The sequence below is a fragment of the Notolepis coatsorum genome (assembly GCF_963971535.1).
Source record: "Notolepis coatsorum genome assembly, contig: SUPER_10_unloc_1, whole genome shotgun sequence".
Lineage (NCBI taxonomy): Eukaryota > Metazoa > Chordata > Actinopteri > Aulopiformes > Paralepididae > Notolepis > Notolepis coatsorum.
Window position 1 is genome coordinate 1,143,689 of NW_028174872.1, and position 144,179 is coordinate 1,287,867.

General features: G+C 43.8%; 1 protein-coding gene across 1 annotated transcript; it reads left to right on the forward strand.

Annotated features, from left to right (window-relative positions):
• Nucleotides 1-40,183: 40,183 nt before the first annotated feature.
• LOC311236314 (uncharacterized protein) lies at nucleotides 40,184-111,141 on the forward strand (the record flags this gene model as incomplete). The annotated part of the gene is given in 8 exon segments (XM_084338390.1): nucleotides 40,184-40,835; nucleotides 40,838-41,103; nucleotides 41,106-41,123; nucleotides 55,985-56,773; nucleotides 57,095-57,184; nucleotides 58,547-58,657; nucleotides 105,523-105,603; nucleotides 109,543-111,141. Coding segments are annotated over 8 exon segments (3,606 nt in total).
• Between the last annotated feature and the right edge of the window lie 33,038 nt (nucleotides 111,142-144,179).

The window sequence follows — 144,179 nt, forward strand, 5'->3', positions numbered from 1 at the left end:
TATGTCCGTTGTTATGGGGCAATGTAAGACAAGTCTGGCAGCTCTGTTCTGGATATTTTGTAGTTTCCTCTGTGCACTGTCAGATGCAGAGGACCAAACAGGTGAGCAGTAGTCCAGGTGGCTTAAAACGAATTACTTAACGACCTGTCCCAGAATATGTGGTGGAACATAAGGACGGCATTTTCTTGCCATATAAATGCCATTACCCATTTTCTTAGCCACTGTGTCAATGTGCTCTACCCATGTCAGTCAACTATCTATTATGACTCCCAGTAATTTAACCTTATCAACCTGTTGTATGGGTTCACCAGACAAGTGCAGACTCAGTGTAGGATTGGCTAATAGTTTGTGACTGGTTCCTATGATAATTGATTTGGTCTTTGAGATGTTTAATACCAGCTTATTTAGTTGTATCCAATTAGTTACTGCATATAACTCTGTAGATAAAACTTTGTGTAGATCACCACTAGTGTTTGCAGCATAATACAGTGTGGAATCGTCTGTGTACTTGCTTTACACAAAGCAGATGGTAAGTCATTTGTGAATATAGAATACAGGAGTGGTCCAAGACAGCTGCCCTGTGTCAAGCCACAATCTAGCCCTTTGCAGTTAGACACATGCTGCCATTGTAATACACTTTGTCTTCTAACATCTTGGAAATCTATGTTGAGGAAAATACTAAATCTATGTTGAGGAAAATACAAAATCTATGTTGAGGAAAATACTAAATCTATGTTGAGGACAATACTAAATCGATGTTGAGGAAAATACTATATGTTGGGGGAAATACTATATCCATGTTGGAGAAAATACTACATCTATGTTGAGGAAAATACTGATTCTATGTTCCCTCAGTAAGATTAGTACAGTATGTGTACAGATGTAGTGAAGATGTCTCTGTTCTCTCAGTTAGTTTACTATGTCTACAGATGTAGTGAAGATGTCTCTGTTCTCTCAGTTAGTTTACTATGTGTACAGATGTAGTGAAGATGTCTCTGTTCTCTCAGTTAGTTTACTATGTGTACAGATGTAGTGAAGATGTCTCTGTTCTCTCAGTTAGTTTACTATGTGTACAGATGTAGTGAAGATGTCTCTGTTCTCTCAGTTAGTTTACTATGTGTACAGATGTAGTGAAGATGTCTCTGTTCTCTCAGTTAGTTTACTATGTGTACAGATGTAGTGAAGATGTCTCTGTTCTCTCAGTTAGTTTACTATGTGTACAGATGTAATGAAGATGTCTCTGTTCTCTCAGTTAGTTTACTATGTGTACAGATGTAGTGAAGATGTCTCTGTTCTCTCAGTTAGTTTACTATGTGTACAGATGTAGTGAAGATGTCTCTGTTCTCTCAGTTAGTTTACTATGTGTACAGATGTAGTGAAGATGTCTCTGTTCTCTCAGTTAGTTTACATGTCTCAGTTCTCTCAGTTAGTTTACTATGTGCTGCAATCAAACTACAAAAAAGCAAGCTTACAGAAACAAGTATCTTACAATGATGTCACAATAATATTACTTAAGAGGGCTAGATGGTGTAGTGCAAGTAAGATGTTTTTGATTGCACGACTTCCATCCCAAGCTGTTTTAAGAAATCGTATGTAGAAATGTATTTGCCGGGTAAATTACTGTAAATGAGATCATCTTGGTTTTGTCCTTCAATCCCAGGAAACACTGAGACAGTTGTCTTTATTTAAGACTCTGCATTTTCTTTTCTTATCTTTTAAACTATGTTTTTTATGGTGCTTTTATGTCATTTATTCTATGTATCGTCTTTTATGTGGAACCTGAGTCCGTAATAAAATGTAGATTGATTGATATCATGAGGTGTTTAGGAATGATAGAAATTAAGAACAAAATTACTGTAAGGATCTTTGTAAGGAATGTAAATTAAGTGGTAAAATGATCACCTCTGGCGAGCTTGTCTATGTCCAGCAGACCATCCTTGTTGCCACGGATGATGGGAAGCGTGTGGACGTCTGGACAATCCATTAGGGCTTTCTCTAGACGTTGACACAAAGATGCCCAAAACAAATTCATCATGGTGGGCACAGTGGATTATTTGCCAAAAAAACTAAAGGCTAACTTACAGCAGGTTAAGAGAAAAAGATACCTTTGTGTCATGGTTCATAATGTACAGACAATGGCCTACATCTGCCAAACTTTCTTCTAGTACTGTACTTGTGCTGTATAATGACAGCTAATCTAATCTAAATGAGGGAAACCTCCACTTCCTAACAAGTTGAAATAAAGGTTTGAAACGGAAAAAGGAAATGTTAGTTTTAGGCTAGAGCGTAAGGTAGCCTCCTAGCTCTCCAAACCATGCAACATAAAGTATGTACTGATCACAGACAGGTAGGATAGTTCTATGTATTGATCACAGTGCTTTACAGCAAGTAGAGTGAAAATCTATTTATTGTGGTCCCTCGACCATAGCAGCTTCCAATAATAAAATACAATAAATTTAGTATAGAAAAAAAGAAGATGACTAAAATAAAGATGACTATATACAGTTCTAAAAAGTGTGCAGTGCAATACGATAATTTTAGCTTAGAATAAAATAAGATGACTAGAATAAAGAATACTATACAGTTCTAAAAAAGTGTGCAGTGCAGATCAGGATGTAGATATTCAAAAAATTGAGATTGTACACATAAAACAGTTCAGTGGATAGTATAATGAGAAAAAGAATAGACCCACACACTTTATCAAGATAGTTAAATCAAAACACTACACCATCCCCTTAATTTGGAATGATGTAAAAAAAAATTGACAAATCAATAAGACATTAACCTTTTTATTTTCCATTTAAAAAACTAAATAGAATGCAGGTACAAAAATACAAACAAATCACACTACCTACTGTGTAACCCTAATACATCCCAACCCCAGTCCACACCCTCATCCACCACCCAACCCCTCATCCACCACCACACTTCCCAGGCAACACTGATGTTAATCATCCTCACCACTGTCATCGGAGCCATCATCCCATATGTAGCCCTATCCTCAGTTTCCTTAGAAACATTTGCACAGTGTTTCATAACAATTTACTCAAGCCTAGTAATAGACACAATATTTATGACACTGGGAATACATTCCCTGAGGTCCATAGATGTCCCTAGATACCAAGAACATGCAAATGGCCTTGTAGAAGTGGAGCAATCTTCCATTTACTTAGGTGTATATTTTTAGGCGGATTTTCAGAGATTAAGAGGTAAAGAGGTTAAAATCGGATCGGATCTGATTGAGATTAAAGATTTTGAACTACTGGGCACTGAACATGGAGAGACCAATCGCAAATCGATCGGCACTTTCTCGGCCGAGCTATAGTAATTTTCCCCGCACCTACTCCCCAAACTCTGCATGCGCAGATTGATAAACCTAGACATCTGGACAATCCCGAGACTCCGTGGGCAATCTGCGCATGTGCATGGGGAGTAGGTGCTGAGAAAGTGACTATAGCTCGGCCGAGAAAGTTCCGATCGACTTGGGATTGGTCTCTCCATGTTCAGGAAACTCAAAGTAAACATAATTGTACTTACAGATGTTGTGGTGTCCACAGTCTGATGTCTGTTTCCACAAGAAGAAAGTCTTGGTCCAGTAGAGTTCTGCCACAGAGAGACTTCACACTGTAAACACACAAAGCGTTTGTTGAATAATCCAGGAATTTATGTGGAGTGTATCGAGGCTCGTGTTGATGACGTGTGTGGTGACGTTGAACCTCACGTGCCGGTCGTCCCACGTGACTGATTCAGGACATTTGGCACCCGATTCAAGATATAAGGGGCAACGAAGCGCAATAGTCTCCTATGACTAGGGTTGGGTACCTTTCACATTTTAACCGATACCGGTACCTGTAAATCGATACCGATACCCAACGGTAGCTTTTTTCGGTACTTTAGTCTCTAAAAATTGTATCTATCTACGACGTGTTGTAAAAGAAAAAATCCAAACTTCAAATAATTTATTATCATTATTATTTATTTAGAACAATTTGTTAATATATATATAATATTGCAGCGGGCGTTGTCTGCATCTAGCTTTGTAAAGTGTAACAACACTTGCGACCGTTTTCGGCTTGCCATTGCCCCGACTGCTTTGTTGTTGAATCAAGTAAAATTCTAGGTAAGTGCGTATTGTGCGTGTGAACGTGCGGCACACTTCATAGGTTTCATTTTGCGGTAAACGAAACGTCGACGTCATCAGACTTTAAAAAAAATTATTTGGCACCGGCGGTTCTCACGTGAATCGGTACTCGGTAGTCGGTACCCTTAATTCGGTTCGGTACCCATCCCTACTTATGACGTCACATTGTGTTGACTTAGGCATTTATTGCGCGTTTGTTTGCTATCTGTTCAACTAACTGAGCTGGGCCCTATTCCCCGTACCTGGCTAACTGAGTTAGCCGGATAATTTTCAGCATAGCTTGACTTAAGCCAGACATTTCCGTTCTCAGACGTCGGATTTTCTAAATCGCCATGGTAACAGATCAGAAAGTTTGAACCTGGTCCGGAGCAGGGTTAAGTTCAGTTAGCTGGATGAACCATGGCCACACCCTCGCAAAGAAATGCCAGCTCGCTTCCTGAAATAATTATCATAGTGTAGATCTGCATTATACCATTCTGAATTATGTTTTTGTGCTTCGTTTTCCTAGAGGGGGCTTTTGAAATGTAAAATAATAGACCTAAAATGCTGATAATAAATCATATTCAGCCTATAGATTTACTTTGTCCTAAATAATGCACGTCATATTTATACGGCGCTCGGAGTCGCGATACACACTGCATGTGGTTATTTTAATAACGGCGCACTGCAAATGTGAATCCCGCGGGGATATTTTTAATGAATGAAACCGGGCGTTTGGCTCTGATTAGTTTCATATTCTCTGCTGTGGATGTATTTGCTTAACGGAGCGCCCGGATTGTGTTTCATTCAAGCATAAATTGAAGTGTCTATGCGTGGATTGTGGATTATGAATTACGTGGAATCTGAATCTGTGGATTGTTCAATTGTATCACTGTCACTCACACGTTATTGTGATATTGTAACTGGGATTAAAATGTCTGATGAGATGCGCTGTTTGACGGATTTGAGAAATTGAATGAGCCGTTGACATGAATGCATTTGAGAAAATGCATGCATCTGTTCAAGCACTGTTATCTGATGATGAACATGTGTGACTGGTATAAACCAAAGGTTAATCAATTCAATGCATGTATGGATTATGTCCGAAACAGATTAAAACCTGATTAATAGTGAAACTGTATAGCCGGCTCCAAGCCTCTCTGACATGTTATTTCGGGGGTTGCGCCTTGAAAACTGTGTTTATATATAAAGAACATGATACCTAAGCCGAGCGCATACAGTACAGATATCCTATTAATTCATATCAATTAGATACTCTTTGGGCTTGTTTGTATCTACTTATTCTGAAAGAGTTTAACTAATTATTTTCGCTAGCAATAGATCTCATTCGATTATTCATTCCATTAAGCCTACTGCCATTAGGCACATTTAAATAAATATAATCTGATTGATTGGGGTAATGAGAGACTTAACATTAGCCTATAGATTATGCATTTAACTTGTCGGCGAGGCTATTGAGCTGCACTGTATTGTACCCATTCTGCAATCTGTTAATAAAGTTTTAAATCAATCAATCAATCAATGCCGTTAGAAAATCAGGATTTCTGCGATCGACACCTGCTGTCTTTTCAGCTGAGGCGGCCGCGCGCAATGATCCTGAGTATCAAGTCTGGTTCGAATTAACAAGACTGAATCCACCTTCGAGGAACAGGGAAAGCGCGGATTCAAACATCAGGTTAATTGAATCTGGATAATGGGACTTTTGATCGACTTAGTTGAACCAGGTACGGGAAATAGGACCCTGATCTCTCTCCTAAGTATTCACATAGTAATAACTAACTGAGCTGATCTCTCTCCTAAGTATGCACATAGTAATATTAATAAATGTGACAACACAGCGTATCTGTTACAAAGGGTCAGATTAAACCGAATATATGTATTTATTGATTGATATATATTGCATAATATTTGTATATCGTTTGATATCCCTTGTGTATTCTTTGTACATATACACGGAATATCCCTTTAGCCTGGTACAGACCATAATATTTCGTTCTCTTATTGGATGGCGTGCCACCAGCGCCAGTGTCTTGCCCCTAGAGTCGAGTTCAAAGCCACCGTCAAGACATGTCTGTACATGCCCGGCTCTGCCCAGGACTACGAGACAGAAATGAGGCTGGCACTAGTTTATTCCCTGTACATATAAATATGGCGCAGGTGAATACAGAAGTAGTTCAGTTCAGTTCAGTCTTAGTAACAAGTTGAAGCCTCACACTACGATACAACGTGCTGTGAAGTGGGCCCGTATTGCCCCAAAATAGAGTCTTGTTTTATCCTAATACGTTTGTTCAACGTATCGTTCGCTCCTTACTAGTAAAGCCTTCATCACGAGTCAACGACCAAGTGAAGGGAGCAACCGTGCGTCTAAATAGAGCACTTATAGCCGCGTGCGAATAGGATAGTAAAGTATCAGAGCTTAGTTGAATAACGTCAAGTTCAACTTAGTTAATGTGAAGTGCCGCGCACCGGAGGATCTACACCGGTGAATGCAGAGCCCCTTTCCGACTGGATTATTATTATTGCTTTGGACCGGGCTGTTGGAGCGGATACGAATCGTCTACACCCACTGCTGTGGGATCTACCGTGAGGAACATCATTCGAGCCCGTCTCTATTGGAGAGGCTGACCGGCTTCCACCTGTGCTGCACGCATACTGGGATTACAGCGGCTGCCTTTCGTCCGCTGATCCAGGGAGTAATACCGCCTCCCCGAGCAGGAGCTTATTGAGTCCCCGTGGAACCAGACTTTGCATTCGAACATTTGCTCCCCCTGCTGGCTTACAACCGGTAGGAACCCCCCTACCAGTATCCCCTAGATATAATTCCTAATATTCAGGTTGTATTCTTATCTCATGCGTAACCAGAGAATGGACATTCGTTATTGATTTGCCTACGCACATTCCTTTGCCTTATAAGCGCATTCAAGTAAAGTATATTATGTATTCTTGCTGCTAATAAATACTTAAATCCAGATTGTGTGGAACCGATTTCATTGTGGGAAAGTGTTCTCATCATATACTCGTGTACGGTATGGCCAGTATAATGTACATAAGACGGTAGTGGTTTAATGATACCATACTTGATTAATACAGTCAGGGAATTGTACCCCTCAGTTACAGTATCCCTTGTTATAATTTCTGTTACTTTAAAAAGTGAAGTATCTGTTGTGTTCAAAATAACTTGGATACAACAATAACAACTCACCGATGCTGAGGCATTATAGAGCCTTGCATGAGAACAAGGAGACCAACCAAGGTGGACCAAGCTCAGGTCAGCCATTTTAGGATTCAAATGTAACCTGTGTGTTACGTCTGTGTTGTCTCCCACTCAGCTTCTTCCCCCAGGCCATCAGAACACTGAACTCTCCACTCACAAATACACATGAGCACACACAGACACACACACACACACACCACTCATGCGGCAACCGCTAAAAAATCACTTTAAACAAAATGTCTCTCTAAAAAATAGAATCATTAGAAAAACTTTAAAAGAAGGAGGTACTGTATAGTTTATACATTAAGAGTTAACATTGTAAATTGTATATTGCATAGTAGTGTATATAAGAACCAGTTTCTCAGGAACCTAGCATGTATTTTTTTTTACCATGCATATCTTGTGTCTTATCTATTTAATTCTTTCAATGCCTATTTTATTCTATTTTATTATTGTATTTTAGCATCAATTTTAGAGGACGATGATCTTGACCTGGACAGTAAAGCTGATAAGATTCACCGCTTATATACATTTCTGTGTTGATGATGCCATCCCCTGTAAAATTATTAAAACGTTCCCCAATGATAAACCTTGAGTGTCTAGGGAGGTGAAAGCTGCAATTAACAGAAAGAAGAGGGCATTTCTTAGTGGTGATAGAGATATGATTAAACATAGGGCTGTCGCGATAACCGCATCACCGCAATCCTGCGGTGTGTCAAGTGACCCGTGGGATGTAGAACAGACAACCGCGGGTAAAATAAAAAGGGGCATCATAATTTTTAACTTCATTTAATGACGAGGCGTCCGTTTTCCAGTAGCATGAGCTAACTTCACATTTCCATACAGTTTACAACTCACAGATGAAATCAGGATTTATTTTCATATCCCGGACTCGAGCCCCCAATGTATACCTTTTCCTGTATTAATCTGAACCGCAGTAGAGTACAGGGGAGTACACTCTAGGGCCGAAGTGCCGGTCATGTAACGTGCTTGTTATAACTAGCCGGACTTTAGGGTAATTCCCTCTGTAAGGTGGTGACAGTAAACCAGGAAACCGTTCTCAAGGACTGGGTGTTTATTTCCGTTTGCAGCTCTCTATTCTTCATGTTAGTGACTAACGTTACACGCAGATTGGGTGCTGCCTCTCTGCCGTGGTCCAGACGTTAGCCACTGTATAGGCTAGCGCTAGCTACGTTGGCGTGGTCCAGACGTTAGCCACTGTATAGGCTAGCGCTAGCTACGTTGGCGTGGTCCAGACGTTAGCCACTGTATAGGCTAGCGCTAGCTACGTTGGCGTGGTCCAGACGTTAGCCACTGTATAGGCTAGCGCTAGCTACGTTGGCGTGGTCCAGACGTTAGCCACTGTATAGGCTAGCGCTAGCTACGTTGGCGTGGTCCAGATGTTAGCCACTGTATAGGCTAGCGCTAGCTACGTTGGTGTGGTCCAGACGTTAGCCACTGTATAGGCTAGCGCTAACTACATTGGCGTGGTCCCGAGTGTGGCGGAGAGGCAGCACTTAGTTTCCCCCAATGATGAACAATGATGACACAAGTTGTGATATTAAACGAAAGGTTATGACTATAACCTAGTTACATGAGTACTGGCTGAGCGTCTCGCTCTTCACCATACTGAGATATACCCCTATCTCCAGTACCTACTGTACTTCATAACGAAAAACAATGCACCCATGCACTTGACCAGGCCCCGCCCCAGTGTCCCCCTACAAGACACCGAACATGGTCATACACGCCCTTCCTCGGAAAAAGTTTCCATCATAGAAAACCCAACCAAGGGACCTCAGGGCGTGCTTAAGAGTGAGACGCTCAGCCAGTACTCATGTAACTAGGTCAGGGCTGTACGCTAAGCTTTTTCACTAGGGGCACACTTGCCCCTAAATTAGAAATTTAGGGGCAAAAAATATGTTTTAGGGGCACATTTTTAAATAACAATTTTACCATTATAGTGCAAAAAAATATGTTCCTCCTGCCTCATTACTGTGGTCCTTTTATTTAACATTTAAGTGCTTTTGTTGTCAGGTTTGTATCTTTTATAATGAACCAACTAGGGCTGGGCGATATGGCCTAAATATGATATCACGATATTTTCTGACCTTTCGGCGATACACGATACACATCACAATGTTTTTCTTTTTTACCCCAAACAATTCATTATGAGGCTTACCAAGACAGTATGAGTTTGCAAGCTAACATTAAAGACAAAATAAAATACCCATGCATTTAGCATTTTTATATTATATATTAGATTTAGATTATTGGATTATTAGATTATATATTGCATATATTTAGCAATGAGATATTATATGATTTAGATATGAAATATGATGAATTGAAAATGGGGGACCCTGATGTAAACAAGACAAAAGTCTTTCTCTGGTCTGCATCCCCTTAACAATTGTATGTATTGAGCTGTACTGTACCCATTCTGCAATATGTTAATAAAGTTTTAAACCAATCAATCAATAAATAGCATTTTAGCATTTTTATGAAACTACTGTATATTTGTATGTCTCTAAATGTTTTGATGAATTGAAAATGGAGGACCCTTATGTAAAAAAGCCGAAAGTCTTTCTCTGGTCTTCATCCTCCTGTACTGTATTGTACCCATTATGCAATCTGTTAATAAAGTTCTCATTCATTCATTCTGACGGAAAACAGAATAATTTTGATTGACAGTAGAGTCTGCCAATTACGTCACAACGCTTGCACCCGCCCTGCTGTTCTTAGCACCAATCGGCAAGCGCATTAGTTTTTGACTTCCTGAATGCCCCGTGTGCTGACATCAACAAAGCTACTTACATTAGCTCCCCGCGGCCCACGAGTAGGAGACCAGTGCTCTGCAGGATGACTAAATGAGGCATAATGATTTTACCTCAACGAATGTTATAATAAAAGCCTTTCCATACATCTGTCTGATTGAAAACTTTATTAACAGACCGCGGAATGGGCATATCTCAGCACAGGCTGAGATATGAACGAGTAACGTGTGGACCAGATTGACGCGACACAAGGTTTACACAACAGCCCCCACCCCTTGTTTTATTGTATTTGTACCTGTACTACCTGCTGTCAGCTGTTTATCTCTCTCTGTGAGCTTGATTAGCTCACGTTAGCTAGCGTTAGCTCCACGGCTAACCCTGAACTAAATCAATGACATCATTTCGAGTAGTTTTCACTGCACATAGAAGCAGCCAAACAGCGGGAGAATTTCGGGAGCATATGGCCAAAACCCAGTTAGGAACCATCGATTCCCATCCCTACTACTAACTTTACTTTTCTTCATAGCTAAATCAGACAGTAAGCCAGTCTATCAGAGTGAGTGCTCAGTTGATTTTCCCCGCTGATCATACCTGAGTGCTCAGCGTCATCACACGCCTTGGATCATTTAGGAGTGAAATGCGAATGCAAGGCTTGAAATCCCTACTCGCAAGCCCGCCCCCAAATATTATTTACCAATCGCAACAGCCAATTAAAGGGGCAATTTGCGATGAGATCATCGCAGCGTACAGCCCTGTAGGTTACATAGCATACTGGCCATCGCGTCTCGTTCTTCGCCATACTGAGATATGGGGCAGAGCAGACGCGTGGCCCGACAAATGTACCCCCTGAGGACCCGCAAGCCCTACCACCAGGGGGGAGGGGAGTCCCGTCCACCCGCCCTTCCTAGTGAAGAGGGTGCGGCAGTCAACTCCAGCAAAGTGCGAAAAAGAGGGAACTAGAGACCCCTAAAAACGCACAGCACAGGAGGGACCACGTGTGACACATCACCCCGTGGCACACAACCACACACCCCTGCTAACCCACCGAAGGGCGGGATGCAGGGGAGGTCCCAGACCTCAGAACCGCCTGGGAGACAGAACCCCCAGTCATGTCCATGAGGTAAAACCCAACGAAGGGACCCGGGGAGGACCAGAAGGCCGCAGCACAGATGTCCTCCACCGAGTCCTCCACCGAGGCCCCCCCTAACAAGGCGGCAGAGGCCGCCACTCCACAAGTGGAGTGCGCCCTGACACCCCCAGGGGGGGCCTGTCCAGCCAACGTGTAGCAAAGGGCAATGCCCTTGCACAACCAATGTGACAGGCGCTGTTTGGACAGTGCCTTACCAGCGCGAGAGCCACCGTAACAAACAAAGAGCTGATCGGTAGCCCTGAAGTCCTGAGTCCGACTGAGGCAACCCCCAAAGCCCGGACGGGACACGACAGGTGAAGGCTCGCCTCTAACTCACCAGCGTGAGGAGGCGGATGAAACGCCTGAACCACAATATCCCCGGAGCGAAAAGAGCTCCGGATATTTTCTGGCACGAAGACTGGAGTAGGCCTCAGAGTCGCACTGCTATTGACACGAATAGACAAGCACTCAGGCCGCACCGAGAGAGCACACAGGCCACCCACGCGCTTAGCGGAGGTGATGGCCGGCAGGAATGCAGTCTTGAAGACAGCTGTTCCAAGACGCCTGCTCAAGAGGCTCAAACGGGGCCTCAGACAACCGGCCGAGGACCAGTTGGAGGTCCCACTCGGAGACAGAGAACGTTCCACTGGCTTAAGACGCTGAGCGCCAAGCAGGAAACGCTTCACAAGAGGGTGGCTGAACAACGTAACGCCCTCAAACCCCACATGACAAGAGGATATAGCCGCGGCATATACCCTCACCGTCAAAGCCGACAGTCTACCCAAAATAGACTGAAGGAAGGAAAGGACAGCGTCCAGGGGGCAGGACACCCGGTCCAAGCCCCCCACTCTACACCACTCTTGGAAATACGCCACCTACCCATGTAAGCCGTGGTAGAGGACGGAGCGTGCGCATGCCGGATAGCGCTAACTACAGAATAGCCAAGACGCATCCCCACCAGATTCACACTGACAGCAGCCAAGCCTAGAGGCTGCCCCAGAACAGGAAGGCAGAACAAAGTTCTGCGTGCCTGAGAGAGGGCCCGCGGTGACCACGGAACAGGCCACGGTGGGGCCCCACAGAGCTGAATCAGGACCGGGGACCAAACAGCTGAGCCCCGGCCCGGCACGACCAGGACCAAGTCCCGCGCTCCCGACGTACCCGCCCCAACAGCTGAGCTATCAGGTGTAAGGGGGGGAAAAGCGTACAGAATCCCGGACGGCCACGGAATCGGTCCCAGACCTGCCCGACTGCCGGGGATGTGGAGAGCCCTCAGGCTGCGCAGATGGAGAAACGCCCATAGCCAGCCGACCGCCGCCCGATGCAGACGGGGGGCGTGTACTCCTTCCTGTCTGTCGACATACGACGCTGACGTCGTGTTGTCCGTCCTGATCAAAACACCGTTTGAAGACCAGAAGGACTGCCTTCAATTCCAACACATTGAATGTAGCACAGACCGGGCAGCATGGCCTTGCCAGCTGCCCCCTACTGCGTTGGCCCGACACGTCACCCCCCCAGTGAGGGAGGCGTCGGTGAAGACCGTGACGTGTGACAGCCTGCTGCCCATGGGGACCCCGCTGGTGAGGGCCCCATGCCCTCCACAGAGGGCGAGGTCCCAGAGTACTGACATGGGAACCTTAGCCACTTGCCTCCCACCGGGTCTATTTCCATACTGGAAAACCACCTCTGTATCCACCTCACGGGGGAAGAGGAGGCCAAGAGGGACCACGGAATGAGCAGATGCCATCATACCGAGCAGGCGCATCACGGACAGCACCGTAACTGTCCTAGGACGGAACCTCCCGAGCGTGCTGAGAACACCCACTCGCCGCCGCTCCGAGAGGGATGCCCATATAGACCTTGAGCTTAGAATAAGCCCAAGTACTCCACCCGTTGACTGGGAAGAGGAGTACTCTACTTCCAGTCTACAGCAAAACCCAGGCTGGTGAGGAATTCCACCACCTGCCTGGTATGAGACCTGACGATCTACCCTGACCGCCAAGGACCAGAACGTCGTCCAGGGCAGAATACACTTCGTAATCCCCGACGACGCAGAGGCCCCAGTGCGGTCTCCACGCACTTGGTGAAGATGCGGGGAGCCAGAGAATAGCCGAACGGCAGCCTCTGGTACTCATACGCTAAACCCTGCAAAGGAAGCGTAGGTAAGCCCTAGGATGGAAGATCGGGGATGCGAATACGCATCCCAGGGTTTCCGTTAGAAAAAATTGTTGCCGGTCTCCGTGACCTGCAAGATTTCAATCTACCGGACAAATGAGATTAATTCCGGTCATTTATTGAGCTTTAAAACAATTGATAGGCAGGCTATATAAAGAATGTCATCCTCAAGGCATGTAGATTTATAATATTATTACTTAAAACTAGGCTACTTTTGCGTATACAGTCATTAATATATTCCAAATAAAATAAGTCCCTCGATACTCCGTGCTGCTGCTGACTTGAAATAAAATAGACCGCGTATGTGGGCAGTCGGTCCGACACTAAACAGCAGTCTGTTATAATCACATTTTTATGAGCTAACGAATTCCGTTATATTGGACATTTGTATTAATTATATCAAGCGAAGAACTGAGAAAACAGAGAGACGGCAACATTATCGTGGTTTGCGTGACGACTCTCTCCACCTCGTAACGACTTATTTGCAAAGAGTATGGCGCTGCAGAGCAGCTGATTCAGCTGTTATTGGCTCTTTTCTGGGAACCGCACAGCAGCGCTTTCTGGGAACCAACATTGGCTGAAAATGGCTGAATTGGAGTACTGCTGGAATACTGCATTGTGCTGCTGCTGCTCCGGCTCTGCAGCTTCACAAAAGTTCGCACACCCAGCACTAAGCTCTCGCTGACAACGTCGTTGTCATTATTAGAAGCAACGAGGAAACAAATGTAATGATCGTTTCGTTCATCGCATAGGCTATTTAATTTTAGCCTATTTTAATACAATTCAAATAATCAAATTGTGCTTAGACTCAGGGAATTATTTTCACCGGACATTAAGACCGGAGAGATTAAATATGTCGGACTTCAACAGATTTTGCCGGTCAAATACCGGTAATTACCGGCTAACGGAAACGCATCCTACAGGTCTATGGAGGAGAACCAGGCCCCCACCTGACAGCGTTCAACAGGTGGGAGACGGTCCAAAATGCTGAACCTTCCATGGGACAGGTCCAGCATGGGTCTGCACACCCCCCTCCCGATTTCTCGGGCACCAGAGAATACCGGGAGGAAACGCCACGCATCGCGTCCTCCTTTGGGACCACGACGATGGCTTGCTTCACCCACAGAGATTGGATCTCGTTGGCCAGAGCTGTCACTGCTGGTGACCCTAACAATAGGGTCTGTACCAAACCTGAAAACGGGTGGGGTTGTGTAAATACAAGTCCCCGCCTCAGCGTTCTCTCCATCCACCTCGAGATATGACACTGCTGTAGCCATATGTGAGATAATCCCAAGCGCACCCGCCGCCACTTGGCGCTGGTCCGCCAGAAACCGTAGATAGGCGGCCCGGTCCCGTCCGCTGTGCGTAGCCAACCCTGGACCCGCTAACCGCGCAAGCAGAGCGTTCCGTGGAGTCGGGACATCGGCCCCCGACACTACCCACGAGGCAATTGCACCCAAGGGGGGACCCCGACAGAAAGGGCCGGTTTGATACGGGAGGTGACAAAAGCTCCCCCACTGAACACCCCTCCAGCATGGACGGCTGAGGAATTGTTCTACAGCTGGACATGCAAGGTGTGAGGCCCCCACACTGCCCGATAGGGTGGGTTCCTACACACCGTAGCCCTGCAGTGATATTACTACCACCCAAATCACGCACGCCTGCCAGACCACTGCCGATCTTGCGGGAGTGGGAGGCACTAACGTGATACCCGGCCTGGCGAAGGCGAGGTCGGGGGAACCCGCACTGTTTGCCTCAAGAGGTCTCGAGTAGAGATGTTCCTATACCATTTTTTCCTTCCCGATCCGATTCCGATACCTAAGCTTTGGGTATCGGCCGGTACCGATACGATACCAGTGCATACATTAAAAAAATAAAATAAAAAATAAAAATATTATATAAAATTATAAGAAAAAATTTAATGTTACAGCTACTGTTTTATATATACTGTTTTTTTAGTAATAACTATAAAGTAATGGTATTTATTCAACAACAGGTGATTGTATAGATTAGTATTAGTATCATTAATTGACAACTCAATGAGTTCACCCACGGAATGGTTGTTGGGACATTGATTCCGCACGGACGTTATACGTTGTTGCACTCCAGAAGGCTCCGGTAACTTCAGTTAGCTAGTAGAGGCTCTCTTGTGATTTTTAATGCACAATAAATTAGGGCTGGGCGATAAAACGATAACGATAACTATCGCGATAAATTATTTCCTCGAAATAAACATGAAACGTGGTCGCAAAGTTTCGATATATCGATTTTCCAAGCTTGGATATGAGCACACGCACTAACAACCAATCGGTGAAGGAGATGGCCGATAGAGGAAGGAGACCCGGAAGGAGGTAGGACTCGGTAAACAAGGCTGGCTATGGCTAATTAGCTTGCACGCCGCTATTTCACAGGTTACCTGCCGAGTTGGTGTGTGTTTTGAATTCTGAGGGTAACTGTTATAGTAGTGTGGGGTATACGGTGGACGTCGTTGCAATGAATTGGGCGGAACAGAGTATTTTAGGGTCATTTTTTAGTACATTGTCATGAAATACTCTGCTTGGAAACGAGGCTGGCTATGGCTAATTAGCTTGCACGCCGCTATTTCACAGGTTACCTGCCGAGTTGGTGTGTGTTTTGAATTCTGAGGGTAACTGTTATAGTAGTGTGGGGTATATGGTGGACGTCGTTGCAATGAATTGGGCGGAACAGAGTATTTTAGGGTCATTTTTGAGTCATGAGATACTCCGCTTGAGATACCCCGCTCTGCTAACGTGCGCGGACTGATGACGACATCAATTCGACTCTCGAGACATTCACAGCAGCAAAACAAGTCAGCCCGCGTATCGGCGCCGGGCATAATAAGTTAATTAAACTTGACAGACATTATATCGACGATAATTATCGATATCGAGTTATACGAAAATAATTTTATAATTTTATCGCGATAACGTTTTTAGTCATATCGCCCAGCCCTACAATAAATATTCAACATTCTCTTTTGAGACTCCGCCTCAGACTCTTATCATTTGGCACTAAAAGATAAACATTGTCACCGATATGGCTGTCCGCAACATGTCATTAATTGTGTGCGAGAGGTCGATCAGTTAGCCACATTAGCGTGAGTCATTGCGTTAAACGAAACAAAAGCTCAATCGTAAATATATATACATCCGGCGTTACAGTGTCTCCTCTTACCGTAGAAAAATATTATTTATCTGTTTTCGTATAAAAGCTCTCAGCCCCAGGAATTTCCCGTAGATTCTGTGTAAGACTGTTTTCTGGCAGTCTCTCTCCCTGGGATCCTCACGGTCAAACAACTCCATGAGCTAGAGAGAGAGAGAGAGACAGGGAGAGAGACGGGGAGAGAGAAACAGAGAGAGAGAAACAGGGAGAAAGAGAGAGACAGAGACAGGGAGAGAGACAGGGAGAAAGAGACAGAGAGAGAAACGGGGAGAAAGAGAGAGACAGAGAGGAGATAAAGAAAGAGATACAGATGAGAAAGAGATGAGAAAAAGAGAGAAAGAGGGAGAAGAGACAGAGGGAGATACAGATAGAGCAGGAGAGGGGGACAGATCAGGAGAAAGAGGGGGAGTCAAAGAGAGAAAGAGAGAAAAATAAAAAAAGGAGAAAGAAAGTGATGTTAAAAGTGAAAAACAATCTTCTTAAGACTTCATACGATTGTTAGTCACATTTTAAAACATGCAACAGATCATGTTAGATCGGATGTTATTAATTAAACAAGAAGGTAGAATAACTTTAATCTCGTACAGACGGGAACGTGTCCGCATTCACTTTGCATTGGTCTGTGGCTAACTAGCCGGAGCTAGTGTGAGGAACAGCATGGAGTGTGCGGAGAAAGGACTCTACCAATCATTATCGCCATTGGTTAACCCTTTCACTACCACACTACAGAAGGTAGTGGAACGGTTAACCTTCTGTAGTGTGGTAGTGAAAGGGTTAACCGTCTGCAGTGTGGTAGTGAAAGGGTCAACCGTATGTAGTGTGGTAGTGAAAGGGTCAACTGTATGTAGTGTGGTAGTGAAAGGGTTAACCGTCTGCAGTGTGGTAGTGAAAGGGTCAACCGTATGTAGTGTGGTAGTGAAAGGGTTAACCTTCTGTAGTGTGGTAGTGGAACGGTTAACCTTCTGTGGTGTGGTAGTGAAAGGGTTAACTGTCTGTAGTGTGGTAGTGAAGGGTTAACCGTCTGTAATGTGGTAGTGAAAGGGTTATCCGCATGTAGTGTGGTAGTGAACGGGTTAACCGTCTGTAGTGTGGTAGTGATAGGGTTAACCGTCTGTAGTGTGGTAGTGAAAGGGTTAACCTTCTGTAATGTGGTAGTGAAAGGTTAACCTTCTGTAGTGTGGTAGTGAAAGGTTCAACCGTCTGTAGTGTGGTAGTGAAAGGGTTAACCGTCTGTAGTGTGGTAGTGAAAGGGTCAACCGTCTGTAGTGTGGTAGTGAAAGGGTTAACCTTCTGTAGTGTGGTAGTGAAAGGAGTAACAGTCTGTAGTGTGGTAGTGAAAGGGTTAACCGTCTGCAGTATGCTAGTGAAAGGGTCAACCGTATGTAGTGTGGTAGTGAAAGGGTTAACCTTCTGTAGTGTGGTAGTGAAAGGGTTAACCGTCTGTAGTGTGGTAGTGAAAGGGTTAACCGTCTGCAGTATGGTAGTGAAAGGGTCAACCTTCTGTAGTGTGGTAGTGAAAGGGTTAACCTTCTGTAGTGTGGTAGTGAAAGGGTTAACCGTCTGCAGTGTGGTAGTGAAAGGGTCAACCGTCTGTAGTGTGGTAGTGAAAGGGTTAACCTTCTGTAGTGTGGTAGTGAAAGGATTAACCGTCTGTAGTGTGGTAGTGAAAGGGTTAACCGTCTGTAGTGTGGTAGTGAAAGGGTTAACCGTCTGTAGTGTGGTAGTGAAAGGGTTAACCTTCTGTAGTGTGGTAGTGAAAGGATTAACCGTCTGTAGTGTGGTAGTGAAAGGGTTAACCATCTGCAGTATGGTAGTGAAAAGGTCAACCGTATGTAGTGTGGTAGTGAAAGGGTTAACCGTCTGCAGTGTGGTAGTGAAAGGGTCAACCGTCTGTAGTGTGGTAGTGAAAGGATTAACCGTCTGTAGTGTGGTAGTGAAAGGGTTAACCGTCTGTAGTGTGGTAGTGAAAGGGTTAACCGTCTGTAGTGTGGTAGTGAAAGGGTTAACCTTCTGTAGTGTGGTAGTGAAAGGATTAACCGTCTGTAGTGTGGTAGTGAAAGGGTTAACCATCTGCAGTATGGTAGTGAAAAGGTCAACCGTATGTAGTGTGGTAGTGAAAGGGTTAACCGTCTGCAGTGTGGTAGTGAAAGGGTCAACCGTCTGTAGTGTGGTAGTGAAAGGGTTAACCTTCTGTAGTGTGGTAGTGAAAGGATTAACCGTCTGTAGTGTGGTAGTGAAAGGGTTAAGTAGCGAATAGTTCCAAAAATCACACCCATCTCTTTAACCGTGATGCTCCACATGTCTCTTTATTCACCAAAGTAAAGACACCTGTAGTAGAAATCGTAAAACAAAACCCCCACTCGCTGGTTGAAAGGAGCTCAACTCACCTGTAGGGCAAATTTCTGGTCTATGTACTTTTTGCCAATGCTGGGCTGGAACTCCTGACTCTCCAAGAAACGTATGAAGAACTCATACACCAGCTGAGAGAGAGAGAGAGAGAGAGAGAGAGAGAGAGAGAGAGAGAGAGAGAGAGAGAGATGGAAAGGTTAAGAGGAAGAGAGCGATGAGGAGAGCGATGAAAAGAAAGATAAAAGGTTTAGAATGGTAGAAAGAGAGAAAAAGAAAGAGAGAGGGACAGAGAGAGAGAGAGACAGACAGAGAGAGAGAGAGAGAGAGAGAGAGGTTTAGATATGAGAGCACTCAAACAAACCTGGCACCAGAACCACCAGGGTTAAAAATCACGCTGAGCCATGGATGCACACTGAAATACTGACCGCTATGAAAACCAGAGACAGAAAATGCTCTGAAGTTCATAAAAGTCAGACAAAGCTTACCAAAAGTGCAAACAGTGAACTCCAAGCCCATGTGGTTGAACAAAAAATGAAAAGAAACAGACTAAGAAATGACATAAACACCATGATCAAATCCGCAAAAGAAATGTCATCAATGACAAAACCGAGGAAAACAAAAACAAACCCCGCAAACTTTGGAAATGGGGGGGGGGGGGGAGCGCAGCGCTCCAAAGGATAATAATGATAATCTAGCGTTGATTTCAGGAAGATCCGATAATCAGGCGAAAAATGACGTGTTTATTGAATTACACAAAAACGCAGTTTTCGCATCTTTTCCCTGGAATTACTCAGAAGCAACTAAACTATATTCATATTCAAAACAGTATAAAACGGAAATGTACGGATGAAAAAATAATGTTTTTTGCACATTGACCAGAAGCAACTCACTGAGACTCGACAGCGTTATTAGACCCATAGATATACTATAAAATATAGGTTTAGCTCTACAAACTACAACTACGTTTACATGGGGTTAATGGACGGCAATGAAGGGGTCACTTCCCGGAAGGGGCGTGGCACTCAATGTGTTGAATAGTTCCAAAATATCAGTAATTCTGAAAATAAGTTACAAAAGTAAAAAAAATTAAATTAATTTAGGAAAATAGCTCTTTATTTGATTATCATAAAAAAGTGTTTTCTATAGTCAGAGATATCGACATCGGTAAATATCGGTATCGGCCAGAACAGCAATATTAATATCGGTTATCGGTATCGGCCACAATTTTCACATCGGTGCATCACTAATGGATATTTCATTATTGCAGCAATTTGCAGGTCTACTGCTTCATCACTACGATGTTAATGTGATGACTGTGCAGAGGCAGCAGACGGTGAAAGTGAAAAGTGTTGGCTCTGCGCTAGAGGACGCTCGTCCCATCTCAGCTTATGGTTGTTTACACACACCTGCAACTGTCACCCAGCCTTTTAACGGTTCCATCTATATACCTTGTAATTGTATTTGGTTGTTTGTGTTTAAATTATTTCCAATACCTCATGTATGTATCATGTCTCTCTATCTATTTTATTTTATTAACACATTTGGTCTCCTTTCCCCGTTACCCTTCGAGAGGCCCTTTTGTCCTCTCACCAGGCCTTCATTGTAAATAAGAATTTGTTCTTAATTTACCTACCTGGTTAAATAAGATAAAAATATCAGTTTATGGAATTTGTTACCGGTCTCAGATTTAGGGGAATCTGAGTCGGTACAAGTGATACACAGGCAAGAGTGCGCTGTGGTTCTGTGAATGATGGAGAGATAAGACGTTATTTATTGATAGATTGAATTGAATTGATTGATTGAAAACTTTATTAACAGATTGCAGAATGGGTACAATACAGTACGGCTCAATACACACAATTGTTAAGGGGATGCAGACCAGAGAAAGACTTTCGTCTTGTTTACACCAGGGTCCCCCATTTTCAATTCATCATGACATACAGATATACAGTACGTTACTGCGTTCCAGACTACAACTGCTCCACACCAGTCTCCGTAAATGTTCCGTTATAAAAATTAAATACCATTTCAATACACAAGTTATCGTGGTTTGAAATACATGGAAATACATGGAAATACATGGGTCCCATGGCTCAGTGGCTCACCTTTCAACGTGGCTCGAAAGTGCAGACTCCCATGGTAAAAATCTGCAGGTCCTTTCTGCATATTTTGCACACGGCTACTCGAGGATGTTCTCCTCTTTTTAACCATGAATTATATTTGATATCTCCAAGCCAGAGCTCATTAAAATGGCAGCCTCCCGGCATGTTGGCCACACACACGTGACACGCTGTTCTCAGATGGCACAGGTAAAATTAAAAAAAAATAAAACACTACGGGTCGAGCCCAGCCACATTTCATTTTGCGTGAAAGGCGAAAGCGGCTCACTCGAGTCGCTCAGACTTATTTTATTTCTTTATCTAAAAACCAAACTATTCAGTCAGATAGCGAGTGATTATGAAAGTATAAAGTGCAATTACAATTTCAATAACTTTCCAGCACTTTATACACAATGCAAGCACATTTAAAAGACCACATTGAAATACAAGCATTTTCAAGGATTTCCAGCACCCGTACGAACCCTGTATATACATTTGACATAGAAACTGTACATTGGATGTTGGGTAGGTGGGGTGGGGACTGTACATTGGAGGTGGTTGGGTGGGGGGGGTTGGGTAGGTGGGGTGGGGGAAACTGTACATTGGAATATCGACAAAACCTTACTTGGTTCCAAGAAGAGGGTCTCGTGTATTATTGGGTTAGGACATTTACTGTACATTTACAGGGGCCAGTTTCGAATTGCAGTCTCCCGTAGGTCAGCGTTTCCGTTAGCCGGTAATTACCGGTATTTGACCGGCAAAATCTGTTGAAGTCCGACATATTTAATCTCTCCGGTCATAGTGTCCGGTGAAAATTGTTCCCTCTGGGCACAGTTTGATTATTTGAATTGTATTTGGATGGGCTGGAGTTGGGTGGCCTATGCGATGAACGAAACAATCATTGCGTTTGTTGTCGTTGCTTCGCTCAGCGAGAGCTTGCTGCTGGATTTGCGGAAGGCATGCAGCTGCAGACCCACAGAACCCACCAGCTTTGCTGGCACAGTGCGGTCCCCAGACCTGGAAAGCTGCTCTGCGGGTCTGCAGCTGGATGCTTCTTGCAAACTAACTGCGGCCGGCTCGCGCTGATAACAGCTTTCATTGTTGGACCGGCTGCTTGGTGGAGCAACGATGAAACGAATGTAATGAATCGTTCGTCGCATGGGCTATTTAATTTTGGCCTGTTTTGGTACGGTTCGGGTGGTCAAGTTGTGCTTGGAGGGAGTTGTTTTCACCGGACATTATGACCAGCACCAAGTCTTTGGGAGGTGGAGATATACATCACGCAAACCCACGATAATGTTGCCGTCTCTCTCTGCAAAATTTCTCAGTTCTTCGCTTGATATAATTAATACAAATGTCCAATATAACGGAATTCGTTAGCTCATAAAAACGTGATTATAACAGACTGCTGTTTAGTGTCGGACCGACTGCCCACATACGCGGTCTATTTTATTTCAAGTCAGCAGCAGCACGGAGTATCGAGGGACTTATTTTATTTGGAATATATTAATGACTATACGCAAAAGTAGCCTCGTTTTAAGTAATAATATTATAAATCTACATGCCTTGAGGATGACATTCTTTATATAGCCTATATCAATTGTTTTAAAGCTCAATAAACTATGACCGGAATTAATCTCATTTGTCCGGTAGATTGAAATCTTGCAGGTCACGGAGACCGGCAACAACGGAAACCCTGCCGTAGGTGCTCTTTGAGAGTGGTTTTGGAAGTGGGTAGTGATTCACATTCCTTTACAGCTTTGGGTAGGGCGTTCCACATTGATGTGGCATAATTGCGAAACGTGTTTAGTCCCTTGTTTGAGCCGAATCTGGGTTTAACATGATTTGTTGAGCTCCCTCTGGTGTTGTGGTCGTGGTATTCACTGACCTTTGGGAAGTATTTTGACATGTTTCAAGTTTCTTTAATAGTTGTCATACAGAAGTACAGAATACTTTTCTACAAAATGCTTCTTACTGTTGCGCTCCAGAGACTGTGCAAGACAAGATAAGTATGAAATAAAACAACATAGTATAGCATGTAAATTAGAAGTATACAAAAAAAAACAAAAAACGTGTACATGTACATGGGTACCTTGGTCGTGTAGTGTATCTTGTAGACCAGGCCCATTGCAAGTTGCTGTACTCTGTCGTCTACTCTAAGCCATCCTAGGTAGTCAAAGTGGGCAGGGGTGAGGTGGGTTCTAGAAGTAAGGTCAAGTAGTAGTCTGACCCAGGGTTCGAAATTAACTGTGGCTTGGGGCAAAATGCCCTCGAAAATTTACCAAATCAAATGCCCTCGAAAATCAGTTAAGGGGGGCAAGAAAAGCCCCCGACAGTGTACTAATTATATATGCTCTACAGTGCGAGCATTTCCCTCGTATTTGCCCCTAATATGTGTGTGCGAACCGGAAAAATCATTTACTCGCAGTGTGCGAGACGAGTGAAGATTACAAAACAGCTCCGCTGTTAATAGTTCAGAAACTACAAGTCCCACATTACACAAGGCGCATAAACGTCCAATCACAGCAGAATTTACACTAATCTGGACTGAAATTCCGTTTTTGGGTGGAACGTTTGTTGCAAGGAGGGAGGGAGGCGGGGACCGCTGCGTGTTACACACAACACGGAGAAATGTCCAAGCATCTAGCTGCTTCGGTGCGTCGTTAACGTCGGAAAAAATTCCCCACTAAGCCCTAAATTCAGAGCAGAGCAGTATCCTAATGACTTTTATGCTTCAGTCGATAAGGTGTTTTGCTAATTCTGTCAACATACCCCGTGGACTGGACCCGCAAAAACACGTGCGAATATCACTTCAAAAGCCATGTCAGGAACAAGGACCGTGCTTCCCAAAACACACCAACTCTCTAACGATGATCTCTGGTGATCACAATAGATACAGCTAGAGGGCGAGGCTAATCACTGACACTATTGGGATTTAAATAGCTATGTAACGTTACAGTACATAGGACTATAGATGATGTCATGTATGGGGTTCTCAACCTTTCTGCTGCCAAGGCAGGCACCCCTGTGTCCAATAAAATATTCCAGCGCACCCCTACATACGATAAAGACTTTTCCGGTCCTGTCTTTTTTGCTACAATGATGACAAAAGTGCTTGTTTTCAAAATAACGTTTATTTAACCCATTGAAACCGGGAAACACATTTGTGTGTATACAGTATGCAGGCTATATAATGCATTATTAGCAGGCGTTTCAGGTCTAAATGAATAAATAAATATAGCAATATACCCAACACCCCCCCCACCCACCTCCAATGTACTGTCCCCCCCCACCCCCACCTACCCAATCCAATGTACAGTTTCTACGTCAAATGTATATACTTTTTCTTTCTGGACTCTTTTTGTATCACAAACAGTACTGTAATTGCAAATCTGGTATGTCATAAATGTATAGATGTAGCAGTACTGTCTATCTGTATGTCATGTATGTCATATATGTTACGATGAATTGAAAATGGGGGACCCTGATGTAAACAAGACGAAAGTCTTTCTCTGGTCTGCATCCCCTTAACAATTGTATGTATTGAGCTGTACTGTACTGTACCCATTCTGCAATCTGTTAATAAAGTTTTCAATCAATCAATCAATCAATCAATAGTGTGAATTTTTTTTTGAATACAGAAAAGGATCACTAACGTGCTATCTGTTGCAGGCGCAGCTGCACTGTTTTCCAAAAAAAAAAACTATTGACCATTTCTAAAAAATCAAAGGATCACCAAGTTACCATTTCTCAAAAAATATAAATAAATACAGAAAATAAGCACTTGTGGACATTTCTAGCTCAGTGCGAGGTCTGCTGCTGCTGGCTAATAATACGGTCAAGACGTGGGGAGATCGACGACAAGGCAACACGCATGTCATCCTCAAGGCTCAACTTGGCCCTATATTTTGTTTTCAGAGCTGTCATGGATGAAAAGCCAGCTTCACACAAATATGAATGAATGAATGAATGAAAACTTTATTTAACAGATTGCAGAATGGGTACAATACAGTACGGCTCAATACATATAATTGTTAAGGGGATGCAGACCTGAGAAAGACGTTTGTCTTGTTTCCATCAGGGTCCCCCATTTTCAATTCATATAGACATTTATGACATACACAACATACATGACATTTATGGCATAGGGACATATAAGTATTTAGTACTGATACATTTGTGACATAACGGTATTCAAATATACAGTACTGTTACCCCTAGATCCTGACAGAGTATATACATATGATGGGGAGGGGACTGTACATTAGGAGGGGGTGGGTGGGTGGGAGGGAAATATACATACGGCGGGGAGGGAATATATACATGCGGTGGTGAGGAGACTGTCTATTAGGAGGTGGTGGGGGTTTTGGGCATTTACGGTGGCCAGTTTCGAATTGCAGCCTCCCGTAGGTGCTCTTTAAGAGCGGTTTTGAATGTGGGCAGGGATTCACATTCCTTTACAGCTTTGGGTAGGGCGTTCCACATTGTTGTGGCATAATTGCGAAACGTGTTTAGTCCCTTGTTTGAGCCGAATCTGGGTTTAACATGATTTGTTGAGCTTCCTCTGGTGTAGTGGTTGTGGTATTCACTGACCTTTGGGAAGTATTTTGACATGTACATGGGCACCCCGGTCGTATAGTGTATCTTGTAGACCAGGCCCATTGCAAGTTGCTGTACTCTGTCGTCTACTCTAAGCCATCCTAGGTTGGCAAAATGGGCAGGGGTGAGGTGGGTTCTGGGGTTCAGGTCAAGTAGTAGTCTGACCAGTTTGTTTTGTGATGTTTGTAATTTTGTTTTAAGCGCCTTTGAGGTGCTTTGGTACCATGAGGTGCACGCATAGTCATAGTACCCTTGAATGAGTGCTCCTGCCAGAGTCTTCAGGGTATTCTTGTTTACCAGAGAGGAGATCCGGTACAAGAATCTAGTTCGTTGGTTGACTTTTTTTATTACATTGGATGCCATTTTGTCACAGGAAAGATTTGCCTCTAGGATGGAACCCAGGTAGGTAATTTCGTCTTTCCTTGTGACAATATTGTCACCCACTGTAACTGAGAATCCGTCGGTCTTGCTGAGTTTGTTATTTGAACCGAAGAGAATGGACTCTGTTTTGCCCATGTGTAATGATAGTTTGTTATCAGCGAGCCATATGCAGATTTTGCCTAGTTCCGTGCTGAGGGTTTTTTCAACCTGCAATTTGTTCTTGTCAGAGACCAGCAGGGCTGAGTCGTCCGCAAACAGGAACAAGTTGCAGTCACAGGCTGACGACATGTCATTTGCATAAATTAGGAAGAGTAGCGGTCCTAGTATGCTTCCTTGTGGAACACCACAGCTCACTGTGAGGGGGGGGGATAGAGTACCGTTTACCTCTACCATCTGTTCTCTCCCCTCCAGGTAGGATTGCATCCAGCTCACTGATAAGCTATCAAAACCAATTGCTTTTAGCTTGTCCATTAGAATGGAGTGATTGACAGTGTCGAAGGCCTTTTGTAGGTCCAGCATGACCATGCCGCAGTATTTGCCCGCGTCCACCTCTTGTTTGATGTGGTCGTTCAAATAGAGGAGGCATGTGTCAGTGGAGTGGGACGTTCTGAAGCCAGATTGGAATTCGTAGATTAGATTTTTTTCCGCCAAGTACTTTTCGACCTGTTCATAGACTATTTTCTCCATGACTTTCGAGATGGAGGTAAGAATAAAAACAGGGCGGTAGTTGCCTGGGTCTAATTTGCTGCCCTTTTTGTGTAGAGGGGTCACTCTCGCAATTTTGAAGTCCTTGGGGACGTGCCCCTGTTTTATAGAGAGGTTTATTATGTGTGTGATGACTGGGGTGATGGCGGCTGCTGCGTCTCTGAGGAATTTGGAGGGGATGTTGTCATGGCCAGTGGCCTTGTTAGGTTGGAGGGCGCTCAATTTTTTGAGTACCTCATCGGTTGTTACCATTTCAAGTTTGAAGTCGTCTTTGTGGACCCCTAGGTTTTTGTAGTATGCTACTATGTGTTCTAATCTACCCCATAATGCCCTGAGTGGGAGGGTAGTTTGTTTACCAGTGTTGTGGCTATGTTTGTGAAGAAAATGTTTAAGTAATTGGCTACATCCAGCTTGTCTGTGATGAGCGTGTTGTCCGTCTTTATGTTTATGTTTGAGAATCTGGTTTTAAGTTTTTTACTGCAGCCTAGTTGATTATTGAGTAATTTCCAAAGTTCGCGGGGTTTGTTTTTGTTTTCCTCAGTTTTGTCGTTGATGAAATTTCTTTTTGCGGTTCTGATCATGGTGTTTACGTCATTTCTTAGTCTGTTTCTTTGGATTTTTAGTTCAACCACGTGGGCTTGGAGCAGTGGCGGCTCTACCACTAGGGGCGCTAGGGCGCCGACCCACCTGCTGGCCAGCTGCTGTTAAATCAGAGAAGAAGAGAATAAAACTTTTTCGTTTTTGTGTTTTATAGCCCTATAAATAATATAAACATGTTTAAAATTAATAATATTTACTCATTTTAAGTATGTTTGTATTTCCAATGCACAATATAACGTTATTATCTAAATTAAAAAAACACCGTTTTCCAGAGCAGGAAGTGACATCACGTTTTTTATATTTTTTTTATTTTTTCGTATTTCTCGGGGGCAATACGCGATAGCGCTCTGCGTGCGCGTCACAGTTTGATAGCTGTCTCCGTCACAGCCAATCAGTGCATACGGCGTTGTGCGTTGAAATATGACTATTATGTTGGAATCCGAGCGCGATTTGAAGCGGTCTAGCCAGCAGCGTGAACTTCCGTGAAGGATTTTCCATAGCCGCATTTCGCGGAGACGCTCTCTGATTGGCCGACGCCAGTATTTCTTTCCATGGCAGAATTTCACAGAGACGATATCTGATTGGCCGAATCCAATTTCTAGCTTCTAGCTTGGTTGAGATAGTTGTGTTGTTGTGAGATGCATGCAGCTGTTTGCCGTGCCGTGACTGCAAGTTCTTAAGCTTAGGCACTCTTTCAAAGTTGGTTAAGGTTAGAGTTTGTCTTAGAGCATGGCGATAGAACGCCAGGTAGTTTTGCAGTCTGTTCGAGCGGAAATGGACAAAGGTGTACTTGTTGAGTGTTGTGGCAACGAGCTCAGCTGAGCTAACACTTGGCTAACTGCTAACTTGGCCCTGGACGTTCAACTAAACAGTGAGTCTCTCTCTCTCTCTCTCTCTCTCTCTCTCTCTCTCTCTCTCTCTGTATCTGTATCAATCTTGGATGCAATAATAACGTTACTTACCACACTGACTATCTCGATGGCTCATTGATTTAACTACTGCAGCTCTCTCGGATTGAAAATACGTGGATTATGGCTTGTTCAATATCGTCTATGTTTGAATGAATGAATGAATGAGAACTTTATTAACAGATTGCAGAATGGGTACAATACAGTACGGCTCAATACACACAATTGTTAAGGGGATGCAGACCAGAGAAAGACGTTTGTCTTGTTTACATCAGGGTCCCAGATTTTCGATTCATATCGATAGTTTAATAGCTAGCCTTGGCTCGTTTAACAATATGCAAAATATGTGTACAGCCCTGTACTCATACTGAAGTTATTCTTGGTATATAATAGGTCTGATTGTGTAACGAATCGATTCCACGTCGCGCTGTGTGTGAGAGAGAGAAGGAGAGAGGGAGAGATCTGCCTGTGTTTGTAGACGGGCGAGTTTTGTTTCTAACTTTTCTATTTATATATTGTGTTTCAAGTTGTGAATTAGAGTCTAGACTATACTTTATTTGACTGGTTGTGTGTTGTTGTAGTAACAGCTGAGCGACTCATTCATAAGAGCCGATTCATTGCCGTGAGCGTGAGTCGAATCGCTCACGTCTGGCAATGAGTGTTGCGTGGTACTGTACTGTACATGTTTGGTATATGTTTGGTATAGCGCCCCCTAGTGGCGAAACCCACCGGCCGCCACTGGCTTGGAGTTCACTGTTTGAGCTTTTGGAAATATGTGGTGCTGAATGGTATCAACACCTTAAGTGCTGCATTAATGAATGAATGAAAGAATGAATGAAAACTTTATTTAACAGATTGCAGAATGGGTACAATACAGTACGGCTCAATACACACAATTGTTAACACTTTGACGACCGGCTTGGACCCGTCTAATATGGTGCAGGGGACCGCGGAATGTAAACAAACGTGTTGGTTTTGTTTTAACTATGCTTTATAGTATTGCTATCTGTCCATTCTCATTGTCACTTGAGTGCATAAACCGTGCCTTCACAATGGCTTAAAGAAAATAAAAATCCATCGGTTGGTTGTCATTTTATAGCGTTGTGAATATAAGGTGTAACACACTTTTTGTCTAGCATTTTTTCCCGAGAGCTTAGATAATAGGCTAAACGTTGGCGCAGTTATATCAAACGCCATTTCTGCTGTATATATACGAATGAAATAAAACAAACTGCGTAGCATCCGGACTATTACAGAGCATCTATGGATGAAATGGGGGCGGCGGGGAACGCCAATTACTATTATTGATCTGCAATACAGTGTGCGTTCAATATAGCATTTTCATTGACCAATCACGTTACGTTATAAAACAATGTCCAATCCAGCTGTAATTTGGGGTAATATTATCCTACCGTCAGGCCATGTGATCGCCGGCAGCATTTCCTCACCACTCATCGGATTCTGGTAGATCGATATGCACATTGGCTAATCATAAATCCCATTATGCCACGCTGAAAAAAACGCTCGCCAAACTAATCCAAGATGGAGGATGTTCGGCTGGGATGCGTCTCTACAAATCGGAGATGCTTCCAGCTGCAGAACCCCAGAACCACCACAGTAGCCAATAGTACCCAGCTGCAGCTCCGGAGACCAGCGCTTACAAGCCCCGCACATACAAGCCCGCACATAGCAACCCCTCGCTTCCATTGGCTGATTTTGGTCACGTGATTTTGGGTCACGTTGCACGTTGCACTGCGGGATTGATTGATTGATTGATTGAAAACTTTATTAACAGATTGCCGTATGATTTGGGTCACGTTGCACTGCGGGATTGATTGATTGATTGATTGATTGATTCATTGATTCATTGATTCATTGATTGATTGATTGAAAACTTTATTAACAGATTGATTGATTGATTGAAAACTTTATTAACAGATTGCCGAATGGGTACACGTGACCACAGGCCCTGATTGATTGATTGAAAACTTTATTAACAGATTGTAGAATGGGTACACGTGACCTGACCGATTGATTGATTGATTGATTGATTGATTGATTGAAAACTTTATTAACAGATTGCAGATTGGGTACAGTGACCGATTGATTGATTGATTGATTGATTGATTGATTGATTGATTGATTGAAAACTTTATTAACAGATTGCAGAATGCAGTACAGCTCAATACACACAATTGTTAAGGGGATGCAGACCATGCAGTACTGTTACATTTGTGACATACAGTAAATATATACAAGGGGGAGGGAACTGTACATTTATGATGAATTGAAAATGGGGGACCCTGATGTAAACAAGACGGAAGTCTTTCTCTGGTCTGCATCCCCTTAACAATTGTGTGTATTGAGCTGTACTGCAGATATATTTCAATTGCCTTACTTATTTACATAAGTATTATAGGCCTACAGCAGTATTGTACAGACAGTCTGTGTGAAGTCTGTGTGGTTATCCAGCTGCACAAAGGCAGAGCAAGAGGCTCTACAGAGGGTGGTGATGATAAAGCCATGATAAAGACCTTCAATCAGCTGAAGGGGAATCCCTCCAAGCTGCTGTCAGCGCTACACACCTTCGGCCGCTCTGGTATCAGCCATGCATCAAAACGTGCACACGCACTCAGGCGAGTCGCTAACCGTGCTGGGCCAAGTATAGCGGCTCAACCCACCTCTGTTGCCCGTCGTAAAATGAAGCTCGGGGGTCGACGACGGCTCGCTGCGGGGAGGCCGAAGAAAAGTGTGGTGAGCACAGACCATCGCTATAGTTTCCCAACAGGAGTAAAGTCTGGAACGCACCACAGCCTGTCACAAGCAGTAGAGATGTGTCGTAGCAATCCGAAGTGACATTGACCACCAATATAGCATGTACATAAAGACCCAGTGCCTCATCCGTAGCTAATATTGCACTACCACAGGACCTAGCATGTCCTACCATGCTCTGTAAATAACTTATGTACATATACCGATATGCCCTACTCTGTTTACTTGTTTTATTGCACAATGTCGTTCTATTGGATTCTATTATATGTTATTACTATTGTATTATGCACATCTTTGCGGGCACGACCACCCGCATTTAATTTTTTTTTTTTTTTTGATATTTTTTGCACAAATCTCTCCAATATTCAAAACATCTCTTTCCACATCACCATATGCAACTTCCAAGATTTGCCTTTTTCTTTTTTGTAAGAACATACAAAACATGTAAAGGACTCATACAAATACATTAACAACTCAAGTTCAAGTTCAAGTTCTTTAATAGTTGTCATACAGAAGTACAGAATACTTTCATACAAAATGCTTCTTACTGTTACGCTCCAGAGACTGTGCTAGACAAGATAGTATCAAATAACATAATAACATAATATAGCATGAATTTAGAAGAAGAAAATGAGGTCACAGTGTTCGGTAAGCGTCCCAGACACATGTAGGTGTGCATGATAGCATGCATGCATGTGTGTCTCCAACATATGTATGTGGGTACGTGTATTGATTGATTGATTGATTGAATTGATTGATTGATTGATTGAAAAGTTTATTAACAGATTGCAGAATGGGTACAACTGACATGGAAAATAAAAAAGACTTACGAAAAAAAGAAAAATACTATACTATACATTGTGCGTATACATCCCTGATATATATACTTTGCATGTAGACCGATCTACCTGCGAGCAGGTATGTGCTGCATCCTCTATCGGGATGCCACCCTTCTCCATATTGCATGTGAGAGAAAGCGTCCCAGACACATGTAGGTGTGCATGATAGCATGCATGCATGTGTGTCTCCAACATATGTATGTGGGTACGTGTATTGATTGATTGATTGAATTGATTGATTGATTGATTGAAAAGTTTATTAACAGATTGCAGAATGGGTACAGTACAGTACATCTCAATACATACAATTGTTAAGGGGATGCAGACCAGAGAAAGACTTTCATCTTGTTTACATCAGGGTCCCCCATTTTCAATTCATCATAACATATATGACATACATGACATACAGATAGACAGTACTGCTACATCTATACATTTATGACATATCAGATTTGCAAATACAGTACTGTTTGTGATACAAAAGTGTCCAGAAAAGGAGTGTATATACATTTGGCGTAGAAACTGTACATTGGAGGAGGTTGGTGGGGTGGGGTTGGGTGGGTTGGGTGAGGGCTGTGTACGTAAGCATGTGTACATGCCTCACATGTGTGTGTGTGTGCATCTTCCAGGTATGCGACTGTACTCCTATCTCTTGTGTGTGTCTCGTATCCATGTGTGCCTCCGCCCCCTATGTGAGTGTATATCTCAGGTGTGCATATATATGTGCGTCTCAGCTACGTATGTGTGTGTCTCCTATGTACATGTATATCCCCCATATGTGTCAGTGAGAGCCTATACCTCAACTATGTGTATATGTAGGTGTGTGTATGCCTATTTCCTATAAGTGAGTATGTGCATGTATGTGTGCCCCTGACATGTATAACTTAGCCTTGTGCATATGAGTGTGTGTAAACCTATTATGTACACATACGAATATGTGTATCCTAGATACTTGTATGCGGCTAAACATGCACATATGAGAGTGTGATAGAGACAGTGACCATTCCATAGATATACCATCCGGACATAAAATCCATGTACATACATATATAACACATTATAAAGTACAAGTACCATCAGATCAGATCCCCTTTTTCATATTCATCCTTGATATCATTGTAACCCCACCTTAATCATTTGTCCCCAGACCGTTCAGTCAGGTGTAGAAAACTGTCCCATAAACGTGTATGCAAATAAACAACTTGTGACAAATAAAACTCTTGACTTGACCACCAGCCTCTCTATCTAAATGTTATATTGTTAACTGTCTAGTTAGGCATTAACTGTGTTAATCTAAATGTTATATTGTTAACTGTCTAGTTAAGGCATTAACTGGGTTAATTAATCTAAATGTTATATTGTTAACTGTCTAGTTAAGGCATTAACTGGGTTAAGTGGGGAGTGCGTCATGGTACAGTTTCAGTAAGTGGGGAGTGTAAACAAGTTGAACGCGTCACGTGAAATAACGTTACGTGAATAAACATATAACGTTACAATGTACAGTTTCTGACAGCTGGCTGTGTTGTGAAATGTGCATAACGTTATGAATAAACCGCGAAGTCACGCGAAATAACGTTATAAACGCGAATCTGGTAGTATATTTATTTGTATCTTCTTGAGATGATAACATTAACATCCGCATTTTACCGCATGGCGAGCTAAACCAATCAGAGAGGGGCTTCGCTCAACCAATCAAAGAGGGGGCTGCAGAAATGGAGCCCAACCAATCAGAGAGGCGTCTGCAGAACTTCAGCCATTGGGTGGGACCCAAATCACGTGACCAAAATCAGCCAATGGAAGCGAGGGGTTGCTATGTGCGGGCTTGTATGTGCGGGGCTTGTAAGCGCTGGTCTCCGGAGCTGCAGCTGGAAGCATCTCTTCCAGCTGCAGAACCCCAGAATCACCACAGTAGCGGCGCTTAAGAGACCCCTCGCTTCCATTGGCTGATTTGGGTCACGTGATTTGGGTCCCACCCAATGGCTGAGACCCCTCGCTTCCATTGGCTGATTTGGGTCACGTGATTTGGGTCCCACCCAATGGCTGAGGTCCTCCGGCCGCTCGCTTCCATTGGCTGATTTGGGTCACGTGATTTGGGCGACGCTAGTATACGGAAGTGGCTCTCAAGGTGACGATTAGACAACACTTTATGTTGTCAGTAGATGGCAGCATTGGTTTAAAATTAAAAGGTGAAAATGTTGAAAACTACAATAATGCATTTCCCAAGAGCGTTAGCTGGTAAAGACACAATGACATGATGCAAATATTTTACATTGCAAAATTAGCTGGAATGCTGCCATCAGATTAGGTTAAAGGGGCATTTCACCAAAACAACAGCGGCAATTTATTTACAAATAATCTCACACACATCCAAAAACTCTAAACAGTTTTGCAAATATTAATTTAGTTTGACAGTTATTGAGAGTAATGAGTTTTAATATGGCAACCAGTAATGTCATCGGGGACACTGAATCCTTGTGTTGTGTTAATCACAGCTCAATTAAATGATAAGGTAGCAGTCCCTATAAAACAAGATATTGCTATTTCATCTACATCATGGTGCTGTGATTAACACAAGGATACAATGTCCCCGATGACATCACTGAGGGCCATATTCAAACTAATTTACTCTCAATAACTATCAAACTAAATGAATGTGTGCAAAACTGTTTCGAGTTTTTGGGATGTGCGTGAGATTATGTGCAAAATATATCAACATCGTTTTAGTTGTTTTTTCCCCTTTAATATGTACAAAGTCATTCAAATGTGACCGTATAAGACAAATTCCCCTCCTCAGTTTTCAATAGACTAAGTTTTCCGAAATGGTAAATGTCATTGTCAAGTGCTCATATTGGTATTCAGTATCATGAGTTCAGTATTTATCAGTACTCGTGAAAGTATTGACACCTGTCCCTGTTAAGCAAAACAAGAAATTGCATCAGACAAAATAACGTGTTGGACGTTGCAGATTTTAAACGTTTTATTTTGATCATGAGAAACATAATCAAGGAAAAGGAAAAAAAGATATCTTGAGAAACACAGATTGAAACATGACAGAGCTTCTGAAAGCTCTGAGTAAAGCAGATACTGCAAACCAGAACATGGGAGCAGTAGAAAACAAAATCACAGTGAATAAAGGAACAACTGAACAAGACAAAACAAGTGCTTCGTTAAGTCAAGTCAAGTCAAGTCAAGTAATTTATTTATATAGCACGTTTAAAAGCACAAGAGCCAACCAAAGTGCTGTACAATCAAAGCTTAAAATCAATGTCCTAATATAAAATACACAAATACAAAAATACAAAAAGGCACAGCAGGACAAGACAGTCCATTCAGAGAATAGGACAGTAGGACAACACACGGATAGGGGAACACAAAGTACAGTAGCACACAGGGGACAGAGGAGCATAAGAAGATATACAGGAGGGGGGGGGGGCAGGATAAAATTACATGGGAGTGTGTGAGTTAGGGTGTGGGAGAATCAGGGTTTATTGAAGGCCAGGGAATAGAAGTGGGTTTTTAGACGGGCCTTAAATGTCTCCAGTGAGGGGGCAGATCGGATCTCCAGGGGAAGCTGGTTCCATAGCTTGGGGGCCACGGCCTTGAAGGAGCGATCGCCTCTCTTTTTGAGTCTGGTGCGGGGGGGGGACCAGCCGAGCCTGGTTGGAGGATCTTAGTGACCTGGGTGCTGCGTAGGGGGTGATGAGCTCGGTGATGTATAAGGGTGCTGCACCCGATAGTGCTTTAAAGGTGAGGAGGAGGATTTTAAAGTCTATTCTAAATGGGACTGGGAGCCAGTGTAGGGAGGCTAGGACTGGTGTGATGTGCTCTCTCTTTCTGGTACCGGTAAGGAACCTAGCTGCAGAGTGCTGGACCATTTTGAGGCGGGACATGGCTGCCTGACTGATGCTGGTGTAGAGGGCATTGCAGTAGTCAAGGCGTGAGGTGATGAATGCATTGACTACCGTTTCCAGGTCGACGAGTGAAAGGATTGGTTTTATTTTACTGATGTTGCAGAGTTGAAAGAAGCATGATTTGACTACGGCATTTACCTGCCGGTCGAATTTGAGCTCTGGGTCAAAGATTACACCCAGGCTCTTGACGTGGGGTTTGAGGTGGGTGGAGAGTTGTCCTAGGCTGTTGGAGAGTGTTTTGGTGGAAGAGGGGGGGCCAAACAAAATGATCTCCGTTTTATTTTCATTTAGCTGTAAGAAGTTGAGGGCCATCCAGCTTTTTATGTCTCTGAGACAGTTTTTAAGAGAGTCTAGGTTAGCTGTGTCAGAGGGGTTGAGGGGAAGGTAGATTTGGGAGTCATCGGCATAAAAGTGATATGAAACTGACCGAAAAGGAGCGGCCGCTCAAGTAGGATGCGAACCAGTTTAGGGCAGACCCCCCAATACCTAGCCTGTGTTCGAGACGATCGACCAGGGTGGAGTGGTCGACCGTGTCGAACGCGGCAGAGAGGTCCAGGAGGAGGAGCATGGCACAGCTACCCGAGTCGATGGTGAGAAGCAGGTCATTGTAGATTTTGACTAGCGCTGTCTCAGTGCTGTGCCCTGCCCTGAAACCTGACTGGAATTTGTCTAGGAGGTTGTTGTGATGTAGGAAGGGGAGGAGCTGTGCCAGGACAGCCTTTTCTAAAATCTTAGATAGGAAGGGTAGTTTGGATATGGGCCTGTAATTATTGAAAAGAGCAGGGTCTAGGTTAGGTTTTTTTTAGGAGGGGCTCAACCATGGCGTGCTTAAGGGAGGAGGGAACAAAGCCAGATTCCAGAGAGCTGTTTATGATAGACAAAATACTGGGGCCTACTATGTCCATGGAGTCTTTTAGAAGATGGGTAGGGAGGGCATCAAGGGGGGATGTGACGGTCCGCATGCCTGCCACCAGCTCTCTGAGAGTGGTTAGAGAGATGGGTTGGAAGTTGTTCAAAAGAGCTGGGCAGGAGGGGTGGGAGGGAGGGGGAAGTGGGCAGGAGGGCTGGGCAGGAGGGGGGGTCCGACAGGGGGGCTGGGCAGGCGGGGGGGCCGGGCAGGGGGGCTGGGTAAGAGGGGGGGTGGAGGAGGACGATGAGATGGCTAATCTAATGGTTTCCACCTTCCTAATGAAGAAGTTTAGGAATTCTTCACATTTGGAGGGGGAGGCATCGGGGCAGGGGGCGGGAGGAGGGGAGGTGAAAGAGTTAATGGTCGAAAAAAGGACTCTGGGATTGTGACAATTTTTGGCAATTATTTCTGAGAAGTGCCTTTCTCTCGCCACCTTAACTGCCTCTTGATACTGTTTGAGGTGATGTTTAAGGATCTCATAGTGGATCTGCAGTTTATTGTGTTTCCACCTGCGCTCGGCCTGTCTGCAATGTCTCCTTAAAGCTCTGGTGTTCTCATCAAGCCAGGGCTGAGATCTAGGTCTGGGCCTTTTGAGTTTAAGAGTCGAGAGTCGAGTATGGAGGAGCATGAAGAATTGAACATTGAGATAAGGATCTCAGTGCTGTGCTGGGCAGGAGAGGCCTCAATACTGCAGGTGTTAGGGGCAGCTATATAGGCATCACGGAACTTAATGGCAGTGGAGGGGTTAATGTGGCGAGAGGAACGCGCTGGGACAATAGCTTTGGAAATGGGGACAAAACACAGAGCATCAAAAGAGATCAGTGAATGGTCTGAAAGGACTGGGTCATCTATTTCCATTATGTCGATGGAGAAACCTGCTGTTAAAACTAAATCTAAAATGTGGCCGAGTAGGTGAGTACATTCCTCTAGGGCAAAATATAGCCATACAACTACACATACATAAGCATCCACACAGAAGCCAAAGACCAGGGCCCTGTTTCTTGTACGTGGTTCAACTAAGTCGATCAAGATGTCATTATCCAGCTTCAGTTAACCCGATGTTTGAAGCCGGGATTTTCCTGTTTCACGAAGGTGGATTCAGTCTCGTTAACTCAAGCCAGACTTGCGACTCAGGCTAAATGCGCGCGGCCGTTTTAGGTGAAAAGCCAGCACGTATCGATGGCAGAGATCCTGATTCTCAACGGCATTGATTGATTAATTGATTTAAGACTTTATTGACAGATTGCAATACGGCTCAATCGCCTCGCCGACAAGTTAAATGCGTTATCTATAGGCTAATTCTAAGTCCCTCATTACCTCAATCAATCAGATTATATTTCTTTAAACTTGCCTGCTGGATTGAATAATCAAATGAGATCTTGCTAGCGAAAATAATTAGTTAACTGTTATACAGAATTACGATACGGCTCTCTTACCCATTGATTGATGTATAGTCAATCTTTAACTTATCTCCAATGTGGTCTAACGGGTTGTTCTTTTGACTTTCACACGGACGACCGGGGTTCAAGACCCTAGTCGTCTCCTTCTTTTTGCAATATAGGAATAATTCAATTTGGTGCACGTTGAGAGCTATATAAAGAATGACATCCTCAATGCATGTAGATTTATAATATTTTAACTTAAAACCAGGCTACTTTGGCGTATAATCATTAATATTATATTCAAAAAAATCATATTGGAAACACCGGAATTTGAACCCCGGTCGCTGGGTTGGCAGGCTTGAGCACTACCGCTGGGCCACTGGGCCAGATGGGATAAATTCATTGTTTATACATTAATGAACGAGAGACCCGTGTTTAGAATATCCTTTGTTTTGAATGAAGTTTATCTCTTTATCCTCATTCATTAATGTGACGTCAACGGCTCATTCAATTTCTCAAATCCGTCAAACAGCGCATCTCATCAGACATCTTAATCCCAGTTACAATTAAAATAACCACATAATGTGTACATCGCACGAGCGAGCGCCACCGTCGCCACGGTATATATAACGTGCATTATTTAGGACAAAGTGAATTTAGTATCAGCATTTTGGGTCTATTTTACATTTCAAAAGCCCCCTCTGGAAGAATGGAGCACAAAAACGTAATTCAGAATGGTATAATGCAGATCGTAGACTGTGGGAATAGTTTCAGGAAACGAGCTGTCACTTTCTTTGCGGGGGCGTGGCTCTGCGTGATCCGGCTAACTTGAACTTGAACTCTGCTTTCGAGCAGGCTCAAACTTTTGGATCTGTTGTCATGGTGATTTGGAAAATCCACGTACATGAAACCGGAAAGTCCGGCTAACTCAGTTATCCAGCTAAAGTTATCCGGCTAACTCAGTTATCCAGGTACAAGAAACAGGGCCCAGAGCACCTTGAAATGTCCCGGGAGGCAGAGAGGGTTAGCCTTAATCTGCTTTCTTGACGAAAATATGCGATCTCCTGATTAGGTGACGAGAGAAAGTCCTGAACTGTGTAAAAACATCTTCTATCTATGAATCACAGTAAACTATAGACACTGCCTCTTTAGTAAAGTATTTAAATACAGTAGTACAAGTACTTTCTTTCCTCCCCTGGGTTCTCTACTTTCTTTGTTACTGTACCTATTATAATGAATATTTGGTAGCATCAAGTTATTCAGTTTTCATATTAACAACTGTAATCATGGGTTTTATAGGTTTTCATTGCATTATCATTTCATATATATAACTTTGCTCATGAAATGATAATTACTGCAGATTTACTTTGACACCAATGTCCAGCAATGAAGTCAGGGTCTTTCTGAGACATAAAAGAAACTGGTAAGAAACCAGCCTTCAAACAAATTAGTAAATCAAATCAGTGAAATAACGAGAGAGAGAGAGAGAGAGAGAGAGAGAGAGAGAGAGAGAGAGAGAGAGAGAGAGATAGAGAGAGAGAGAGAGAGAGAGAGAGAGAGGAGAACGAGAGAGATTTTTTAACAACTCTTTGTTCCCCCGTCCACTCCAGCTCTTGTGTTCGCCGGGGCCTCTTTTAGAGTGGGCTTTAAGGAGGGAGGAGGAGGAGAGAGAGAGGAAATGAGAGAGAGAGAGAGAGAGAGAGAGAGAGAGAGAGAGAGAGAGAGAGAGAGAGAGAGAGAGAGGGAAATGAAAGAGTGAGAGAGAGAAAGAGAGAGTGTTTTATTGAGTATGTTTACCATTTTGCCTGTCTCTCTTTGTGCTTATGAGTTTTAGTGGGGTTTCCTTGACAAAGTAAGCTAATTAGAGGTAGTTGATGACGATAGAAAGTCCTGAACTAAGTAAAAAAAAACATCTTCTATATGAATCACAGTAAAATAGACACTGTCTCTTTAAAGCGACTCCTCCCCTGGACAGCTAGAACCAGGAAGCACCTCCCACCCCGTGACGCGTTCAGAGTTTACTCTACAACCAGGAAGCACCTCCCACCCACACGATCACTCTTCCTGAGAAAACAAAACTTAGGAGTGTCGTTGTCTTTGTAGAATAAAATGGCGCAGCAAGGAGTTGATCTGGACCGGGACCAGTTCTGCTGTTCTATCTGTCTGGATCTACTGAAGGATCCGGTAGCTATTCCCTGTGGACACAGCTACTGTATGGGCTGTATTACAGACTGCTGGGATCACGGTGATCAGAAGGGGATCTACACATGTCCCCAGTGCAGGGAGACTTTTACTCCGAGGCCTGTTCTGAAGAAAAACAACATGCTGGCTGAAGTGATGGAACAACTAATGAAGACAGGACTCCAAGCTGCTCCTCCTGATCACTGTTATGCTGGACCTGGAGATGTGGCCTGTGATGTCTGCACTGGGAGAAAGCAGAACGCCCTCAAGTCCTGCCTGGTATGTCTGGCTTCTTACTGTGAAACTCACCTCCAGCCTCACTATCAATCTGATACCTTTAAGAAACACAAGCTGGTCAAAGCCTCCACACGGCTTCAGGAGAACACCTGCTCTCGTCATGATGAAGCTATGAAGATTTTCTGTCGTACTGATCAGCAGTGCATCTGTTATTTGTGTTCCATGGATGAACATAAAGGCCATGATACAGTCTCAGCTGCAGCAGAAAGGACGGAGAGACAGAAAGAGCTTGGCATGAGTCAGCAGAAAATCCACCAGAGAGTCCAGGGGAGAGAGAAGCAACTCTCAATCGCTCTGCTGATAAAGCAGTGGAGGACGGTGAGAGAATCTTTACTGAGCTAATACGCTCCTTGGAGACGAGGCGCTCTGAGCTGAAGAAGGTCATCAGAGCCCAACAGAGGACCACAGTGACTCAGGCTGAAGAACTGCAGAAGATACTGGAGCAGGAGATAGCGGACCTGAGGAGGAGAGCCACTGAGCTGGAGCAGCTCTCACACACAGAGGACCACATCCACTTTCTACAGAGTTACCCCCCCCTCTCAAGTCCCAGTGGGTCTACAGCAGTGGCGTCGTTAGCCCTGGGCTTCCGGGGCTTTAGCCCCGGATGTTTTTCTCCTAGCCCCGGATCTAAAAAAAAAAAAAAAAAAAAAAAGTTTACATTTTTTTTTTTTTTTTTTTACTTTTTTTTTTTTTTTTATGTCAGCATCCCCATTGTCTTTGCTGAATGTTTGTTAGTGTTTGGTATTTTTTGTTGGTTTTTAGTACTTTTAAACATTTTTAGTAAGTAGTTTTCATTTGATCCTATAATTTTTCATTCACCGATTTGTGGACTTTTTTTTTAGTGTCCTGAAAGGCGCCTTATAAATCAAATGCATTATTATTATTATTATTATTATTATTATTATTATTATTATTATTATTATTATTATTATTATTATTATTATTATTATTATTATTATTATTATTATTATTATTATTATTATTATTATTATTATCATCATCATCCAGGAGGGAAAAGACACTTTGGATAGTAGGGACTGCATCTCTGCCTGTCCTGACCAGGAAACACTTTGCAACTGTGATCTCCTCTGGCAATAGTTGGATATTGTAATGTGTGGCGAGGGGTTGCAGCAATTCCACTGAGAGAAACTGGTCTGAGGCTGGATAACATGCCTGTATGCCTCTCATAAGTTGTTATCCAACTCATGAGAACCTGCTCTCAAGCTCTGGATAGAACAGTCTCTGTCTCAGCTGATCTCCTGAGCTGAGGTCTGAGCTTGTGCCACAAGATGCCATTACATATGGCCTTTGTCCTGTCATACATGTCCACTGCCATCTCTGAGGTGCGATAACCTTTGAGTGTGTCCTGCACTGTGCTTTTAAATAGTACAGATAGGTATTGAAGATGTGCACTTTAACGCAGCAGCACCTGGAGCCTCCATACCCATGTCCAGTGTCCACTGACAAAGACATGCTCATGATACTGTGATAAACTATAATAAGCTTTAATCGAACCCTGGTTCATTTCCTCGGATAGTCCGGTTGGTTTGGGGTGGTGTGAAAGCTCATTCACTCTTGCAAGTGAACCCTGCATTTGAGATGTGAATGCAAAGCGGACCAAAGGCAGGAAAATACCCAAAAATCTAATATCTTTTTTATGAGACTTTTTTTTTCGATTGCTTAAGCATGATTTTTAAAACGGGGCCCGGTGTTTCAAAACACACAATTAGCACAACCACACACACACAATTATCAGAACACCTCAGATCCTTTGCTAAATTAAACACTTGTCAAAACCATACACTAATTTAAAAAAACTACATTTTGTTACTATATGAAACACACGTTTATATGACTTAATTCTGTTTGAACCAGTTACTCACACTGCTGTGCTTAACCTAAAACACATTTAGCTATTCTACTTCTCAGTGATTAGAGTACTGTAAGTGAAGTACGCAGAGAATGTGCAAATATACAATAAATTCACCAAACACTACACAAGACCAATGCTGTAGACTGATGAAAATATTATTTATTTATCTACATATACCCAAATCAATGATGCAGACTGCTGGAAAAAAAACATTTTCTCTCCATATACCCAAATCAATGATGCAGACTGATGAAAATATAAATTTTCTCGCCATATAACCAAATCAGTCAACATTTCAACATGGAGAATCACAACAAAACATGTCCCAGTTTTCATGCTACTATGTGCATAACACTGTAAGCTCAGCAGATATCAGACAAACATAAAATACTGTATCCAGTAGGCCTACAGGTTAAAATTACAGTAAAACAAAAACAATTTTGAAAAAATTTAAATAGAGTACAGAAAATACTAGACATTATCTCTTTGCCTAGCTGGATCTGGCAAGATACTTTTTTGCTCTGTGTATTGTTTTGCAAAAAGTGTGAGGCTGACATTGTGCTTATAGAGGTGCAAATCTGGGCCAATGTTTTGCTCCTTGAGTGTAATGTTTTGATAATTGTGTAATACTTTTGATTTGAGTGTTTATGCAATTGAAGAAAACTGTAAAGACTAGAGATTAACTGTTTATTTCTTTTGTACATAGGCTGTGCATATGTTTGTTTGTTTGTTTATTTGCTTATGTGTATGATTCTTAACTGTTTTTATTTTGTTATTGGTGTATATGTGTGTATGTATGTACAGTATATGTATATATATATATGTGTATATATGTATATTTGTACTCCTGTTGGGGCCTCTTGGACCAGATCAATGTTTTATCTGGCTAAATAAAGGTTAAATAAATAAATAAGAAACTGATGATTTGGTCCTGTTAACTTTGAATTTTCTATGGGGACTGCCCAGATCCCTCTCATGGACATGGACCTCACTTTGAGAACCTCTAATGATTCTAGTTCTTCAGTATTCATCTCTAATTACTCTAAAATTGCGTATTACTGTGTTTAAAAAAAAAAAAAAAAAGAAAAAGGGGGGGGGGGGAAACCCCCCTCCACCCCCCTGGGCTGAAGCCCCCAATGTTTTCTAACCCTAAAAACGCCCCTGGTCTACAGACTCACCCAGCATCAGTGTCCTTCCTCTCCTGTACTTTGCAGATGTGACTGAGGTTGTGTCTAAGCTGAGAGACAAACTAGAGGACGTTCTGAAAGAGCAGTGGCCCATAATCTCAACAACGGTGAATACTGTTAATCTTTTACTGCCACCAGAGCCCAAGACCAGAGCTGACTTCTTACAATATTCCTCTCAGATCACACTGGACCCAAACACAACACACACACGTCTGTCTTTGTCTGAGGGGAACAGAAAAGCAACACAGATGCATCATATCCAGTTATATCCTAATCACCCAGAAAGATTTATTGAATGGCATCAGGTTCTGGGTAGAGAAGGTCTGACTGGACGCTGTTACTGGGAGGTGGAGTGGAGTGGAGAGGTTTATGTAGCAGCCTCCTACAAAGATATTAGTAGAACAGGCATTAAGGAGAACTGTGTATTTAGATGCTATTCCAAATCCTGGGCTTTAGATTATTACACACAAAGTAATTACACATTCAGACACAATAACGAGAGCATAACAGTACCAGGCCCCCGGTCCTCCAAAATAGGAGTGTACCTGGATCACAGGGCAGGTACTCTGTCCTTCTACAGTGTCTCTGACACAATGACCCTCCTGCACAGAGTCAACACCACATTCACTCAGCCTCTCTATCCTGGGCTTCGGCTTCTATATTCAGACTTCTGTTCACACCCTGCAGCTGAGTTTTGTGAGCTGAAGTAGAGATCAGTGACATTCACAGCTCCTCTACCCAGGGTTTGGGGTTTAAATTGATCTTGAAGATGCTGAGTTGTGAAAGATGAGGTAATTAGGACTCACATTCACTCAGTCACTCTATCATTGTTCTGAGGGACACACACATACACTATGTTTTTCTTTGTTTCTAGTTTCTTGCCTACCGGGGTAACGTTTGTTTGATTAGATCTTTGCATATTCACATATTTGATTCCTATCTTCAATACTTCTGTCCCTTTGCATGCAGGGGAGTCAAAATCTTTATTTTCATACTCCGGGTAGGCTGGACAACAAATTATGCAACCATTGTGTATTAGTATTTTATCACCTTTGGTCATTTTGAATTACTGTGGGATTTGGGTCTGTCCCTTCTCTCTCTGTTCCAGGGGGGGTTGGTAACAATGTGGGGGCCGGACCTCCATGGGGAGGTTGATTCAGCCTATAACCTTCTCCCTCACCTCTTATCTCTGGGCAGCCGGGACACTTCATACAGGACAGTCTTCTATCTTCAAGGCCTTCGGTTGAACCCATAGCCAGGATGTGGGGCATGGGTCAGTCGTAAATGCAACTATTTAGTTTTAGAACAGACCCATCTGCGTTATCAAAAGAGCTCAAGGAGAGAGAGAGTTGTTCTTCTGGTGGCAGACTTTGAGGGAGACAGACCTAGATAGGAGCTGGTTTAGGAAGAATGACCATTCATTGAATATTGTGCATTTTGTCTTTTGTTCTTTTATATAAATAAACGTGGACATCTAAACCCAGAAGGACCCGTGTGGATATTTGCTTGAAACTTGCCGTTTCACCGACTGAACCTCAATATAGAACTTTGAAAACAATGCAAAGGAATTTACTTGAACTCACTATTTCCATGTGCTACACGAGGAATTCAGTCGAAATCTAACATTAAAATTCAATAGTGTTCAAATTAAACGAGTTAGAGTTCATAGAAACATAAGTATACTCTACAGTATCAATTATACAAATATGTGTGTATGTACAGCCCACCCTGTTATAAATATACTAACTATGCTAAGTCTATTCACGGTACAAATATAACTAACTCTGTTATGTCTACTACATTTACATTTACATTTAGTCATTTAGCTGACGCTTTTATCCAAAGCGACTTACAAGTTCTGTACGACAAGTCATCAGGAAGGGCACAACTCTATCAGCTGAGTAACAATGTTCATAAAGTGTTGAGTGCTACAGTGTAGGTTAGTTTATTAGGACAAGTGCATGGCATGACAGTAAGGTTAGTTAGGGTTAGATTTTTGATTTTTTGATTTTTTTTTTAAATTCAGATAATGGTTGAAGAAGTGCGTCTTTAGTCGACGGCGAAAGATTGGACGGGTTTCGGCTGTCCTAACTGGGGTGGGTAGTTCATTCCACCATTGTGGGGCAAGGACTGAGAATAGGCGACTTCTCTTTGATGACCCTCCCGGAGCTTGGATAGGAGTAGGTCTGAGGCGGCCAGAAGATGCAGAGCGTAGGGGTCTTGCGGGTGTGTAGTTAGAGACCATTGACCGGAGGTAGGCGGGAGCGGTTCCCTTTGCCGCACGGTATGCCAGGTCGAGGGCCTTGAAGCGGATTCGTGCAGCAATGGGGAGCCAGTGCAGGTCCCTAAGAAGTGGGGTGACATGGGCCGACTTTGGTAGGTTTGAGATCAGGCGGGCTGCTGCGTTCTGAATGAGTTGAAGAGGCTTAGTGGCAGTGGCCGGGAGGCCAGCGAGCAGTGCGTTGCAGTAGTCGAGGCGGGAGATGACTGTTGATTGGACGAGGAGTTGGGTGGCTTCTTTTGTCAGGAAGGGGCGGATCCTTCTGACGTTGCTCAGGAGGAATCTGCAGGTTCTGGTTGTCGCTGCGATGTGAGCAGAGAAGTTCAACTGGTCGTCGAGGACAACACCAAGGTTCTTGGCGGTCGGGGACGTGGTCACAGCTGCATTCTCGACTGTGATGGAAAGGTCTGTCAGGGGGGAGGATTTGGCCGGCAAGTGAAGCAATTCTGTTTTGCTTAGGTTCAGTTTGAGGTGGTTGGTCGTCATCCAGGCGGAGATGTCGGACAGACAGGCCGAGATCCGCTCAGAGACGTGGATATCTGAGGGAGGGAAGGAGAGGAAGAGTTGAGTATCGTCGGCATAACAATGATAGGAGAAGCCATGAGACGTGATAATGTTACCCAGTGATTTAGTGTAGAGGGAGAAGAGAAGGGGTCCTAGAACCGAGCCCTGGGGGACACCCGTCCGCAGGGGGCGGGTGGCCGACAGGGTCCCTCTCCATGACACTTGGTAGGAGCGGTCATTGAGGTATGATGTCAGCCGTCTACTCCCGGTACAATATATATATTGTAGCTATAATTATAAATATAAGTTTATCCTGTCCAATACAGTACTCCATACTAAGTCTACCTTGATCTGTACATGGAACATAAGATTTGGATTTGGATCTTTCTGAACCTATTGTAAATCATAATATAGATCAGTTTTACTATGTTTGCAAACATTGCCAACATACCCAAAGTGTTTCAGCCACAGAACAAATACAAGCAGCTTACTGTCTAGTGTTAGTCAGTCAGCAGGAGATGAAAACAGGGCTCCATTCTTATGTCCGGTGGTGGAGCTACACATTCATGTATGTTTGGATCAATTACCTTTAACATATTCAATCTAGCCAATAAAAAATTCACACATTTGGATATGATCACTTTTCCCTTTGGTGGAATACGTCAGATAACCTTTCTGTTTCAATATGATGCATAATTAAAGAGTTCCAAGAGTCAATTATTTTCTTTGTGTTAAATTAGGGAAAGAATAACTGTATAAGGTGACTACATATTTTCATATAAACATTTAATAAGTATAAAGTAATTAATCATAAAATGAGTTACCCATGAAATATAAAGGGCAATGTATAGTGTGTGTACATATATAAAAATAACAACACTTTCACAAGTTCATAGTTCATTCAAAAGATATATTGATTTAAGTATCCAACAGGACTTGACATAAACATGTGTACAGTAATGATGAGAGACAAGTTATGCAACACACCTGCACTCTATTTCAGTTCACCTAAGATATCATATCTTTCCTTATAAAATAACAACATGTTGTAAAGGTCAAAGGTTGTGCAAGATCTTCAAGCTTTGTCCTTGGACCATATCTTGTTCCACATATGAAATAAATAATCCATAATAAATAGGACTGTTAGTTATTTTGTATATTATCTATAGAATTATTTTTCAAACAGACACAAAGGCTGATTATAGCACTCTGAAATTGAAATTATATGACATGTTACTATGTTATTTGCTATAGAAACACTGCTAGGAGTAGTTTAGTATATATTGTATACTGCGCTGAATTAACTTCATCAAAACGTTATAGCTAAGTGTTTTATTCACAATGTGAAATCAGATATTGCATAAAAACTGTTGTATAAAAGCAACAGAACACTCAAGGCCGTGCGTTGTAATAAATCTAGTAAATAGAGTCGCGGCTGAGATGATTGAAATACTTTAGATGTGATGTGATGTTATTTATGTTCTATTGCTTAATCACTCCCTGTAGTAACATTTACAGAAACATGTTACATTATGGTTCACTGCAGATTTGGAAAGGCCGTCACCAGGGTTAACATTCTAACCCACCTCGCGATCCCAGCATAGAGATGCGTGTAAATGGTAAATGGCTGCATTTATATACTAGCACTTTTATCCAAAGCTCTTTACAATTTGTTCCTCACATTTTACCCATTCACTCACACATTCACACACCGACGGCGGAGGCAACCATGCAAGGTGCCAACCTGCTCATCGGGAGCAATTAGGGGTTAAGTGTCTTGCTCAAGGACACTTCGACACATTGCCCGGGAGGAACGGGAATCGAACCGTGAACCTCTGGATCACCAGACGACTGCTCTACTCTGTCGTGTGTCTGCTGAGCAAGGGTAGAATTATCTATGCCTATGGAGTCAATGGAAAGAAGACAGACGCATAATGGGGTAAACCGTTGTCAGAACTCAGGTAATTTTGACAGTCTTTCAATGCCATTATGTATGACTAGCAATCTGTCTGAGTCGATGAGAGCTTTCTTATGTCTAACTATGGCCCGCCATTCAAAATGCCATTCCAGCATTCGTCCCTATGAGACAGTTCTAGTCAAATTCTGCACCAATGCCAACTGTTTAACATGAGTATATGCAACAAGCTCATACTGGCTGCATATCCTTTCTACTGTCTATCTAGAAGCTCATTGGTTTGGATAGAATTTCTAGAGATTTTTTGTTTTTAATGTTCTCTAATCTGTATATTGGCCTGGTGTGTTATCGTTGTATTGGCACACGATCACCATTAAATATAAGGATCTTGAATACAAGGTGTCGGGGTTTATGCCCTATAGTCAATACAATGACAAGAGATCTTTGGACGGGCCATTGTAACACTTGGCAACTCTCACTGATTTACAGTATAAACTGGTGGCAGATTATAATGGACACAAGATGGCGCTATTCACCATACAATCATTAGACTCTAGCTTGCCTTCATTTGCACCTTTCCAATGTTGTCCCAGTATACCTGGTGCTGTGCTGGTAAAGACACAATGACATGATGCAAATATTTTACATTGCAAAATTAGCTGGAATGCTGCCATCTGATTAGGTTAAAGGGGCATTTCACCAAAACAACAGCGGCAATTTATTTTACAAATAATCTCACACACACCCAAAAACTAAACAGTTTTGCAAATATTAATTTAGTTTGACAGCTATTGAGAGTAATGAGTTTTAATATGGCAACCAGTAATGTCATCGGGGACACTGAATCCTTCTGTTGTGTTAATCACAGCTCAATTAAATGATAAGGTAGCAGTCCCTATAAGACAAGATATTGCTATTTCATCTACATCATGGTGCTGTAATTAACACAAGGATCCAATGTCCCCAATGACATCACTGATGGCCATATTCAAACTCATTTACTCTCAATAACTATCAAACAAAATTAATGTGTGCAAAACTGTTTCGAGTTTTTGGGATGTGCGTGAGATTATGTAATATTTATAATAATAATAATAATTATGTGTAGATTATGTGCAAAATAAATCAGCATCGTTTTAGTTGTTTTTTCCCCTTTAATATGTACAAAGTCATTCAAATGTGACCGTATAAGACAAATTCCCCTCCTCAGTTTTCAATAGACTAAGTTTGCCGAAATGGTAAATGCCATTGTCAAGTGCTCATATTGGTGTTCAGTATTTATCAGTACTCGTGAAAGTATTGACACCTGTCCCTGTTAAGCAAAACAAGAAATTGCATCAGACAAAATAACATGTTGGACGTTGCAAATTTTAAACGTTTTATTTTGATCATGAGAAACATAATCAAGGAAAAGGAAAAAAAGATATCTCGAGAAACACAGATTGAAACATGACAGAGCTTCTGAAAGCTCTGAGTAAAGCAGATACTGCAAACCAGAACATCCTGGGAGCAGTAGAAAACAAAATCACAGTGAATAAAGGAACAACTGAACAAGACAAAACAAGTGCTTCGTTAGGTGAATACATTCCTCTAGGGCAAAATATAGCCATACAACTACACATACATAAGCATCCGCACAGAAGCCAAAGACCAGAGCACCTTGTGTGAAAGCAAATCAAACATTCCCAAAAAAAAATAAAAATAAAAATAACAAATAAAAACTTAATAAAACTGTGGTTCTAAATGATAAGAGACAGCTGTATTGTCACAGAAGTCATGCGTGCAGAAAACTACGAAGAACCATTGCACTGATGTCGTTAACAGAGATTTGGACTCACTGTCGACCCGTGGTGTGGGAGACCATGGGTTCGAAACTCCCTCGGGGCATCTGCGTTTAAGATGACGATATAACAACCGTTACATATGCAACAACAAAAAAATGCTAATATTCCTAGCCATAGTGAGGATTAAATAATTAGGCCTCGAACGGGAGCCGTTTGTTGGGTCTGGTAGTCATTTCACATTGATGCGCCTGATGTAAAAAGAAAAAATTATAAATACACAAACGATGACGATCATTTATTTTTTTTGCCAGAATGGTCGCTTGGTTTCGTCAATGCAAATGAAATCACGCGGCACGGAAGAATAGGACAATCCCCCGCGCTCCTCTGCAACAGAGAGCAAGCGTATCAGTGGTGGACTTAACGGGGGCTTGTCCACTCTTCAGTGTAATTATTGCTTTAGGTTCAGACACTTCAATGTAAAAATGGTACAAAAAATAAAAAAATAAACCTAACCAGCTGTAGAACTTCCTTGGAACACAGCCTATGTTTATGTCTACATAAAACTGTCATGTCGCTGGCGTATAGACGGCATGAAGGAGGAATCACGATGCCTCCTCCTTACACAATGCAACGGCACCTTCTCTCTCTCTCGCTCTCTTTCTGCCTCTACCGACCTAGCGTTTTCTATGCATGCCATAGAGGCTATCGGAAGGCACCCCAGGCATAAGGGTATACAGTATGAAGGCAATGTGGATGCTTTTCTGATTAAAGTGTGTACGGTGATTGTTTGTGGCGTGGTGCAACTGTAACGGAGGTACCGCGTGTCTATCCACAGTCACTCACGATGGACAGTGTAGCGGTAACTCACTCCCCAGAGGCATCCAGACCTATTAACAAGAAGTGAATTCACCTCTTGGTCTAGTGGTCTGTGATCCGGCGCGGGAGACCGGGGTTCAACTCCCACTCAGGGCATGTCAAATGAGACCGGTTACACAACGACATACTGTACCTCAGATACCAAACTGGAACTGATGAGAAGGTAGAAGAGGAGACATTCTAAAACCCCCAACGTGTACATGAAAAGTACGGTAATGTGCAGCAGTAGCCAACAAGGTGTTGCAAGAACAATGTTAGGTATGACTTTTACCATACAAACAATATACAAACACACTGATGATACTGACACAAAGGGAAAAACAATTTACATTTACTATATAAAAAAAAAAGAAAAAACCTGACCTGGCTCATGAGCACGTCTATTCTAAAATGCACCTCAGATACTAATGTGAAAATACAACATTTCACCCAGAATAACAGGCCCTTTATGGCATAATTTCAGAATAACAGAACATGTTACAGGTTGTTCATGTAAAAAGAAAAAGAAAAGGGGAGCTCCAGTAGCTCACCGCGTACCTCGGACGCTATTTCGGCGTCGGGGACAACCGTGCGCGTCACGGATCTGGGGTACACGAGTTCGACTCCCGAACTCGCCGTATTTTCTCAGAGTGTCTTTCCCCCGATCTATACCCCATTCAACCTGTTTGTCGGTCATGCTTGACCAGAAAAAGCGATAAACGCTAAAAGAACCAGCCGACTGGTCAAAGTTTAAAAAAAAAAAAGAAGAAAAAAAAGAAAATATATATATATTTTACAGGAATCCAAACAGCCTGTTGAATAAGGAAATCAAATGTGAATCCATGCTATTTTCAATACCCTGCGCGTTATGAACCTTGCCATGGCTAAGAAGAGTACAGGAGCTAGAGCAGTCGTCTAGCCTGGTCTGTACAGGAGCTAGAGCAGTCGTCTCAGTCATGTAGAGCAGTCGTCTAGCCTGGTCTGTACAGGAGCTAGAGCAGTCGTCTCAGTCATGTAGAGCAGTCGTCTAGCCTGGACAAAAAGAGAAAACAGAAAAAGATACTTTTGACCATCAGGAGAAAGGAGAAGAAACTAGGGATGCTCGATGTTGGCTTTTTTACCGATACAGATATACCGATATTGTCCAACTCTTAATTTCCGATACCGATATCAACCTATACCGATATGTGCCCCCCCCCCCAAAATGGAATAATTTCAGGTAATTAACATTACATATCTCTTGTTGTGGAATTAACACAACATTATGCATACTTTTGACAATAAATAAAATCTGAATTTGTTCTTACTTGTTTTGAAAATATTCTTTCTACAGAAATTAGAAAGTTAGAAAGTTTTAGAAAGTGTCCAGATGTAATGAAGATCTTCCCACATTGCTCACATTGACTTCTCTGCTCACATTGACTTCTCTCCTGTATGAATACGCTGGTGTCTCTTTAAGTGGTCATATCTACTGAAGCTCTTCTCACACTGGTCACAGTGGTAAGGCTTCTCTCCTGTATGAATGCGCTGGTGTATCTGTAAGTGTGCAGACTGACTGAAGCCTTCCCCACATTGGTCACAGTGGTAAGGCTTCTCTCCTGTATGAATGCGCTGGTGACCCTTTAAGCGGTCATATCTACTGAAACTCTTCTCACACTGGTCACAGTGGTAAGGCTTCTCTCCTGTATGAATGCACTGGTGTGTCTGTAAGTTTCCAGATTGACTGAAGCCTTCCCCACATTGGTCACAGTGGTACGGCTTCTCTCCTGTATGAATACGCTGGTGTGTCTGTAAGGTTCCGGACCGACTGAAGCCTTCCCCACACTGGTCACAGTGGTACGGCTTCTCTCCTGTATGAATGCGCTGGTGTATCTTTAATTCTTGGGCCGTCTTGAAGCTCGATCCACACTGGTCACAGTGGTAGGGCTTCTCTCCTGTATGAATGCGCTGGTGTATCTTCAAGTCTCCAGACTGACTGAAGCGCGATCCACACTGGTCACAGTAGTAGGGCTTCTCTCCTGTATGAATGCGCTGGTGTATCTGTAAGTGTGCAGACTTACTGAAGCGCGATCCACACTGGTCACAGTGGTACGGCTTCTCTCCTGTATGTATGCGCTGGTGTGTCTTTAAGTGTCCAGAACGACTGAAGTGCGATCCACACTGGTCACAGTGGTAAGGCTTCTCTCCTGTATGAATGCGCTGGTGTCTCTTTAATTCTTGGGCGGTCTTGAAGCGCGATCCACACTGGTCACAGTAGTACGGCTTCTCTCCTGTATGAATGCGCTGGTGTTTTAGAAAAGCAGCCTTTTTGATGAAGCTCTTTCCACACTGGTCACAGCAGTGAGGCATTGACTTGTTCATATCTCTGCTTGTCGTTGGGGAGCAATGCAGCAATTGTACCTGGAGAAGAGAGAAGTACACCAATGAAGAGTTCAGATTTTGCATGATTGATTGATTGAAAACTTTATTAACAGATTGCAGAATGTGTACGCTCAATACATACATACAATTGTTAAGGGGATGCAGACCAGAGAAAGACTTTCGTCTTGTATCAGGGTCCCCCATTCAAGATCATGATTTAAGATCACTTTTAGTCTGTTTCTTTCAAGTCTTATAGTATCCAGCATATTGCCACCCTATAACCTTTCAGTCTGCCCAGCACCAAGACAACTGTTGGCATTGCAGCCTTGATGCTGCTCGTTAAAAGGAGGAAAGACCTTTTTCTGTTGATTTGGTCATATCTGTCTGTCATAGTAGTCTTTAGTGGTCTGGTCTGTCTTTGACCAATTCATTGACAATATATGTATTTACAGCTAAGTTGTAATATTGTGAAGAGAACGAATGTAATATTTAATTGTGAAGAGAATTACGTCACTGCAGATGCTAGCAGTTAGCTGACCATTATTATAGTAAAATCACATGTTCACCTTCTTCATACTTTGTACCCTTTAACCTCCGTCGGACCGCTCAGGCTAAAGAGGTTAATTAACTAGAAGCAATTTAAAAGTAAAGTAAAATTAGGCATTGTATCGCACTCTAAGATCGAGGTTTACCTGAACACATTAGATATAATAGTATAGTAATATAATATATAATATATAGATACAGAGATATAGACAGAGAGAGAGACATTTATAATAATAATTATTATTTAATAGAATAATTTTCTATAGGCTTGCCGTGGTAGTCAGTGATACTGGTGTCATTCTGTGTTCAGGGCTCCATACTTATTGAAAAAATGCTCATATCCAAAAGTAGTAGATAGATATAGGTCATACATGTAGGTATCACACAATTTTATTAAAAAAACATAGAGAATAATAATCAACAAGAAACATCAACTGTATCAATTGTATTGTACAATGAACAACCCTATATATCACTTTTGAATTACAATAATAATACAAGATGCCTCATATGATATTTGGCAGAGAGCGACCACGATGAATTTAGGGAAAATCTACATGTACAAAAAAAGCTAAAAATAAAATTATGCACATGTATAAAAAAAATTATGGGAGTCTCCTCATGGTTGTATCTGCCTGTTCTGTATCACACTTAGTGATATGCGAAAAAGCAGTTCCTGTCTGGAATGAGACAGAGGGCCACACCACATTCACTCATCTTACAGTGGACACAAAACAGGCGGCCAGTCACGGTAACCAATAACAATTTGTGGTTGTATTTCTAGTCTAGAATGACTAGAAGACCTGTTCACACAACAGCAGGAACTTGCCGTCGTGGACCTAGTGAGAGCAGACAATGCAATCCGTCTCCACCGGCTACGGCAACAAATACCAGCATCACCACCATCAGACGCATCTTGGTAAACTTGGTAAACGTAACCAAAACACCAAACTCATCACACAGCAGTGGCTGATACTGTAGCTCACGTAGCCAGCTTGAATGAACTGCGAGAGATTCATAACTCGTATAGTGTGACTGTGATCAATACAGGCAGGCCTACAGCAACACACACTTTGATTTGATGCCATGTATACACACACTAGATAGACAGAGGTTTAGATATTTAGATATAGATATATAATAGTATTGTGGTGATCTATATTAAGAGACATTCACCAAGGTGGGCTTGTGCCTTTAAGCGTGTGGGTTGTACTGTTTAGGGGACAGGTTAAATACCACTTCCGGTTCCGGGTTAACTTTGTTGTTATTGGTAAATGCTATGTGAGTGAGATATGTGAGTGAGAAGTAAAGTACCTCAACTCGAACCACGTCTCTGGCTCGCTACTTTCTTATCGCCACATTGGTGACCCTGTGAAGAACATTTGTAACGTTAACAGCATTTAGCGTTATGGAAGACAACGGCGTCGCGCAACCGCAAGCACCCGCACCGAATGCTAACGACGCTAACATGCTACAAGCGAACATTTACGCTGCGACCGTCAAGTTGCCCGACTTTTGGCAGCATAATCCCCGGCCGTGGTTTCAACACGTCGAAGCCCAATTCCAACTGAGAGGAATAACACAGGATCTAACTAAGTACTTCCATGTTGTGGCGGCGTTGGATGCTTCAACGACGGCGCGGGCGATGATGCTGTTGGAGGATCCGCCGGCAGCTGACAAGTACAATGCGCTAAAGACATTCCTTCTGAAGCTATATGAACTGTCAGAACTGGAGAAAGCGGACCGCCTGCTGTCCCTCAACGGCCTCGGCGATGGCAAACCGTCGGAGTTGATGGAAAAAATGCTGGCTGTACTGGGATCAGCTGATCCCTCTTTCCTATTTACACACATTTTCTTGCGACAGCTTCCAGTGCCTGTGCGCACAGCACTGGCGAGTTCCCTCCTCTCCTCCACCAAGGACTATCGCGGCCTGGCTGCAGAAGCGGACAGGGTTTTCCTGGCCAACAGGCAGCAGCAGTTTGTCCATGCGCTGCTGCCCCACCAGGGCACCTCTGCCCCACCACTGGAGGCCTATACAGACACCGCGGCTGCGGTGACAGCAAGGGGCAGGGAAACGCCAGGGCCGGCGCTCATTAGTGGCTGTGGGTGCCGGCCATGACTGCAAGCTATTGTTTATCACCGACTCCTTGTCTGGCCGGCGGCTGCTGGTGGACTCGGGCGCGCAACGCAGCATCCTGCCGGCACAGGGCGTGGACACCATGGACGGCAGACACGGGCCCCAGATGGACGCAGCGAACGGTACGCCCATACGTACCTACGGCACCAGGTATGTGGAGGTGTGTTTTGGGGGGCGCCGTTTCGGCTGGGGTTTTGTGATGGCTGCGGTGTCCACGCCGCTCCTGGGAGCAGACTTCCTCTGTGCTTTCGGCTTACTGGTAGATGTTAAAAACTGTCGCTTGATCGATGCCCTCTCTTTTTCCTCTTACCCCTGCACACTTGGGGCGGTTGGGGGGGGCGGAGCTCTCTGCCTGTTGAACACACTTGCCACCGGGGACCCGTATGGACGCCTGCTCGCCGGGTTCCCTGACCTCACCACACCCACGTTCTCATCTGCAGTGGCCAAACACGGTGTGGAACACCATATTACCACAGAGGGCCCCCCAGTCTATGCCCGGGCCCGGCGCCTCGACTCAGCCAAGCTGGCAATCGCCAGGGGGGAGTTTTCCACCATGGAGCGACTTGGCATTGTGCGCCGCTCGAACAGCCCGTGGGCTTCTCCATTACACATGGTTACAAAGGCTGGCGGAGGTTGGCGCCCATGCGGCGATTTCCGTCGCCTTAATAACGCCACAACCCCCGACCGGTACCCTGTTCCGCACATACAGGACTTCTCTACCCACCTGGCAGGGGCTGTCATCTTCTCCAAGGTAGACCTGGTGCGCGGTTACCACCAGGTGCCGGTCCATCCACGGGATGTGCCAAAGACAGCTGTCATTACACCCTTTGGGCTTTTCGAATTCCTAAGAATGCCTTTCGGGCTCATGGGGGCGGCGCAGACGTTTCAGCGCCTGATGGACTCTGTGCTCCAGGACATGCCATTTTTGTTTGTGTACTTGGATGACATTCTTGTAGCCAGTACGTCCATAGAGGAGCACATGACACACCTCCAGCAGCTGTTTGAGCGGCTCAGTAAACACGGCCTCATCGTCAACCCGACCAAGTGCCAGTTCGGGCAGTCCTCCATCACTTTCCTCGGACACCATGTCGCTCCACAGGGAGCCACCCCACTCCCCGCCAGGGTGGAGGCCGTGGCCAATTTTCCTCGTCCCCGCACCGTACGGGCTCTACAGGAGTTCCTGGGCATGGTGAACTTTTACAACCGGTTCCTTCCCCATGCTGCCCACCTCATGCGGCCCTTGTATGAGGCCCTGCGGGGCAAGGTGCCCAAGGACGAGTTAGATTGGTCCTCGGGGATGGACAGCGCTTTTGGGGCTGCCAAGAACGCGCTAGCCAACGCTGCTCTGCTGGCGCACCCCTCTCCCACTGCCCCGGTCGCCCTCACGACAGACGCCTCTGACTATGCAGTGGGGGCGGTGTGCGAGCAGTGGGTGGGCGGTGCCTGGCAGCCACTGGCCTTTTTTAGCAAACAGCTCCGCGACAACGAGCGTAAGTACAGTACTTTTGACAGGGAACTGCTGGGTCTGTTCCTCGCCACCAGGCACTTTAGATTCCTGTTGGAAGGCCGCCAGTTCACTGCCTTTGTGGACCACAAGCCGCTAACTTTCTCCATGGCCAAGACCTCGGAGCCGTGGTCGGGACGTCAGCAGCGGCAGCTATCGGCGATCTCCGAGTTAACCACGGACATTCAGCACGTGGCGGGCAAGGACAACTTTGTCGCCGACTGCCTCTCTCAAGCGGTCATCGGGTCCGTCCACTTGGGACTCGATTATGCCGCCATGGCGGCAGACCAAGCCACGGACTCGGACATTCAGGCCTATCGGACGGGTCCTACCGCACTGCAGCTGGAGGATGTGGTGTTCGACACAGCTAACGCCACTCTCCTCTGCGACGTCTCCACTGGCCAACCGCGCCCTATGGTGCCTACGGCCTGGCGGCGCCGGGTTTTTAACATGATCCACAGCCTTTCCCACCCAGGTGTGAAGGCCTCAACTAAGCTGGTGGGGGTCAAGTTTGTATGGCCTGGCCTCCGGAAGGATGTTAGGACCTGGGCTAGCTCATGTGTGGCGTGCCAGCGTGCCAAGGTGCACCGCCATACCAAAGCCCCTTTGGCACCGTTTATAGTGCCGGAGAGGCGGTTCGACCATGTGAATGTGGACCTGGTGGGCCCCCTGCCCCCCTCCCATGGATATACTCACCTCCTCACCATGGTGGACAGGACCACCAGGTGGCCGGAGGCTGTTCCACTGTCCTCCACTACGGCAGCGGAGGTGGCCCGGGCGTTCATCGGCTGCTGGGTGGCCCGTTTTGGCACACCGGGGGACATCACAAGCGACAGGGGCCCCCAGTTCACTTCGGAGCTCTGGACTGCAGTTGCGGAGCACCTGGGGGTGAAGATCCACCGCACTACGGCGTACAACCTGCAGGGCAACGGACTTTGCGAGCGGTTCCATAGGGACATGAAGGCCACTCTTCGGGCTGCCCTTACGGATGGCGCCTGGGTTGACCGCCTCCCGTGGGTCTTGCTTGGTCTTCGTTCTGCCCCCAAGGAGGACCTCCAGGCCTCGTCCGCCGAGCTGGTGTACGGCCAGCCGCTGCGGGTCCCTGGGGAGTTTCTTCCGGGGGCCACAGCGTCCTGGTCCGTCGCCTCCCATCGAGCAGTGTCCCGGGGTGTTGCCGATGCCCTTATTCCCATTCCAACATCCCGCCACTGCCTTCCCCAGTCCTACGTCCCCAGGGACCTGCCATTGGCCAAATATGTTTTCATCCGGCACGACAGCCATCGGACCCCGCTGCAGCCCCCTTATGACGGGCCTTTCCGTGTCTTGGAGGCAGGCACTAAAAACTTTGTTGTGGACATGGGAGGCAGGCCAGAGCGGGTCACTATAGACCGTCTTAAGCCTGCTCACTTGGACAAGGACGAACCAGTTAAGTTGGCCCTACCCCCGCGGCGGGGGCGCCCCCCGGTTTCGGCTCAGACCCCTGCCCTATCCTCTGTTCCGGCCTTGGCCCCTTCCGTGGCCCGGCCGCTGGTTCCACTTATCTCCCTTAGTCCCCCTCTGGTTAAGCGCAGTCGGTTCGGCCGCTTGATCCGTCCCCCTCCACGTTGACTATTTCATGCTGTGATCTGTTCACTGATGGACTGTTCACTGGCTATTAATTAGTTGCAGTTTTTGTATTGGTGAATTCTGGGGGGGCCTGTGTGGTGATCTATATTAAGAGACATTCACCAAGGTGGGCTTGTGCCTTTAAGCGTGTGGGTTGTACTGTTTAGGGGACAGGTTAAATACCACTTCCGGTTCCGGGTTAACTTTGTTGTTATTGGTAAATGCTATGTGAGTGAGAAGTAAAGTACCTCAACTCGAACCACGTCTCTGGCTCGCTACTTTCTTATCGCCACAGTATAGTAATATAATAGAGAGAGAGAAAGAATGAAGAGAGAGATACAGAGATATAGACAGAGAGAGAGACATTTATAATAATTATATTATTAATTAACTGTACAAGCAAAACTGTACATTGGAATATTGACGAAACCATACTTGGTCATTTACTGTACATTGGAGGGGGTTGGGTTAGGACATTTACAGGGGCCAGTTTCGAATTGTTTTGTTTGGCTTTGGCAATGTAAACGTATGTTTCCCATGTCAATAAAGCCCATTTGAATTGAATTGAGATGGAGAGAGAGACAGAGAGAAAGAGAGAGAGACAGAGAGAGAGAGAGAGACAGGCAACGTCATCTTTCCTTCCTGCATAAGCCGTCAACTAGCAGTCCGCGTTTAGACAGCGCGGGTGACCAAAACTACAAACTCGTCACACAGCAGCCAGTGGCTGATACTGTAGTTCACGTAGCCCGCGAGATGAGTTGTTACAGAGCATTATTCTGCTTAGCTTAGTTGGAATACTCAGTTAAGAGATAACATTGCAGTAGTTAATGTTTTAGCGCGACGTGGGTATATACACTGGTGGTGAGGTTTGCAAAGCATGTTAGACTACTTTTAATTCATAACGTTCCGTCGGGGCCACATCAAATATTCCACAAAAAAAGGGTTTCAAGTATTCCAAAAGAAAGTACAATGTTGCACATAGAAGCAGCTCGAGATGCGTTGTTACAGAGGTGGTCCACGCTGCTATTATGAATTGACAATTGCGAAGCAGCCCAAAAAGCAGAAAAGTATGTAAGCTTTTCTTTTTCTCTATCTGAGAGAATGTCCGCGAATGTCCTCACGCAGGAGAAAGTTGGCGTGTGTGTTCGTGACACACAAACACAACGACTGTAAAAAGTCGAGTCCCGTGGATATTATTGCAAGAGATCATTCATACATATTATGAAAAGCCAATCTGTTGTTTAGAATTTGGATGGGGGGGGTAGCGAGTCTCTGATACCTCTCACCTCTGCAGGGTCTAACACCTTTTCACAGCGCACACGCCGCTCTTGTGTGTGTGCGCGCGTGAGTGTATGTGCGTTTCATGACACGCTGTAGTTCTCTGGCAAACGGAGATAATTACAATCATACCATCTAGCAAGAATTAAACGTATTTACAAGTCGTATTACGTTTAGCAAGTAAGGAGACATATATATTACATTTCAAAGCACTCGAAATTGTCATTTTTCTATTTTTACCGATTTCTGAAAAGCGCGACTTCCTGAGCATTTCTGAGAAATTCTAAATCCCTTTGTTCTCCGCCCACGGGTGCAAAAAGGCCCTTGGACTCTCAAGGGTTAATCTTTGTGCACTCCAGACCCCGCAGAATGTTTCTCAGTGGACCAGTTCCAGGCATACCGTTTATCCAGATGCACAGCATGCATGGAGTGACGTCAGAGTCATAGCCAACATGGAAAAAACAGTTGAGACTGCGTTGCTTGTCCCGTTGAATGGGATGTTTCGTTTTGATATAAAAATAAAATAAAAAATGGAAGTGTCGATACGAGAATGTGCAGCAAAGACTTTGCCCATCCCCGGAGCGTTTCTAGCCTACAATATCACCTAAATGCCAAGCATGTTGGAGCTACCATGCAAACTAAATCTAACGCCGGTCAGGCTAACATTACCCAGAGTACAAGCAAGCAGGGTCGCCTAACCACACTAGACCAGATGACGGGATTCAGAGCAAACATTTGTCAGACCAAGTGTAACAAATTAACTAACTCATTGGCTCGCTGGATTGCCGTGGACTCGGGGAACAAAATTTACTTTTTGGCTTACCGGCCAAGGTGGCTGGTAGATTTAAAAAACTACCAGCCAGTCAGATTTTTTACCAGCCAAGAATTCAAAAATGCATTTTTGTGTCACATATATATAAAAATAATTCAGTAAATTTAAATTAGATAAGGTGTTATGTTCAAGTAGATAAAAATCTAATGCTCTCCACCTGGTCAACTAAGACCACAGTGTCAAACAGACCAACTCTCCACCTGGTCAACCAAGACAACAGTGTCAAACAGACCAACTCTCCACCTGGTCAACCAAGACAACAGTGTCAAACAGACCAACTCTGCACCTGGTCAACCAAGACAACAGTGTCAAACAGACTGACATTCTCCACCTGGTCAACCAAGACAACAGTGTCAAACAGACTGACATTCTCCACCTGGTCAACCAAGACAACAGTGTCAAACAGACTGACATTCTCCACCTGGTCAACCAAGACAACAGTGTCAAACAGACTGACATTCTCCACCTGATCAACCAAGACAACAGTGTCAAACAGACCAACTCTGCACCTGGTCAACCAAGACAACAGTGTCAAACAGACTGACATTCTCCACCTGGTCAACCAAGACAACAAAGTTTATCTCAAAACTCCAGTCCTGCAAACCCACCTGGTCCCACCAGGTCTGACATCAAGGCCACCCAATCATCACTTCCCCTTAATTCAGGGCTGTACGTTAACTTTTTTTGCACATAGCACTGGTGCTACAGAGGTTGATAGTTTTGTAGCACAGGCCAAAATCTTGTAGCACAAGTATAAAACGTGTTATATTTGTAACAGTCACAAATGTGCCTATTGTATTTGTGTTATTTAGTTGCAGTGCCATGTTTGGCTGTCATTTAGTATATCGCCATGTGTTATTATTACTATGATACTCTCATATGCTATTTTCAATTAATATCATAAACAACATAAGGAATATTAGCATAATTTTGAGTGGACTGAAGGAATGAGTCAGCGTTAATAGTTTTAAATGCAAATAATTTATTGAAACATAGAAGTGGGGTCGGTTGGGACACACACACACAATGGGGGACCCTGATGTAAACAAGACAAACGTCTTTCTCTGGTCTGCATCCCCTTAACAATTGTGTGTATTGAGCCGTACTGTATTGTACCCATTCTGCAATCTGTTAAATAAAGTTTTCATTCATTCACACACACTGTTTCAACTCACCACCCCCGCATCATATTGTAGTCTAGTCTGTCTTCAAACTTCCACTCCTCTCGAAACTTGTTTATTTGAATATCAACATTATCTGTCCATCCTCAGTTTACTATAATATACTCCTGTCCTGAGTCCTGACTAGTGACTTCCATCATCTTTCCAAACGCACGCACGCACACACACACAGGGAAGGGGAGAGAGTGCCCCCCCATTTCCCTTTCCACACTGTGTCTGCTGGCTCTGCCTGTGATCAGGATTAGCTTGTTAGCTTGCTAACGTTGTAGTGATTGTAATGGTACATAAACGTTAATTTCGGGCGATGTGCGCATAAAGGAATGGCGACGGTGCAAAGCATGTAGATGCATTTGACCCGTTGCGAGAAAAAAAAAACACCACGGACTTATTTCGGGACGTGTAGGCGCACTGCTGTGTTAACGCAGCAGTGCGAACCGACCAACGCGCTGCTCTGCTTGCAGAAGGCGCACGGATAGGGCGGATATGACTCGTCGAGTTGTCACAAGAGTTTTTTCAAAATAAGATTATCATATGCACCTGAACGTTGCTAGCTTTCGGAGCCTAGCTGGAGCTGCGCGTGGGCAGAAATGAGACCCGCTACAGGATTTTCAAAATAAGAGTATCTATATGAACCGAATCCCTATCGCACCAGTGCTACTGAAGTAAATCCATCCATCGCACAGACCGCTGTTGCTGTAGCACGTGCGAGATATATGTCGCACTGTACAGGCCTGCCTTAATTGGCTGGTATCAATCCCCGTTTCCTGAACCTTTCAGCCATTGTGTAGTGTGCTGTGTGCCTGGTGCCAGTGTCTCACAGCCATTGAGCCTGTAGCCCAAGGTTGGGTGCTACCCAGTGGTGAAGGAGGCCATTTACATCCTACACTGTAAAGTGCTAGGAGTGTCTAGAAAAGCACTATAAATACAATGATAATTCATTCATAGTTTCAGGTCATGACCGTGAATTACATGCATGTATTGATTCTGAATTCCAACTCAACTCCTAACATGAGGAGACAGTGGCTCAGGAGGTAGAGCGGTCGTCTGGTATTCGGAATGTTCCCGGTTCGATTCCCACTCCTCCCGGGCAGCATGTCGAAGTGTCCTTGAGCAAGAAAACGTAACCCCTAATTGCTCCCAATGAGCAGGTTGGCTCCTTGCACCGTCGGTGTGTGAATGGGTGAATGTGAGGAACAAAATTGTAAAGCACTTTGGATAAAAGCGCTATATATATGCACCATTTACCATTTAACACACACATAACACAACACATTTAACACACTCTTATCCGACCCAGATTTGACCGTTGGGCTTTAAAGATAAAACCGCTCTGATTTTCTAATTCTCTCTGATTTTCTAATTCTCTCTGACACAAAAGTCAAAACACCACTTCAGAACCCTGACTTGTATTGTTAAAAGTAGAAGTGTTTACACTCACTAGAACAGATATTATGGCTGGATGATGCCTCAACCACAATCTACATTTTTTTATGATTTGCTTGATTTATTTGGATGTATCTTAGCTAACTGACTAATTGTCCAAGAATCAGGAATAATCCAACACCAATCTCTTTGAGCATGGTTTTTACTCACACTAGTCCGAGCAGGGTTTTGGTCAGAGATTTGTTAAAAAGGATACACAACAGGGGTACATTGTACATCCCACTATCAAAGTCTGCTGCGCAAACTAAACTGAGTGTTTGGTTAGAGTGTCTCTCTCTCCACACCTCTCTCTCACCAAGAGACAGTAGGCTACAGACACACAACCAGCCAAGCCCAACTCAGCCAAGAACAAGACATGGCAAGTCTAGGTAAGCAAGACCCAGCCAAGGACAAGACATGGCAAGACTAGTTAAGCAAGACCCAGCGGAGAACAAGACATGGCAAGCCTAGTTAAGCATGGATTATGCAAAACAACTCCCAATGTAATTTTCTTCCCCATCTTACCGCGGACAATCTCTTGAGCGGGATTTCCAAGAGTCTTGTCTGTAGTTTAGCTCCACTCTTCTCTCCAAGCTCCTCATAACCTTGGATTACAAACCAGTCTGTGTCCTTTTCTGAAACTGAGAGAACCGTCATATTTGTATTTGTTTATTAAAAATGATCCCCATTAGCTGATGCCAATGGCTAGTCTTCCTGGGGTCCGAAGTCCCACATATCCATATATACACATACAAATATACATATATATATATATTATATATATATATATATATATATATATATATATATACGCTCACACACATATATACATACATACACTAGGGGTGTAACCGCCTCAATGTGGTCCTCCGGTACAGTACGCGCTGTGCACCGAACGATTGCAACGGTATGGAACCTTTTTTTGTGGAACTTAAATCCCCCCGGCCCTAATATAACGTGCACAACTAACCGGATGTTGTTTGTTCATCCCACGCAGCGCGCAGCTACACTGAACGAGAGCTGTAATTCAGCATAGCATATTAGCCTTAAGTATGGCGAGTCAATACTAACTGACCAGCCAGAGCTAGAAGATACTCCCACAACATTCAAGTCTCCCATTTGGGATCGTTTCGGATTCCCAGTTAACCACAGTAATGGACAAAGACCGGTGGATCGCACTAAAGCTACGTGCCGGCTAGCCCCTTTCATGACTGTGATGCACACTTGTGATGCAAGCCTTGCATCACAGTCAAGAAAGGGGCTACGTTGCCGGCATTGTTCAACTTTATTGCAAACTTTATCACGCATTTTAAACGGCATCACCCGAATGTGAATATCACTGGTACACCGAAGAAGCAAACCCAGCTCCCCGTGGCATTCAAGCAGCATCTCGCTATTAATTCAGACCGGGCCAAAGCAATAACAAACGCCATATGTGTTTTTATAGCAGCAGATCTGCGACCATACTCCGTTGTCGAGAACACTGGGTTTAAGCACATAGAGCATAGAGAGTAATAGAGCCCCGCTACCTAGTTCCCTCTCGTCCGTATTTCAGCCAGCAAGTCATACCAGCTCTGTATAAACTAGCCCCTTTCGTGACTGTAGCAAGCCCTGCCCCTGTATTCAAGCAGGGCTTGCTCATGAAAGGGGCTCTGTATAAACAAGCACACGCTACAGTTGTCCAAGGCATCTGCTATATAATAATCTTCAGATTTACATTAAGTGGTATTAGTAGGTTACAGCAGTAAGCATTAGTTTGCTCAGTAAATTATGGCCAATTAATTTTATATTGTTTAATACAGTTAAATAAATAAATAGATAAAAGCTATTTTTTTTACTGTACCAAACCGTGGATTTTGTGTACCGTTACACCCCTAATATACACACACATATTCAGTATATAAACAAAACAACAACCTAACTTATTACAATCATACAAAAAAAGACAATATTGCACATGAAAGATGAAGAGCTAATGCTTGCCTGTAAAGGGCAGCATTACCATCTTCAGCTTGTCACAGCTAAGAAAATAATAAGAACAAATAATTAAAAACAAAAATAAATAAACACTGGACTACTGCTCACTAGCTAAGTAATACATTCGGAATTTATGTTTAAATGATGATTTGGTATTTAATTGATGTATGTGTTCTGGGCAGCTATTCCAATAAGTAATGGCTAAATAAATTACAGATTTTCGTATGGCATTCAATTTTGGGCGAGGTAACATGATTTTACCTTCTCCTGCCATTCTAGTTAAATGATTGTGTAAGTGACTACATCTGATCATTTGACTACCGTAATTTTCGCACTATAAGCCGCACCTGAATATAAGCTGCAGCAGCTAAATTGAATGATGTGTACATAATATAAGCCACACTGGACTATTAAGCCGCAGGTGTTTTAATGTTTAATTACCATATGTAAGGGTTCGTGCACAGAAGGGATTGTGGGGAAAGAGATGGCTGTTTGAGGAAGCTCCCATTTATTAACATTTGTGTTTAAACAGTAATGGTAGCTAGGTACTAACGCCAGCTCACAGAACGATAGCCATGCTAGTTAGCCAGCCAGGTACCAACGCCAGCTCACAGAACGATAGCCATGCTAGTTAGCCAGCGCCAGCTAGGTACTAACGCCAGCTCACAGAACGATAGCCACGCTAGTTAGCACCAGCTAGGTACTAACTCCAGCTCACAGAACGATAGCCACGCTAGTTAGCCAGCTAGGTACTACTAACGCCAGCTCACAGAACGATAGCCACGCTAGTTAGCCAGCTAGGTACTAACGCCAGCTCAGAGAACGATAGCCACGCTAGTTAGCCAGCCAGGTACCAACGCCAGCTCACAGAACGATAGCCACGCTAGTTAGCCAGCGCCAGCCAGGTACCAATGCCAGCTCACAGAACGATAGCCAGTTAGCCAGCACCTGCGAAATCGAATGCCAAACTGATGATATCAGGAGCCATCAGTAGCTAGATAACATTAGACAACGCCTCATGCATTAATAAACTAAAGTGAATAGTTTGTTGACTGGGTCATTTTGTTTAATGCTTCAGTTATGTTGAAAGAGGAGCTCTGAGCTGCTCATACACTAGACTCTTGCCGTAATGGTTTGTTGACGTGGGTCTGTGAGGGGGAGGAGGATGGGCAAGGCGTGCACTGCTGCAACAGATTTAGGAGTTTGATCTGACGGTCACAGAGCTGAGGGAGCGCGCCCAGTTAGCTGTAGAAATCCATAGATTAGCCGCACCGTTATATAAGCCGCAGGGTCGAAAAAGTGAAAAAAGCTGCAGCTTATAGTCCGAAAATTACGGTATATAAAAACTCAGGCTTAGAGGCGTGGATGCTGTTATTGTAGAATGTGACTGTATTTAAGACAATCCTTTTATCTACCGATAGCCATAAGAGTTCCCTATGCATACTGTTTATGTCCGTTGTTATGGGGCAATGTAAGACAAGTCTGGCAGCTCTGTTCTGGATATTTTGTAGTTTCCTCTGTGCACTGTCAGATGCAGAGGACCAAACAGGTGAGCAGTAGTCCAGGTGGCTTAAAACTAATTACTTAACGACCTGTCCCAGAATATGTGGTGGAACATAAGGACGGCATTTTCTTGCCATATAAATGCCATTACCCATTTTCTTAGCCACTGTGTCAATGTGCTCTACCCATGTCAGTCAACTATCTATTATGACTCCCAGTAATTTAACCTTATCAACCTGTTGTATGGGTTCACCAGACAAGTGCAGACTCAGTGTAGGATTGGCTAATAGTTTGTGACTGGTTCCTATGATAATTGATTTGGTCTTTGAGATGTTTAATACCAGCTTATTTAGTTGTATCCAATTAGTTACTGCATATAACTCTGTAGATAAAACATTGTGTAGATCACCACTAGTGTTTGCAGCATAATACAGTGTGGAATCGTCTGCATACATTTGTATACTTGCTTTACACAAAGCAGATGGTAAGTCATTTGTGAATATAGAATACAGGAGTGGTCCAAGACAGCTGCCCTGTGTCAAGCCACAATCTAGCCCTTTGCAGTTAGACACATGCTGCCATTGTAATACACTTTGTCTTCTAACATCTTGGAAATCTATGTTGAGGAAAATACTAAATCTATGTTGAGGAAAATACAAAATCTATGTTGAGGAAAATACTAAATCTATGTTGAGGACAATACTAAATCGATGTTGAGGAAAATACTATATGTTGGGGGAAATACTATATCCATGTTGGAGAAAATACTACATCTATGTTGAGGAAAATACTGATTCTATGTTCCCTCAGTAAGATTAGTACAGTATGTGTACAGATGTAGTGAAGATGTCTGTTCTCTCAGTTAGTTTACTATGTGAACAGATGTAGTGAAGATGTCTCTGTTCTCTCAGTTAGTTTACTATGTGTACAGATGTAGTGAAGATGTCTCTGTTCCCTCAGTTAGTTTACTATGTGTACAGATGTAGTGAAGATGTCTCTGTTCTCTCAGTTAGTTTACTATGTGTACAGATGTAATGAAGATGTCTCTGTTCTCTCAGTTAGTTTACTATGTGTACAGATGTAGTGAAGATGTCTCTGTTCTCTCAGTTAGTTTACTATGTGTACAGATGTAGTGAAGATGTCTCTGTTCTCTCAGTTAGTTTACATGTCTCAGTTCTCTCAGTTAGTTTACTATGTGCTGCAATCAAACTACAAAAAAGCAAGCTTACAGAAACAAGTATCTTACAATGATGTCACAATAATATTACTTAAGAGGGCTAGATGGTGTAGTGCAAGTAAGATGTTTTTGATTGCACGACTTCCATCCCAAGCTGTTTTAAGAAATCGTATGTAGAAATGTATTTGCCGGGTAAATTACTGTAAATGAGATCATCTTGGTTTTGTACTTCAATCCCAGGAAACACTGAGACAGTTGTCTTTATTTAAGACTCTGCATTTTCTTTTCTTATCTTTTAAACTATGTTTTTTATGGTGCTTTTATGTCATTTATTCTATGTATCGTCTTTTATGTGGAACCTGAGTCCGTAATAAAATGTAGATTGATTGATATCATGAGGTGTTTAGGAATGATAGAAATTAAGAACAAAATTACTGTAAGGATCTTTGTATGGAATGTAAATTAAGTGGTAAAATGATCACCTCTGGCGAGCTTGTCTATGTCCAGCAGACCATCCTTGTTGCCACGGATGATGGGAAGCGTGTGGACGTCTGGACAATCCATTAGGGCTTTCTCTAGACGTTGACACAAAGATGCCCAAAACAAATTCATCATGGTGGGCACAGTGGATTATTTGCCAAAAAAACTAAAGGCTAACTTACAGCAGGTTAAGAGAAAAAGATACCTTTGTGTCATGGTTCATAATGTACCGACAATGGCCTACATCTGCCAAACTTTCTTCTAGTACTGTACTTGTGCTGTATAATGACAGCTAATCTAATCTAAATGAGGGAAACCTCCACTTCCTAACAAGTTGAAATAAAGGTTTGAAACGGAAAAAGGAAATGTTAGTTTTAGGCTAGAGCGTAAGGTAGCCTCCTAGCTCTCCAAACCATGCAACATAAAGTATGTACTGATCACAGACAGGTAGGATAGTTCTATGTATTGATCACAGTGCTTTACAGCAAGTAGAGTGAAAATCTATTTATTGTGGTCCCTCGACCATAGCAGCTTCCAATAATAAAATACAATAAATTTAGTATAGAAAAAAAGATGACTAAAATAAAGATGACTATATACAGTTCTAAAAAGTGTGCAGTGCAATACGATAATTTTAGCTTAGAATAAAATAAGATGACTAGAATAAAGAATACTATACAGTTCTAAAAAAGTGTGCAGTGCAGATCAGGATGTAGATATTCAAAAAATTGAGGTTGTACACATAAAACAGTTCAGTGGATAGTATAATGAGAAAAAGAATAGACCCACACACTTTATCAAGATAGTTAAATCAAAACACTACACCATCCCCTTAATTTGGAATGATGTAAAAAAAAATGACAAATCAATAAGACATTAACCTTTTTATTTTCCATTTAAAAAACTAAATAGAATGCAGGTACAAAAATACAAACAAATCACACTACCTACTGTGTAACCCTAATACATCCCAACCCCAGTCCACACCCTCATCCACCACCCAACCCCTCATCCACCACCACACTTCCCAGGCAACACTGATGTTAATCATCCTCACCACTGTCATCGGAGTCATCATCCCATATGTAGCCCTATCCTCAGTTTCCTTAGAAACATTTGCACAGTGTTTCATAACAATTTACTCAAGCCTAGTAATAGACACAATATTTATGACACTGGGAATACATTCCCTGAGGTCCATAGATGTCCCTAGATACCAAGAACATGCAAATGGCCTTGTAGAAGTGGAGCAATCTTCCATTTACTTAGGTGTATATTTTTAGGCGGATTTTCAGAGATTAAGAGGTAAAGAGGTTAAAATCGGATCGGATCTGATTGAGATTAAAGATTTTGAACTACTGGGCACTGAACATGGAGAGACCAATCGCAAATCGATCGGCACTTTCTCGGCCGAGCTATAGTAATTTTCCCCGCACCTACTCCCCAAACTCTGCATGCGCAGATTGATAAACCTAGACATCTGGACAATCCCGAGACTCCGTGGGCAATCTGCGCATGCGCATGGGGAGTAGGTGCTGAGAAAGTGACTATAGCTCGGCCGAGAAAGTTCCGATCGACTTGGGATTGGTCTCTCCATGTTCAGGAAACTCAAAGTAAACATAATTGTACTTACAGATGTTGTGGTGTCCACAGTCTGATGTCTGTTTCCACAAGAAGAAAGTCTTGGTCCAGTAGAGTTCTGCCACATAGAGACTTCACACTGTAAACACACAAAGCGTTTGTTGAATAATCCAGGAATTTATGTGGAGTGTATCGAGGCTCGTGTTGATGACGTGTGTGGTGACGTTGAACCTCCGTGCCGGTCGTACCACGTGACTGATTCAGGACATTTGGCACCCGATTCAAGATATAAGGGGCAACGAAGCGCAATAGTCTCCTATGACTAGGGTTGGGTACCTTTCACATTTTAACCGATACCGGTACCTGTAAATCGATACCGATACCCAACGGTAGCTTTTTTCGGTACTTTAGTCTCTAAAAATTGTATCTGCAGGTTTAGCCCAGTCAGATTTAAGGCTTTTTAAGACTTTTTAATGCCACTCAGAATTAAATTTAATACCAATTTCACAATAACAAAATGGCAAAAATCATGCAACGACACCAATTAGTTTAAGTTTAGGGACACGTTGGTCCAAAGATGTTTATTAAAAAATAACTTGGAAACTTAAAAATCTTGAACTTAAAGGAGTAACTGGATTGGATGAATTTCAACAAAGGGGTGACCAAACATAAATAGCAAATATAGCTATACAAAATATACCAGGGGCCAAGCAGCAAGTGCAACAGCCACATTTCCGTCAGAACACATACTACCATAGGACTGATACCTGTAAGAACACATGATTATCACCATAGGACTGATACCTGTCAGAACACATAACTATTACCACCCTCCCCAGGGTATCAAAAAAGTCAACCAACAAACTAGATTCTTGTGCCGGATCTCCTCTCTGGTAAACAAGAATACCCTGAAGACTCTAACAGGAGCACTCATTCAAGGGTACTACGACTATGCTTGCACCTCATGGTACCAAAGCACCTCAAAGGCCCTAAAAACAAGATTACAAACATCACAAAACAAACTGGTCAGACTACTGCTTAACCTCACTCCTAAAACCCACTTTACCCCTGCCCACATTCAAAACCGCTCTTAAAGAGCACCTACGGGAGGCTGCAATTAGAAACTGGGCACCGTAAATGTCCAACGCCCCCCCCCCCCCCCCCCCCTCCTAATGTACAGTCTCCTCCCCATCAGTATATATTTTCTGTTAGGATCTCTGGGTAACAGTACTGTATATTTGCATATGTCACAAATGTAACAGTACAGTTACTATGAATTGAAAATGGGGGACCCTGATGTAAACAAGACGAAAGTCTCTCTGGTCTGCAATGTCCCCTTAACAATTGTGTGTATTGATCTGTTATCTGTTAATAAAGTTTTTCATTTATTCATCCAGTCGTTTTGTTTTTGTGGTTTGGTTGAATGAATGAAAACTTTGTTTAACAGATTGCAGAATGGGTACAATACAGTACGGCTCAATACACACAATTGTTAAGGGGATGCAGACCAGAGAAAGACTTTAGTCTTGTTTACATCAGGGTCCCCCATTTTCAATTCATAGTGACATTTATGACACTCAACATACATGACATTTATGGCATAGGGACATACAGGTATATAGTACTGTTACATTTGTGACATAAGATATGCAAATATACAGTACTGTTACCCATAGATCCTAACATACATATGATGGGAGGATACTGTACATTAGGAGGGGGTGGGTGGGAGGAAAAAATACATAGTGGGTGACTCTCATCGAACATAAACACAAACGTGTCCTTGTTTACATCCGTGAATAGATTATTTTCAAGTTAAGACCTCAGACTTCTGTTGGTGCAGATGTTATAGTCCTACCTGAGATGGCGGGGCCGAAAAGAAATGCGAAATAGTAGTTTGCAGGCGCCGTTTTTGCAGAGGTACGCTTAGCGCTGCTCAGCATGTGCGACTCGACTGCTCTTTTTTTGTTGTTGCAGCGAGCCTCGTAATGGTCTTTGACTTTGACTGGGACCAACCATGGCGCAAACAGTGGATTGTCGAGCCAGTTCTCGTTAAATTGGCACTTTCCCATATTAACGAGTGCAAATGCTAAACTAAACGTAACGTTATCGCTTCCGCTTCGCCTTGCTAACGTTAGCTAGACTCCACTGAAATTGTTCCCGGCCAACATAAGGACCTGTGTTGGTTCCGCCCCATTCCGGTCTGCGTGATGCTACAACGCGGTCAATAAAAACTCCCGACTTTATCTCCCGTTAACCGTACTTCCCCAGATTTCATAATAAAACATGACATGGCATTTTATCTTTCCTTTCTATGGCATTTTTAAGACCTCTGAAAATGGATTTAAGACATTTTAAGACAAACTAAGGCCTTAATTATTGATAAACCAATTTAAGACTTTTTAAGACTTTTTAAGGATCCGCGGACACCCTGATCTATCTACGACGTGTTGTAAAAGAAAAAATCCAAACTTCAAATAATTTATTATCATTATTATTTATTTAGAACAATTTGTTAATATATATATAATATTGCAGCAAGCGTTGTCTGCATCTAGCTTTGTAAAGTGTAACAACACTTGCGACCGTTTTCGGCTTGCCATTGCCCCGACTGCTTTGTTGTTGAATCAAGTAAAATTCTAGGTAAGTGCGTATTGTGCGTGTGAACGTGCGGCACACTTCATAGGTTTCATTTTGCGGTAAACGAAACGTCGACGTCATCAGACTTTAAAAAAAATTATTTGGCACCGGCGGTTCTCACGTGAATCGGTACTCGGTAGTCGGTACCCTTAATTCGGTTCGGTACCCATCCCTACCTATGACGTCACATTGTGTTGACTTAGGCATTTATTGCGCGTTTGTTTGCTATCTGTTCAACTAACTGAGCTGGGCCCTATTCCCCGTACCTGGCTAACTGAGTTAGCCGGATAATTTTCAGCATAGCTTGACTTAAGCCAGACATTTCCGTTCTCAGACGTCGGATTTTCTAAATCGCCATGGTAACAGATCAGAAAGTTTGAACCTGGTCCGGAGCAGGGTTAAGTTCAGTTAGCTGGATGAACCATGGCCACACCCTCGCAAAGAAATGCCAGCTCGCTTCCTGAAATAATTATCATAGTGTAGATCTGCATTATACCATTCTGAATTATGTTTTTGTGCTTCGTTTTCCTAGAGGGGGCTTTTGAAATGTAAAATAATAGACCTAAAATGCTGATAATAAATCATATTCAGCCTATAGATTTACTTTGTCCTAAATAATGCACGTCATATTTATACGGCGCTCGGAGTCGCGATACACACTGCATGTGGTTATAATAATAACGGCGCACTGCAAATGTGAATCCCGCGGGGATATTTTTAATGAATGAAACCGGGCGTTTGGCTCTGATTAGTTTCATATTCTCTGCTGTGGATGTATTTGCTTAACGGAGCGCCCGGATTGTGTTTCATTCAAGCATAAATTGAAGTGTCTATGCGTGGATTGTGGATTATGAATTACGTGGAATCTGAATCTGTGGATTGTTCAATTGTATCACTGTCACTCACATGTTATTGTGATATTGTAACTGGGATTAAAATGTCTGATGAGATGCGCTGTTTGACGGATTTGAGAAATTGAATGAGCCGTTGACATGAATGCATTTGAGAAAATGCATGCATCTGTTCAAGCACTGTTATCTGATGATGAACATGTGTGACTGGTATAAACCAAAGGTTAATCAATTCAATGCATGTATGGATTATGTCCGAAACAGATTAAAACCTGATTAATAGTGAAACTGTATAGCCGGCTCCAAGCCTCTCTGACATGTTATTTCGGGGGTCGCGCCTTGAAAACTGTGTTTATATATAAAGTACATGATACCTAAGCCGAGCGCATACAGTACAGATATCCTATTAATTCATATCAATTAGATACTCTTTGGGCTTGTTTGTATCTACTTATTCTGAAAGAGTTTAACTAATTATTTTCGCTAGCAATAGATCTCATTCGATTATTCATTCCATTAAGCCTACTGCCATTAGGCACATTTAAATAAATATAATCTGATTGATTGGGGTAATGAGAGACTTAACATTAGCCTATAGATTATGCATTTAACTTGTCGGCGAGGCTATTGAGCTGCACTGTATTGTACCCATTCTGCAATCTGTTAATAAAGTTTTAAATCAATCAATCAATCAATGCCGTTAGAAAATCAGGATTTCTGCGATCAACACCTGCTGTCTTTTCAGCTGAGGCGGCCGCGCGCAATGATCCTGAGTATCAAGTCTGGTTCGAATTAACGAGACTGAATCCACCTTCGAGGAACAGGGAAAGCGCGGATTCAAACATCAGGTTAATTGAATCTGGATAATGGGACTTTTGATCGACTTAGTTGAACCAGGTACGGGGAATAGGACCCTGATCTCTCTCCTAAGTATTCGCATAGTAATAACTAACTATGCATTTTTTTACTCGGCTACGGTAATGTGGAATGCCCTGCCAACATTTATAAAACTCCTGAACTCCCCTCTCGGATTTAAATCCGCCCTAAAAACATGGCTCAGCAGCAACTCAAATTGGTCTTAAAATGTTTTTTTTTTTTTTTTTTTTTTTTTTATCTCTTTTATCATAACTTGGCTTTTATTTCTTTTATCATGAGTTGCTTTTAAGGGTTTGCGGATTTTCTTTTAACATTAGTTAACTGTATGAGTTGTCAGGTTAAGTGTTTTTATAAAAAAAAAATAGAATGTGTCCTGTCAGTGTACATGTCCATTTGTGTTTCTGTGCCTTTTTATGTTCCATGTATGGACCACAATGGAAACAAGCCTTGGCTTTATTGTGTTTTATCCATTTTTGACCTGCGTTATTGACACTGTTATTGTCTCGTCTTTTAAAATGTTTTTTTGTCATACGATTTGTGTCAAAATAAAGTATTCAATCAAAAAAAAAAACTGAGCTGATCTCTCTCCTAAGTATGCACATAGTAATATTAATAAATGTGACAACACAGCGTATCCCTTGTTATAATTTCTGTTACTTTAAAAAGTGAAGTGTCTGTTGTGTTCAAAATAACTTGGATACAACAATAACACCTCACCGATGCTGAGGCATTATAGAGCCTTGCATGAGAACAAGGAGCCCAACCAAGGTGGACCAAGCTCAGGTCAGCCATTTTAGGATTCAAATGTAACCTGTGTGTTACGTCTGTGTTGTCTAGGCCTGCCACGATAACAAATTTTGCTGGGCGATTAATTGCCCCCGAAAATATCGCGATAAGCGATATTATTGCGACCGGTTAGAGAATTTTTTTTTGAGAAATTTATTTCCCAAAACTTTTATTTTGAAGCCCACCGCTCCGTCTTTTCCGGTGTTTTAGACTTTTATTTTGAAGCCCACCGACCGGACCGGAAGTATTGTTGTGATTATCCTAGCTTGCTGATGCTGCTGGTGGACTGGGGCCAGCTAACGTTAGCTTGCTGATGCTACTACTACTTCGACATGCTGCTAATGGGCTGGGGCCAGCTAACGTTAGCTTGCTGATGCTGCTGGTAGATCGACATGCTGCTAGTGGACTGGGGCCAGCTAACGTTAGCTTGCTGATGCTACTAGTAGATCGACATGAGCTAATGATAAAACAAATGTTGAGATTGTTGGTGAACAACTAACTTTAAGTTAGTTTTAACGTTAGCTACTAACGTTAAAACGCTAACGTTACACTACAAATAACGCTACTTGGTTAAAAGGAGCAACACTATTGAGAAATGTAGTTAAGCTATGTGGTGTTGCCCCACGGAGCTCCTGTGCTGTGCTCTCTGCTCTGTAGTAAAGCCAGCGGCCCGCCTCCCAACACGGACAGTGACTGACGAGGGGCACTGGTTCCGCCTCATTAAAACAAACGCGCAAATAGCAATTAATCGCGCCCGTCAAAATCATTGCATTAATTTTAATTATCGCGGCAATTAATCGATTTATTGCTTATCGCGGCAGGCCTAGTTGTCTCCCACTCAGCTTCTTCCCCCAGGCCATCAGAACACTGAACTCTCCACTCACAAATACACATGAGCACACACACACACACACACGCACACACACCACTCATGCGGCAACCGCTAAAAAATCACTTTAAACAAAATGTCTCTAAAAAATAGAATCATTAGAGTCTCAAGGCGAGCACAGAAAGACTCAGAAGAAGCTTCTATCCCCAGGCCATCAGGCTGCTAAACGAACAATGAATGAACACTACACAACAACAACCACCAAACGCACATAGCACACACATCCACACGCACACACTCACTTTAAACAAACACACTGTAGCACCCACTCCACACACTTTATAGCACACACCCACTTTAAACAAACACACTGTAGCACCCACTCCCCACACTTTATATTTATTGATGAAGGATTGCACTACAACTCGTACACCTTACTGTAAATTGTACCTAAAATTGTACCTCATCCCATTTCTGCTTTGCACTAGATAGTACTGTACATTAGTACACTGCATAGTATTGTATATTATATGGTAACTCAGAACATTGTACATATGTCTATACCGAACACTGTGACCTCATTTTTCTTCTTCTAAATTACATGCTATATTATGTTATTTGATACTATCTTGTCTAGCACAGTCTCTGGAGCGTAACAGTAAGAAGCATTTTGTATGAAAGTATTCTGTACTTCTGTATGACAACTATTAAAGAACTTGAACTTGAACTAGAAAAACTTTAAAAGAAGGAGGTACTGTATAGTTTATACATTAAGAGTTAACATTGTAAATTGTATATTGCATAGTAGTGTATATAAGAACCAGTTTCTCAGGAACCTAGCATGTCTTTTTTTTACCATGCATATCTTGTGTCTTATCTATTTAATTCTTTCGATGCCTATTTTATTCTATTTTATTATTGTATTTTAGCATCAATTTTAGAGGACGATGATCTTGACCTGGACAGTAAAGCTGATAAGATTCACCGCTTATATACATTTCTGTGTTGATGATGCCATCCCCTGTAAAATTATTAAAACGTTCCCCAATGATAAACCTTGAGTGTCTAGGGAGGTGAAAGCTGCAATTAACAGAAAGAAGAGGGCATTTCTTAGTGGTGATAGAGATATGATTAAACATAGGGCTGTCGCGATAACCGCATCACCGCAATCCTGCGGTGTGTCAAGTGACCCGTGGGATGTAGAACAGACAACCGCGGGTAAAATAAAAGGGGCATCATAATTTTTAACTTCATTTAATGACGAGGCGTCCGTTTTCCAGTAGCATGAGCTAACTTCACATTTCCATACAGTTTACAACTCACAGATGAAATCAGGATTTATTTTCATATCACGGACTCGAGCCCCCAATGTATACCTTTTCCTGTATTAATCTGAACCGCAGTAGAGTACAGGGGAGTACACTCTAGGGCCGAAGTGCCGGTCATGTAACGTGCTTGTTATAACTAGCCGGACTTTAGGGTAATTCCCTCTGTAAGGTGGTGACAGTAAACCAGGAAACAGTTCTCAAGGACTGGGTGTTTATTTCCGTTTGCAGCTCTCTATTCTTCATGTTAGTGACTAACGTTACACACAGATTGGGTGCTGCCTCTCTGCCGTGGTCCAGACGTTAGCCACTGTATAGGCTAGCGCTAGCTACGTTGGCGTGGTCCAGACGTTAGCCACTGTATAGGCTAGCGCTAGCTACGTTGGCGTGGTCCAGACGTTAGCCACTGTATAGGCTAGCGCTAGCTACGTTGGCGTGGTCCAGACGTTAGCCACTGTATAGGCTAGCGCTAGCTACGTTGGCGTGGTCCAGATGTTAGCCACTGTATAGGCTAGCGCTAGCTACGTTGGTGTGGTCCAGACGTTAGCCACTGTATAGGCTAGCGCTAGCTACGTTGGCATGGTCCCGAGTGTGGCGGAGAGGCAGCACTTAGTTTCCCCCAATGATGACACAAGTTGTGATATTAAACGAAAGGTTATGACTATAACCTAGTTACATGAGTACTGGCTGAGCGTCTCGCTCTTCACCATACTGAGATATACCCCTATCTCCAGTACCTACTGTACTTCATAACGAAAAACAATGCACCCATGCACTTGACCAGGCCCCGCCCCAGTGTCCCCCTACAAGACACCGAACATGGTCATACACGCCCTTCCTCGGAAAAAGTTTCCATCATAGAAAACCCAACCAAGGGACCTCAGGGCGTGCTTAAGAGTGAGACGCTCAGCCAGTACTCATGTAACTAGGTTACATAGCATACTGGCCATCGCGTCTCGTTCTTCACCATACTGAGATATGAGGCAGAGCAGACGCGTGGCCCGACAAATGTACCCCCTGAGGACCCGCAAGCCCTACCACCAGGGGGGAGGGGAGTCCCGTCCACCCGCCCTTCCTAGTGAAGAGGGTGCGGCAGTCAACTCCAGCAAAGTGCGAAAAAGAGGGAACTAGAGACCCCTAAAAACGCACAGCACAGGCGGGACCACGTGTGACACATCACCCCGTGGCACACAACCACACACCCCTGCTAACCCACCGAAGGGCGGGATGCAGGGGAGGTCCCAGACCTCAGAACCGCCTGGGAGACAGAACCCCCAGTCATGTCCATGAGGTAAAACCCAACGAAGGGACCCGGGGAGGACCAGAAGGCCGCAGCACAGATGTCCTCCACCGAGTCCTCCACCGAGGCCCCCTCTAACAAGGCGGCAGAGGTCGCCACTCCACAAGTGGAGTGCGCCCTGACACCCCCAGGGGGGGCCTGTCCAGCCAACGTGTAGCAAAGGGCAATACCCTTGCACAACCAATGTGACGGGTGCTGTTTGGACAGTGCCTTACCAGCGCGAGAGCCACCGTAACAAACAAAGAGCTGATCGGTAGCCCTGAAGTCCTGAGTCCGACTGAGGCAACCCCCAAAGCCCGGACGGGACACGACAGGTGAAGGCTCGCCTCTAACTCACCAGCGTGAGGAGGCGGATGAAACGCCTGAACCACAATATCCCCGGAGCGAAAAGAGCTCCGGATATTTTCTGGCACGAAGACTGGAGTAGGCCTCAGAGTCGCACTGCTATTGACACGAATAGACAAGCACTCAGGCCGCACCGAGAGAGCACACAGGCCACCCACGCGCTTAGCGGAGGTGATGGCCGGCAGGAATGCAGTCTTGAAGACAGCTGTTCCAAGACGCCTGCTCAAGAGGCTCAAACGGGGCCTCAGACAACCGGCCGAGGACCAGTTGGAGGTCCCACTCGGAGACAGAGAACGTTCCACTGGCTTAAGACGCTGAGCGCCAAGCAGGAAACGCTTCACAAGAGGGTGGCTGAACAACGTAACGCCCTCAAACCCCACATGACAAGAGGATATAGCCGCGGCATATACCCTCACCGTCAAAGCCGACAGTCTACCCAAAATAGACTGAAGGAAGGAAAGGACAGCGTCCAGGGGGCAGGACACCCGGTCCAAGCCCCCCACTCTACACCACTCTTGGAAATACGCCACCTACCCATGTAAGCCGTGGTAGAGGACGGAGCGCGCGCATGCCGGATAGCGCTAACTACAGAATAGCCAAGACGCATCCCCACCAGATTCACACTGACAGCAGCCAAGCCTAGAGGCTGCCCCAGAACAGGAAGGCAGAACAAAGTTCCGCGTGCCTGAGAGAGGGCCTGCGGTGACCACGGAACAGGCCACGGTGGGGCCCCACAGAGCTGAATCAGGACCGGGGACCAAACAGCTGAGCGCCGGCCCGGCACGACCAGGACCAAGTCCCGCGCTCCCGACGTACCCGCCCCAACAGCTGAGCTATCAGGTGTAAGGGGGGGAAAAGCGTACAGAATCCCGGACGGCCACGGAATCGGTCCCAGACCTGCCCGACTGCCGGGGATGTGGAGAGCCCTCAGGCTGCGCAGATGGAGAAACGCCCATAGCCAGCCGACCGCCGCCCGATGCAGACGGGGGGCGTGTACTCCTTCCTGTCTGTCGACATATGACGCTGACGTCGTGTTGTCCGTCCTGATCAAAACACCGTTTGAAGACCAGAAGGACTGCCTTCAATTCCAACACATTGAATGTAGCGCAGACCGGGCAGCATGGCCTTGCCAGCTGCCCCCTACTGCGTTGGCCCGACACGTCCCCCCCCCAGTGAGGGAGGCGTCGGTGAAGACCGTGACGTGTGACAGCCTGCTGCCCATGGGGACCCCGCTGGTGAGGGCCCCATGCCCTCCCCGCTGGTGAGGGCCCCATGCCCTCCACAGAGGGCGAGGTCCCAGAGTACTGACATGGGAACCTTAGCCACTTGCCTCCCACCGGGTCTATTTCCATACTGGAAAACCACCTCTGTATCCACCTCACGGGGGAAGAGGAGGCCAAGAGGGACCACGGAATGAGCAGATGCCATCATACCGAGCAGGCGCATCACGGACAGCACCGTAACTGTCCTAGGACGGAACCTCCCGAGCGTGCTGAGAACACCCACTCGCCGCCGCTCCGAGAGGGATGCCCATATAGACCTTGAGCTTAGAATAAGCCCAAGTACTCCACCCGTTGACTGGGAAGAGGAGTACTCTACTTCCAGTCTACAGCAAAACCCAGGCTGGTGAGGAATTCCACCACCTGCCTGGTATGAGACCTGACGATCTACCCTGACCGCCAAGGACCAGAACGTCGTCCAGGGCAGAATACACTTCGTAATCCCCGACGACGCAGAGGCCCCAGTGCGGTCTCCACGCACTTGGTGAAGATGCGGGGAGCCAGAGAATAGCCGAACGGCAGCCTCTGGTACTCATACGCTAAACCCTGCAAAGGAAGCGTAGGTAAGCCCTAGGATGGAAGATCGGGGATGCGAATACGCATCCCAGGGTTTCCGTTAGAAAAAATTGTTGCCGGTCTCCGTGACCTGCAAGATTTCAATCTACCGGACAAATGAGATTAATTCCGGTCATAGTTTATTGAGCTTTAAAACAATTGATAGGCAGGCTATATAAAGAATGTCATCCTCAAGGCATGTAGATTTATAATAGTATTACTTAAAACTAGGCTACTTTTGCGTATACAGTCATTAATATATTCCAAATAAAATAAGTCCCTCGATACTCCGTGCTGTTGCTGACTTGAAATAAAATAGACCGCGTATGTGGGCAGTCGGTCCGACACTAAACAGCAGTCTGTTATAATCACATTTTTATGAGCTAACGAATTCCGTTATATTGGACATTTGTATTAATTATATCAAGCGAAGAACTGAGAAAGCAGAGAGACGGCAACATTATCGTGGTTTGCGTGACGACTCTCTCCACCTCGCAACGACTTATTTGCAAAGAGTATGGCGCTGCAGAGCAGCTGATTCAGCTGTTATTGGCTCTTTTCTGGGAACCGCACAGCAGCGCCCCCCACCCAACATTGGCTGAAAATGGCTGAATTGGAGTACTGCTGGAATACTGCATTGTGCTGCTGCTGCTCCGGCTCTGCAGCTTCACAAAAGTTTGCACACCCAGCACTAAGCTCTCGCTGACAACGTTGTTGTCATTATTAGAAGCAACGAGGAAACAAATGTAATGATCGTTTCGTTCATCGCATAGGCTATTTAATTTTAGCCTATTTTAATACAATTCAAATAATCAAATTGTGCTTAGACTCAGGGAATTATTTTCACCGGACATTAAGACCGGAGAGATTAAATATGTCGGACTTCAACAGATTTTGCCGGTCAAATACCGGTAATTACCGGCTAACGGAAACGCTGACGCATCCTACAGGTCTATGGAGGAGAACCAGGCCCCCACCTGACAGCGTTCAACAGGTGGGAGACGGTCCAAAATGCTGAACCTTCCATGGGACAGGTCCAGCATGGGTCTGCACACCCCCCTCCCGATTTCTCGGGCACCAGAGAATACCGGGAGGAAACGCCACGCATCGCGTCCTCCTTTGGGACCACGACGATGGCTTGCTTCACCCACAGAGATTGGATCTCGTTGGCCAGAGCCGTCACTGCTGGTGACCCTAACAATAGGGTCTGTACCAAACCTGAAAACGGGTGGGGTTGTGTAAATACAAGTCCCCGCCTCAGCGTTCTCTCCATCCACCTCGAGATATGACACTGCTGTAGCCATATGTGAGATAATCCCAAGCGCACCCGCCGCCACTTGGCGCTGGTCCGCCAGAAACCGTAGATAGGCGGCCCGGTCCCGTCCGCTGTGCGTAGCCAACCCTGGACCCGCTAACCGCGCAAGCAGCGCGTTCCGTGGAGTCGGGACATCGGCCCCCGACACTACCCACGAGGCAATCGCACCCAAGGGGGGACCCCGACAGAAAGGGCCGGTTTGATACGGGAGGTGACAAAAGCTCCCCCACTGAACACCCCTCCAGCATGGACGGCTGAGGAATTGTTCTACAGCTGGACATGCAAGGTGTGAGGCCCCCACACTGCCCGATAGGGTGGGTTCCTACACACCGTAGCCCTGCAGTGATATTACTACCACCCAAATCACGCACACCTGCCAGACCACTGCCGATCTTGCGGGAGTGGGAGGCACTAACGTGATACCCGGCCTGGCGAAGGCGAGGTCGGGGGAACCCGCACTGTTTGCCTCAAGAGGTCTCGAGTAGAGATGTTCCGATACCATTTTTTCCTTCCCGATCCGATTCCGATACCTAAGCTTTGGGTATCGGCCGGTACCGATACTGATCCGATACCAGTGCATACATTAAAAAAATTAAATAAAAAATAAAAATATTATATAAAATTATAAGAAAAAATAAAATGTTACAGCTACTGTTTTATATATACTAGGGGTGGGACGATACATCGATCCAGATCGATACATCGATGTAATTATCAACGATCGAATCGGATCGATGCGATGTAATAAGATCGATTCATATCGATACTCTTATTTTGAAAATCCTGTGGCGAGTCTCATAACTGATTGTGTTAAATGGGCATATGATATCATCTCATATCGATCGCAGGCACCTGAATCTAATCGTATCGTATTGTATCGTGAGAGACTTTGTGATATCGGCAAATATCGTATCGTTGTCCAAAGAATCGATATCGTATCGTATCATGATGAAACTGGTGATTCCCACCCCTAATATATACTGTTTTTTTTAGTAATAACTATAAAGTAATGGTATTTATTCAACAACAGGTGATTGTATAGATTAGCATTAGTATCATTAATTGGGCCTAACAAAATTAATAGTTGGTTTCAGGTTGCCGACCGACCCTGCCGATTTAGGTGCGACCCAATATATTTTATGAGTTTTTAGAAAAAATTATAAAAAAAAAAAAAAAAAAAAACGTTTTTTTTTTTTTTTTTTTTTAATAAAGTTTCATAGACATCTTAGTCAAACATTTAGTATTATGGATATTAAACATGCTGGCAGAGTACATGCATCCATGTTGTTGTGAACATTTTAATTAAATAAAGAAATTCCCTATCCATAGTCGCCGTGGGAATGAATAAAATAAAAAAATAAAATAAAATAAATTCCCTACCTACCCATGGCCAAACTGACAACCAACCTGAAACCAACTATTAATTTTGTTAGGCCTTGACAACTCAATGAGTTCACCCACGGAATGGTTGTTGGGACATTGATTCCGCACGGACGTTATACGTTGTTGCACTCCAGAAGGCTCCGGTAACTTCAGTTAGCTAGTAGAGGCTCTCTTGTGATTTTTAATGCACAATAAATATTCAACATTCTCTTTTGAGACTCCGCCTCAGACTCTTATCATTTGGCACTAAAAGATAAACATTGTCACCGATATGGCTGTCCGCAACATGTCATTAATTGTGTGCGAGAGGTCGATCAGTTAGCCACATTAGCGCGAGTCATTGCGTTAAACGAAACAAAAGCTCAATCGTAAATATATATACATCCGGCGTTACAGTGTCTCCTCTTACCGTAGAAAAATATTATTTATCTGTTTTCGTATAAAAGCTCTCAGCCCCAGGAATTTCCTGTAGATTCTGTGTAAGACTGTTTTCTGGCCGTCTCTCTCCCTAGGATCCTCACGGTCAAACAACACTAAGAGCTAGAGAGAGAGAGAGACAGGGAGAGAGACAGGGAGAGAGAGAGAGAGAGAGAAACAGGGAGAGAGAGAGAGACAGAGAGAGGAGATAAAGAAAGAGAGACAGATGAGAAAGAGATGAGAAAAAGAGAGAAAGAGGGAGAAGAGACAGAGGGAGATACAGATAGAGCAGGAGAGGGGGACAGATCAGGAGAAAGAGGGGGAGTCAAAGAGAGAAAGAGAGAAAAATAAAAAAGGAGAAAGAAAGTGATGTTAAAAGTGAAAAACAATCTTCTTAAGACTTCATACGATTGTTAGTCACATTTTAAAACATGCAACAGATCATGTTAGATCGGATGTTATTAATTAAACAAGAAGGTAGAATAACTTTAATCTCGTACAGACGGGAACGTGTCCGCATTCACTTTGCATTGGTCTGTGGCTAACTAGCCGGAGCTATTGTGAGGAACAGCATGGAGTGTGCGGAGAAAGGACTCTACCAATCAATATCGCCATTGGTTAACCCTTTCACTACCACACTACAGAAGGTAGTGGAACGGTTAACCTTCTGTAGTGTGGTAGTGAAAGGGTTAACCGTCTGCAGTGTGGTAGTGAAAGGGTTAACCGTCTGTAGTGTGGTAGTGGAACGGTTAACCTTCTGTAGTGTGGTAGTGAAAGGGTTAACCGTCTGTAGTGTGGTAGTGAAAGGTTAACCGTCTGTAGTGTGGTAGTGAAAGGGTTAACCGTCTGTAGTGTGGTAGTGAAAGGGTTAACTGTCTGCAGTGTGGTAGTGAAAGGGTCAACTGTCTGTAGTGTGGTAGTGGAACGGTTAATCTTCTGTGGTGTGGTAGTGAAAGGGTTAACCGTCTGTAGTGTGGTAGTGAAAGGTTAACCGTCTGTAGTGTGGTAGTGAAAGGGTTAACCTTCTGTAGTGTGGTAGTGAAAGGGTTAACCGTCTGCAGTGTGGTAGTGAAAGGGTCAACCGTCTGTAGTGTGGTAGTGAAAGGGTTAACCTTCTGTAGTGTGGTAGTGAAAGGATTAACCGTCTGTAGTGTGGTAGTGATAGAGGGTTAACCGTCTGCAGTGTGGTAGTGAAAGGGTCAACAGTCTGTAGTGTGGTAGTGAAAGGTTAACCGTCTGTAGTGTGGTAGTGAAAGGGTTAACCGTCTGTAGTGTGGTAGTGAAAGGGTTAATTGTCTGCAGTGTGGTAGTGAAAGGGTCAACCGTCTGTAGTGTGGTAGTGGAACGGTTAATCTTCTGTGGTGTGGTAGTGAAAGGGTTAACCGTCTGTAGTGTGGTAGTGAAAGGTTAACCGTCTGTAGTGTGGTAGTGAAAGGGTTAACCGCATGTAGTGTGGTAGTGAACGGGTTAACCGTCTGTAGTGTGGTAGTGATAGGGTTAACAGTCTGTAGTGTGGTAGTGAAAGGGTTAACCTGCTGTAATGTGGTAGTGAAAGGTTAACCTTCTGTAGTGTGGTAGTGAAAGGGTTAACAGTCTGTAGTGTGGTAGTGAAAGGGTTAACCGTCTGTAGTGTGGTAGTGAAAGGGTCAACCGTCTGTAGTGTGGTAGTGAAAGGGTTAACCTTCTGTAGTGTGGTAGTGAAAGGATTAACCGTCTGTAGTGTGGTAGTGAAAGGGTTAACCGTCTGCAGTATGGTAGTGAAAGGGTCAACCTTCTGTAGTGTGGTAGTGAAAGGGTTAACCTTCTGTAGTGTGGTAGTGAAAGGGTTAACCGTCTGCAGTGTGGTAGTGAAAGGGTCAACCGTCGGTCAACCGTCTGTAGTGTGGTAGTGAAAGGATTAACCTTCTGTAGTGTGGTAGTGAAAGGGTCAACTGTCTTTGGTGTGGTAGTGAAAGGGTTAACCGTCTGCAGTATGGTAGTGAAAGGGTCAACCGTATGTAGTGTGGTAGTGAAAGGGTTAACCTTCTGTAGTGTGGTAGTGAAAGGGTTAACCGTCTGCAGTGTGGTAGTGAAAGGGTCAACCGTCTGTAGTGTGGTAGTGAAAGGGTTAACCTTTTGTAGTGTGGTAGTGAAAGGATTAACCGTCTGTAGTGTGGTAGTGAAAGGGTTAACCGTCTGCAGTGTGGTAGTGAAAGGGTCAACCGTCTGTAGTGTGGTAGTGAAAGGATTAACCTTATGTAGTGTGGTAGTGAAAGGGTCAACCGTCTTTGGTGTGGTAGTGAAAGGGTTAACCGTCTGCAGTATGGTAGTGAAAGGGTCAACCGTCTGTAGTGTGGTAGTGAAAGGGTTAACCTTCTGTAGTGTGGTAGTGAAAGGGTTAACCGTCTGCAGTGTGGTAGTGAAAGGGTCAACCGTCTGTAGTGTGGTAGTGAAAGGGTTAACCTTCTGTAGTGTGGTAGTGAAAGGATTAACCGTCTGTAGTGTGGTAGTGAAAGGGTTAACCGTCTGCAGTGTGGTAGTGAAAGGGTCAACAGTCTGTAGTGTGGTAGTGAAAGGGTTAACCTTCTGTAGTGTGGTAGTGAAAGGATTAACCGTCTGTAGTGTGGTAGTGAAAGGGTTAACCGTCTGTAGTGTGGTAGTGAAAGGGTCAACCGTCTGTAGTGTGGTAGTGAAAGGGTTAACCTTCTGTAGTGTGGTAGTGAAAGGATTAACCGTCTGTAGTGTGGTAGTGAAAGGGTTAACCGTCTGCAGTGTGGTAGTGAAAGGGTCAACAGTCTGTAGTGTGGTAGTGAAAGGGTTAACCTTCTGTAGTGTGGTAGTGAAAGGATTAACCGTCTGTAGTGTGGTAGTGAAAGGGTTAACCGTCTGTAGTGTGGTAGTGAAAGGGTCAACCGTCTGTAGTGTGGTAGTGAAAGGGTTAACCTTCTGTAGTGTGGTAGTGAAAGGATTAACCGTCTGTAGTGTGGTAGTGAAAGGGTTAACCGTCTGTAGTGTGGTAGTGAAAGGGTCAACCGTCTGTAGTGTGGTAGTGAACGGGTTAACCTTCTGTAGTGTGGTAGTGAAAGGATTAACCGTCTGAAAACTTACAGTTTTCGCATCTTTTCCCTGGAATTACTCAGAAGCAACAAAACTATATTCATATTCAAAACAGTATAAAAACGGAAATGTACGGATGAAAAAATAATGTTTTTTGCACGTTGACCAGAAGCAACTCACTGAGACTCGACGGCGTTATTAGACCCATAGATATACTATAAAATATAGGTTTAGCTCTACAAACTACAACTACATTTACATGGGGTTAATGGACGGCAATGAAGGGGTCACTTCCCGGAAGGGGCGTGGCACTCAATGTGTTGAATAGTTCCAAAATATCAGTAATTCTGAAAATAAGTTACAAAAGTAAAAAAAAAAAAATGAATTATGAAAAAAAAAGCTGAATATATAAGGTCTAGCTGCATGGCCGGAGAATCCTTGCTGGAGCTGGAGGCTACTCAAGTATACACACAGACAGTGGAGCTGTTTGCAGATAGCAAGCATTTTGACTTATTGCGTGGTGGCGATGTCTCGCAGATAATACAACTACAAGTATGATTATATAATATATATATATTTTTTTTTTTTTTTATATAAAATATATATATTTTTTTTTTTAATCAAAAAAAATTTGGCAGGTAAGAAATATGCTTGGCGGGTAGACTCTTCCCATCTACCCGCCACTGGCCGGTGAGTCAAAAAGTTAATTTCGCTCCCTGCATACAGATATACAGTACGTTACTGCGTTCCAGACTACAACTGCTCCACAACAGTCTCCGTAAATGTTCCGTTATAAAAATTAAATACCATTTCAATACACAAGTTATCGTGGTTTGAAATACATGGAAATACATGGGTCCCATGGCTCAGTGGCTCACCTTTCAACGTGGCTCGAAAGTGCAGACTCCCATGGTAAAAATCTGCAGGTCCTTTCTGCATATTTTGCACACGGCTACTCGAGGATGTTCTCCTCTTTTTAACCATGAATTATATTTGATATCTCCAAGCCAGAGCTCATTAAAATGGCAGCCTCCCGGCATGTTGGCCACACACACACACATGCTGTTCTCAGATGGCACAGGTAAAAGAATAAAAAAAAAAAACACTACGGTCGAGCCCAGCCACATTTCATTTTGTGTGAAAGGCGAACGCGGCTCACTCGAGGAGTCGCTCAGACTTATTTTATTTCTTTATCTAAAAACCAAACTATTCAGTCAGATAGCGAGTGATTATGAAAGTATAAAGTGCAGGAACGCCCTACCCAAAGCTGTAAAGGAATGTAAATCACTACCCACCTTCAAAAACACTCTCAAAGAACACCTACGGGAGACTGCAATTCAAAACTAGCCCCTACAAATGTCCTAACCCAGTTGTACAATAAAGACCAAGCATGGCTTTGTCAGTATTCCAATGTACAGCCCCACCCAACCCCACCCCACCTACCCAACCTCCTCCAATGTACAGTTTCCATGTCAAATGTATGTCAGTATTCCAATGTACAGTGTCCCCCCCCCCCCCACACAGTTTCTATGTCAAATGTATATACACTCTTCTTCTGGATTTTTTTAGTATCACAAACAGTACTGTATTTGAAAATCTGGTATGTCATAAATGTATAGATGTAGCAGTACTGTCTATCTGTATGTCATGTGTGTCATATGATGAATTGAAAATGGGGGACCCTGATGGAAACAAGACGAAAGTCTTTCTCAGGTCTGCATCCTCTTAACAATTGTATGTATTGAGCTGTACTGTACCCATTCTGCAATCAGTTAATAAACTTTTCAATCAATCAATCAATCAAACACACAATTGTTAACACTTTGACGACCGGCTTGGACCCGTCTAATATGGTGCAGGGGACCGCGGAATGTAAACAAACGTGTTGGTTTTGTTTTAACTATGCTTTATAGTATTGCTATCTGTCCATTCTCATTGTCACTTGAGTGCATAAACCGTGCCTTCACAATGGTTTAAAGAAAATAAAAATCCATCCTATGGTTGTCATTTTATAGCGTTGTGAATATAAGGTGTAACACACTTTTTGGCTAGGCTTTTTTCCCGGGAGCTTAGATAATAGGCTAAATGTTGACGCCGTTATATCAAACGCCATTTCTGCTGTATATATACGAATGAAATAAAACAAACTGCGTAGCATCCGGACTATTACAGAGCATCTATGGATGAAATGGGGGCGGCGGGGAACGCCGATTACTATTATTGATCTGCAATACAGTGTGCGTTCAATATAGCATTTTCATTGACCAATCACGTTACGTTATAAAACAATGTCCAATCCAGCTGTAATTTGGGGTAATATTATCCTACCGTCAGGCCATGTGATCGCCGGCAGCATTTCCTCACCACTCATCGGATTCTGGTAGATCGATATGCACATTGGCTAATCATAAATCCCATTATGCCACGCTGAAAAAAACGCTCGCCAAACTAATCCAAGATGGAGGATGTTCGGCTGGGATGCGTCTCTACAAATCGGAGATGCTTCCAGCTGCAGAACCCCAGAACCACCACAATAGCGGCGCTATGCTTAGAGACCCCTCGCTTCCATTGGCTGATTTGGGTCACGTGATTTGGGTCCCACCCAATGGCTGAGGTCCTCCGGCCGCTCGCTTCCATTGGCTGATTTGAGTCACGTGATTTGGGCGACGCTAGTATACGGAAGTGGCTCTCAAGGTGACGATTAGACAACACTTTATGTTGTCAGTAGATAGCAGCATTGGTTTAAAATTAAAAGGTGAAAATGTTGAAAACTACAATAATGCATTTCCCAAGAGCGTTAGCTGGTAAAGACACAATGACATGATGCAAATATTTTACACTGCAAAATTAGCTGGAATGCTGCCATCAGATTAGGTTAAAGGGGCATTTCACCAAAACAACAGCGGCAATTTATTTTACAAATAATCTCACACACATCCAAAAACTCTAAACAGTTTTGCAAATATTAATTTAGTTTGACAGTTATTGAGAGTAATGAGTTTTAATATGGCAACCAGTAATGTCATCGGGGACACTGAATCCTTGTGTTGTGTTAATCACAGCTCAATTAAATGATAAGGTAGCAGTCCCTATAAAACAAGATATTGCTATTTCATCTATTCTACATCATGGTGCTGTGATTAACACAAGGATACAATGTCCCAGATGACATCACTGAGGGCCATATTCAAACTAATTTACTCTCAATAACTATCAAACTAAATGAATGTGTGCAAAACTGTTTCGAGTTTTTGGGATGTGCGTGAGATTATGTGCAAAATATATCAACATCGTTTTAGTTGTTTTTTCCCCTTTAATATGTACAAAGTCATTCAAATGTGACCGTATAAGACAAATTCCCCTCCTCAGTTTTCAATAGACTAAGTTTTCCGAAATGGTAAATGGAAATCAGTATCATGAGTTCAGTATTTATCAGTACTCGTGAAAGTATTGACACCTGTCCCTGTTAAGCAAAACAAGAAATTGCATCAGACAAAATAACGTGTTGGACGTTGCAGATTTTAAACGTTTTATTTTGATCATGAGAAACATAATCAAGGAAAAGGAAAAAAAGATATCTTGAGAAACACAGATTGAAACATGACAGAGCTTCTGAAAGCTCTGAGTAAAGCAGATACTGCAAACCAGAACATGGGAGCAGTAGAAAACAAAATCACAGTGAATAAAGGAACAACTGAACAAGACAAAACAAGTGCTTCGTTAAATCAAGTCAAGTCAAGTAATTTATTTATATAGCACGTTTAAAAGCACAAGAGCCAACCAAAGTGCTGTACAATCAAAGCTTAAAATCAATGTCCTAATATAAAATACACAAATACAAAAATACAAAAAGGCACAGCAGGACAAGACAGTCCATTCAGAGAATAGGACAGTAGGACAACACACGGATAGGGGAACACAAAGTACAGTAGCACACAGGGGACAGAGGAGCATAAGAAGATATACAGGAGGGGGGGGGGCAGGATAAAATCACATGGGAGTGTGTGAGTTAGGGTGTGGGAGAATCAGGGTTTATTGAAGGCCAGGGAATAGAAGTGGGTTTTTAGACGGGCCTTAAATGTCTCCAGCGAGGGGGCAGATCGGATCTCCAGGGGAAGCTGGTTCCATAGCTTGGGGGCCACGGCCTTGAAGGAGCGATCGCCTCTCTTTTTGAGTCTGGTGCGGGGGGGGGACCAGCCGAGCCTGGTTGGAGGATCTTAGTGACCTGGGTGCTGCGTAGGGGGTGATGAGCTCGGTGATGTATAAGGGTGCTGCACCCGATAGTGCTTTAAAGGTGAGGAGGAGGATTTTAAAGTCTATTCTAAATGGGACTGGGAGCCAGTGTAGGGAGGCTAGGACTGGTGTGATGTGCTCTCTCTTTCTGGTACCGGTAAGGAACCTAGCTGCAGAGTGCTGGACCATTTTGAGGCGGGACATGGCTGCCTGACTGATGCTGGTGTAGAGGGCATTGCAGTAGTCAAGGCGTGAGGTGATGAATGCATTGACTACCGTTTCCAGGTCGACGGGTGAAAGGATTGGTTTTATTTTACTGATGTTGCAGAGTTGAAAGAAGCATGATTTGACTACGGCACTTACCTGCCGGTCGAATTTGAGCTCTGGGTCAAAGATTACACCCAGGCTCTTGACGTGGGGTTTGAGGTGGGTGGAGAGTTGTCCTAGGCTGTTGGAGAGTGTTTTGGTGGAAGAGGGGGGGCCAAACAAAATGATCTCCGTTTTATTTTCATTTAGCTGTAAGAAGTTGAGGGCCATCCAGCTTTTTATGTCCCTGAGACAGTTTTTAAGAGAGTCTAGGTTAGCTGTGTCAGAGGGGTTGAGGGGAAGGTAGATTTGGGAGTCATCGGCATAAAAGTGATATGAAATGTTGTGTTTCTGGATGATTTCGGCCAGAGGGAGCATGTAGATGGAGAAGAGTATGGGGGCCAGGATGGAACCTTGGGGGACCCCATACGGTAGACTAGCTGTGGGGGAGGAGTGTCCACCCAAACTGACCGAAAAGGAGCGGCCGCTCAAGTAGGATGCGAACCAGTTTAGGGCAGACCCCCCAATACCTAGCCTGTGTTCGAGATGATCGACCAGGGTGGAGTGGTCGACCGTGTCGAACGCGGCAGAGAGGTCCAGGAGGAGGAGCATGGCACAGCTACCTGAGTCGATTGTGAGAAGCAGGTCATTGTAGATTTTGACTAGCGCTGTCTCAGTGCTGTGCCCTGCCCTGAAACCTGACTGGAATTTGTCTAGGAGGTTGTTGTGATGTAGGAAGGGGAGGAGCTGTGCCAGGACAGCCTTTTCTAAAATCTTAGATAGGAAGGGTAGTTTGGATATGGGCCTGTAATTATTGAAAAGAGCAGGGTCTAGGTTAGATTTTTTTAGGAGGGGCTCAACCATGGCGTGCTTAAGGGAGGAGGGAACAGAGCCAGATTCCAGAGAGCTGTTTATGATAGACAAAATACTGGGGCCTACTATGTCCATGGAGTCTTTTAGAAGATGGGTAGGGAGGGCATCAAGGGGGGATGTGACGGTCCGCATGCCTGCCACCAGCTCTCTGAGAGTGGTTAGAGAGATGGGTTGGAAGTTGTTCAAAAGAGCTGGGCAGGAGGGGTGGGAGGGAGGGGGAAGTGGGCAGGAGGGCTGGGCAGGAGGGGGGGTCCGACAGGGGGGCTGGGCAGGCGGGGGGGCCGGGCAGGGGGGCTGGGTAGGAGGGGGGGTGGAGGAGGACGATGAGATGGCTAATCTAATGGTTTCCACCTTCCTAATGAAGAAGTTTAGGAATTCTTCACATTTGGAGGGGGAGGCATCGGGGCAGGGGGCGGGAGGAGGGGAGGTGAAAGAGTTAATGGTCGAAAAAAGGACTCTGGGATTGTGACAATTTTTGGCAATTATTTCTGAGAAGTGCCTTTCTCTCGCCACCTTAACTGCCTCTTGATACTGTTTGAGGTGATGTTTAAGGATCTCATAGTGGATCTGCAGTTTATTGTGTTTCCACCTGCGCTCGGCCTGTCTGCACTGTCTCCTTAAAGCTCTGGTGTTCTCATCAAGCCAGGGCTGAGATCTAGGTCTGGGCCTTTTGAGTTTAAGGGGGGCGACAGAGTCGAGTATGGAGGAGCATGAAGAATTGAACATTGAGATAAGGATCTCAGTGCTGTGCTGGGCAGGAGAGGCCTCAATACTGCAGGTGTTAGGGGCAGCTATATAGGCATCACAGAACTTAATGGCAGTGGAGGGGTTAATGTGGCGAGAGGAACGCACTGGGACAATAGCTTTGGAAATGGGGACAAAACACAGAGCATCAAAAGAGATCAGTGAATGGTCTGAAAGGACTGGGTCATCTATTTCCATGTTGTCGATGGAGAAACCTGCTGTTAAAACTAAATCTAAAATGTGGCCGAGTAGGTGAGTACATTCCTCTAGGGCAAAATATAGCCATACAACTACACATACATAAGCATCCACACAGAAGCCAAAGACCAGAGCACCTTGAAATGTCCCAAGAGGCAGAGAGGGTTAGCCTTAATCTGCTTTCTTGACGAAAATATGCGATCTCCTGATTAGGTGACGAGAGAAAGTCCTGAACTGTGTAAAACATCTTCTATCTATGAATCACAGTAAACTATAGACACTGCCTCTTTAGTAAAGTATTTAAATACAGTAGTACAAGTACTTTCTTTCCTCCCCTGGGTTCTCTACTTTCTTTGTTACTGTACCTATTATAATGCATATTTGGTAGCATCAAGTTATTCAGTTTTCATATTAACAACTGTAATCATGGGTTTTATAGGTTTTCATTGCATTATCATTTCATATATATAACTTTGCTCATGAAATGATAATTACTGCAGATTTACTTTGACACCAATGTCCAGCAATGAAGTCAGGGTCTTTCTGAGACATAAAGGAAACTGGTAAGAAACCACTCAAACCAGCCTTCAAACAAATCAGTAAATCAAATCAGTGAAATAACGAGAGAGAGAGAGAGAAAGAGAGAGAGAGAGAGAGAGAGAGAGAGATTTTTTTAACAACTCTTTGTTCCCCTGTCCACTCCTCCCGCTTTAAGGAGGGAGGAGGAGGAGAGAGAGAGAGGAAATGAGAGAGAGAGAGAGAGAGAGAGAGAGAGAGGGGAAATGAGAGAGTGAGAGAGAGAAAGAGAGAGAGAGTGTTTTATTGAGTATGTTTACCATTTTGCCTGTCTCTCTTTGTGCTTGAATGAATGAATGAATGAAAACTTTATTTAACAGATTGCAGAATGGGTACAATACAGTACGGCTCAATACATACAATTGTTAAGGGGATGCAGACCTGAGAAAGACGTTTGTCTTGTTTCCATCAGGGTCCCCCATTTTCAATTCATATAGACATTTATGACATACACAACATACATGACATTTATGGCATAGGGACATATAGGTATTTAGTACTGATACATTTGTGACATAACGGTATTCAAATATACAGTACTGTTACCCCTAGATCCTGACAGAGTATATACATATGATGGGGAGGGGACTGTACATTAGGAGGGGGTGGGTGGGTGGGTACATTAGGAGGGGGTGGGTGGGTGGGAGGGAAATATACATACGGCGGGGAGGGAATATATACATGCGGTGGTGAGGAGACTGTCTATTAGGAGGTGGTGGGGGTTTTGGGCATTTACGGTGGGCAGTTTCGAATTGCAGCCTCCCGTAGGTGCTCTTTAAGAGCGGTTTTGAATGTGGGCAGGGATTCACATTCCTTTACAGCTTTGGGTAGGGCGTTCCACATTGTTGTGGCATAATTGCTAAACGTGTTTAGTCCCTTGTTTGAGCCGAATCTGGGTTTAACATGATTTGTTGAGCTTCCTCTGGTGTAGTGGTTGTGGTATTCACTGACCTTTGGGAAGTATTTTGACATGTATATGGGCACCCCGGTCGCTTATGAGTTTTAGTGGGGTTTCCTTGACAAAGTAAGCTAATTAGACCTAGTTGATGACGATAGAAAGTCCTGAACTAAGTAAAAAAAAAACATCTTCTATCTATGAATCACAGTAAAATAGACACTGTCTCTTTAAAGCGACTCCTCCCCTGGACAGCTAGAACCAGGAAGCACCTCCCACCCCGTGACGCGTTCAGAGTTTACTCTACAACCAGGAAGCACCTCCCACCCACACGATCACTCTTCCTGAGAAAACAAAACTTAAGAGTGTCGTTGTCTTTGTAGAATAAAATGGCGCAGCAAGGAGTTGATCTGGACCGGGACCAGTTCTGCTGTTCTATCTGTCTGGATCTACTGAAGGATCCGGTAGCTATTCCAGCCAAGTCAGGACCCCCGTCAGGACGCGAACCCAGACGCGACGACTGGGTCTGGCACTACAGGATGCAACGATGGCTTCGGATGCCTACTTTCCACCCGAGGCCGGAGCAATCAACACGCACGGCGCCGCCGCAAAGGAACACACGGGAGGACGAGACGTCTCCACAGCAGGGAGCCGGCGGGATGGAATCAACACAGCCCCTGGATCATGCCCCCTCCCCACGGAATTCCACCACCAGGCGGCGCCAGCAGATGAACAGGACAAAGAATCTCACACCCCCCCCCCCCCCCACACACGGTCCAAATAATAACAACACAGCCCCACCCCCCTCCCGTCGCGGGACACCCACCTTGATCAAAGGATCCCCCACCCCCCCTCCTTTCACCAGCAGAGGACAAAGGATCATCCCCACCCCCCCTCCTAACATCAATGAACACAGGACCCCATCCCTACCGCCACAAGATCAACCACACGGACTAGGATCCCCCACCCCCCCTCCGGACATCACAGAGCCCCCCCCCCTTCCCACAGAAGAAGAATCCTACCTTCATCTCAATGATATAGACGACACAGCAGATAAAAACGGACTACATATCTTTCATCTTAATGTAAATAGCCTCAGGCACAAACTGGCAGAAATAAGAAATCATTTCAGTAGCGGAAAGGTAAACATACTATGTTTCTCAGAAACCAAACTGGACCCATCAGTAACAGACCCGGAAATTGAATTAGAGAACTATTCTTTAGTCCGCAATGACAGGAACAGGCATGGAGGAGGTGTCTGTATGTACATCCATCAAGACACCAAATTTATTAACCGTACAGACCTAGATCATGAGGCTATTGAAACTGTTTTTGTAGAAATTCTATTTGAAAGGGCTAAATCTGTTCTAGTCGGCACAATTTACAGACCGCCAGACCAAAATGGCTTTTATGACGTGTTGGATGAGTGCTTAGCTGGAGTTGAGGATACAGAAATGATTCTTATTGGGGATTGGAACACGGATATGCAACAAAAAGATGCACCCGTCTTCAAATCCTACAATAGGTTTTGTGATCTGCACGGCCTCAGCCAACTAATCACACAACCCACACGTGTGTGTGAGTCAACTCAGACTACCATTGACCTCATCCTGACCTCTGACAAGTCCAAGATCGCCAATAAAGGGGTTATAGCATGCGGGTTAAGTGATCATTATATGATATTCTGTACCCGCAAAAAGCTAAAACAAAAGGCTGGCTGTCACAAAACAGTCACATCTAGAGACCTAAAAACCTACTCTAGCGAGGCCTTTAACCTTGAACTGGAGGGTCTGGACTGGTCAGATGAGCTCAATGGTACACTGGTTGAAGAAACATGGCTTGGCTTCAAAACCAAATTTTCAACGATACTAAACAACATGGCCCCCCTAAGAACCACCAGGGTAAAAAATCGCGCTGAGCCGTGGATGCACGCTGAAATACTGACCGCTATGAAAACCAGAGACAAAAAATGCTCTGAGTTTCGTAAAAGTCAGTCAAAGCTTAACATAAGCACGAGCAGTGAACTCCAAGCCCACGTGACTGAACTCAAACTGCAAAGAAACAGACTAAGAAATGATGTAAACTCCATGATCAAAACAGCAAAGAAAAAATTCATCAATGACAAAACCGAGGAAAACAAAAACAAACCGCGTGAACTTTGGAAATTACTCAATAACCAACTAGGCTGCAGTAAAAAACTTAAAACCAGATTCTCAAACATAAACATAAAGACGGACAACACGCTCATCACAGAAAAGCTGGATGTAGCCAATTACTTAAATAGTTTCTTCACAAACATAGCCACAACACTGGTAAACAAACTACCCTCCCACTCAGGGCATTATGGGGTAGAACACATAGTAGCTTACTACAAAAACCTAGGGGTCCACAAAGACGACTTCAAACTGGAAATGGTAACAACAGATGAGGTACTCAAAAAACTGAGCGCCCTCCAACCTAACAAGGCCACTGGCCATGACAACATCCCCTCCAAATTCCTCAGAGACTCAGCAGCCGCCATCACCCCAGTCATCACACACATAATAAACCTCTCTATAAAACAGGGACACGTCCCCAAGGACTTCAAAATAGCGAGAGTGACCCCTCTGCACAAAAAAGGCAGTAAATTAGACCCAGGCAACTACCGCCCTGTTTCTATCCTTACCTCCATCTCGAAAGTCATGGAAAAAATTGTATACGAACAGGTCGAAAAATACCTTGCGGAAAAAAATCTAATCTACGAATTCCAATCTGGCTTCAGAACATCCCACTCCACTGACACATGCCTTCTCTATTTAAACGACCACATCAAACAAGAGGTGGACGCGGGCAAATACTGCGGCATGGTCATGCTGGACCTACAAAAGGCCTTCGACACTGTCAATCACACCATTCTGATTGACAAGCTAAAAGCAATTGGTTTTGATAGTCTATCAGTGAGCTGGATGCAATCCTACCTGGAGGGGAGAGAGCAGATGGTGGAGGTAAACGGTACCCTATCCCCCCCCCTCACAGTAAACTGTGGTGTTCCACAAGGAAGCATACTAGGTCCGCTACTGTTCCTAATTTATGCAAATGACATGTCGTCAGCTTGTGACTGCAACTTGTTCCTGTTTGCGGACGACTCAGCCCTGCTGGTCTCTGACAAGAACAAATTACAGGTTGAAAAAACCCTCAGCTCAGAACTAAGCAAAATCTGCATATGGCTCGCTGATAACAAACTATCATTACACATGGGCAAAACAGAGTCCATTCTCTTCGGTTCAAATAACAAACTCAGCAAGACCGACGGCTTCTCAGTTACAGTGGGTGACAATATTGTCACAAGGAAAGAAGATATTACCTACCTGGGTTCCATCCTAGAGGCAAATCTTTCCTGTGACAAAATGGCATCCAATGTAATAAAAAAAGTCAACCAACGAACTCGTTTCTTGTACCGGATCTCCTCACTGGTAAACAAGAATACCCTGAAGACTCTAGCAGGAGCACTCATTCAAGGGTACTACGACTATGCTTGCACCTCATGGTACCAAAGCACCTCAAAGGCGCTAAAAACAAAATTACAAACATCTCAAAACAAACTGGTCAGACTACTGCTTGACCTTACTCCTAGAACCCACCTCACCCCTGCCCACTTTGACAACCTAGGATGGCTTAGAGTAGACGACAGAGTACAGCAACTTGCAATGGGCCTGGTCTACAAGATACACTACACGACCAAGGTACCCATGTACATGACTAAATACTTCCCAAAGGTCAGTGAATACCACGATCACAACACCAGAGGGAGCTCCACAAATCATGTTAAACCCAGATTCGGCTCAAACAAGGGACTAAACACGTTTCGCAATTATGCCACATCAATGTGGAACGCCCTACCCAAAGCTGTAAAGGAATGTGAATCACTACCCACTTTCAAAAACACTCTCAAAAAACACCTAAGGGAGACTGCAACTCGAAACTGGCCCCTGTAAATGTCCGAACACAACCCCCGCCAACACCCCCCCCCCCCCACTCCTACCCCCCCCCCCCCCCCCCCCCCCCCCCCAACCACCTCCAATGTACAGTCCCACCCCCACCTACCCAATCCAATGTACAGTTTCTACGCCTAATGTATATACTCTTTTCTTTCTGGACTCTTTTTGTATCACAAATACAGTACTGTAATTGCAAATCTGGTATGTCATAAATGTATAGATGTAGCAGTACTGTCTATCTGTATGTCATGTATGTCATATATGTTACGATGAATTGGAAATGGGGGACCCTGGTGGAAACAAGACGAAAGTCTTTCTCTGGTCTGCATCCCCTTAACAATTGTATGTATTGAGCTGTACTGCACTGTACCCATTCTGCAATCTGTTAATAAAGTTTTCATTCATTCATTCATTCATTCATTCATTCATTCATTCATTCATATTCCCTGTGGACACAGCTACTGTATGGGCTGTATTACAGACTGCTGGGATCACGGTGATCAGAAGGGGATCTACACATGTCCCCAGTGCAGGGAGACTTTTACTCCGAGGCCTTTTCTGAAGAAAAACAACATGCTGGCTGAAGTGATGGAACAACTAATGAAGACAGGACTCCAAGCTGCTCCTCCTGATCACTGTTATGCTGGACCTGGAGATGTGGCCTGTGATTTCTGCACTGGGAGAAAGCAGAAAGCCCTCAAGTCCTGCCTGGTATGTCTGGCTTCTTACTGTGAAACTCACCTCCAGCCTCACTATCAATCTGATACCTTTAAGAAACACAAGCTGGTCAAAGCCTCCACACGGCTTCAGGAGAACACCTGCTCTCGTCATGATGAAGCTATGAAGATTTTCTGTCGTACTGATCAGCAGTGCATCTGTTATTTGTGTTCCATGGATGAACATAAAGGCCATGATACAGTCTCAGCTGCAGCAGAAAGGACGGAGAGACAGAAAGAGCTTGGCATGAGTCAGCAGAAAATCCACCAGAGAGTCCAGGGGAGAGAGAAGCGACTCAAAGAGGCCCAACAGGCTGTTGATTCTCTCAATCGCTCTGCTGATAAAGCAGTGGAGGACGGTGAGAGAATCTTTACTGAGCTGATACGCTCCTTGGAGACGAGGCGCTCTGAGCTGAAGAAGGTCATCAGAGCCCAACAGAGGACCACAGTGACTCAGGCTGAAGAACTGCAGAAGAGACTGGAGCAGGAGATAGCGGACCTGAGGAGGAGAGACACTAATTTACTCTCAATAACTATCAAACTAAATGAATGTGTGCAAAACTGTTTCGAGTTTTTGGGATGTGCGTGAGATTATGTGCAAAATATATCAACATCGTTTTAGTTGTTTTTTCCCCTTTAATATGTACAAAGTCATTCAAATGTGACCGTATAAGACAAATTCCCCTCCTCAGTTTTCAATAGACTAAGTTTTCCGAAATGGTAAATGGAAATCAGTATCATGAGTTCAGTATTTATCAGTACTCGTGAAAGTATTGACACCTGTCCCTGTTAAGCAAAACAAGAAATTGCATCAGACAAAATAACGTGTTGGACGTTGCAGATTTTAAACGTTTTATTTTGATCATGAGAAACATAATCAAGGAAAAGGAAAAAAAGATATCTTGAGAAACACAGATTGAAACATGACAGAGCTTCTGAAAGCTCTGAGTAAAGCAGATACTGCAAACCAGAACATGGGAGCAGTAGAAAACAAAATCACAGTGAATAAAGGAACAACTGAACAAGACAAAACAAGTGCTTCGTTAAATCAAGTCAAGTCAAGTAATTTATTTATATAGCACGTTTAAAAGCACAAGAGCCAACCAAAGTGCTGTACAATCAAAGCTTAAAATCAATGTCCTAATATAAAATACACAAATACAAAAATACAAAAAGGCACAGCAGGACAAGACAGTCCATTCAGAGAATAGGACAGTAGGACAACACACGGATAGGGGAACACAAAGTACAGTAGCACACAGGGGACAGAGGAGCATAAGAAGATATACAGGAGGGGGGGGGGCAGGATAAAATCACATGGGAGTGTGTGAGTTAGGGTGTGGGAGAATCAGGGTTTATTGAAGGCCAGGGAATAGAAGTGGGTTTTTAGACGGGCCTTAAATGTCTCCAGCGAGGGGGCAGATCGGATCTCCAGGGGAAGCTGGTTCCATAGCTTGGGGGCCACGGCCTTGAAGGAGCGATCGCCTCTCTTTTTGAGTCTGGTGCGGGGGGGGGACCAGCCGAGCCTGGTTGGAGGATCTTAGTGACCTGGGTGCTGCGTAGGGGGTGATGAGCTCGGTGATGTATAAGGGTGCTGCACCCGATAGTGCTTTAAAGGTGAGGAGGAGGATTTTAAAGTCTATTCTAAATGGGACTGGGAGCCAGTGTAGGGAGGCTAGGACTGGTGTGATGTGCTCTCTCTTTCTGGTACCGGTAAGGAACCTAGCTGCAGAGTGCTGGACCATTTTGAGGCGGGACATGGCTGCCTGACTGATGCTGGTGTAGAGGGCATTGCAGTAGTCAAGGCGTGAGGTGATGAATGCATTGACTACCGTTTCCAGGTCGACGGGTGAAAGGATTGGTTTTATTTTACTGATGTTGCAGAGTTGAAAGAAGCATGATTTGACTACGGCACTTACCTGCCGGTCGAATTTGAGCTCTGGGTCAAAGATTACACCCAGGCTCTTGACGTGGGGTTTGAGGTGGGTGGAGAGTTGTCCTAGGCTGTTGGAGAGTGTTTTGGTGGAAGAGGGGGGGCCAAACAAAATGATCTCCGTTTTATTTTCATTTAGCTGTAAGAAGTTGAGGGCCATCCAGCTTTTTATGTCCCTGAGACAGTTTTTAAGAGAGTCTAGGTTAGCTGTGTCAGAGGGGTTGAGGGGAAGGTAGATTTGGGAGTCATCGGCATAAAAGTGATATGAAATGTTGTGTTTCTGGATGATTTCGGCCAGAGGGAGCATGTAGATGGAGAAGAGTATGGGGGCCAGGATGGAACCTTGGGGGACCCCATACGGTAGACTAGCTGTGGGGGAGGAGTGTCCACCCAAACTGACCGAAAAGGAGCGGCCGCTCAAGTAGGATGCGAACCAGTTTAGGGCAGACCCCCCAATACCTAGCCTGTGTTCGAGATGATCGACCAGGGTGGAGTGGTCGACCGTGTCGAACGCGGCAGAGAGGTCCAGGAGGAGGAGCATGGCACAGCTACCTGAGTCGATTGTGAGAAGCAGGTCATTGTAGATTTTGACTAGCGCTGTCTCAGTGCTGTGCCCTGCCCTGAAACCTGACTGGAATTTGTCTAGGAGGTTGTTGTGATGTAGGAAGGGGAGGAGCTGTGCCAGGACAGCCTTTTCTAAAATCTTAGATAGGAAGGGTAGTTTGGATATGGGCCTGTAATTATTGAAAAGAGCAGGGTCTAGGTTAGATTTTTTTAGGAGGGGCTCAACCATGGCGTGCTTAAGGGAGGAGGGAACAGAGCCAGATTCCAGAGAGCTGTTTATGATAGACAAAATACTGGGGCCTACTATGTCCATGGAGTCTTTTAGAAGATGGGTAGGGAGGGCATCAAGGGGGGATGTGACGGTCCGCATGCCTGCCACCAGCTCTCTGAGAGTGGTTAGAGAGATGGGTTGGAAGTTGTTCAAAAGAGCTGGGCAGGAGGGGTGGGAGGGAGGGGGAAGTGGGCAGGAGGGCTGGGCAGGAGGGGGGGTCCGACAGGGGGGCTGGGCAGGCGGGGGGGCCGGGCAGGGGGGCTGGGTAGGAGGGGGGGTGGAGGAGGACGATGAGATGGCTAATCTAATGGTTTCCACCTTCCTAATGAAGAAGTTTAGGAATTCTTCACATTTGGAGGGGGAGGCATCGGGGCAGGGGGCGGGAGGAGGGGAGGTGAAAGAGTTAATGGTCGAAAAAAGGACTCTGGGATTGTGACAATTTTTGGCAATTATTTCTGAGAAGTGCCTTTCTCTCGCCACCTTAACTGCCTCTTGATACTGTTTGAGGTGATGTTTAAGGATCTCATAGTGGATCTGCAGTTTATTGTGTTTCCACCTGCGCTCGGCCTGTCTGCACTGTCTCCTTAAAGCTCTGGTGTTCTCATCAAGCCAGGGCTGAGATCTAGGTCTGGGCCTTTTGAGTTTAAGGGGGGCGACAGAGTCGAGTATGGAGGAGCATGAAGAATTGAACATTGAGATAAGGATCTCAGTGCTGTGCTGGGCAGGAGAGGCCTCAATACTGCAGGTGTTAGGGGCAGCTATATAGGCATCACAGAACTTAATGGCAGTGGAGGGGTTAATGTGGCGAGAGGAACGCACTGGGACAATAGCTTTGGAAATGGGGACAAAACACAGAGCATCAAAAGAGATCAGTGAATGGTCTGAAAGGACTGGGTCATCTATTTCCATGTTGTCGATGGAGAAACCTGCTGTTAAAACTAAATCTAAAATGTGGCCGAGTAGGTGAGTACATTCCTCTAGGGCAAAATATAGCCATACAACTACACATACATAAGCATCCACACAGAAGCCAAAGACCAGAGCACCTTGAAATGTCCCAAGAGGCAGAGAGGGTTAGCCTTAATCTGCTTTCTTGACGAAAATATGCGATCTCCTGATTAGGTGACGAGAGAAAGTCCTGAACTGTGTAAAACATCTTCTATCTATGAATCACAGTAAACTATAGACACTGCCTCTTTAGTAAAGTATTTAAATACAGTAGTACAAGTACTTTCTTTCCTCCCCTGGGTTCTCTACTTTCTTTGTTACTGTACCTATTATAATGCATATTTGGTAGCATCAAGTTATTCAGTTTTCATATTAACAACTGTAATCATGGGTTTTATAGGTTTTCATTGCATTATCATTTCATATATATAACTTTGCTCATGAAATGATAATTACTGCAGATTTACTTTGACACCAATGTCCAGCAATGAAGTCAGGGTCTTTCTGAGACATAAAGGAAACTGGTAAGAAACCACTCAAACCAGCCTTCAAACAAATCAGTAAATCAAATCAGTGAAATAACGAGAGAGAGAGAGAGAAAGAGAGAGAGAGAGAGAGAGAGAGAGAGATTTTTTTAACAACTCTTTGTTCCCCTGTCCACTCCTCCCGCTTTAAGGAGGGAGGAGGAGGAGAGAGAGAGAGGAAATGAGAGAGAGAGAGAGAGAGAGAGAGAGAGAGGGGAAATGAGAGAGTGAGAGAGAGAAAGAGAGAGAGAGTGTTTTATTGAGTATGTTTACCATTTTGCCTGTCTCTCTTTGTGCTTGAATGAATGAATGAATGAAAACTTTATTTAACAGATTGCAGAATGGGTACAATACAGTACGGCTCAATACATACAATTGTTAAGGGGATGCAGACCTGAGAAAGACGTTTGTCTTGTTTCCATCAGGGTCCCCCATTTTCAATTCATATAGACATTTATGACATACACAACATACATGACATTTATGGCATAGGGACATATAGGTATTTAGTACTGATACATTTGTGACATAACGGTATTCAAATATACAGTACTGTTACCCCTAGATCCTGACAGAGTATATACATATGATGGGGAGGGGACTGTACATTAGGAGGGGGTGGGTGGGTGGGTACATTAGGAGGGGGTGGGTGGGTGGGAGGGAAATATACATACGGCGGGGAGGGAATATATACATGCGGTGGTGAGGAGACTGTCTATTAGGAGGTGGTGGGGGTTTTGGGCATTTACGGTGGGCAGTTTCGAATTGCAGCCTCCCGTAGGTGCTCTTTAAGAGCGGTTTTGAATGTGGGCAGGGATTCACATTCCTTTACAGCTTTGGGTAGGGCGTTCCACATTGTTGTGGCATAATTGCTAAACGTGTTTAGTCCCTTGTTTGAGCCGAATCTGGGTTTAACATGATTTGTTGAGCTTCCTCTGGTGTAGTGGTTGTGGTATTCACTGACCTTTGGGAAGTATTTTGACATGTATATGGGCACCCCGGTCGCTTATGAGTTTTAGTGGGGTTTCCTTGACAAAGTAAGCTAATTAGACCTAGTTGATGACGATAGAAAGTCCTGAACTAAGTAAAAAAAAAACATCTTCTATCTATGAATCACAGTAAAATAGACACTGTCTCTTTAAAGCGACTCCTCCCCTGGACAGCTAGAACCAGGAAGCACCTCCCACCCCGTGACGCGTTCAGAGTTTACTCTACAACCAGGAAGCACCTCCCACCCACACGATCACTCTTCCTGAGAAAACAAAACTTAAGAGTGTCGTTGTCTTTGTAGAATAAAATGGCGCAGCAAGGAGTTGATCTGGACCGGGACCAGTTCTGCTGTTCTATCTGTCTGGATCTACTGAAGGATCCGGTAGCTATTCCAGCCAAGTCAGGACCCCCGTCAGGACGCGAACCCAGACGCGACGACTGGGTCTGGCACTACAGGATGCAACGATGGCTTCGGATGCCTACTTTCCACCCGAGGCCGGAGCAATCAACACGCACGGCGCCGCCGCAAAGGAACACACGGGAGGACGAGACGTCTCCACAGCAGGGAGCCGGCGGGATGGAATCAACACAGCCCCTGGATCATGCCCCCTCCCCACGGAATTCCACCACCAGGCGGCGCCAGCAGATGAACAGGACAAAGAATCTCACACCCCCCCCCCCCCCACACACGGTCCAAATAATAACAACACAGCCCCACCCCCCTCCCGTCGCGGGACACCCACCTTGATCAAAGGATCCCCCACCCCCCCTCCTTTCACCAGCAGAGGACAAAGGATCATCCCCACCCCCCCTCCTAACATCAATGAACACAGGACCCCATCCCTACCGCCACAAGATCAACCACACGGACTAGGATCCCCCACCCCCCCTCCGGACATCACAGAGCCCCCCCCCCTTCCCACAGAAGAAGAATCCTACCTTCATCTCAATGATATAGACGACACAGCAGATAAAAACGGACTACATATCTTTCATCTTAATGTAAATAGCCTCAGGCACAAACTGGCAGAAATAAGAAATCATTTCAGTAGCGGAAAGGTAAACATACTATGTTTCTCAGAAACCAAACTGGACCCATCAGTAACAGACCCGGAAATTGAATTAGAGAACTATTCTTTAGTCCGCAATGACAGGAACAGGCATGGAGGAGGTGTCTGTATGTACATCCATCAAGACACCAAATTTATTAACCGTACAGACCTAGATCATGAGGCTATTGAAACTGTTTTTGTAGAAATTCTATTTGAAAGGGCTAAATCTGTTCTAGTCGGCACAATTTACAGACCGCCAGACCAAAATGGCTTTTATGACGTGTTGGATGAGTGCTTAGCTGGAGTTGAGGATACAGAAATGATTCTTATTGGGGATTGGAACACGGATATGCAACAAAAAGATGCACCCGTCTTCAAATCCTACAATAGGTTTTGTGATCTGCACGGCCTCAGCCAACTAATCACACAACCCACACGTGTGTGTGAGTCAACTCAGACTACCATTGACCTCATCCTGACCTCTGACAAGTCCAAGATCGCCAATAAAGGGGTTATAGCATGCGGGTTAAGTGATCATTATATGATATTCTGTACCCGCAAAAAGCTAAAACAAAAGGCTGGCTGTAACAAAACAGTCACATCTAGAGACCTAAAAACCTACTCTAGCGAGGCCTTTAACCTTGAACTGGAGGGTCTGGACTGGTCAGATGAGCTCAATGGTACACTGGTTGAAGAAACATGGCTTGGCTTCAAAACCAAATTTTCAACGATACTAAACAACATGGCCCCCCTAAGAACCACCAGGGTAAAAAATCGCGCTGAGCCGTGGATGCACGCTGAAATACTGACCGCTATGAAAACCAGAGACAAAAAATGCTCTGAGTTTCGTAAAAGTCAGTCAAAGCTTAACATAAGCACGAGCAGTGAACTCCAAGCCCACGTGACTGAACTCAAACTGCAAAGAAACAGACTAAGAAATGATGTAAACTCCATGATCAAAACAGCAAAGAAAAAATTCATCAATGACAAAACCGAGGAAAACAAAAACAAACCGCGTGAACTTTGGAAATTACTCAATAACCAACTAGGCTGCAGTAAAAAACTTAAAACCAGATTCTCAAACATAAACATAAAGACGGACAACACGCTCATCACAGAAAAGCTGGATGTAGCCAATTACTTAAATAGTTTCTTCACAAACATAGCCACAACACTGGTAAACAAACTACCCTCCCACTCAGGGCATTATGGGGTAGAACACATAGTAGCTTACTACAAAAACCTAGGGGTCCACAAAGACGACTTCAAACTGGAAATGGTAACAACAGATGAGGTACTCAAAAAACTGAGCGCCCTCCAACCTAACAAGGCCACTGGCCATGACAACATCCCCTCCAAATTCCTCAGAGACTCAGCAGCCGCCATCACCCCAGTCATCACACACATAATAAACCTCTCTATAAAACAGGGACACGTCCCCAAGGACTTCAAAATAGCGAGAGTGACCCCTCTGCACAAAAAAGGCAGTAAATTAGACCCAGGCAACTACCGCCCTGTTTCTATCCTTACCTCCATCTCGAAAGTCATGGAAAAAATTGTATACGAACAGGTCGAAAAATACCTTGCGGAAAAAAATCTAATCTACGAATTCCAATCTGGCTTCAGAACATCCCACTCCACTGACACATGCCTTCTCTATTTAAACGACCACATCAAACAAGAGGTGGACGCGGGCAAATACTGCGGCATGGTCATGCTGGACCTACAAAAGGCCTTCGACACTGTCAATCACACCATTCTGATTGACAAGCTAAAAGCAATTGGTTTTGATAGTCTATCAGTGAGCTGGATGCAATCCTACCTGGAGGGGAGAGAGCAGATGGTGGAGGTAAACGGTACCCTATCCCCCCCCCTCACAGTAAACTGTGGTGTTCCACAAGGAAGCATACTAGGTCCGCTACTGTTCCTAATTTATGCAAATGACATGTCGTCAGCTTGTGACTGCAACTTGTTCCTGTTTGCGGACGACTCAGCCCTGCTGGTCTCTGACAAGAACAAATTACAGGTTGAAAAAACCCTCAGCTCAGAACTAAGCAAAATCTGCATATGGCTCGCTGATAACAAACTATCATTACACATGGGCAAAACAGAGTCCATTCTCTTCGGTTCAAATAACAAACTCAGCAAGACCGACGGCTTCTCAGTTACAGTGGGTGACAATATTGTCACAAGGAAAGAAGATATTACCTACCTGGGTTCCATCCTAGAGGCAAATCTTTCCTGTGACAAAATGGCATCCAATGTAATAAAAAAAGTCAACCAACGAACTCGTTTCTTGTACCGGATCTCCTCACTGGTAAACAAGAATACCCTGAAGACTCTAGCAGGAGCACTCATTCAAGGGTACTACGACTATGCTTGCACCTCATGGTACCAAAGCACCTCAAAGGCGCTAAAAACAAAATTACAAACATCTCAAAACAAACTGGTCAGACTACTGCTTGACCTTACTCCTAGAACCCACCTCACCCCTGCCCACTTTGACAACCTAGGATGGCTTAGAGTAGACGACAGAGTACAGCAACTTGCAATGGGCCTGGTCTACAAGATACACTACACGACCAAGGTACCCATGTACATGACTAAATACTTCCCAAAGGTCAGTGAATACCACGATCACAACACCAGAGGGAGCTCCACAAATCATGTTAAACCCAGATTCGGCTCAAACAAGGGACTAAACACGTTTCGCAATTATGCCACATCAATGTGGAACGCCCTACCCAAAGCTGTAAAGGAATGTGAATCACTACCCACTTTCAAAAACACTCTCAAAAAACACCTAAGGGAGACTGCAACTCGAAACTGGCCCCTGTAAATGTCCGAACACAACCCCCGCCAACACCCCCCCCCCCCCACTCCTACCCCCCCCCCCCCCCCCCCCCCCCAACCACCTCCAATGTACAGTCCCACCCCCACCTACCCAATCCAATGTACAGTTTCTACGCCTAATGTATATACTCTTTTCTTTCTGGACTCTTTTTGTATCACAAATACAGTACTGTAATTGCAAATCTGGTATGTCATAAATGTATAGATGTAGCAGTACTGTCTATCTGTATGTCATGTATGTCATATATGTTACGATGAATTGGAAATGGGGGACCCTGGTGGAAACAAGACGAAAGTCTTTCTCTGGTCTGCATCCCCTTAACAATTGTATGTATTGAGCTGTACTGCACTGTACCCATTCTGCAATCTGTTAATAAAGTTTTCATTCATTCATTCATTCATTCATTCATTCATTCATTCATATTCCCTGTGGACACAGCTACTGTATGGGCTGTATTACAGACTGCTGGGATCACGGTGATCAGAAGGGGATCTACACATGTCCCCAGTGCAGGGAGACTTTTACTCCGAGGCCTTTTCTGAAGAAAAACAACATGCTGGCTGAAGTGATGGAACAACTAATGAAGACAGGACTCCAAGCTGCTCCTCCTGATCACTGTTATGCTGGACCTGGAGATGTGGCCTGTGATTTCTGCACTGGGAGAAAGCAGAAAGCCCTCAAGTCCTGCCTGGTATGTCTGGCTTCTTACTGTGAAACTCACCTCCAGCCTCACTATCAATCTGATACCTTTAAGAAACACAAGCTGGTCAAAGCCTCCACACGGCTTCAGGAGAACACCTGCTCTCGTCATGATGAAGCTATGAAGATTTTCTGTCGTACTGATCAGCAGTGCATCTGTTATTTGTGTTCCATGGATGAACATAAAGGCCATGATACAGTCTCAGCTGCAGCAGAAAGGACGGAGAGACAGAAAGAGCTTGGCATGAGTCAGCAGAAAATCCACCAGAGAGTCCAGGGGAGAGAGAAGCGACTCAAAGAGGCCCAACAGGCTGTTGATTCTCTCAATCGCTCTGCTGATAAAGCAGTGGAGGACGGTGAGAGAATCTTTACTGAGCTGATACGCTCCTTGGAGACGAGGCGCTCTGAGCTGAAGAAGGTCATCAGAGCCCAACAGAGGACCACAGTGACTCAGGCTGAAGAACTGCAGAAGAGACTGGAGCAGGAGATAGCGGACCTGAGGAGGAGAGACACTGAGCTAGAGCAGCTCTCACACACAGAGGACCACATCCACTTTCTACAGAGTTACCCCTCCCTCTCCAGTCCCAGTGAGTCTACAGACTCACCCAGCATCAGTGTCCTTCCTCTCCTGTACTTTGCAGATGTGACTGAGGTCGTGTCTGAGCTGAGAGACAAACTAGAGGACGTTCTGAAAGAGCAGTGGCCCAGAATCTCAACAACAGTGAATACTGTTCATCTTTTACTGCCACCAGAGCCCAAGACCAGAGCTGACTTCTTACAATATTCCTCTCAGATCACACTGGACCCAAACACAACAAACACACAACTGTCTTTGTCTGAGGGGAACAGAAAAGCAACATGTATGCAGCAAGAGCAGTCATATCCTAATCACCCAGAAAGATTTATTAAATGGTGGCAGGTTCTGGGTAGAGAAGGTCTGACTGGACGCTGTTACTGGGAGGTGGAGTGGAGTGGTGGAGGGTTTTATGTAGCAGCCTCCTACAAAGACATTAGTAGAACAGGCACTAAGGAGAACTGTCTATTTGGATACAATTCTAAATCCTGGGCGTTAGAGTGCAGACAAGGTGATTACCTCTTCAGACACAATAACGAGAGCATAACAGTACCGGGCCCCCGGTCCTCCAGAATAGGAGTGTACCTGGATCACAGGGCAGGTACTCTGTCCTTCTACAGCGTCTCTGACACAATGACCCTCCTGCACAGAGTCAACACCACATTCACTCAGCCTCTCTATCCTGGACTTCGGCTTTATTCATACCTGGTTGGGGAGGCTGAGTTCTGTGAGCTGAAGTAGAGATCAGTGACATTCACAGCTCCTCTACCCAGGGTTTGGGGTTTAAATTGATCTTGAAGATGCTGAGTTGTGAAAGATGAGGTAATTAGGACTCACATTCACTCAGTCACTCTATCATTGTTCTGAGGGACTCACACACACACACACACACTATGTTTATCTTTGTTTCTAGTTTCTAGCCTACCGGGGTAAAGTTTGTTTGATTAGATCTTGCATATTCACATATTTGATTCCTATCTTCAATACCTCTGTTCCTTTGCATGTGGGGACAAATCTTTATTTTCATACTCAGGGTAGGTTGGATAACAATATGCAACCATTTTATTTGTATTTTGTCACCTTTGGTCATTTTGAATTACTGTGGGATTTGGGTCTGTGCCTCCTCTCTGTTCCAGGGGGGGTTGGTAACAATGTGGGGGCCGGACCTCCATGGGGAGGTTGATTCAGCCTATAACCTTCTCCCTCACCTCTTATCTCTGGGCAGCCGGGACACTTCATACGGGACACTCTTCTATCTTCAAAGCCTTCGGTTGAACCCACAGCCAGGATGCGTGGATCATGGGTCAGTCGTAAATGCAACTATCTTGTTTTAGAACAGACCCATCTGCGTTATCAAAAGAGCTTAAGGAGAGAGAGAGAGAGAGAGTTGTTCTTCTGGTGGCAGACTTTGAGGGAGACAGACCTAGATAGGAGCTGGTTTAGGAAGAATCACCATTCATTGAATATTGTGCATTTTGTCTTTTGTTCTTTTATATAAATAAACGTGGACATCTAAACCCAGAAGGACCCGTGTGGATATTTGCTTGAAACTTGCCGTTTCACCGACTGAACCTCAATATAGAACTTTGAAAACAACGCAAAGGAATTGACTTGAACTCACTATTTCCATGTGCTACACGAGAAATTCAGTCGAAATCTAACATTACCATTGAAATTCAATAGTGTTCAAATGAAACGAGTTAGAGTTCATAGAAACATAAGTATACTCTACACAGTATCAATTATACAAATATGTGTGTATGTACAGCCCACGCTGTTATAAATATACAAATAACTGCTAAGTCTACCCCCGGTACAAATATAACTAACTCTGTTATGTCTACTCCCGGTACAATATATATATTGTAGCTATAATTATAAATATAAGTTTATCCTGTGCAATACAGTACTCCATACTAAGTCTACCTTGATCTGTACATGGAACATAAGATATTTGGAACTTTCTGAACCTATTGTAAATCGTAATATAGATCAGTTTTACTATGTTTGCAAACATTGCCAACCTACCCAAAGTGTTTCAGCCACAGAACAAATACAAGCAGCTTACTGTTGTCTAGTGTTAGTCAGTCAGCAGGATATGAAAACAGGGCTCCATTCTTATGTCCGGTGGTGGAGCTACACATTAATGTATGTTTGGATCAATTACCTTTAACATATTCAATCTAGCCAATAAAAAATGCACACATTTGGATATGATCACTTTTCCCTTTGGTGGAATACGTCAGATAACCTTTCTGTTTCAATATGATGCATAATTAAATAGTTCCAAGAGTCAATTATTTTCTTTGTGTTAAATTAGGGAAAGAATAACTGTATAAGGTGACTGTACATATTTTCATATAAACATTTAATAAGTATAAAGTAATAAAATGAGTTACCCATGAAATATAAAGGGCAATGTATAGTGTGTGTATACATATATAAAAATAACAACACTTTCACAAGTTCATAGTTCATTCAAAAGATATATTGATTTAAGTATCCAACAGGACTTGACATAAACATGTGTACAGTAATGATGAGAGACAAGTTATGCAACACCTGCACTCTATTTCAGTTCACTGACGATATCACATCTTTCCTTATAAAATAACAACATGTTGTAAAGGTCAAAGGTTGTGCAAGATCTTCAAGCTTTGTCCTTGGACCATATCTTGTTCCACATATGAAATAAATAATCCATAATAAATAGGACTGTTAGTTATTTTGTATATTATCTATAGAACAAATGTTCAAACAGACACAAAGGCTGATTATAGCACTCTGAAATTGAAATGATATAACATGTCACTATGTTATTTGCTATAGAAACACTGCTAGGAGTAGTTTAGTATATATTGTATACTGCGCTGAATTAACTCTTCATCAAAACGTTATAGCTAAGTGTTTTATTCACAATGTGAAATCAGATATTGCATAAAAGCAACAGAACACTCAAGGCCGTGCGTTGTAATAAATCTAGTAAATAGAGTCGCGGCTGAGATGATGGAAATACTTTATGTGATGTTATTTATGTTCTATTGCTTAATCACTTCCTGTAGTAACATTTACAGAAACATGTTACATTATGGTTCACTGCAGATTTGGAAAGGCCGTCACCAGGGTTAACATTCTAACCCACCTCTTCAACCTCGCAATCCCAGCATAGAGATGCGTGTAAATGGTAAATGGCTGCATTTATATACTAGCACTTTTATCCAAAGCTCTTTACAATTTGTTCCTCACATTTTACCCATTCACTCACACATTCACACACTGACGGCGGAGGCAACCATGCAAGGTGCCAACCTGCTCATCGGGAGCAATTAGGGGTTAAGTGTCTTGCTCAAGGACACTTCGACACGTTGCCCGGGAGGAGCGGGAATCGAACCGTGAACCTCTGGATCACCAGACGACTGCTCTACTCTGTCGTGTGTCTGCTGAGCAAGGGTAGAATTACCTATGCCTATGGAGTCAATGGAAAGAAGACAGACGCATAATGGGGTAAACCGTTGTCAGAACTCAGGTAATTTTGACAGTCTTTCAATGCCATTATGTATGACTAGCAATCTGTCTGAGTCGATGAGAGATTTCTTATGTCTAACTATGGCCCGCCATTCAAAATGCCATTCCAGCATTCGTCCCTATGAGACAGTTCTAGTCAAATTCTGCACCAATGCCAACTGTTTAACATCAGTATATGCAACAAGCTCATACTGGCTGCATATCCTTTCTACTGTCTATCTAGAAGCTCATCCTGGCTGCATATCCTAGTCTATAGAAGCTCATTGGTTTGGATAGAATTTCTAGAGATTTTTTGTTTTTAATGTTCTCTAATCTGTATATTGGCTGGCCTGGTGTGTTATCGTTGTATTGGCACACGATCACCATTAAATATAAGGATCTTGAATACAAGGTGTAGTGGTTTATGCCCTATAGTCAATACAATGACAAGAGATCTTTGGACGGGCCAACTTGGCAACTCTCACTGATTTACAGTATAAACTTGTGGCAGATTATAATGGACACAAGATGGCGCTATTCACCATACAATCATTAGACTCTAGCTTGCCTTCATTTGCACCTTTCCAATGTTGTCCCAGTACACCTGGTGTGGTGCTGTGCTGGTAAAGACACAATGACATGATGCAAATATTTTACATTGCAAAATTAGCTGGAATGCTGCCATCAGATTAGGTTAAAGGGGCATTTCACCAAAACAACAGCGGCAATTTATTTTACAAATAATCTCACACACATCCAAAAACTCTAAACAGTTTTGCAAATATTAATTTAGTTTGACAGTTATTGAGAGTAATGAGTTTTAATATGGCAACCAGTAATGTCATCGGGGACACTGAATCCTTGTGTTGTGTTAATCACAGCTCAATTAAATTATAAGGTAGCAGTCCCTATAAAACAAGATATTGCTATTTCATCTACATCATGGTGCTGTAATTAACACACGGATCCAATGTCCCCGATGACATCACTGATGGCCATATTCAAACTCATTTCCTCTCAATAACTATCAAACTAAATTAATGTGTGCTAAACTGTTTCGAGTTTTTGGGATGTGCGTGAGATTATGTGCAAAATAAATCAGCATCGTTTTAGTTGTTTTTTCCCCTTTAATATGTACAAAGTCATTCAAATGTGCGTGACCGTATAAGACAAATTCCCCTCCTCAGTTTTCAATAGACTAAGTTTGCCGAAATGATAAATGTCATTGTCAAGTGCTCATATTAGTATTCAGTATCATGAGTTACAGAACAGAGCGGCCCGTCTGGCCCTGAACTGCTCAATGAGAAACAGTGTGGAGGGGATGCATACCAAGCTGTCGTGGTTGAAGGTGGAAGACAGACTGGATTGCAGCCTGATCTTGTTCATGAGGAATATATATATATATCTCAAGAGAACCTATCTGTTTGTATTCACAGCTAACATGTACACATGATCGACATAAGTATAATACTAGGCATGCCTGTAGGGAAACGTTCACACTGCTACTACCAAAAACCAATGCAGCAAAGAAAACTGTGTTATATAGAGCCATGTCATATTGGAATAAACTGCCAGTACATCTTACTCAGATAACCAATAAGATAAGTTTTAAAAATAATTTGAAAAGAGCATTGAGAGAAAAATAAATTTGTTTACATTAAAGAAACAGATACTGTAGTTTACACTGTAAAGATATGACTGTCTGAGAGTTTAATCCCTTTTATTGTATTTTCTGTGATCTGATACTCTGTTTGTGTACTGTAATGCTATTTGGAATAATTTGTATATGTAGGAATATTGGAATATATTTTTTAATGTATGCTACTATAATGTTATGTATGTACTGTTTTTGTTGTGTGTGGACCCCAGGAAGACTAGTTGTTGCTGCGGTGATGACTAATGGGGATCCGTAATAAAGATAAAGTTAAGTATTTATACTGTACTCGTGAAAGTATTGACACCTGTCCCTGTTAAGCAAAACAAGAAATTGCATCAGACAAAATAACGTGTTGGACGTTGCAGATTTTAAAACGTTTTATTTTGATCATGAGAAACATAATCAAGGAAAAGGAAAAAAATATATCTCGAGAAACACAGATTGAAACATGACAGAGCTTCTGAAAGCTCTGAGTAAAGCAGATACTGCAAACCAGAACATCCTGGGAGCAGTAGAAAACAAAATCACAGTGAATAAAGGAACAACCGAACAAGACAAAACAAGTGCTTCGTTAGGTGAATACATTCCTCTAGGGCAAAATATAGCCATACAACTACACATACATAAGCATCCGCACAGAAGCCAAAGGCCAGAGCACCTGGTGTGAAAGAAAATCAAACATTCCCAAAAAAAACAAATAAAAACAACTTAATAAAACTGGGGTTCTAAATGATAAGAGACAGCTGTATTGTCACAGCTGTTGCAATTCTTTGCGGTTTATAAAGAGAGTCAGGAATGAGGTATTTCAAATAAGGGGCATAAGTACCGAATAAAGGATTATTAGACTGTCCTTTCCATATGTCCCGGGTGGCGACGTCGCAAGAGTATCTCAGAAGAGTTTCGTAAAGCCCAGACCCCTCGGGCACAGCATTTCTCAATATATACCATTTATATATATTATGTATATAATCCTTTTCAAAACACACAGGAAATATCTATGTAGGAAAACATACTGTACAAAAAAAGAACAAGAATAGCTTTGTATAAACATTAAAACCTTTCATATATCAATATAACCTTTATACTGTAATATATATATATATATTTTTTTTTTTATCTTTTTCCCCCTCCATTTTCCTCAGATTTTCTCCCATCCCAATGTTAGTCGTATGCCAATTCCCAGTCCCTTCCTGGTCGCTGCGCACTTACCCCCCACAGTCAGATCATCTGGGAGAGTGGAGGCTACCACGTGCTTCCTCCGACACACGTCCAGCCAATCACCGCTTCTTTTCACCTGGCAGCGCGGATTCTCATCGAGAGGGCGTAGCGTGTGGGAGGATCACACTATCCCCCTCAAGTCCTATCCGCGCTTAGCAGGCGCCCCGACCGAACTGTAGGAGTCGCTGTTTACAACGACCCGGACCCACCCCGCCAGCTTCTCCCACCCTCTAATACAGCCAATTGTATTAGTGCAGACGGCCAGCCAAGCTGGTGACAACCCCGGAGCTGTGAGCTGGATTCGAACAGGTGAATCCAGCTCACAGCTCCGGGGTTGGTGACGAACGCAATCTCCGCTCGGCCACCTAACCGCATGTGTAATATTTTGTTCTGTCGTAAGAGTAATAAAGGTATTCCAATAATTCCACAGTATAAGACCATGCCACGCACCCCGGCGTACTGTGTGTGTGTGTGTGTGTGTAGTGTGTGTTTGTTTGTTTATACACTGGTTACATTCATCTCTCATTCGGCCACCGGGGGGCGGACTCATGGCTGGACTACACTTCTGAGTAGGACAGAGAAGTCATGCGTGCAGAAAAGAACCATTGCACTGATGTCGTTAACAGAGAGATTTGGACTCATATTGAACAGAAATCAAATTGACGCGATCAAGAAAAAAATATGGTAACGGATGGTACCGCGAGGCACAGTCACGATGGACTTCAGATGTTGTGAAGTGACTGTGGCGAGTAGCGGTGCTATGGGTTAGACTCACTAGGACACATAGACACGTTGCAAAGCAGTGAGTTCACCTCTTGGTATAGAGGTCTGTGCTGTAGCCTGCGTCGCGGCAGACCGCGGGTTCGAAACTCCCATCGAAGTTTAAGGTGACGATATGACTACCGTTACATTGGTGCCGAATGACCCGGATGCCTTGGGTGGAGTGGAGTGAGTCTAAGGGGGGTGAGTGTAACGGATGGTACCGTGAGGTGCAGTCACGATGGACTTCAGATGTTGTGAAGTGACTGTGGCGAGTAGCGGTGCTATGGGTTCAACAACTCACTCTTACCCTTAAAAGACACAGACCAACGCAGGAGATGCTGGGTTCGAGCCCAGCTCTCGGCGTTGTCACCAGCTTGGCTGGCCGTTCACACTAATACAATTGGCAGTATTAGGGGGTGGGGAAGCTGGCGGGTGGGAATCTGGCGTTGTGGACAGCGACGCCTACAGGTCAGGTATCGGCGCTTGCTAAGCGGGGCAGGACTTGGTGGAGATAGCGTGCCCTCCCACGTGTTACACTTCACCAATGAGAGTCCTCGCTGCCAAGTGAAAAGACGTCACTGGCTGTCGGCGCACGTCTCGGAGGAAGCGTGCGGTCGACTCGGGACACCCTTGTACCGACTCGTAGGAGAACATGCATACAGCAGCCAGGTAGGGGAGGGGGGGGGGAATTGGCACAACGAGAAAATCAGAGAAATCAGAAACAGAAAAAAAAAAAAAAACACATAGACACGTTGCAAAGCAGTGAGTTCACCTCTTGGTATAGCGGTCTGTGCTGTCGACCCGTGGTGCGGCAGACCACAGGTTCGAATCCCCCTCGGGGCATCTGTGTTTAAGGTGACGATATAACAACCGTTACATATGCAACAACAAAAAAAGGCTAATATTCCTAACCATAGTTAGGATTAAATAATTAGGCCTCGAACGGAAGCCGTTTGTTAGTCATTCCACATTGATGAGCCTGATGTAAAAAGAAAAAATTATAAATACACAAACGATGACGACCATTTCTTTTTTTTTGCCAGAATGGTCGCTTGGTTTCATCAATGCAAATGAAATCACGCGGCACGGAAGAATATAGGACAATCCCCCGCGCTCCTCTGCAACAGAGAGCAAGCGTATCAGTGGTGGACTTAACGGGGGCTTGTCCACTCTTCAGTGTAATTATTGCTTTAGGTTCAGACACTTCAATGTAAAAATGGTACAAAAAAAATAAACCTAACCAGCTGTAGAACTTCCTTGGAACACAGCCTATGTTTATGTCTACATAAAACTGTCATGGCGCTGGTGTATAGACGGCATGAAGGAGGAATCACGATGCCTCCTCTTTACACAATCCCACGGCACCTTCTCTCTCTCTCGCTCTCTTTCTGCCTCTACCGACCTAGCGTTTTCTATGCATGCCATAGAGGCTATCGGAAGGCACCCCAGGCATAAGGGTATACAGTATGAAGGCAATGTGGATGCTTTTCTGATTAAAGTGTGTACGGTGATTGTTTGTGGCGTGGTGCAACTGTAACGGAGGTACCGCGTGTCTATCCACAGTCACTCACGATGGACAGTGTAGCGGTAACTCACTCCCCAGAGGCATCCAGACCTATTAACAAGAAGTGAATTCACCTCTTGGTCTAGTGGTCTGTGATCCGGCGCGGGAGACCGGGGTTCAACTCCCACTCAGGGCATGTCAAATGAGACCGGTTACACAACGACATACTGTACCTCAGATACCAAACTGGAACTGATGAGAAGGTAGAAGAGGAGACATTCTAAAAACCCCAACGTGTACATGAAAAGTACGGTAATGTGCAGCAGTAGCCAACAAGGTGTTGCAAGAACAATGTTAGGTATGACTTTTACCATACAAACACACTGATGATACTGACACAAAGGGAAAAACAATTTACATTTACTATATATAAAAAAAAAAAAAAAAAACCTGACCTGGCGCATGAGCACGTCTATTCTAAAATGCACCTCAGATACTAATGTGAAAATACAACATTTCACCCAGAATAACAGGCCCTTTATGGCATAATTTCAGAATAACAGAACATGTTACAGGTTGTTCATGTAAAAAGAAAAGGGGAGCTCCAGTAGCTCACCGCGTACCTCGGACGCTATTTCGGCGTCGGGGACAACCGTGCGCGTCACGGATCTGGGGTACACGAGTTCGACTCCCGGACTCGCCGTATTTTCTCAGTGTCTTTCCCCCGATCTATACCCCATTCAACCTGTTTCTGTCGGTCATGCTTGACCAGAAAAAGCGATAAACGCTAAAAGAACCAGCCGACTGGTCAAAGTTAAAAAAAAAAAAAATAAAATATATATATATATTTTACAGGAATCCAAACAGCCTGTTGAATAAGGAAATCAAATGTGAATCCATGCTATTTTCAATACCCTGCGCATTATGAACCTTGCCATGGCTAAGAAGAGTACATGAGCTACAGCAGTCATCTAGCCTGGTCTGTACAGGAGCTAGAGCAGTCGTCTCAGTCATGTAGAGCTGTCGTCTAGCCTGGTCTGTACAGGAGCTAGAGCAGTCGTCTCAGTCATGTAGAGCAGTCGTCTAGCCTGGACAAAAAGAGAAAATAACAGAAAAAGATACTTTTGACCATCAGGAGAAAGGAGAAGAAACTAGGGATGCTCGATGTTGGCTTTTTTACCGATACAGATATACCGATATTGTCCAACTCTTAATTTCCGATACCAATATGTGCACCCCCCCCCCCCCAAAAATGGAATCATTTCAGGTAATTAACATTACATATCTCTTGTCTTCCCACATTGCTCACATTGGCTTCTTTCTTGTATGAATGCGCTGGTGACCCTTTAAGCTGTCATATCTACTGAAGCTCTTCTCACATTGGTCACAGTGGTAAGGCTTCTCTCCTGTATGAATGCGCTGGTGTATCTGTAAGTGTGCAGACCGCCTGAAGCTTTCCCCACACTGGTCACAGTGGTAAGGCTTCTCTCCTGTATGAATGCGCTGGTGTGTCTGTAAGTTTGAAGACTGACTGAAGCCTTCCCCACACTGGTCACAGTGGTACGGCTTCTCTCCTGTATGTATGCGCTGGTGACCCTTTAAGGTTTCAGACCGACTGAAGCGCAATCCACACTGGTCACAGTGGTACGGCTTCTCTCCTGTATGAATGCGCTGGTGACCCTTTAAGTTGTCATATCTACTGAAGCTCTTCTCACACTGGTCACAGTGGTAAGGCTTCTCTCCTGTATGAATACGCTGGTGTGTCTGTAAGGTTCCGGACCGACTGAAGCCTGCCCCACACTGGTCACAGTGGTACGGCTTCTCTCCTGTATGAATGCGCTGGTGTATCTTTAATTCTTGGGTGGTCTTGAAGCGCGATCCACACTGGTCACAGTAGTAGGGCTTCTCTCCTGTATGGATGCGCTGGTGTTTTAGAAAAGCAGCCTTTTTGATGAAGCTCTTTCCACACTGGTCACAGCAGTGAGGCATTGACTTGTTCATATCTCTGCTCGTCGTTGGGGAGCAATGCAGCAATTGTACCTGGAGAAGAGAGAAGTACACCAATGAAGAGGTCAGATTTTGCATGATTGATTGATTGATTGAAAACTTTATTAACAGAATGTGTACGCTCAATACATACAATTGTTAAGGGGATGCAGACCAGAGAAAGACTTTAGTCTTGTATCAGGGTCCCCCATTCAAGATCATGAATTAAGATCACTTTTAGTCTGTTTCTTTCAAGTCTTATAGTATCCAGCATATTGCCACCCTATAACCTTTCAGTCTGCCCAGCACCAAGACAACTGTTGGCATTGCAGCCTTGATGCCGCTCGTTAATCCTGTTGTAGCCTATGGCTGAAAGGAAAGGTAAAGGAGGAAAGACCTTTTTCTGTTGATTTGGTCATATCCGTCTGTCATAGTAGTCTTTAGTGGTCTGGTCTGTCTTTGACCAATTCATTGACAATATATGTCTTTACAGCTAAGATAGACCTATCAGAGGTTGTAATATTGTGAAGAGAACGAATGTAATATTTAATTGTGAAGAGAATTATGTCACTGCAGATGCTAGCAGTTAGCTGACCATTATTATAGTAAAATCACATGTTCACCTTCTTCATACTTTGTACCCTTTAACCTCCGTCGGACCGCTCAGGCTAAAGAGGTTAATTAACTAGAAGCAATTTAAAAGTAAAGTAAAATTAGGCATTGTATCGCACTCTAAGATCGAGGTTTACCTGAACACATTAGATATAATAGTATAGTAATATAATATATAATATATAGATACAGAGATAGACAGAGAGAGAGACATTTATAATAATAATAATTATTATTATTTAATAGAATAATTTTCTATAGGCTTGCCGTGGTAGTCAGTGATACTGGTGTCATTCTGTGTTCAGGGCTCCATACTTATTGAAAAAATGCTCATATCCAAAAGTAGTAGATAGATATAGGTCATACATGTAGGTATGCATTTGGTTACACACACACAGAAGTATTCTCAGACCGGTCATTGTGTGTATCACTAGATAAAAAAATGAAAAAACACACAACTGGAATAGAATATCATACAATTTTATTAAAAAAAACATAGAGAATAATAATCACCAAGAAACATCAACTGTATCAATTGTATTGTACAATGAACAACCCTATATATCACTTTTGAATTACAATAATAATACAAGATGCCTCATATGATATTTGGCAGAGAGCGACCACGATGAATTTAGGCTAAATCTACATGTACAAAAAAAGCGAAAAATAAAATTATGCACATGTATAAAACAAATAATAGGCGTCTCCTCATGGTTGTATCTGCCTGTTCTGTATCACACTTAGTGATATGCGAAAAAGCAGTTCCTGTCTGGAATGAGACAGAGGGCCACACCACATTCACTCATCTTACAGTGGACACAAAACAGGCGGCCAGTCACGGTAACCAATAACAATTTGTGGTTGTATTTCTAGTCTAGAATGACTAGAAGACCTGTTCACACAACAGCAGGAACTTGCCGTCGTGGACCTAGTGAGAGCAGACAATGCAATCCGTCTCCACCAGCTACAGCAACATCAACCATGTCAGCATCACCACCATCAGACGCATCTTGGTAAACTTGGTAAACGTAACCAAAACACCAAACTCATCACACAGCAGTGGCTGATACTGTAGTTCACGTAGCCAGCTTGAATGAACTGCGAGAGATTCATAACTCGTATAGTGTGACTGTGATCAATACAGGCAGGCCTACAGCAACACACACTTTGATTTGATGCCATGTATACACACACTAGATAGACCGAGGTTTAGATATATATATATAGATATATAATAGTATAGTAATATAATAGAGAGAGAGAGAGAGAGAGAGAGAGAGAGAGAGAGAGAGAGAGAGAGAGAGAGAGAGAGAGAGAGAGAGAGAGAGAGAGAGAAAGAAAGAAAGAGAGAGATACAGAGATATAGACAGAGAGAGACATTTATAATAATTATATTATTAATTAACTGTACAAGCAAAACTGTACATTGGAATATTGACGAAACCATACTTGGTCATTTACTGTACATTGGAGGGGGTTGGGTTAGGACATTTACAGGGGCCAGTTTCGAAGTTTTGTTTGGCTTTGGCAATGTAAACATATGTTTCCCATGTCAATAAAGCCCATTTGAATTGAATTGAGATGGAGAGAGAGACAGAGAGAAAGAGAGAGAGAGAGAGAGAGAGAGAGAGACAGAGAGAGAGAGAGGCAACGTCATCTTTCCTTCCTGCATAAGCCGTCAACTAGCAGTCCGCGTTTAGACAGCGCGGGTGACCAAAACTACAAACTCGTCACACAGCAGCCAGTGGCTGATACTGTAGTTCACCTAGCCCGCAAGATGAGTTGTTACAGAGCATTATTCTGCTTAGCTTAGTTGGAATACTCAGTTAAGAGATAACATTGCAGTAGTTAATGTTTTAGCGCGACATGGGTATATACACTGGTGGTGAGGTTTGCAAAGCATGTTAGACTACTTTTAATTCATAACGTTCCGTCGGGGCCACATCAAATATTCCACAAAAAAAGGGTTTCAAGTATTCCAAAAGAAAGTACAATGTTGCACATAGAAGCAGCTCGAGATGCGTTGTTACAGAGCTGGTCCACGCTGCTATTATGAAATGACAATTGCGAAGCAGCCCAAAAAGCAGAAAAGTATGTAAGCTTAGGGGTGGACGGTAGCATACACTAAACTACCAATCAAGCACTGTGAACAAAAATTTGGCCCCATAATTACTCATGCGATCCGGATATGGCGTGAATCACAAAAAAATAATCCTAACCCACATAAATGGCACAATCATACTCCCTTAATCAATAACAATGCACTCTAAATTGAAAAACGACCTATAAGATTCCCTATATGGGAAGAGCAAGGCATACACTCATTAGGGGATGTTTTTAACAAACAGGGTTTTTGTAGTGATAAAGAAATACGCAAAAAATTTAATCTCACCAAGTCCACATGGCTTTTTTACAAACAGTTACAGCTATGTTTGAAGTCTCACAGTGTTCCATTAGACAGACCAATTGAACACCACAGATACCACAAATTCTTCTACGAAAGAGAGACATCGAGAGGTTTCGTTTCAGAATTTTATCATCAATTACTAACGTCCTCGTATGAAACCCTCCAACTAGACTGTCTGGAGGAGGGATATACCAGACCTGGAAAATGACTTTGATTGGCAAGGAGCCTGGGCAAATGTCCGACTTACATCAAGGAACCCGGATCATCAACAAATCAATCTTAACTATATTCACAGGACATACTTGACTCCTATAAGACTGTGCCGAATGGGGCTTAAACAAGACTCCAAATGCTCCCAATGTACAAATGGGGACGAAGGGTCATTTATGCACATGTATTGGGACTGCCCACCAGTTAAGGCATTCTGGAAAGATGTGACCCAACAATTATCAAAACTCGTATCTTGGAATATACCTGTACACCCCTCGGTATTACTATTGAATGATGTTTTTGAGTTTGCAGTGAATGCACAGCTAAAGAGATTGGTTTTATCGGGTATCACAGTAGCTAAAAAGCTGATCGCATCACGCTGGTTTCAACCGGAAAAAATGTGCCGGAAAGTTTGGTTTCTTACATATCTCGATGTGATTTATCAAGAAATATCTACAGCAAGAATTCTGGGTCTCAATGAATCCAAAATGTCAATGTGGTTAGAAGTGGTGGAGAGAATAAAAGCTAGCTTATAATGGTAGTGTCTGGTTAGGTGCGAGGGATAGTGGAGGTACTTCTCAAGGTGGGGTCCGGGAGGGGGGGGTTCGAGCTGGAGCATATGTGTGTAGGTTTTTTAGATAACAGGTATTAGGGGTATATCTTATATAAGACAATTAACTAAAATGTGATCTCATTGGATGTGCTCTGACAATTAATGCTTGTATATCTTATCGTGTGTTGTCATGTTTGTTTATGTGTTTGTTTAAAAAAATTATAAAAAAATAAAATACAAAAAGCTTAGGGGTGGACGGTATAAACGGTATACGGTATAAACGGTATGAATTTGCTCTACGGTATGGATTTTGACTATACCTTGTAACCGGTAGAGCAGCTCTAAAATAGCAATGACGTCATGTAACCACAGCGCGACTATTTCACTCGCATTTGCCCCTAAAAATAGATAGAATTAGTCATAGATAATAGATATGTGCAATCTGGAAAAAGTTATTTAGGAGGCTTCGCGCAGTGGGCGTGTCAACACGCAATTGTCATTTCATAATAAACACATATCACCGCGGCGCACAGCAAGTTTCAATTTCAGTTCCTGGCATTTTTAACCAGTGGAGAAAGGTAAGATATTTCCCTATCGTTTTTCTTATATGAATTATTCTACGTTAATAAAACATACCTGGTGATCAACTACAGTTTGCTGTGAACATTATGATGTGTAGTGTTCTGACGGCTGGGCAGCGCGAGCTGGATGTTGGATTTTGCGCGAAGCATATGCAGCTGCAGAGCCGCAGAATCCACCATAACCCACTCATCTGTACCGGCACCGTGCAGTACTTCAATTCAGCCATTGGCAATTCAGCTGTTGGGTGGGGGGCGCTGTTGAGCGGTCCCCAGATAGAGCCTTAAAACAGCTGAATCTGCTGCTCTGCAGCGACATACTCTTTGCAAATAAGTCGTTGCGAGGTGGAGAGTCATCACGCAAACCCACGATAATGTTGCTGTCTGTCTCTGCCAAATTTCTCAGTTCTTCGCTTGATATAATTAATACAAATGTCCAATATAACGGAATTCGTTAGCTCATAAAAATGTGATTATAACAGACTGCTGTTTATTAATGTTGGGCGACTGCCCACAGACACCCATTTGATTTAAAGTCAGCAGCAGCACGGAGTCTCGGGACTTATTTTATTTGGAATATACTATACGCAAAAGTAGCCTAGTTTTAAGTTAAAATATTATAAATCTACATGCCTTGAGGATGTCATTATTTATATAGCCTGCCTATCAGGCAAAAAAAATTATTCGAACGGAAACACTGATACCGTGATATATACCGTTACCGTCTATGCTTCAAATTATACCGTGATATAAATTTTAGACCATACCATCCACCCCTATGTAAGCTTTTCTTTTTCTCTATCTGAGAGAATGTCCGCGAATGTCCTCACGCAGGAGAAAGTTGGCGTGTGTGTCCGTGACACACACAAACACAACGACTGTAAAAAGTCGAGTCCCGTGGATATTATTGCAAGAGATAATTCATACATATTATGAAAAGCCAATCTGTTGTTTAGAATTTGGATGGGGGGTAGCGAGTCTCTGATACCTCTCACCTCTGCGGGGTCTAACACCTTTTCACAGTGCACATGCCGCTTTTGTGTGTGCGCGCACGTGTATGTGCGTTTCGTGACGCGCTGTAGTTCTCTGGCAAACGGAGATAATTACAATCATACCATCTAGCAAAAATTAAACGTATTTACAAGTCATATTACGTTTAGCAAGTAAGGAGACATATATATATTACATTTCAAAGCACTCGAAATTGTCATTTTTCTATTTTTACCGATTTCTGAAAAGCGCAACTTCCTGAGCATTTCTGAGAAATTCTAAATCCCTTTGTTCTCCCCCCACAGGTGCAAAAAGGCCCAAGGGTTAATCTTTGTGCACTCCAGACCCCGCAGAATGTTTCTCAGTGGACCAGTTCCAGGCATACCGTTTATCCAGATGCACAGCATGCATGGAGTGACGTCAGAGAGTTATAGCCAACATGGAAAAAACAGTTGAGACTGCGTTGCTTGTCCCGTTGAACCAGATGGAAGTGTCGATACGAATGGTAGCGTGCACTTTGTGCAGCAAAGACTTTGCCCATCCCCGGAGCGTTTCTAGCCTACACTATCACCTAAATGCCAAGCATGTTGGAGCTACCATGCAAACTAAATCTAACGCCGGTCAGGCTAACATTACCCAGAGTACAAGCAAGCAGGGTCGCCTAACCACACTAGACCAGATGACTGGATTCAGAGCAAACATTTGTCAGACCAAGTGTAACAAATTAACTAACTCATTGGCTCGCTGGATTGCCGTGGACTCAGGGAACAAAATTTACTTTTTGGCTTACCAGCCAAGGTGGCTGGTAGATTTAAAAAACTACCAGCCAGTCAGATATTTTCCCAGCCAAGAATTCAAAAACGAAATTTTTTGTCACATATATATAAAAATAATTCAGTAAATTTAAATTAGATAAGGTATTACGTTCAAGTAGATAAAGATAAAAATCTAATGCTCTCCACCTGGTCAACTAAGACCACAGTGTCAAACAGACTCTCTAATGCTCTCCACCTGATCAACCAAGACAACAGTGTCAAACAGACCAACTCCCTCCACCTGATCAACCAAGACAACAGTGTCAAACAGACCAACTCTCCACCTGGTCAACCAAGACAACAGTGTCAAACAGACCAACTCTGCACCTGGTCAACCAAGACAACAGTGTCAAACAGACTGACATTCTCCACCTGGTCAACCAAGACAACAAAGTTTATCTCAAAACTCCAGTCCTGCAAAACCACCTGGTCCCACCAGGTCTGACATCAAGGCCACCCAATCATCACTTCCCCTTAATTGGCTGGTATCAATCCCCGTTTCCTGAACCTTTCAGCCATTGTGTAGTGTGCTGTGTGCCTGGTGCCAGTGTCTCGCAGCCATTGAGCCTGTAGCCCAAGGTTGGGTGCTACCCAGTGGAGAAGGAGGCCATTTACATCCTACACTGTAAAGTGCTAGGAGTGTCTAGAAAAGCACTATAAATACAATGATAATTCATTCATAGTTTCAGGTCATGACCGTGAATTACATGCATGTATTGATTCTGAATTCCAACTCAACTCCTAACATGAGGAGACAGTGGCTCAGGAGGTAGAGCGGTCGTCTGGTATTCGGAATGTTCCCGGTTCGATTCCCACTCCTCCCGGGCAGCATGTCGAAGTGTCCTTGAGCAAGAAAACGTAACCCCTAATTGCTCCCAATGAGCAGGTTGGCACCTTGCACCGTCGGTGTGTGAATGGGTGAATGTGAGGAACAAAATCGTAAAGCACTTTGGATAAAAGCGCTATATATATGCACCATTTACCATTTAACACACACATAACACAACACATTTAACACACACTCTTATCCGACCCAGATTTGACCGTTGGGCTTTAAAGATAAAACCGCTCTGATTTTCTAATTCTCTCTGATTTTCTAATTCTCTCTGACACAAAAGTCAAAACACCACTTCAGAACCCTGACTTGTATTGTTAAAAGTAGAAGTGTTTACACTCACTAGAACAGATATTATGGCTGGATGATGCCTCAACCACAATCTACATTTTTTTATGATTTGCTTGATTTATTTGGATGTATCTTAGCTAACTGACTAATTGTCCAAGAATCAGGAATAATCCAACACCAATCTCTTTGAGCATGGTTTTTACTCACACTAGTCCGAGCAGGGTTTTGGTCAGAGATTTGTTAAAAAGGGTACACAACAGGGGTACATTGTACATCCCACTATCAAAGTCTGCTGCGCAAACTAAACTGAGTGTTTGGTTAGAGTGTCTCTCTCTCCACACCTCTCTCTCACCAAGAGACAGTAGGCTACAGACACAACCAGCCAAGCCCAACTCAGCCAAGAACAAGACATGGCAAGTCTAGGTAAGCAAGACCCAGCCAAGGACAAGACATGGCAAGACTAGTTAAGCAAGACCCAGCGGAGAACAAGACATGGCAAGCCTAGTTAAGCATGGATTATGCAAAACAACTCCCAATGTAATTTTCTTCCCCATCTTACCGCGGACAATCTCTTGAGCGGGATTTCCAAGAGTCTTGTCTGTAGTTTAGCTCCACTCTTCTCTCCAAGCTCCTCATAACCTTGGATTACAAACCAGTCTGTGTCCTTTTCTGAAACTGAGAGAACCGTCATATTTGTATTTGTTTATTAAAAATGATCCCCATTAGCTGATGCCAATGGCTAGTCTTCCTGGGGTCCGAAGTCCCACATATCCATATATACACATACAAATATACATATATATACGCACACACACATATATACATACATACACTAGGGGTGTAACCGCCTCAATGTGGTCCTCCGGTACAGTACGCGCTGTGCACCGAACGATTGCAACGGTATGGAACCTTTTTTTGTGGAACTTAAATCCCCCCGGCCCTAATATAACGTGCACAACTAACCGGATGTTGTTTGTTCATCCCACGCAGCGCGCAGCTACACTGAACGAGAGCTGTAATTCAGCATAGCATATTAGCCTTAAGTATGGCGAGTCAATACTAACTGACCAGCCAGAGCTAGAAGATACTCCCACAACATTCAAGTCTCCCATTTGGGATCGTTTCGGATTCCCAGTTAACCACAGTAATGGACAAAGACAGGTGGATCGCACTAAAGCTACGTGCCGGCTAGCCCCTTTTGTGACTGTGATGCACACTTGTGATGCAAGTAGAGCTGCCGCGATTACCGCGGTATCGCTGTTACATCACGGCCACCGCAGAGTAGGCTGAATACCGCGTCACCGCTGTTTTTTATAATAATAATAATAAATTACCCTCCTCTCGTTGGGCTTGCGGCTCTGCAGATATACCCTACTCCTCCATCGAGGTTCCAAGCGACCCTATTGGGTACCAGAAAAGTCACGTGAAACATTGCAGACCACTGATTGGTCAGAATAGAGACGAGTCACACGTTTTTTACGTCCTGAATGTCAGCTCATCACAACACGGCTAATAACGTTAGCTTTAACTCTCCGCCGGAGTGGACTACCATCGCTCTTCAGGAGTACTAAACGAGACATAATGATTTTACTGTCTGCAACGAATGTTATAATAAAAGCCCTTCGTTCTATACACTTGTCTGATTGAAAACTTTATTAACAGACCGCAGAATGGGACAACTCAGCACGCTCTGAGCAAAGAAAGGAACTGAGATATGAATAGAGTATTGCTTGCCTTGATATGGTCCGGTAAATACGCTGATGTTATTGAACGTATAACTATATAATGTTAATGCCACCAAACGAATGCCTTTATTATAAAGTAGTAACTTTATAGTAATAATAATAAGAAAGGGTCGGGGGGGTTAGGGGTAACCACCCCTGCCCGCGACACAGAGTGAACTGCGCACGACCAGAGGGGAAACTTCGAATCCGTGTTTCACTTTCAATAACTAATGCGTGCTTGCCGAATCCCAAACAATATTCATGCTGCAAAGTCATCCTCTAAAGATAGACATTTAGACTAGAGGCAGGCTATATGCTATAAAGAGTAGACTACTACTAAAAAAAAAAATGCATTCAAACTTTTTTTTTAATTTTTTGTGTGCGTGCTGTAATAACCGCGGCGGTAGGAAATATTTTGCAAATGTGTGCGGTAAGGAAAGCATCAATACCGTGGCAGCTCTAGATGCAAGCCTTGCATCACAGTCAAGAAAGGGGCTACGTTGCCGGCATTGTTCAACTTTATTGCAAACTTTATCACGCATTTGAAACGGCATCACCCGAATGTGAATATCACTGGTACACCGAAGAAGCAAACCCAGCTCCCCGTGGCATTCAAGCAGCAACTCGCTATTAATTCAGACCGGGCCAAAGCAATAACAAACGCCATATGTGTTTTTATAGCAGCAGATCTGCGACCATACTCCGTTGTCGAGAACACTGGGTTTAAGCACATAGAGCATAGAGAGTAATAGAGCCCCGCTACCTAGTTCCCTCTCGTCCGTATTTCAGCCAGCAAGTCATACCAGCTCTGTATAAACTAGCCCCTTTCGTGACTGTAGCAAGCCCTGCCCCTGTATTCAAGCAGGGCTTGCTCATGAAAGGGGCTCTGTATAAACAAGCACACGCTACAGTTGTCCAAGGCATCTGCTATATAATAATCTTCAGATTTACATTAAGTGGTATTAGTAGGTTACAGCAGTAAGCATTAGTTTGCTCAGTAAATGATGGCCAATTAATTTTATATTGTTTAATACAGTTAAATAAATAAATAGATAAAAGCAATTTTTTTTACTGTACCAAAAATAATACAGAACAGTGACTTCAAAACCGAGGTACGTACCGAACCGTGGATTTTGTGTACCGTTACACCCCTAATATACACACACATTCAGTATATAAACAAAACAACAACCTAACTTATTACAATCATACAAAAAAACAATATTGCACATGAAAGATGAAGAGCTAATGCTTGCCTGTAAAGGGCAGCATTACCATCTTCAGCTTGTCACAGCTAAGAAAATAATAAGAACAAATAATTAAAAACAAAAATAAATAAACACTGGACTACTGCTCACTAGCTAAGTAATACATTCGGAATTTATGTTTAAATGATGATTTGGTATTTAATTGATGTATGTGTTCTGGGCAGCTATTCCAATAAGTAATGGCTAAATAAATTACAGATTTTCGTATGGCATTCAATTTTGGGCGAGGTAACATGATTTTACCTTCTCCTGCCATTCTAGTTAAATGATTGTGTAAGTGACTACATCTGATCATTTGACTACCGTAATTTTCGCACTATAAGCCGCACCTGAATATAAGCTGCAGCAGCTAAATTGAATGATGTGTACATAATATAAGCCACACTGGACTATTAAGCCGCAGGTGTTTTAATGTTTAATTACCATATGTAAGGGTTCGTGCACAGAAGGGATTGTTGGGAAAGAGATGGCTGTTTGAGGAAGCTCCCATTTATTAACATTTTTGTTTAAACAGTAATGGTAGCTAGGTACTAACGCCAGCTCACAGAACGATAGCCATGCTAGTTAGCCAGCCAGGTACCAACGCCAGCTCACAGAACGATAGCCATGCTAGTTAGCCAGCGCCAGCTAGGTACTAACGCCAGCTCACAGAACGATAGCCACGCTAGTTAGCACCAGCTAGGTACTAACTCCAGCTCACAGAACGATAGCCACGCTAGTTAGCCAGCTAGGTACTACTAACGCCAGCTCACAGAACGATAGCCACGCTAGTTAGCCAGCTAGGTACTAACGCCAGCTCAGAGAACGATAGCCACGCTAGTTAGCCAGCCAGGTACCAACGCCAGCTCACAGAACGATAGCCACGCTAGTTAGCCAGCGCCAGCCAGGTACCAATGCCAGCTCACAGAACGATAGCCAGTTAGCCAGCACCTGCGAAATCGAATGCCAAACTGATGATATCAGGAGCCATCAGTAGCTAGATAACATTAGACAACGCCTCATGCATTAATAAACTAAAGTGAATAGTTCGTTGACTGGGTCATTTTGTTTAATGCTTCAGTTATGTTGAAAGAGGAGCTCTGAGCTGCTCATACACTAGACTCTTGCCGTAATGGTTTGTTGACGTGGGTCTGTGAGGGGGAGGAGGATGGGCAAGGCGTGCACTGCTGCAACAGATTTAGGAGTCTGATCTGACGGTCACAGAGCTGAGGGAGCGCGCCCAGTTAGCTGTAGAAATCCATAGATTAGCCGCACCGTTATATAAGCCGCAGGGTCGAAAAAGTGAAAAAAGCCGCAGCTTATAGTCCGAAAATTACGGTATATAAAAACTCAGGCTTAGAGGCGTGGATGCTGTTATTGTAGAATGTGACTGTATTTAAGACAATCCTTTTATCTACCGATAGCCATAAGAGTTCCCTATGCATACTGTTTATGTCCGTTGTTATGGGGCAATGTAAGACAAGTCTGGCAGCTCTGTTCTGGATATTTTGTAGTTTCCTCTGTGCACTGTCAGATGCAGAGGACCAAACAGGTGAGCAGTAGTCCAGGTGGCTTAAAACTAATTACTTAACGACCTGTCCCAGAATATGTGGTGGAACATAAGGACGGCATTTTCTTGCCATATAAATGCCATTACCCATTTTCTTAGCCACTGTGTCAATGTGCTCTACCCATGTCAGTCAACTATCTATTATGACTCCCAGTAATTTAACCTTATCAACCTGTTGTATGGGTTCACCAGACAAGTGCAGACTCAGTGTAGGATTGGCTAATAGTTTGTGACTGGTTCCTATGATAATTGATTTGGTCTTTGAGATGTTTAATACCAGCTTATTTAGTTGTATCCAATTAGTTACTGCATATAACTCTGTAGATAAAACTTTGTGTAGATCACCACTAGTGTTTGCAGCATAATACAGTGTGGAATCGTCTGCGTACATTTGTATACTTGCTTTACACAAAGCAGATGGTAAGTCATTTGTGAATATAGAATACAGGAGTGGTCCAAGACAGCTGCCCTGTGTCAAGCCACAATCTAGCCCTTTGCAGTTAGACACATGCTGCCATTGTAATACACTTTGTCTTCTAACATCTTGGAAATCTATGTTGAGGAAAATACTAAATCTATGTTGAGGAAAATACAAAATCTATGTTGAGGAAAATACTAAATCTATGTTGAGGACAATACTAAATCGATGTTGAGGAAAATACTATATGTTGGGGGAAATACTATATCCATGTTGGAGAAAATACTACATCTATGTTGAGGAAAATACTGATTCTATGTTCCCTCAGTAAGATTAGTACAGTATGTGTACAGATGTAGTGAAGATGTCTCTGTTCTCTCAGTTAGTTTACTATGTCTACAGATGTAGTGAAGATGTCTCTGTTCTCTCAGTTAGTTTACTATGTGTACAGATGTAGTGAAGATGTCTCTGTTCTCTCAGTTAGTTTACTGTGTACAGATGTAGTGAAGATGTCTCTGTTCTCTCAGTTAGTTTACTATGTGTACAGATGTAGTGAAGATGTCTCTGTTCTCTCAGTTAGTTTACTATGTGTACAGATGTAGTGAAGATGTCTCTGTTCTCTCAGTTAGTTTACATGTCTCAGTTCTCTCAGTTAGTTTACTATGTGCTGCAATCAAACTACAAAAAAGCAAGCTTACAGAAACAAGTATCTTACAATGATGTCACAATAATATTACTTAAGAGGGCTAGATGGTGTAGTGCAAGTAAGATGTTTGTGGCTGCAGGACTTCCATCCCAAGCTGTTTTAAGAAATCGTATGTAGAAATGTATTTGCCGGGTAAATTACTGTAAATGAGATCATCTTGGTTTTGTCCTTCAATCCCAGGAAACACTGAGACAGTTGTCTTTATTTAAGACTCTGCATTTTCTTTTCTTATCTTTTAAACTATGTTTTTTATGGTGCTTTTATGTCATTTATTGTATGTATCATCTTTTATGTGGAACCTGAGTCCGTAATAAAATGTAGATTGATTGATATCATGAGGTGTTTAGGAATGATAGAAATTAAGAACAAAATTACTGTAAGGATCTTTGTAAGGAATGTAAATGAAGTGGTAAAATGATCACCTCTGGCGAGCTCGTCTATGTCCAGCAGACCATCCTTGTTGCCACGGATGATGGGAAGCGTGTGGACGTCTGGACAATCCATTAGGGCTTTCTCTAGACGTTGACACAAAGATGCCCAAAACAAATTCATCATGGTGGGCACAGTGGATTATTTGCCAAAAAAACTAAAGGCTAACTTACAGCAGGTTAAGAGAAAAAGATACCTTTGTGTCATGGTTCATAATGTACCGACAATGGCCTACATCTGCCAAACTTTCTTCTAGTACTGTACTTGTGCTGTATAATGACAGCTAATCTAATCTAAATGAGGGAAACCTCCACTTCCTAACAAGTTGAAATAAAGGTTTGAAACGGAAAAAGGAAATGTTAGTTTTAGGCTAGAGCGTAAGGTAGCCTCCTAGCTCTCCAAACCATGCAACATAAAGTATGTACTGATCACAGACAGGTAGGATAGTTCTATGTATTGATCACAGTGCTTTACAGCATGTAGAGTGAAAATCTATTTATTGTGGTCCCTCGACCATAGCAGCTTCCAATAATAAAATACAATAAATTTAGTATAGAAAAAAAGAAGATGACTAAAATAAAGATGACTATATACAGTTCTAAAAAGTGTGCAGTGCAATACGATAATTTTAGCTTAGAATAAAATAAGATGACTAGAATAAAGAATACTATACAGTTCTAAAAAAGTGTGCAGTGCAGATCAGGATGTAGATATTCAAAAAATTGAGGTTGTACACATAAAACAGTTCAGTGGATAGTATAATGAGAAAAAGAATAGACCCACACACTTTATCAAGATAGTTAAATCAAAACACTACACCATCCCCTTAATTTGGAATGATGTAAAAAAAAAATTACAAATCAATAAGACATTAACCTTTTTATTTTCCATTTAAAAAACTAAATAGAATGCAGGTACAAAAATACAAACAAATCACACTACCTACTGTGTAACCCTAATACATCCCAACCCCAGTCCACAGCTTCATCCACCACCCAACCCCTCATCCACCACCACACTTCCCAGGCAACACTGATGTTAATCATCCTCACCACTGTCATCGGAGTCATCATCCCATATGTAGCCCTATCCTCAGTTTCCTTAGAAACATTTGCACAGTGTTTCATAACAATTTACTCAAGCCTAGTAATAGACACAATATTTATGACACTGGGAATACATTCCCTGAGGTCCATAGATGTCCCTAGATACCAAGAACATGCAAATGGCCTTGTAGAAGTGGAGCAATCTTCCATTTACTTAGGTGTATATTTTTAGGCGGATTTTCAGAGATTAAGAGGTAAAGAGGTTAAAATCGGATCGGATCTGATTGAGATTAAAGATTTTGAACTACTGGGCACTGAACATGGAGAGACCAATCGCAAATCGATCGGCACTTTCTCGGCCGAGCTATAGTAATTTTCCCCGCACCTACTCCCCAAACTCTGCATGCGCAGATTGATAAACCTAGACATCTGGACAATCCCGAGACTCCGTGGGCAATCTGCGCATGCGCATGGGGAGTAGGTGCTGAGAAAGTGACTATAGCTCGGCCGAGAAAGTTCCGATCGACTTGGGATTGGTCTCTCCATGTTCAGGAAACTCAAAGTAAACATAATTGTACTTACAGATGTTGTGGTGTCCACAGTCTGATGTCTGTTTCCACAAGAAGAAAGTCTTGGTCCAGTAGAGTTCTGCCACAGAGAGACTTCACACTGTAAACACACAAAGCGTTTGTTGAATAATCCAGGAATTTATGTGGAGTGTATCGAGGCTCGTGTTGATGACGTGTGTGGTGACGTTGAACCTCACGTGCCGGTCGTACCACGTGACTGATTCAGGACATTTGGCACCCGATTCAAGATATAAGGGGCAACGAAGCGCAATAGTCTCCTATGACTAGGGTTGGGTACCTTTCACATTTTAACCGATACCTGTAAATCGATACCGATACCCAACAATGACAGACTACAAAGGCACCCCCCTCAAACTGAACAGTGACATCTCCTTAGCAAATTATCTCAATTCCTTCTATGCGAGGTTTGAGGCTGTGAATAACAACACCAGCCTACAAACCACGGAAATGGGGGGGGGGGGGGTCTGCTAATGGAGACTCAGTGTTCAGGGTAACAGAGCATGAGGTGAGACGGATCTTTAAAAAAGTGAATATCAGGAAGGCAGCAGGACCGGACGGCATCCCCGGCCGCGTCCTAAAAGTCTGTGCCGACCAACTGGCCCCGGTATTCACTGACATCTTCAACCTGTCCTTGGAACAGGCTGTCATCCCCACCTGTCTGAAGAAGTCCACCATCATCCCTGTACCCAAAAAATCTACGCCCGCTTGCCTCAACGACTACCGCCCTGTAGCCCTCACCTCCATAGCCATGAAGTGCTTTGAGAAGCTAGTGAAGGGCTACATCTGTTCCTCCCTCCCCATCAACCTGGACCCTCTGCAATTTGCATATCGCCCCAACAGGTCCACGGAGGACGCCATAGCCCATGTGCTGCACACAGCAGCATCACACCTGGACAAGAGGCAGGGGAACTATGTGAGAATGCTGTTCATCGACTACAGCTCAGCATTCAATACCATAGTCCCCTCCAAACTCATAGCCAAGCTCAGGGACCTGGGCTTGAACTATGACCTGTGCCAGTGGGTCTTGGACTTCCTGACGGGCAGACCCCAGGTGGTAAGAGCCGGCAACTGCACCTCCTCATCCATCACGCTCAACATAGGGGCCCCCCAGGGCTGTATTCTGAGCCCCCTCCTCTACTCCCTGTACACACATGACTGCGTAGCACAACGGAACAACAACACCATCATCAAATTTGCTGATGACACAGTAGTGGTGGGCCTGATCTCTGCCAACGACGAAAGGGCCTACCTGGAAGAGGTAGAGAACCTGTCACAGTGGTGTCAGGAGAACTGCCTCTCCCTGAACGTCAGCAAAACAAAAGAGATGATTGTGGACTTCAGGAGGTCGGGGGTCAAGGACTACAGCCCCCTCAGCATCGACGGGGCACCGGTTGAGAGAGTGAACAGTTTCAAGTACCTCGGAGCCCACATATCCGAGGACTTGACATGGACCACACACATTGACAGTGTTGTGAAGAAGGCACGACAACGCCTCTACTTCCTCAGGCGCCTAAGGAAGTTCCAAGTCAGTCAGAAGATCCTTAGGAACTTCTACTCATGTACAATAGAGAGCATCCTGACCGGCAACATCACCTCCTGGTTTGGGAATAGCACTGCACAAGACCGTAGCAGACTACAAAGAGTGACACGTTCAGCCGAACGCACAATTGGAGGGGGGCTTCCCACCCTCCAGAACATTTACAACAAGCGGTGCAAGGGGAAGGCTAAGAGAATTATTAAGGACTCGAGCCACCCGAACAACTGCCTCTTTGAACTGCTGCGGTCAGGCAAGCGATACCGGAGTCTTAAGGCGAGCACAGAAAGACTCAGAAGAAGCTTCTATCCCCAGGCCATCAGGCTGCTAAACGAACAATAATCGCTAAACGAACAATAATCACTATGCAACAACCATCAAATGCACACAGCACACACACCCACTCACTCAAACAAACAACACACTGCAGCACCCACTCTCCACACTTTAGATCACACAAACACACTTACACTTTATATTTATTGATAAAGGATTTGCACTACAACTCGTACACCTACTGTGAATTGTACCTAAATTGCACCTCGTCCCATTTCTCCATTTCTGCCTTGCACTATATAGTATTGTATATTAGTACACTGCACAGTATTGTATATTGTATGGTAACTACGTCTATTCTGCATCGAACATTGTACATATGTCTAAACTGAACACTGTGACCTCTTTTTTTTTTTTTATTATTACTTCTAATTTTACTATGTTTTTATTTCATACTTATCTTGTCTTGCACAGTCTCTGGAGCGCAACAGTAAGAAGCATTTTGTACAAAAGTATTCTGTACTTCTGTATGACAACTATTAAAGAAACTTGAAACTTGAAACGGTAGCTTTTTTCGGTACTTTAGTCTCTAAACATTTTATCTATCTACGACGTGTTGTAAAAGAAAAAATCCAAACTTCAAATAATTTATTATCATTATTATTTATTTAGAACAATTTGTTAATATATATATAATATTGCAGCGAGCGTTGTCTGCATCTAGCTTTGTAAAGTGTAACAACACTTGCGACTGTTTTCGGCTTGCCATTGCCCCGACTGCTTTGTTGTTGAATCAAGTAAAATTCTAGGTAAGTGCGTATTGTGCGTGTGAACGTGCGGCACACTTCATAGGTTTCATTTTGCGGTAAACGAAACGTCGACGTCATCAGACTTTAAAAAAAATTATTTGGCACCGGCGGTTCTCACGTGAATCGGTACTCGGTAGTCGGTACCCTTAATTCGGTTCGGTACCCATCCCTACCTATGACGTCACATTGTGTTGACTTAGGCATTTATTGCGCGTTTGTTTGCTATCTGTTCAACTAACTGAGCTGGGCCCTATTCCCCGTACCTGGCTAACTGAGTTAGCCGGATAATTTTCAGCATAGCTTGACTTAAGCCAGACATTTCCGTTCTCAGACGTCGGATTTTCTAAATCGCCATGGTAACAGATCAGAAAGTTTGAACCTGGTCCGGAGCAGGGTTAAGTTCAGTTAGCTGGATGAACCATGGCCACACCCTCGCAAAGAAATGCCAGCTCGCTTCCTGAAATAATTATCATAGTGTAGATCTGCATTATACCATTCTGAATTATGTTTTTGTGCTTCGTTTTCCTAGAGGGGGCTTTTGAAATGTAAAATAATAGACCTAAAATGCTGATAATAAATCATATTCAGCCTATAGATTTACTTTGTCCTAAATAATGCACGTCATATTTATACGGCGCTCGGAGTCGCGATACACACTGCATGTGGTTATTTTAATAACGGCGCACTGCAAATGTGAATCCCGCGGGGATATTTTTAATGAATGAAACCGGGCGTTTGGCTCCGATTAGTTTCATATTCTCTGCTGTGGATGTATTTGCTTAACGGAGCGCCCGGATTGTGTTTCATTCAAGCATAAATTGAAGTGTCTATGCGTGGATTGTGGATTATGAATTACGTGGAATCTGAATCTGTGGATTGTTGAATTGTATCACTGTCACTCACACGTTATTGTGATATTGTAACTGGGATTAAAATGTCTGATGAGATGCGCTGTTTGACGGATTTGAGAAATTGAATGAGCCGTTGACATGAATGCATTTGAGAAAATGCATGCATCTGTTCAAGCACTGTTATCTGATGATGAACATGTGTGACTGGTATAAACCAAAGGTTAATCAATTCAATGCATGTATGGATTATGTCCGAAACAGATTAAAACCTGATTAATAGTGAAACTGTATAGCCGGCTCCAAGCCTCTCTGACATGTTATTTCGGGGGTCGCGCCTTGAAAACTGTGTTTATATATAAAGTACATGATACCTAAGCCGAGCGCATACAGTACAGATATCCTATTAATTCATATCAATTAGATACTCTTTGGGCTTGTTTGTATCTACTTATTCTGAAAGAGTTTAACTAATTATTTTCGCTAGCAATAGATCTCATTCGATTATTCATTCCATTAAGCCTACTGCCATTAGGCACATTTAAATAAATATAATCTGATTGATTGGGGTAATGAGAGACTTAACATTAGCCTATAGATTATGCATTTAACTTGTCGGCGAGGCTATTGAGCTGCACTGTATTGTACCCATTCTGCAATCTGTTAATAAAGTTTTAAATCAATCAATCAATCAATGCCGTTAGAAAATCAGGATTTCTGCGATCGACACCTGCTGTCTTTTCAGCTGAGGCGGCCGCGCGCAATGATCCTGAGTATCAAGTCTGGTTCGAATTAACGAGACTGAATCCACCTTCGAGGAACAGGGAAAGCGCGGATTCAAACATCAGGTTAATTGAATCTGGATAATGGGACTTTTGATCGACTTAGTTGAACCAGGTACGGGGAATAGGACCCTGATCTCTCTCCTAAGTATTCACATAGTAATAACTAACTGAGCTGATCTCTCTCCTAAGTATGCACATAGTAATATTAATAAATGTGACAACACAGCGTATCCCTTGTTATAATTTCTGTTACTTTAAAAAGTGAAGTGTCTGTTGTGTTCAAAATAACTTGGATACAACAATAACACCTCACCGATGCTGAGGCATTATAGAGCCTTGCATGAGAACAAGGAGACCAACCAAGGTGGACCAAGCTCAGGTCAGCCATTTTAGGATGCAAATGTAACCTGTGTGTTACGTCTGTGTTGTCTCCCACTCAGCTTCTTCCCCCAGGCCATCAGAACACTGAACTCTCCACTCACAAATACACATGAGCACACACAGACACACACACCACTCATGCGGCAACCGCTAAAAAATCACTTTAAACAAAATGTCTCTCTAAAAAATAGAATCATTAGAAAAACTTTAAAAGGAGGTACTGTATAGTTTATACATTAAGAGTTAACATTGTAAATTGTATATTGCATAGTAGTGTATATAAGAACCAGTTTCTCAGGAACCTAGCATATCTTGTGTCTTATCTATTTAATTATTTCAATGCCTATTTTATTCTATTTTATTATTGTATTTTAGCATCAATTTTAGAGGACGATGATCTTGACCTGGACAGTAAAGCTGATAAGATTCACCGCTTATATACATTTCTGTGTTGATGATGCCATCCCCTGTAAAATTATTAAAACGTTCCCCAATGATAAACCTTGAGTGTCTAGGGAGGTGAAAGCTGCAATTAACAGAAAGAAGAGGGCATTTCTTAGTGGTGATAGAGATATGATTAAACATAGGGCTGTCGCGATAACCGCATCACCGCAATCCTGCGGTGTGTCAAGTGACCCGTGGGATGTAGAACAGACAACCGCGGGTAAAATAAAAGGGGCATCATAATTTTTTACTTCATTTAATGACGAGGCGTCCGTTTTCCAGTAGCATGAGCTAACTTCACATTTCCATACAGTTTACAACTCACAGATGAAATCAGGATTTATTTTCATATCCCGGACTCGAGCCCCCAATGTATACCTTTTCCTGTATTAATCTGAACCGCAGTAGAGTACAGGGGAGTACACTCTAGGGCCGAAGTGCCGGTCATGTAACGTGCTTGTTATAACTAGCCGGACTTTAGGGTAATTCCCTCTGTAAGGTGGTGACAGTAAACCAGGAAACCGTTCTCAAGGACTGGGTGTTTATTTCCGTTTGCAGCTCTCTATTCTTCATGTTAGTGACTAACGTTACACGCAGATTGGGTGCTGCCTCTCTGCCGTGGTCCAGACGTTAGCCACTGTATAGGCTAGCGCTAGCTACGTTGGCGTGGTCCAGACGTTAGCCACTGTATAGGCTAGCGCTAGCTACGTTGGCGTGGTCCAGACGTTAGCCACTGTATAGGCTAGCGCTAGCTACGTTGGCGTGGTCCAGACGTTAGCCACTGTATAGGCTAGCGCTAGCTACGTTGGCGTGGTCCAGATGTTAGCCACTGTATAGGCTAGCGCTAGCTACGTTGGTGTGGTCCAGACGTTAGCCACTGTATAGGCTAGCGCTAGCTACGTTGGCGTGGTCCCGAGTGTGGCGGAGAGGCAGCACTTAGTTTCCCCCAATGATGAACAATGATGACACAAGTTGTGATATTAAACGAAAGGTTATGACTATAACCTAGTTACATGAGTACTGGCTGAGCGTCTCGCTCTTCACCATACTGAGATATACCCCTATCTCCAGTACCTACTGTACTTCATAACGAAAAACAATGCACCCATGCACTTGACCAGGCCCCGCCCCAGTGTCCCCCTACAAGACACCGAACATGGTCATACACGCCCTTCCTCGGAAAAAGTTTCCATCATAGAAAACCTCAGGGCGTGCTTAAGAGTGAGACGCTCAGCCAGTACTCATGTAACTAGGTTACATAGCATACTGGCCATCGCGTCTCGTTCTTCGCCATACTGAGATATGGGGCAGAGCAGACGCGTGGCCCGACAAATGTACCCCCTGAGGACCCGTAAGCCCTACCACCAGGGGGGAGGGGAGTCCCGTCCACCCGCCCTTCCTAGTGAAGAGGGTGCGGCAGTCAACTCCAGCAAAGTGCGAAAAAGAGGGAACTAGAGACCCCTAAAAACGCACAGCACAGGCGGGACCACGTGTGACACATCAACCCGTGGCACACAACCACACACCCCTGCTAACCCACCGAAGGGCGGGATGCAGGGGAGGTCCCAGACCTCAGAACCGCCTGGGAGACAGAACCCCCAGTCATGTCCATGAGGTAAAACCCAACGAAGGGACCCGGGGAGGACCAGAAGGCCGCAGCACAGATGTCCTCCACCGAGTCCTCCACCGAGGCCCCCCCTAACAAGGCGGCAGAGGCCGCCACTCCACAAGTGGAGTGCGCCCTGACACCCCCAGGGGGGGGCCTGTCCAGCCAACGTGTAGCAAAGGGCAATGCCCTTGCACAACCAATGTGACAGGCGCTGTTCGGACAGTGCCTTACCAGCGCGAGAGCCACCGTAACAAACAAAGAGCTGATCGGTAGCCCTGAAGTCCTGAGTCCGACTGAGGCAACCCCCAAAGCCCGGACGGGACACGACAGGTGAAGGCTCGCTTCTAACTCACCAGCGTGAGGAGGCGGATGAAACGCCTGAACCACAATATCCCCGGAGCGAAAAGAGCTCCGGATATTTTCTGGCACGAAGACTGGAGTAGGCCTCAGAGTCGCACTGCTATTGACACGAATAGACAAGCACTCAGGCCGCACCGAGAGAGCACACAGGCCACCCACGCGCTTAGCGGAGGTGATGGCCGGCAGGAATGCAGTCTTGAAGACAGCTGTTCCAAGATGCCTGCTCAAGAGGCTCAAACGGGGCCTCAGACAACCGGCCGAGGACCAGTTGGAGGTCCCACTCGGAGACAGAGAACGTTCCACTGGCTTAAGACGCTGAGCGCCAAGCAGGAAACGCTTCACAAGAGGGTGGCTGAACAACGTAACGCCCTCAAACCCCACATGACAAGAGGATATAGCCACGGCATATACCCTCACCGTCAAAGCCGACAGTCTACCCAAAATAGACTGAAGGAAGGAAAGGACAGCGTCCAGGGGGCAGGACACCCGGTCCAAGCCCCCCACTCTACACCACTCTTGGAAATACGCCACCTACCCATGTAAGCCGTGGTAGAGGACGGAGCGCGCGCATGCCGGATAGCGCTAACTACAGAATAGCCAAGACGCATCCCCACCAGATTCACACTGACAGCAGCCAAGCCTAGAGGCTGCCCCAGAACAGGGCCCTCATTCATCAACGTGTTCTACGCACAGATCTGTGCTTACCCTGTGCGTACGATCATTTCTAAGCAAAGAGTGGGATTCATCAATTTCGATTTGAACTTGACTCCGTGCTTACATCTACGCACAGGTCAGACCAGGCGTACCTGACGCCCAGTGGTAGAATATATTATTACAACAAGGAAATGAGCTTCTGTGCATAATAACACTGGCATGTTCCGTACGAACCGTAGTTCATTATAGTTCATTGTAAAATAGCAACAGTAGTGTAATTATGGTCAAAACCCTATAAATAGCATTTGGAATAATAGATCTTTCTCTCAGAATGAATGCAGCATGGTTTATATAGCGTTATCGGAATATACGGGGTGTAGGCTACTGACTGACTGCGCTCCGCGTAGCTTGATTGATTGATTGA